The following is a 144179-nucleotide window of genomic DNA, read 5'->3' as shown; positions in this document are numbered from 1 at the left end:
CTCTCCCATAGTATTAGAACCCAATGTTTCTCAATGAAGCTGAATGATGGAAGGTTTAGGACAGAGATGGGGCAGCTCTTCTTTGCATAGTCCAGGCATGGGGAATCTTTGGTCCTCTAGAAGTTGCGGAACCACAACTTGTATCATTCTGGCTCTTGGCCATGCCTGCTGGGACTGAGGGCCATCAATTTAGATGGCTTTCGAATGAAATTAGACAAATTCCTAGAGGGTAAGGCTATTAGCTGCTGCTGTCCATAAAAAGGTAAAGGTAAAGGTACCCCTGCCCGTACGGGCCAGTCTTGACAGACTCTAGGGTTGTGCGCCCATCTCACTCAAGAGGCCGGGGGCCAGCGCTGTCCGAAGACACTTCCGGGTCACGTGGCCAGCGTGACATCGCTGCTCTGGCGAGCCAGAGCCGCACACGGAAACGCCGTTTACCTTCCCGCTAGTAAGCGGTCCCTATTTATCTACTTGCACCCGGGAGTGCTTTCGAACTGCAAGGTTGGCAGGCGCTGGGACCGAACAGCGGGAGCGCACCCCGCTGCGGGGATTCGAACCGCCGACCTTTCGATCGGCAAGCCCTAGGTGCTGAGGCTTTAACCCACAGCGCCACCCGCGTCCCTGCTGTCCATAAAGGCTTATGCTATTTCCTCTGAATGCCAGTTGTTGGGGAACAACAACATGATAAGGCTATTCCTGTTGGGATGCTTCCAGGGAGTCGGGGGCAATTGGCAGGCCCCCAGCTGGCTCCAGCCCACCGGCCGGCAGCAGGGCAAACTCCGGTTATCAGAACAGGATCAAAACTGCGACTCAAACCTCAGAAGCCTTCAGAAGCTTAGCACACAAGCCAGCAGAGATAATAACTCTTTGCAACAGAAGTAGTGGACAGAGGCATATGTAAGCATATTTACAAGCATTTATTCAGCATCAAGATGTGATAGGAATTTTATGGTCTTAAATATATGGTAATGTTCATAAGCATAGCAACCAAGCACATGCATAGATCAGCACAGGAAGGCCAACCTGGAACCATTTTGATTCCTAAACTGACCAAATGTTTTCTCTGCAAGGTCAAAGTAGGAAACCTCTCCATTGTCCCTTTCCTCACAAATCCTGTCTTAAAGACACATTTGAGATATGAATAGGGTGTGAGCCTGTGACCTGGCCCAGGAACTAAGAATTTATCACTACAAAAGAATTGCCAGGCTCCCCAGGCAATCCAATCAAGTAACCTGCCAGACAGGAGATAAACAACAACAGGAGAAAAACAATATTCAAATTTCTGTTTTAGACCGCCTTTTCTGTGATGTATGTATGATGTTTCTGGGGGTGGTCTTGGTCTACAGGGTAGAAATTTCAAAAGTCTTTATAAGGCCTTGCATGCCATTTTTCTGGGTCCCTCCTCTCTCCTGCGGGTGAGGGGAGCACCCTGTTGCAACAGATCAATAAAGATCAAGCTTACTAGCTGCTTTGCTTCTCAATATTCTCTGGTTGGCCTCTGTTATTCTCTCCTACCAATAGGGAACCTATGTAAGGACTCTATATGGGCTCTTGGATACCCCATAAGGGAAAAGGGCAATTTTTGTTTAAAACAAAGACAAAGGAAAAAACATGTCTGTTTCCCTTCGTGTCCAAGCAAACAGCATAGGCAAAAGCTATATACAATGGAAGTTCCCAGCAGACTGTGCTGGAAGTAAACAGACATGTGACATGCAACAACTCCACATGCCTGTTCTAAAGGTGGAACGGAACTATATCCTAACATCTCCCTCATGTCCTACATTTTGAGCTCCCCACAACCTGTGGGAAACAGGGTGTGGGGATTAGGGGGTGCTTTGGTCTGACGCAACAGACCTCTTATATTCTTATGGAAAGCTGTAGCTTCCTGGATATCTGCCTGACCTGGAGATGTTAAAATGCAAGTCGGGGGGGGGGGGGATAGCAACCCTACAAGGTTTTGCTTTAGGAATCCAATATGCTATTGAATCCATCCAGGGCACATGGGGAGGAATCGTAACCTGAGCATGTATAATGCTCTCCTGCCAGGGTATGGTGCATTCTTGGGACAGGGTACTCGACAGCTTTCACACATGCACAGAGAGGCATTTCTAGTCTGCAATGAATGTCCACGTGTCTCTTGTAACTCAAAAGGGAAGAATCAGAATGCAGCTGACACAACCAATTTCTCTCTCTCTCTCTCTCTCTCTCTCTCATGCGCACACACACACACACAGCATGGGAAAATATCTGCCTCTTCTTTAATGAAATCACTCTATGCTTCTGGTTTAGAACAAAGCTCATTACACAGGAAGTTGCCAGTGGATTGTGGCCTGCATGAGGCTTCCCTTGCAAACAGAAAACTGAAGCTTGAAGCTGCAGAAACAGCCTAACGATAAATAAAAGGAGAAATCCTCTTTAATGTTTTGCACCACAAAAATCTCAGCTGGTCTTTTCTTCTCGCAGCGCACAAAATTACGAGAGGGCTTCTTAGAGCAGAGCTCTTAAATCTGTGGAGAAACGAGGGATGGGGGCTCACCCACTTCATAAAGGAACGAAATCTTCCTTGTTAAAATTCCTCCTGTTTAAAAAGTGGCACGGCCCAAAAAACCTTTGTGGGACAATGCTGTTCCATACAAAAGGGGCTCTTCAGTCAGTAGTTCCCCTCTCAGCTTTTTCAAGTCGCCCTGACTTCAATAAGCTCAACCCCCTGGAACAATCAGCGCAGGAAACAGTGTGGATTCTATAGGTCTAGCAGCTGTTCAATATGCTCTGCTGCAGGTCTCCCAGTGTTTTGCTCTGCCCAATCTTGTCTTGGTTTTTCTCTTTTCTCTTTTGCAGCCTTTCATGAATGAGGCTCGTGAAACAGGGCAGAGAAAGGAAGCAAGAAGTACTTCTCCTCAACAAACGGCAACAATAACAGATGATGGGCACTAACCTCTAGTCTCTAAATACTATCCAGAGAGAATGGCTATTTCTCTCTTTGGATTTTTAGCCTGTCCTTTGCCAAGGAGGAGGGACGCGGGTGGCGCTGTGGGTAAAACCTCAGTGCCTAGGACTTGCCGATCGCATGGTCGGCGGTTCGAATCCCCGCGGCGGGTTGAGCTCCCATCTTTCGGTCCCAGCTCCTGCCCACCTAGCAGTTCGAAAGCACCCCTAAGTGCAAGTAGATAAATAGGGACTGCTTTATAGCGGGAAGGTAAACAGCGTTTCCGTGTGCTGCGCTGGTGCTGGCTCGCCAGAGCAGCTTCGTCACGCTGGCCACGTGACCTGGAAGTGTCTCCGGACAGCGCTGGCCCTCAGCCTCTTAAGTGAGATGGGCGCACAACCCTAGAGTCGGACACGACTGGCCTGTATGGACAGGGGTACCTTTACCTTTACTATGCCAACAAGATGGGGAGATGAGGCTGGTAATGGTACTTTAGGGTACAGTGGTACATCGGGTTAAGTACTTTATTCGTTCCGGAGGTCCGTTCTTAACCTGAAACTGTTCTTAACCTGAAGCACCACTTTAGCTAATGGGGCCTCCCTCTGCTGCCGTGCCGCCGGAGCACGATTTCTGTTCTCACCCTGAAGCAAAGTTCTTAACCCGAGGTACTATTTCTGGGTTAGCGGAGTCTGTAACCTGAAGCGTATGTAACCTGAAGTGTATGTAACCGAGGTACCACTGTATATCCACATACACTTCAGAGCCTGCATATCAGATTGGGAAAATGGCGAGGTTGGCATAAGCTAGGGTTGCCATATTTCAAATGATAAAATAAAAACCAGGACACGCCGAGAGCTGTTGAGCTTTTTCATTTTTTTAGGCAAAATGTGGTTTTCCATTGACTTACCAAGATCCAGGTCAAAGCGCAGCCTTTTGGAGATTTGACGTCAATTCCCCATTGAAATCACAGCAATGTATGGCAGCCCTAGACATCCACTACCTCTTTCAGAGGAGATATTGCTGGGTGAGATGATTAAACAGGATAGCTCCCTATGTTCCACCCCTAATGCTTTTCATTCCCAATGTTTCAGCACGATAGCATATATTTGGCTAGATCTTCTCCACCACCCCCTTATTGTCAACATCCAACCTTCTAGAATCCCTGTTTTCTTTCAGGAAAAGAGAAGAGTAAATAGAATTTTACCAGTGATTGTTCTACCTTTAAAAAAAAAAAAAAAAGGCTAGAGAAAAAGTCAGCTAATCTGGAAAGTGCTTCCACCTACAATGCAACATGCAACTCAGTCTGGCAGCCTGACCCGTTGCTGTGCTTTCACATTGTCCCCAGCGGAAAGGACTCGTACAGTAGTTCTGGCTTATGTCCTTGGACATTCTGTGAAGCAGATGTACATGAGTGCAGTCAGATATGCTCCAGGGCCTGCAGCTTTATGACTCAGCGGTTAATTCCTTCCGCTAATGCATTTCCCCCTCACTTTTCAAAGTAGCTTGGTGCAATGGATTCAATGCACACTCAGGCCTGTTTGTATACTGATAATGGGTTCAGGATCACATAGACCAGATTTACTTTTGTTGCAGGAATTTATGTATAGGTTGGGGGGGGGTGTTGCCCCTCCAGCAGATATCACGCACATGCAGCCCACTACCAAAATCAGCACAATCACTTTTGTGACTTTTGTGATTTGTCCCCACAAAACCCTTCGTCACAGTTTCTTCCTATCTATTCAAAGGGTCTCTTATGCACAATACCAAATGTAGCAATTCACTGATAAATGTATCTATGTACTGGCTCACTGGGAAAACTTCAGAAATTCATATAGACATGTGAGCTCAGCTGCTCAGCAGCCCCTCTGCCTGAGTGATAATTCTTGGCATCCTGATACCTAAGTGCCAGACAGGTAGCCATTCCAGAAGATGAAGACAAAAGGGTGTGATTACCTTTGCTGGGAAACAGGGAAATGTAAATATCTCTTTTGTTACACTTGATGGGTGTTTGGTGGAGGGCAAGAGGAATCATATTGGGATGTGGGTAGTGCTGTGGGTTAAACCACAGAGTCTAGGACTTGCTGATCAGAAGGTCGGCGGTTCGAATACCCATGACGGGGTGAGCTCCCATTGCTCGGTCCCTGCTCCTGCCAACCTAGCATGTCAAAGTGCAAGTAGATAAATAGGTACCGCTCCAGCGGGAAGGTTAACGGCGTTTCTGTGTGCTGCTCTGGTTTGCCAGAAGCGGCTTAGTCCTGCTGGCCACATGACCCGGAAGCTGTACACCAGCTCCCTTGGCCAATAAAGCGAGATGAGCACTGCAACCCCAGAGTCGGCCACGACTGGACCTAATGGTCAGGGGCTCCTTTCCCTTTCCCTTTAAGGGGAACTATGGGGCAGGGTCCAGGATGCTCAGATTACTGCCACCAGACCTCCCCTTTCATAATATAACCATGATGTATTAGTGATGTAGTTTTTGGGGGGTGTAACAATAGGATTAGCAGCTAATAAAAGTTTGGGTTCTCTTTTGTTTGGGGCTTCCATCTTGTTCCACCTTGTGGCAGGTGGGAGTCCTGTTGCGACAGTCTTCAATAAAGACCAAGCCTACTGGCTGCTGTTTTGCGCTGGTATTCCTGGCTGGTGTCCTTGTTGTGTCCAAGGGAGCCCTCAGATTTCTCCATTAACACTTTCTCCCCAGAGAAAGGTTGGAGGTTATGAACTGAGACTAAGAAGCAGAGACATCACCTTGCCAACAAAGGTCCGTATAGTTAAAGCTATGGTTTTCCCAGTAGTGATGTATGGAAGTGAGAACTGGACCATAAAGAAGGCTGATCGCCGAAGAATTGATGCTTTTGAATTATGGTGCTGGAGGAGACTCTTGAGAGTCCCATGGACTGCAAGAAGATCAAACCTATCCATTCTGAAGGAAATCAGCTCTGACTGCTCACTGGAAGGACAGATCCTGAAGCTGAGGCTCCAGTACTTTGGCCACCTCATGAGAAGAGAAGACTCCCTGGAAAAGACCCTGATGTTGGGAAAGATGGAGGGCACAAGGAGAAGGGGACAACAGAGGACGAGATGGTTGGACAGTGTTTTTGAAGCTACCAGCATGAGTTTGACCAAACTGCGGGAGGCAGTGGAAGACAGGAGTACCTGGCGTGCTCTGGTCCGTGGGGTCACGAAGAGTCAGACACGACTAAACGACTAAACAACAAGAAGGAGGCAGGCAGGGCCACCCTCTGGACTGGTTGGTGGGGAGGGGCAAACTCACTGGGGTTGGTGGCGCATCACTGCCCCACTGTCCCCGATGTGTCAACTTCCATTGGACTGAAAACCAGAAAGCAGAGGCCTTAGGGAAAGATTACTAAGTGTGCTCAAGAAATCAAGCCAAGCAGTTACGGGTTGTGGGGAGTTGGGTGGGTTGAGAATGCCAAGTTGTTTTTAACGTGTCCCATTTGCTTCCCTGCATTTTGCTTACTGTACACAGAAAGAGCTTGAATTTTCAAAGCTCGCAAGTTCAAGAGCTCCGCGCGGTCATCTCGGAACAGGCACAGACGCCCAGAGGGGGTTCCTGTTTCCCTCCCTGCAATTCGGGCTCCCCTAGAAGCCCTTTGTTTTCTGGCTGACATAAAACCAACAAGAGGGCAGCTTTGGACACAGCACTGAGAAACGTTCTTATTGTTCTGTTTGTTTATCCAGCATCTCAGTCCACCCCCCCAGCACCCCGACCCCCCTGCCCTTCTAAGGAGGAAGCCTGGAGACCACTTTGGTGTTCAGTGCCAGCTGCGTGAAGAAGTGTGAGAAGAATGAGGGCTGTGAGGGAAGGCAGTTGGGGGGTGGAGAGAGGGAAGGAAGGAGCCAAAGGAAAATAAGGAGCACTGTTTTCGCCCCTGGCTATTAGCAAACAGCCTGTGAGACCCTTTGCATCACACACATACATTGTTGGCCAGCCTGTGACTCAAACTGTCATTTCCTTGCAAGCAAGGAGCCCCATTCGACGTGGGTGGCCCTCTCTGAAGACACACGGTCCCATCCCATTCAGAAATTGCCCTCTGTCACTGCACTCACGGCAGGCCGAATGTTTGTTGTTTGAGTAAATAAACCAGTCAGTGTCTCAGGCTAGCTGCAAAGACTCTTTCCACCCACCATAAACACCCCTTTCCATACCTCCCTTGGGAAAAGTAAGGGGGGGGAGATGAGATGGGGGAGAGAGAGAGAGAAACAACCAAATAGTAACAAGGAGATGGGGGGGGGAATTCCAGAGCTATTCAATGCCACCCACTAAGCGCTAACCTTCAAACAATTGGTGACCAAATTGTGTCAGTGCAGACCTCAGCAGTGTCCTGTTAGCACTTGGAGGGCAGCCATGGGGTGACTTTGAAAGCATCCTGGAAGGAGAGAAAAAAAAAGACCGAGAAAGCCTCAAGAAAGCAAGTTCCCACAAAACGGTTGGAATGGTTTCCAATAGGAAGTAGCCCAGAGCCTCTATGGATTAGCCGTAATCTCAGCTCTCACAGAGTGAATAGATGTGGCACCGAGCTGTTAAGTTTCCATTCTGCAGGGTTCTGCCAATCTCTCAGCTAAAAGCTATGTTTGGAATCGTAAGTCACAGTGCGGGGGGCGATCTGCCGTTGTTGGGCCAACTTTTCCAAATCCCACCACGAGAGAAGTCCGCAACACTTGGAACTTTGTGTACAGGCATCTAGTGGGCCACTGTGAGAACAGGGTGCTGGACCAGAATGGCTAATAATAATAATAATAATAATAATAATAATTTTTATTTATACCCTGCCCTCCCCGACCAGAGCTGGGCTCAGGGTGGCTAACACCAGTAAAATTACACTAAAAACATAATAGGAGGGGGGGGGGAACCAATTTAAAATACAGGTTAAAATGCAATTTAAAATGCAGCCTCATTTTAATAGTAGCCCATAGACCAAAACCATAAGGGGAGGGAAACATAAGGGTCAGACTGAGTCCAGTCCAAAGGCCAGGCGGAACAGCTCTGTCTCGCAGGCCCTGCAGAAAGATGTCAAGTCCCGCAGGACCCTAGTCTCCTGTGACAAAGCATTCCATCACATCGGGGCCAGTGCTGAAAAGGCCCTGGCCCTAGTTGAGACCAATCTAACCACCTTGCGACTTGGGACCTCCAAAATGTTGTCATTTGTGGGCCGTAAGGTCCTCCGCGGGGCATACCAGGAGAGGCAGTCCCGTAGGTACGTGGGCCCTAGGCCGCATTCGCCTCACCCAGTTGGCTCTCCTTATGTTCTTAGGTTGTGCCCATAAGTCTGGCGTGGCAAGCAAGAGTCAAATCACAAAGCTTTGCTGAGGGTAAAGCGCGATGCATTTTGGGTTATTGACTTCACTCTGCACAGTGAAAATCGTCCTGCGATTTTCTGAGTTTAACAGGGTTGCAAATATTTTGAGGGAGAAGCAGCTAGCATGGAAATGAGCCCAAGACTTTTAGTAGATTCCATTAGAAGTGGCTTTTACATCATTTGAAAGCTCACATAAGATGCAACAATTATCAGGTAAGGGAAGGATGGGAAAACAGAATAAAGTGCTGTCTGAATGTAACATTTTACATCACCCATTAAGGCTGCAGACCGAACTCCACTTACCTGGGAGTAAGCCCCATTGAATACAGTATGATTTAAAGAACTCCAAACCTCAGTTTGGGTTTACAACAGAATTGCAATTTAATATGACAATGGAATTGACACACACACACCCATCCAAAACCCTAACCATCCCTACAATTCTTAATTTGGATTTTGAAAAAAAATTAACCAGCAGCTCTACATAAATAGATAGCAGACTTTAAAAAAAAACCACTTGAGCTATGAAAAATAAGAGGAAAACGAGTGAACTGAGCATTATATTGAGAAAGCAAAAAAACAAACCAAGTGAGGACAGAGAGTGCCTGTGAGTCTATTCCAAATTAATTAACATTACACTAGTTACAGATGCAAACCGATTCCCAAGCATGCTGTTTGGCTTCCCTCCACTCTGAGGATTCAAGTTTGACTCCTTGCTTTGTTCTAAGGGAACAAAGGAAAATGAGAACAATATGACCCTGACCCCTCCTTTACCCCCATGCGCACAAATGGGCCCTTTTAATATTCAGACGAGCTGGGACATGAAGAGGGCCATGAGAAGAAGCACCTGCCATTTCTTTGGGCGGTAGCCTGAGCAGACAGTGCATACATTGCTTTTGTGAAGAAAAAAGAAATAAATAAAAAAATATTTTTGCAGGTGCATCTGTTTGAAAAATGCTAGAATATGGTTAGGCAAACTAATGCCCGGGGGCCGGTTCCGGCCCAATCGCCTTCTAAATCCAGCCGGGAATCAGTGTTTTTTTACAGGAGTAGAATGTGTCCTTTTATTTAAAATGCATCTCTGGGTTATTTGTGGGCCTGCCTGGTGTTTTTACACAAGTAGAATGTGTTCTTTTATTTAAAATGCATCTCTGGGTTATTTGTGGGGCATAGGAATTTGTTCATTATTTTTTTCAAAATATAGTCCGGCCCCCCCACAAGGTTTGACGGACAGTGGACCGGCCCCCTGCTGAAAAAGTTTGCTGACCCCTGTGCTAGAAGTTTACGTCTTGAGCCGGACACTCTGTGATAGATAGCCATGCAAAAGTCCACATCCCTTATTTTCTACATAAAACTTGCATACGTTGGCACCCAGGCATGCGCCTGCACACACACATGCTGAAGCCACAAGTTCACTTTTGTGGGCGCATGTTGTGAGCAACTGTTATACCGTCAGGTCTGAAAGGGCAATTTGTAACTGGCTACAAGTGAGCAAGAATGCCGGATCAGGATATCTTTTGTTGGTTGTTTTTAACTGTGACACTTCAACCAGATTATGCACTGTAAATGGACCAGACATTTAAAGTGCATGACTTCCCCCAAAGGCTCCTGGGAACTGTAGTCTGTCAAGAGTACTTGGAACTATGGTTTTGTGAGGGGGAAACTACAGTTCCCAGGACTCTTTTCATCTCATTATATATCATTCTTTACTTTCTTACATTGCCACCACATATGATAACATGTTCCTTCTTTTCTTTACATTTCCAACATTTATTATTTGTCTTAGACATTTTAGCTAATTTCACTGGTGTAATATACATCATTTTCATCATATTCTCTTTCAAACATTACAGGCTGTAAATTTTATCCTTTCATTCCACAACCTTTCCCATTCTTCAAGCTGTATATGATATCCAAAGTCTTTTGCCCAGTGTATCATTACCAGTTTCACTTCCTCATCTTTCAGATGCCAATTCCAAATGGAATTTGAAATTTGAATTTGAAAAATTGAAAAATCTGACCTTGTCATTCCTTCCCTGCTGCATCCCATCCCTATCAGGGCAAACCATAGTAATGCCACAGTTCACAGGATTCTTGGGGGTGGGGCAGAGCCTGGGAGGGTGGCACCACGGCTCTGCCCCAGTTAAAGATAAGGAACCCCACAGCAGGAAAAGCCTTGAAATTGCCCATCAAATTGCACCCGGGTAGTAAATAATATAATAATTAAATAATAATAATAATAATAATAATAATAATAATAATAATAATAATTTATTATTTGTACCCCGCCACTCTGGGCGGCTTCCAACAAAGATGAAAAATACACTAAAATGTCACATATTAAAAACTTCCCTGAACAGGGCTGCCTTCAGGTGTCTTCTGAATGTCAGGTAGTTGTTTATCGCGGTTTGTCGCTTTGACATCTGATGGGAGAGCGTTCCACAGGGCGGGCGCCACCACCGAGAAGGCCCTCTGCCTGGTTCCCTGTAACTTGGCCTCTCGCAGTGAGGGAACCGCCAGAAGGCCCTCGGAGCTGGACCTCAGTGTCCGGGCAGAATGATGGGGGTGGAGATGCTCCTTCAGATATACTGGACCGAGGCCGTTTAGGGCTTTAAATGTTAGCACCAACACTTTGTGCTTGGAAACGTACTAGGAGCCAATGTAAGTCTTTCAAGACCGGTGTTATATGGTCTCGGCGGCTGCTCCCAGTCACCAGTCTAGCTGCCGCATTCTGGATTCCCTGGCCAGCCTTCTCCAGATTATATTATTTATATTTGAATAACAGTAATTCTTTCTTAATCTGCATCTACACCTATAAATTAGCATTGTGCAATTTATTTATTTTTGCAAATTTCTGCCCTCATTTTTGGTGATGCGTTTCCTCCTTTTAGTGATGCTTCCCTAAGTTACAGCCGTTTTAATTCCATATTTGATTCTTTATCCGTGCCTCCTGATAGCACGTACAATTCCAAACATCTGCAGCAAGGGGCTTAAGTTACTGTGCAAATTTATCTACCACACAAGCCCTCCATCTAGCTGTGGGATTTAGCAAACTTGGCCCTTGAATTGGTGCTTATTTGAGGTCTTTTTAGTACACACAGCCCAAACATAGTACAGATGTTTGCCAGTGGTTATTACACTTCTCTGTTCTGTTCTTCTGGCCAGGAAACATATAACATAGCTGTTTTATTGGACTAAAATCTTGAGGTGAAACAAATGTAGGTCAAACTGCAGAGCCTCGGTGAAATTTTCTTAAAGTTCTTGCTGGGGCAAAAACATCCGTCCCACACAAAAAAAGCAGAAAACTTGAACTGGGACTTGAATAGCTTCTGGTATATTGTTTTGTCTTTGCAATCTAAGGGAAGAAATAATTAACAAATGAATCATTCCATAATTGATTTCACTGGTCAACAACAAATTTGTTGTCTGCGTTTTTTCAGTAGATTTAGGACGAATCTGATGCGCTGAATCCAAAAATCACATTGGTTTTGCTCAATCAGGTCAAGTTTTTGAGCTATGGCCACATGTCTTTTTTTACATTTTTGTTCACATGTACGCTTGTGTGGAGCATTTTAGAAGAAGTTTGTGGGGGTAAAATGCCATGTCAAATAATTGTTTTGATTGGAAGTGATTATTTTAATGACAAGAAGTATTCAGGTCCGATAGTTCTGGGTGATTATGTCGAAAAGGGATCAGTTTGAAGTCATAAAACCTCGAAATCTTCCATAAATTGGTGCAGCAAAGCATAAAGTTGGGGGATCAAAACTAAGTTAATGGGGCAGCCGCTCCACAAAGTGTATAGGAAACTCCATGTCAAACTGTTGGCATCCAGATTGAAGGGAAAAAACCTCCTCTCTGACAGTGCTCGCATCAGCTTCTTCCGCAACAGGCATCAAGAGTACCTCCGTTTTTTCTCGGAAGAGAAGGACTTGGTGTACTGTGCAGATATTGCACAGCTTCTGCTCAAGCTTGGAGTGCCACAGTACGAACCCAGAGATTGGAGACTGTTCTTTGACAGCAGCAAGCGATCGCTGAAATGTGTTCTGCTACACAATGGCAACCAGTTTGCCTCTATACCCCTGGCTCACTCGACTACACTGAAGGAGAACTATGAAGCGGTGAAGTATGTGCTGGAGAAAATTGGTTATGATCAGCATAAGTGGTTTATTTGTGTTGACCTGAAGATGGTGAACTTTTTGTTGGGACAACAGTCTGGCTTCACCAAGTACCCATGTTTTCTGTGCATGTGGGTTAGTAGGGACCGTGCTCAGCATTACACGAAGAAGGACTGGCCTGTGCAGGAGGAATTGGTGCCTTGCAGAGAAAGGAACATCATCAACGACCCTCTGGTGGACAGAGACAGAATACTCTTCCCACCGCTGCACATCAAGCTCAGCTTAATCAAGCAGTTCACCAAGGCTCTGGACAAGGATGTTGACTGCTTCACTTACTTGTGCCAGGCTTTTCCAGGATTGACCATGGAGAAGTTGAAAGCTGGCATCTTTGACGGTCCTCAGATCCGTCAGCTCATCAGAGATCCAGAGTTCGGAAACTCAATGAACGAAGTGGAACTGGAAGCGTGGAAGGCATTTGTTTTGGTAGTGAATAAATTTCTTGGCAACAATAAGGCCAGAAACTACGCAGAACTTGTCAACAACATGCTGGCTGCTTTCAGAAACCTGGGCTGCAACATGAGCGTCAAGATGCACTACCTATTTTCACATATGGACGGGTTTCCTGAGAACCTGGGTTCAATGAGTGACGAGCAGGGGGAGAGATTCCATCAGGACATGAAAGAGATGGAGACCAGGCAACAGGGTCGCTGGGACGCAGTCATGATGGCTGACTACTGTGGGACTCTGAAGAGAGACCTCCCTGCCGCTGAGCATTCCAGGAGTTCCAAGAAACGGAAGTTCAAGCCCTGAAGTTTGAAAAATGGTGACGCAACATGCAATTTACGTGTACTTACCTTTATCAATGCCCACCATTCAGTTTACAGTAATCAATGTTTCTATCAGGTAATCAATATATGTTGTTGGAAAAACATTTTTTTCTCTTAAAAACATATTTAGGATGATATGTGTTGACAAAAATCAGCTGATAATGCCACAAAAATGTAATCGATTTTGTCACAAGATCTGATTTTTTTCAAATCAACATAGCACAAAACCCTGACCTGATGTAGAGAAACGGATGCCATTTCCTGATTCAGCCGTGCAAAAATACCCTAAATCAGTTGTAGAAATCTAGACAACATTCAAAAAGTAAAAAATTGTTGCCCAGTGTTTTAGTTTCAGGGCCCACAGGGACTTTAATGTAATGTTCATTTTCGAAGGCAGGAGCAAGATTTTTTCAGACAACTGAAAGCAGTTTGAAATCATGAACACAGTATTTGATGCGTGTTGTTGTTTAGTCGTTTAGTCGTGTCCGACTCTTCGTGACCCCCTGGACCAGAGCACGCCAGGCACTCCTGTCTTCCACTGCCTCCCGTAGTTTGGTCAATTTGATACGTGTACCTGTCTATAATAGTCGCTGATCAGCAGGCTTGGTCTGCTACCCTGTTACAAAACCATGTCGAACCTGTTTGAACAGAAGAGTCAATGGGACAAAATATGTGAGTTCACAACTGGAATGAGTTCACAACCCCTTTCAAATTGTGTTCAGCTCTCTTAAAAGCTGCTGTTTGCCTACACCAGCCTTCCCTAACTTTGTGTGGGCCAGATGTCTTGGACTACAACTACCATAATCCTTGACCCATGTACTCTTTTGTTATGTACTGAGTTGAATAGGATTCAGAATGCAGCAGTCTGATTGGTCCTAGAAGCCACCCAACCCAGGTGGAAGTGAACCCACAACCTGATTGGCCTACAGGAGAATCCCGGAATTAGCCAATCATGTGGGGCCCATTGTGTAAATAATGTATATAAAGCAGACATTCTGGCAGAACTTCCATTCCTCCTCACCACTACGAGCTGAATAAAGAGCATGAAATCCGCACTTGACTCCGAGTATATTTCATCTTTTCTCCTCTCTTGGAACGTGTAAGCAAGGCAAGAGTGAGCCATTCCTTGAAGCTTTATGCCCCGGGCTGAAGACACATCGTACATTTAAAGCACTCCCCCCAAAGTACCCTGGAAACTGTAGTTTACCCCCACACAGCTGCATCTCCCAGCATCCTTAACAAAATACAGTTCACAGGATTCTTGGGGGGCGGCGGCTGCTTTAAATGTATGGCGTGTCTACAGACTGTTATGCATATCACCGGAAGGCTAAAATTCTTCTCTGAACTGCTTAGAGGAAGTATGGGACACAGAATGCACCAAACAGAAAACACAAAGGGAAGGCACACATTGGAAACACATTGGTCAAAAAATTCAAATGCAAATTTCAGGGTTTGTTTGTCTGGCAGATGGCTTTGGCAGTACTCAACCTGCTCTATTTTTGCTCGGTATTTGGGTGTGCCTCATTCTGAATGACAATGAATGATACTTTAACAGTCCCGAAAGGCATTATTATATTGTTGCACGTCACCCCAACCTCCTAGCGGTCCGAGATTCCAGGGGTCTCCTTCAAAATGAGGTATAGCCAGTGCCGGATTTATGTATAAGCTAAACAAGCTATAGCTTAGGGCCCCACTCTCTTGGGGGCCCCCAAAATGTACAGGGGGGGAAAACTGGATGTACATTTCCAAAATATAAGATAAAAAACAAATAAAATAAAACCCACATGCAGCAACAGCGTTTTGTGTTGTGTAGGCTCCTATGATGTAAGTAATGGGCCCCGCCTGATCGCCTGCTCCCTAAAATATCACTGGTTTGCTCATTTCTAGATATAGGGTGCCTACATTCTGCATGGACTGGTTGCATGGCAACATGTGCAAATGGCTTTAGATACCTATTAGGTCCATAAATTACCATATAGCATATATTCAACACAAAAAAACAGTGACAATTTGTTGTTGACAAAGGACAGCTGGACATAGAAAGGGCCCCATTACCTTCAGTAGCTTAGGGCCTCATCAAACCTAAATCTGGTACAGCAGAGACTGTAGTGTCTTTATGATATATGGTTTATTTATATATACAACCTGAGCCTATGATGGAGGGATTCACAGCATTAACACCTCAAGGGGGCCTTGCTGGTCCCATAGTTGCAGACAGAAATCAAAATCTCTCTGTCTCTCTTGGTTCCCATCTTGCTGCATTCCTTCTTTCTCACATCACTTCACTCTCTGCCCTCAACTCTGCCTTTGTCCTTCTAACAACCCGTGAGTTGAGGGAGGGGTTTTCACTCATTTTCTATCTTGCACAGAGCCCCTTCCTTTGTTCCCATTAGTGGCCTATTACCTCAGCAGGAATCTAGCCTGGTTATTCCAAGAATTAGAGGCCCAGGCATTCATTCTAACCCCATCCCCACCCTCAAAACTCATAACAATATATTCAAATGTTGTTTTTAATCATTTAAGTTGGCATATTCACCGTTGCAATGAGATTTATAGGCCATGCCATACTTCATTCTCAGGAATATTAACAGTCCCCTAGTCTAGGCATGTCCAAAGTCTGTTCTGGGGGGTCTGTGGCAGTTTATTCCCTGGGGTAAAATCCCCCCCAAAAACCTCAACAACTTCAATCCTAAAAAAAGGTCAACAACTCACGACCCTTCACTTCAAACCTGGCCCTCTTTGAAAAATGGGACTGCCTTAGTCCCATTCGTGAGTCATCTTAGCTTGATGAGGTAGATGAGTAATTTTGCTAATTTCATAAGCAAGGAATTAAGGCCTGAAGGCAGAGATCAGACGTGTGGATAACTACACACATTTTATCAGAAATCACGCAGATCTTAACATGCATTGGCCCTTTCCCCATCTCCACGGAAAACGGGAATTAGAGCAGGGCTTCCTTTGAGCTAAGGTGGTTGTGGATTTCGCACACATTATTCCATTAGGCCTTCCTTTTTTGGTGCACAGCCAGTTTGACACTAACATCTGAACTGGAAACATGGGAGGGAAGGGAGAAAAGGAAGAAGGAGGGTACTCTGCAAATATGATCTGTATGAGTCACACATAGGAGGCCACCCAGTAACTTTGTTCCTCTGTTAGGATTTGATCCAAAGCCATCCAACACTTTCCATTGAACCAGACTGACCCATATGCAGGCCAGACAAGGAACACATTGAAAAAAGAAAAAAAAGAGGAGTTTGCTTTAAGATTCAAAAAGTATGAATGTGAGGCTCCTTTCAGCAACTTGTCTCTTGGCTGAGGTTTGTGTTGCAAGTTCTACAGAGATTAATTTGCCTTTCCCCCTTCCTTGCCTTCTTCCTTGCCTTGAATATTTACTTATTTAAAAAGTTAAAGGGACGCTTGACCATTAGGTCCAGTCGTGACCGACTCTGGGATTGTGATGCTCATCTCGCTTTATTGGCCAAGGGAGCCGGCATACAGCTTCCGGGTCATGTGGCCAGCATGACTAAGCCGCTTCTGGCGAACCAGAACAGCGCATGGAAACGCCGTTTACCTTCCTGCCGGAGCGGTACCTATTTATCTACTTGCACTTTGATGTGCTTTTGAACTGATAGGTTGGCAGGAGCAGGGACCGAGCAACGGGAGCTCACCCCGTCGCGGGGATTCGAACCGCTGACCTTCTGAATGGCAAGTCCTAAGCGCCATCCGTGTCCCAGCGCCACCCGCGTTCCATTTATTTATTTACTTGCCTGCAGATAACTCCTCTCTTCATCGCAAACCATAAAAGGCTTCCATACAGCGGTGAATAATTAAAAACGATGAGCATCACATTAAATAATAAAGCAACAGAACATTCGCCATTGTGGCAGATTATTAAAATCATTTGAAAACCCTACGCTAGTAAGATAAAATAGGCATATCAGCACATTTAAAAGACCTTGGGCAAATAGAAAGGCATTCACCTGCTGCCAAAAATATATAGTTGGCATCAAGCAAACCTCTCTGGGGAGGAAATGCTGAAGATGGGGGGCCACCACAGCAAAGGCCCTGTCTTTGGACTCCAGCAATCTGTGGTGGGACAGTGAAGAAGGAGCTCTGAAGATGATATCTGGGTTGGGGATGCTCATGCAAGAGCAAGTACAGTGGTAAGGTAAAAAGGTAAAGGTACCCCTGCCCGTACGGGCCAGTCTTGACAGACTTTAGGGTTGTGCGCTCATCTCACTTAAGAGGCCGGGAGCCAGCGCTGTCCGAAGACACTTCCAGGTCACGTGGCCAGCGTGACGTAGCTGCTCTGGCGAGTCAGCACCAGCGCAGCGCACAAAAATGCCGTTTACCTTCCCGGTATAAAGCGGTACCTATTTATCTACTTGCACTTAAGAGTGCTTTCGAACTGCTAGGTGGGCAGGAGCTGGGACCGAAAGACGGGAGCTCAACCCGCCGCGGGGATTCGAACCGCCGACCATGCGATCGGCAAGCCCTAGGCACTGAGGTTTTACCCACAGCGCCACCCGCGTCCCTTCTAAGTACAGTGGTACCTCGGGTTAAGTACTTAATTCATTCCGGAGGTCGGTACTTAACCTGCAACTTCTTAACCTGAAGCACCACTTTAGCTAATGGGTCCTCTTGCTGCTGCTGCGCCGCAGGAGCACGATTTCTGTTCTCATCCTGAAGCAAAGTTCTTAACCTAAAGCACTATTTCCGGGTTAGCGGAGTCTGTAACCTGAAGCGTATGTAACCTGAAGCGTATGTAACCCGAGGGACCACTGTAGTGAAATAATTATTTAGCTCTAATTTAAAATGTTTTTTTTATTATTATTCATAACAAAATAACGCAAACATACATTGGGGCATTCTGGTCCTAAGCCATATCGGGCTTTTAAATTTATCATTCCTAAGGATGTACAGAGCCCTTCATTCTAGTGCTGCACACAACCAGAGGACGTATCTTCCTGACAGTCATGCTTGGGGAATTTGAGCTCAGTGTGTGCCACAGGTACTTGATGTCAGTGCTCTGAAATGCTCGGCAAAGCACAGTTGTGCTCAATCAACTCTTCCTATGGAAAATCTGCTGCAGATCCAGTAAGGCAAACGTACATTCCATGGGAAATTTAAAACATGTAAACAGGCTGACAGAAATCATCAGAGGGATGTGAGAAACTTGTAAATTAACAACAAATGCTGAGGGAAAATGGCCAGGACAAATGCAACAATGTTTTTCACAAGCATGGAGAAGTTCTCTAATCCGCTGCTTCAGAAACATATGGTGCGCTGAACATTAGATGGGTATAAACCCGAGAGATCCTTGGCAGCTGAGGATGGAAATATAAATGAATGTGCTTTGTTGTGCTGTGTCTGCCCTTCTTTAAATATTTACTTCTTGAAAATTTAGTTTTTGTTAGGATACAGTTTTCCACATTCATCATGGGATGCATTTGCAGGCTGGTGTGGCAGCTGGAAATTCTGGTATGCAATCATTATCTCAAAGGTCTGACTATAACATTTATTCCCTTCTCTGCATGTATAGATACAGCCCAGAATCCAGGCAGGTGGAAGAAAATAAATGTTCCAGTCTATAAACTTCAGACTTTAATTCTTTTTCAGACATTTATCTGTGTGAAATGAATGCATGCGGGGGCAATGACTTCATATAATTACATCAGTATAGTTGGATTTCAGCTGATCGTTGACGACTTCATCCAGATATATAAGAGGAAAGCATTGGTGCAAAGGATGGTCCGTTCAAGCAGTTTCCTCCAGAGGAAGCTGGACCAATGGGATAAAATGCATCTACTAAATATACAGATTGTGTTTTGGCATCAGTGCCTTCATGAACAATAAATAAACTTTCGGAGGAAAAAGAGGAAGCGAGGTGAAAAGTTTCTCTGTGTTTATGTGTATGCAGAAGCTGTTTTGACCCTGCCCTTAACCAAAAAGAACCAAGAATGAAGACTGGAGACAGCCAATAGGATAAATGGGCAGTTTTCGTAACTTACAAGACCTGCAGGGAGCACAAACATGATAGCAACAGGCTAACAACCTTTCAGTGTGGTCCCTAAACTTCAGGTCAACACTGGGTGAGCATGTATCTCCCACTATCTACCTGTCCTGGGCGACTCCACCCTGACAAGTCTGGTGATGGGTTCTTGCCTGCTCATATTAAAGATGTGCTAAGGAGGCAGCTGGCGGGATGCGGGTGGCGCTGTGGGTAAAACCTCAGCACCTAGGACTTGCCGATCGCATGGTCGGCGGTTTGAATCCCCGCGGTGGGGTGCACTCCCGTCGTTCGGTCCCAGCGCCTGCCAACCTAGCAGTTCGAAAGCACCTTCGGGTGCAAGTAGATAAATAGGGACCGCTTACCAGCGGGAAGGTAAACGGTGTTTCCGTGTGCTGCGCTGGCTCGCCAGATGCAGCTTGTCACGCTGGCCACGTGACCCGGAAGTGTATGCGGACAGCGCTGGCTCCCGGCCTCTAGAGTGAGATGAGCGCACAACCCTAGAGTCTGGCAAGACTGGCCCGTATGGGCAGGGGTACCTTTACCTTTACCTTTAAGGAGGCAGCTGACTGCTTCAGCCATGGACTCCATGGTTTGGCAGCCTTAGATGGGCTGAGACCACCAGGGATGAGCAGTAGTTCCCATTTGGTACGCCTCCCACTGGTCAAGTGTGAAAGGTCAGTTGGATGCGCATCTCATAATAATAATAATGATGATGATGATTTTTTATTTATACCCCACCCATCTGGCTGGGTTTCCCCAGCCCCTTTGGGCGGCTTCCAACTGAATATTAAAAACAATACAACATCACACATTAAAAACTTCCCTAACCAGGACCGCCTTCAATTGTCTTTTAAAAGTAAAACAGTTGTTTATTGCCTCTGGTGGGAGGGCGTTCCACAGGGTAGGCACCACTACCGAGAAGGCCCTCTGCCTGGTTCCCTGTAACCTCACTTCTCACAGCGAGGGAACCGCCAGAAGGCCCTCGGCGCTGGACCTCAGTGTCCAGGATGAATGATGGGGGTGGAGACGCTCCTTCAGGTATACAGGACCAAAGCTGTTTAGGGCTTTAAAGGTCAGCACTTTGAATTGTGCTCGGAAGTGTACTGGGAGCCAATGAAGATCTTTCAGGACTGGTGTTATATGGTCTCAGCAGCCACTCCCAGTCACCAGTCTAGCTGCCACATTCTGGATTACCGTATTTTTCGCTCTATAAGACGCACCAGACCACAAGACGCACCTAGTTTTTGGAGGAGGAAAACAAGAAAAAAAATATTCTGAATCTCAGAAGCCAGAACAGCAAGAGGGATCGCTGTGCAGTGAAAGCAGCAATCCCTCTTGCTGTTCTGGCTTCTGGGATAGCTGCGCAGCCTGCATTCACGCCATAAGACGCACACAAATTTCCCCTTACTTTCTAGGAGGGAAAAAGTGAGTCTTATAGAGCAAAAAATACGGTAATTGCAGTTTCCAAGTCAAGTGCCTGTTCACCACTGCAACCTCACTTTAACTCCCTCACTTCCTGCTGCCAGCTGTTCCCAATGGGTTTGTGTCAGAGAGCAGTTCCAAGCCCCAAATGACTTGGGAGGACTGGCAGGGAGGACTGGCGGTCGCCTTCCCCACTTCTGACCCAGACTCTGCGACCAGAGGAAGAAGCCCTGCTCATCATCAGTGGTTGCAGTAAGGAGGCTGGTAACACGGGACAGGAAGTTCTTGGTGGTGGCATGTCATTTGTGGAACTCACTCCATGGCGAAATCAGGCACAAAGTTAAAGCAAATTTATTTGTCCAGAGCTTTGGAACAGGAACGGGGAACAGTGACCCTCTAGATACTGTTGGACTCCAACTCCCATAAGACCCAGCCAGCGTGGCCAATGATCAGAGATGATGGGAGTTGAAGTCCAGCTACATTTGCAGAGCCACAGGTCTCCCAACTCTCCTTTATCGCATAGGTTCATATGAAACTGAAAGTATTAACTGCTACAATTTTATAAAGTTTTAACTGATGTTTTAAATCATGGGTAGGCAAACTAAGGCCCAGGGGCTGGATCCAGCACAATCGCCTTCTCAATCCGGCCCGTAGGTGGTCCGAGAATCAGTGTGTTTTTACATGAGTGGAATGTGTCCTTTTATATAAAATGCATCTCTGGGTTATTTGTGGGGCATAGGAATTCGTTCATTATTATTTTTCAAAATATAGTCGGCCCTGCACAAGGTCTGAGGGACAGTGGACCGGCCCCCTGCTGAAAAAGTTTGCTGACCCCTGTTTTAAATGCTTAAAGATTTGGGTTTTTTATTGTTGTTGAGATCCCTTTTGGGAGGAAAAGTGAAATGTAAATGTATCAAAATAATGAAAGGCGACTCATTTTATTTAAAATGAGTAATCTTCCCCCCTTCTCCTTTCAGTTGCATCTCTTTTTTAAAATAGGGGAAGACACTGTAAGCTTTTCCTGTATTAAACTCAGGAATGATTATGCAGAATATAAAAGTCATCTGGCTGCTAGAAAGCCAAATACTTTTTAAAAGCAACATTATTTGGGGACAGGGGGCAGAACAGAAAGCAAGTATTCATTTTGAGGGATATTAATATTTCTGATTGTTGATTCATCTTTACCCCAGCCATGCGTCTCCCTTCCTAAAACATGTCTTCATTCATAATGTGTATTTATGGCACTAACAAGCCAAGTGATGGACTTTGAACATTGCATCATTTGGCCTTTCAACAAATATGAGCTCATTTAAAAAGACACACTCGCAATAAAATGTTTTAATTAAGCTATGGGAAGCCTTTTCCTACAGACCAAATCTGATATTTGTCATTTCAAAGAACGACAAGATGACCTAGATACATGATGAGTCCTTGACTTCTAATGTTGAAAAGGACCGCAGGTTTTATAATGCCTGGGATCCAAAGAGCTGCTTTCGGGGCTTGGCATGCCCAGTGGAATTTTTGACACATTTTTTTCCTGAGCAGTAGACCTCCCCAAGCTGATCTGGACATCTCTTTTTCCAAAGTAGTTTGCCATGTGGCATTGTGGCACAGGGTAGGGGCTGCTCTTCAACAGACATAGCCCCAAAGCCTTGGGAGTAGAGACCCAGCTGTGCATTTCTCTGCATTCTGCCCTATAATTTAGCCACAGAATAAGTCTGTTCCGTAGGGACGTGGGTGGTGCTGTGGGTTAAACCACAGAGTCTAGGACTTGCCGATCAGAAGGTCGGCGGTTCGAATCCCCGTGACGGGGTGAGCTCCTGTTGCTCGGTCGCAGCTCCTGCCCACCTAGCAGTTTGAAGGCACATCAAAGTGCAAGTAGATAAATACAGTATTCTGGCGGTTCCCTCATTGCGAGAAGTGAGGTAACAGGGAACCAGACAGAGAGCCTTCTCAGTAGTGGTGCCCACCCTGTGGAACGCCCTCCCATCAGATGTCAAGGAAATAAGCAGCCATCCTCTCTTTAAAAGACATCTGAAGGCAGCCCTTTTTAGGAAAGTTTTTAATATTTAATGCTGTATTGTTTTTAACACTCGATTGGGAGCCGCCCAGAGTGGCTGGGGAAACTCAGCCAGATTATATATAATAAATTATTATATTAATTATTATATTCCTCTGGGGTTTTTTTTTTTTTGGTCTGCCTGCTGCTATTTATTTTGACAATTGTACAGTCATATCTTGGAAGTTGAACGGAATCTGTTCCAGAAGCCCATTCGACTTCCAAAACATTCGAAAACCAGAAGCTCCGTCAGACATTCAGCTTCCAAAAATAGTTTGCAAACCGGAACAGTCACTTCCCGGTTTGCGACATTTGGGAGCCAAAATGTTTGGGAACTAAGCTGTTCAAAAAACCAAGGTACGGCTGTATTTTTTAAATGATATTCTATCCTTTGTTCAACTGTTTTCCTTAAAAGCCAGAGCATACATTTTTATTGTAAATTGTCCTAAATGTTTGTTATAAAGGTGAGGTATAAATGTTGGAAATATAAATAAATAAACAAATCTAGACCAGAGATTATGGAATGTGTGGCCGTCCACAGCTGACCATTGGCTGTGCTGATAGGAGCTGAAGTCCATCAGTTATTGGGGAGCTGGTGGAAGTTGTAGTTCAACAACACTTGAATGGTGAAACTTCTCCCAGCCCTGCTTTAGTACTGATTCCTGTACTCTCAAAGGCCGGGAAAGGGTCTAGCAGCATTTGGCTCTTGGACTATGGCACAACCACTGACAATTAGAGTTCCGTGTGTTAGAACAATTAAAAACCATTCCATATATGCAAGCAATTAAAAACCATTCCATATAGGAAAAAAACAATTAAAAAGTGTTTTCTATGTGAAAAGAATAATGGATCCAACAGAGATACTCACAGGGATAAAGTTTTCCATTTAAAAGCCTGGTCTTCAGCTGAGCTTGCTCTCAAGTAAATGTGCAGCGGACTGTAGCTTTACAGCACAATCCTGTACATGCACATTACTCAGAAGTAAGCCCTATTGAATACTGTTAAGTTGTGGGTGAACATATCAGACGACACAGCGATTCTTCCAAAGCAGCTCTTTATTTGTAAGCTGAAACAGAACTGAACTGAAGGGCTCAGTCAGCCTGCTTATATAGAGCTCCAGTACCACGTTACTGTAACAACTTTCTAAAACTATCCAATCACTGAATGTCACTTTCGATCCTTCATTTGCATACAAACTATCCAATCACTGAACGTCACTTTCGATCCTTCATTTGCATAACTATCCACAGTACCCCCCTGCTGGCCCAGGGTGAGAACTTCAGTACATAACAAATACAATAGGTCTTACGCTCAGGTAAGCGAGTAGAGAATTGCAGCTTTAAAAGTACTGATTCCTGTAAGGGGGTGTGTGCGTGCATAAGCAATATGATAATCATATACACTAATAGAATAACTCTTATTATTATTGATCATCTGGTAGAATAACAAGTGTTCTGTTTTTAGTTATCTTATAGTGTGTCCATGATCAATAAGGGGGAGGGGGTGTAGTTCCTAACTAGATGAGCCACACATATTCCTCATAAAGAGGTCAGATTGTGGGTTATTTAATAATAGTTATTTGATAGCCACCAGGACTGGCACGTGGACACTTGCTTACTCCTGCTCTGGAGGGTAGGACCCAAACCAATGGCTTCAAGTTACAAGAAAGGAGAGTCTGAGTAAACATTAGGAAGAACTTTCTGATGGTAACAGCTGTTCAATGGTGGAACAGACTCCCTTGGAGGTTTTTAAGCAGAAGTTGGATGGCTATCTGTCCTGCATGCTTTAGCTGAAATTAGCTCTTAGGATCCCTTCCAACTCTTTGTTGTTTAGTCGTTCAGTCGTGTCCGACTCTTCGTGACCCCATGGACCAGAGCATGCCAGGCACTCCTGTCTTCCACTGCCTCCCGCAGTTTGGTCAGACTCATGTTTGTAGCTTCAAGAACACTGTCCAACCATCTCGTCCTCTGTCGTCCCCTTCTCCTTGTGCCCTCCATCTTTCCCAACATCAGGGTCTTTTCCAGGGAGTCTTCTCTTCTCATGAGGTGGCCAAAGTATTGGAGCCTCAGCTTCACGATCTGTCCTTCCAGTGAGCACTCAGGGCTGATTTCCTTCGGAATGGATGCGTTTGATCTTCTTGCAGTCCATGGGACTCTCAAGAGTCTCCTCCAGCACCATAATTCAAAAGCGTCAATTCTTCGGCGATCAGCCTTCTTTATGGTTCAGCTCTCACTTCCATACATCACTACTGGGAAAACCATAGCTTTTACTATACGGACCTTTGTTGGCAAGGTGATGTCTCTACTTTTTAAAATGCTGTCTAGGTTTGTCATTGCTTTCCTCCCAAGAAGCAGGTGTCTCTTAATTTCGTGGCTGCTGTCACCATCTGCAGTGATCATGGAGCCCAAGAAAGTAAAATCTCTCACTGCCTCCATTTCTTCCCCTTCTATTTGCCAGGAGGTGATGGGACCAGTGGCCATGATCTTCGTTTTTTTGATGTTGAGCTTCAGACCATATTTTGCGCTCTCTTCTTTCAACCTCAATAAAAGGTTTTTTAACTCCTCCTCACTTTCTGCCATCAAGGTTGTGTCATCTGCATATCTGAGGTTGTTGATATTTCTTCCAGCAATCTTAATTCCGGCTAGGGATTCATCCAGCCCAGCCTTTCGCATGATGAATTCTGCATATAAGTTAAATAAGCAGGGAGACAAAATACAGCCTTGTCGTACTCCTTTCCCAATTTTGAACCAATCAGTTGTTCCATAGCCAGTTCTAACTGTAGCTTCTTGTCCCACATAGAGATTTCTCAGGAGACAGGTGAGGTGATCAGGCACTCCCATTTCAACTCTTTAGAATTGTATTATTCTAAACCATTTGTTCTTTGACCAATGGTAGAGCTCATCCAGATGATGTCGTAGTCAGGATAGCACATCCCAGCTACAAACCATACAAGAAGAGGAATACAAGGTGCACTGACAAAACAAAAACAAAGCACAGAGATGGTACAGTTTGAAGGTTCAAAGAATGTTCCAACAGGTGGCAAGAAGAATAATCAGCTTCATTGGGACATGGAATGACAAAAACATTCACCTCATATAATACATTCATTCCACCCCATAATAAATTGCTTTGGTCTCCAGGCTGCTGACAGCTTCCATCCTTCTTCCTGGGAAACTGCCTCTGGGAAAAGGAATCTTTTCTTCCTTTCTTTCTTGAAGAAAGGTATTAAAAGGCAGCAAGAAAATAACTCCAATCTTAGCTATTATTGTGGCAGAAGTTTTATGTGAACAACTCATGCAGCATTTATAGATGCTATTGCCAAACCATCTGCATTCTGATAAGGGCAGCTTGTGAATGTCAGCCTAATTAGCCAAGTCTAATGTCTGGTTTCCTGTAGAGAGCTTTTGTAGAGTAATTACCTTCCTTGAGGTCAAACTGCTGCAATTATAGGTCTTTAACTAATCGAGATAAACAGCCTTTGAATTCTCACAGCAAGTAAGTCAGTCCCACAGAGGGGCTTCTCATCTTGACCTATAACAATATAGGATATTATGACAGGTGATTGCAATGCCTTTTATTTATGTATATTTACCACACTGATCTGGATGCCAGTTTATCCGGCTAAGTCCTTTACAAATTACAAACATGCACTAAATTCTGCATTGTGGCGATTGCTGGAGTCCTTATGATGGCACTGGGGACAGTTTAACGTTTACATTTGAGAGCGCAGAGTATACATTTTGACAGAATGATTGATTTGGATTTACTAGATGTCCTCAGTGAACCAAACTTCAGTCATCCCTGGATTAAATCCATTGAAATCAATGTGACCTAATTTTTCATGATTAACTTACGTCCTATTGATTTCAGTAGTTGTACTCTAAGCAAAACCAAGGCCCCATCTGCATTATGAATTTAAAGCATCATGATACTGCTTTAAACAGTCACAGCTTTCCCCCAAAGGATCCTGGGAACTGTAATAAGTTAACGATAATGAGAGTTGTCAAGAGACAGCGCTATTCCCCTCACAGAGCTGTAATTCCAGAGGTCAGTATGGAGTGGGAATGATTGTTAAGCCACTCTGGGAATTACACCTCTGAGAAGGTAATAAGGGCCTCCTAACAATGCTCATGATCTTCTCAGCTGACTACAGTTCTCAATATTCTTAGAGGGAAGCCATGACTCTTTAAAGTGGTAAAGGTAAAGATAAAGGGACCCCTGACCATTAGGTCCAGACATGACTGACTCTGGGGTTGCGGCACTCATCTTGTTTTATTGGCTGAGGGAGCTGGTGTACAGCTTCCGGGTCATGTGGCCAGCATGACTAAGCCACTTCTGGCCAACCAGAGCCGCGCACGGAAACGCCGTTTACCTTCCCGCTGGAGTGGTACCTATTTATCTACTTGCACTTTGACGTGCTTTCGAACTGCTAGGTGGGCAGGAGCAGGGACCGAGCAACGGGAGCTCACCCCGTCGCAGGGATTCGAACCACCGACCTTCTGATCGGCAAGTCCTAGGCTCTGTGGTTTAACCCACAGCACCACCCGCATCCCCTTTAAAGTGGTATCATACTGTTTTAAATGTATAGTGCAAAGGGGGCCTAAGTCTGTACCCACTGCCAAGAAACTGTTGATACCTATAGTCGAATTCGACTGGCGTCCTTTACCTTACCTTTGCCTTTGATTCTGATGAATAAACTTCCCTAGGAAAGCATGTGACTTTCCCCAAAGAATCTTGGGAACTGTAGCACTCTTAATAAACTACATTTCCCAGGATTCTCTGGGGGGAAGTCATGTGCTTTAAATGAATGGTGTATCTTTCCTTTCTTTCTGATTCTACGAAATGCTTTGGCAGGTTGTATTTTCCATCCCATCCGGCATTCCAAAAGAGCCAACTTTCACAGCAAGAAATCAACATGCAATGAATTGGAACATTTCTTTTTAAACTCGGAGGTGGCTTAAATGCCTGGCAAGATGCCTGAGCTGCAGGGATGTTAGAAGGTCAAATCCAGATGAGTGATTTGATGCAGGACCCATAAGTGCATTAAGGAGTCCGCAGCACGCCCCAAGCAAAAAATATTTTGACGAAGCACAACAGAGCAACACTCTGTGCTGCCGGTTTCTAGGGAAAGAGCCTGTGCTCTTTCCTTTATCAACAATCACAATATTGTACAGTCATACCTCGGGTTACGAACGCTGCAAGTTGTGAGTTTTTGGGTTGCGGACTGTGCCGAAACCTGGAAGTACCGGAACGGGTTACTTCCGGGTTTTGGCGCTCGCGCATGGGTAGAAACACAAAAATGACCGCATGCGCAGAAGTGCCGAATCGCGTCACGCGTGTGTGCAGACGGTTGCAAATGCTGTGGGTTGCCAATGTGCCTTCCGCACAGATCACGTTCACAATCCGAGGTACAACTGCATTAGCAGCATGGGAAAGCGTGTTCTCCAATAAATGAGAGCACGTGTTGCGGTGTGGGCCACCGGGCCAGGCCTCTTGTTGCCAGGCAGGTTAATAGTTGTTGCCTGGCATTGTGATTGGATAATCGGGTTGCTGGGGCAAATTGTATGTTGCAAATTGGGTGGGACCATAGTCTTTAAATATTGGTGCACTCTGGTTTCTCTTTCTCTTTGCAGAGTGCATCGGATCGCCCGCCCTCTTTTCCAGTTGACCTTGCTTTGCCTGTCATGGGATCATCTGCCTTGGTGCAGGGGCCTAGTAGGAATTTTGCCATTTGGTGATTGGCTGTGCCATTTGGTTTTTGCCTACTACTCAGCAATTCGTCACAACTTGTAAGGTTGCGGTTAGGCATTGGTTTTGGAGGGGTCAGGATAGGCTGTGCCTGCCCCTCCTATTGCGCTGAAGGGAATTCCGTTAAAGGAATCCTGGGGCTTGCCACGATTTCGTCCAATCCCTGTCATGGGATCAGGGCCGCCCAATCCCTGTCATGGGAATCCTTGTCATAGGACCAGGGCTGGCAAGCTTTCGGGGAGCTGCTGGGGTGAGCGGCGTGGGTCCGACGCTTAGCTCAAATGACCCCCAAGTTTGACTTTCCCTTCTACTGGCTACCCTCGGGGTGTCAGTTCTGTCCCAGGCGGGGGGACAGATAGTCATAACCAATGTCTAAACAACCACTCACTGATTTTGTATTTTAATAAAGTTGTGGCCAAAATAGTGCCCCAAAAACCAAAACTAAATTACGTGTTATGTGTGAAGTTATTTGAGGGGTGGCCTGGGGACCTACACACGCAATAGGATATCCCTAAATCCTGTCTGCAGTGAACAACTTGGAAGGCATGAGCTGATGCAGAGAGACAGTTCTGGAGGACATGGTAGCACTTCATAAAGAAGTAGAGAAGTTTCCCCCCCAAAACAAAACAAAAACCTCACCACTCAGCCAGCTTTCTGGGTGGGCCACACTTATTGTGGTGAGCCGTAAAGTTAAAAGGAAACTGGGAGGGGAGACTTGTGACTCTCAGTGTTGCATTCAATACACATGGCTAAGGCACACACTATCAGTAATCAAGGAGACCTCCCTGAAAGGCCAAATGGGGGCGAGGTTATCCTTCTATAAATATCCTGAGACCCAGCAGTGTTTCCCATTTAGTCCTATGAGCGGCACCCTCACTTTTGATAGCTTGCAAATGTCTTTTTTAGGTTTTAGTAACCACAGTCATCATGTTGCATTAAATATCAAAAGGGACGTTGGGGGCGGGGGGGGGGAGGAGAGCAAACATAGTGGCCAGGTCCTCATTTATGGCTGAAATGTTTAGAGCAGATGCCAATTTGCAAGGAATGCAAATTTAATGTAAATATCACTTCCTCCTCACTCCCCTAGATTCCAGCAGCTGCTCTCAGTGCTGGTGGGAGCCAATATTTCTCCATGGGTGAAAAGTTTCTAAGCTGCTATGATATATATATATATATAGTGGTACCTCGGGTTAAGTACTTAATTTCTTCCGGAAGTCCATTCTTAACCTGAACCTGTTCTTAACCTGAAGCACCACTTTATCTAATGGGGCCTCCCGCTGCTGCTGCACAATTTCAGTTCCCATCCTGAAGCAAAGTTCTTAACCTGAAGCATTATTTCTGGGTTAGTGGAGTCTGTAACCTGAAGCGTATGTAACCCAAGGTATCACTGTATATATATCCCCAACCCACAGTACAATAATCCCACAGCAAGTGAGTTACCAAAAACTAGAGACATCCCAATTTAGGGTGCTCTCATAAGAATCACTCAATATCCTTTTTGTCTCTTAACATGTTTTCATTGGGGGGGGGGGGGTTTGCAGGTTTTTAAAAAAGCAATAGGCAGCTTCGCTGCCAACGAAAACAGCAATTTCAGGACTCAGTGCTTTTGACTGCAACCAAGGGTTAGATCCCCTTAGATCCCCTTCTTATTTGCCATAGTCTTGATCACCCCTGCACCTATTTGTTCTTTATTTTTAAAAAAGTGAGAACGTGATCATGGCTAAGTGTCAAATTGCACGTGACACTAAACTACTTTCGAAATTGCAAAAACAAACCAGTCACTGGTATGCTGATCAGGATTAGGACCATGGTTCGCCAGAAATGCCTTAGTCATGCTGGCCACATGACCCATAAACTGTACGCCGGCTCCCTCGGCCAGTAAAGTGAGATGAGCGCCGCAATCCCAGAGTCGTCCACGACTGGACCTAATGGTCAGGTGTACCTTTACCTTTACCTTTATGCAGAGAACATAAAAGTTCTAGCATCCTGTTCTCACAGTGGCCAACAAGATGTCCATAGGAGATGTGCAAGAAGAAGATGAACACAACAGCATTCTCCCCACTTGTGATTCCCAGCATCTGATATTCAGAGGCATAATGCCTCCAACAATGGAGGTAAAACATAGCCATAATGGCTAATAATGATAATAATGTTGTTGTTTAGTCGTTTAGTCATGTCCGACTCTTCGTGAACCCCCTGGACCAGAGTACGCCAGGCACTTCTGTCTTCCACTGCCTCCCACAGTTTGGCCAAACTCATGCTGATAGCTTCGAGAACATTGTCCAACCATCTCGTCCTCTGTTGTCCCCTTCTCCTTGTGCCCTCCATCTTTCCCAACATCACGGTCTTTTCCAGGGAGTCTTCTCATGAGGTGCCAAAGTATTGGAGCCTCAGCTTCAGGATCTGTCCTTCCAGTGAGCACTCAGGGCTGATTTCCTTAAGAATGGATAGGTTTGATCTTCTTGCAGTCCATGGGATTCTCAAGAGTCTCCTCCAGCACCATAATTCAAAAGCATCAATTCTTCGGTGATCAACCTTCTTCATGGTCCAGCTTTCACTTCCATGATGATGATGATGATGATGATGATGATGATGATGATGATGATAATAATAATAATAATAATAATAATAATAATAATAATAATTTATTTATATCCCGCCCATCTGGCTGGTTTTCCCCAGCCACTCTGGGGGGGCTTTCAGCAAAATATTAAAATACAATAATTCATCAAATATTAAAAGCTTCCCTAAACAGGGCTGCCTTCAGATGTCTTCTAAAAGTCATAGTTGTTTATTTCTTTAACATCTGATGGGAGGGCGTTCCACAGGGCAGGTCCCACTACCGAGAAGGCCCTCTGCCTGGTTTCCTGTAACTTCACTTCTCGCAGTGAGGGAACCGCCCGGGCTGGACCTCAGCCCAACCTTGGCGCTGGACCTCAGTGTCTGGGCAGAACAATGGGGGTGGAGACGCTCTTATTCTCCATGAATTTAGCTAATCCTCCTTTAAATTCATCCAAGTTGGTGGGCAACATGGTTGAACTAGCTGCTGTGAAGAAATACTTCCTCTCGCCTGTCCTGAATCTCTTAAGATTCACAGAGGCCAGTTAAACACCTGGCAAAACCATTCTTCCAAAGCTGCTATTCGCTTTGGGACAGAAGTTTCTGCCAGCACAAGGGATGGGGGAGAAATTTGATTCCGTTCACCTTTAATGGTAAACCTACCAAAACCACACACTTTTCTGAAACAATATGAGAACTGAAACATAACAACATAGCTGTCAAGCGTCCCTTATTTGAAGGGACAGTCCCTTATTCCAGTGCCATGTCCCGCTGCTGTCCCTTATTGATGGATGTCCCTTAAATGTCCCTTAAATGATGTCCCTTAAATTTCAAAGGAAGCAGCTCCTCTCCCTCCCTCCCTGCCGGCCAGGGAGGAGGGAGGCTCCAACTGTGTTGCTCACCCAATAAGAAGTCTAAGAACGACTGGGGGGTGGAGCTTGCATGCCTTGTGTGTGGCTAGTTAATGCAAGCTGAGGGGGTTTTTGAATGCTGGACGCCATTTTGTTGCACGTGCTGCTGCAAACTTTGCAGTGCAAAGCCAGGCCGGAGAGCCATCTTAAGTTGAGGCTGCATAGGCCTTGTGGTGCATGTGATTCAGATTCTATTCAGTTGAACCTCTGGTTACAAAGTTGGTTGGACAGTGTTCTTGAAGCTACCAGCATGAGTTTGACCAGACTGCAGGAGGACAAGAAGACTGGAGTGCCTGGAACACGTGACGCTGCAGGTCCCTTATTTTCAAGGCTGCTGGTCCCTTATTTTCAAATCTGTAAGTTGACAGCTATGCAACAATCCTTCAAAACTGTGCAACAGCGTTCCCCCTGCGTACAAAAATGCATATACTAGGGTAAAGTATGCACGAACCTGTCTATATTAGCGAAAATAACATACAAAAGGCATTATATTTGGGGGACATTTTATGCAAAAATGTGTATGTTTGGCAAAATTGCATACAAACATGTATACTAGGAGAAACTTACACTAAACTTGCAAACTGGTGTGGGAATGTAGACAACTGAACGTAAGACTGGGGGGGGGGGCGGGAATGAGAAATGGAGAGAAACAGATATTGATAGAATCACCCATCCCTATTTGGCACCAATAGTGTGAAAGAAGTGAATCAACATGCAGAATCTACAATACTGTGAAACCAAATCCATGAGTCCAATGAAACTTTATGACTCATTTTAATCCTATAGCCACACCCATACTGGTTTTGGAATGGAGGGTAGTTTCAAAAGTAGTTTATTAAATGGCATGCTGTTCTGCTCCTTGAAGAAAAATAAACATTTAAAGTTTCACTGGGCTTGCGCAAGTCCCTGACAAAAGCCTAAGCAATTCTTTTGATCCCAGCCAATAAGCTGATAACTTCTGCAGATCAGTGTGATGTCATAATAACACAGATGCAGGAAATTAAACAATATATACAGTGGTGCCTCACAAGACGAAAAGAATCCGTTCCGCGAGTCTCTTCGTCTTGCGGTTTTTTCGTCTTGCGAAGCAAGCCCATTAGCGGATTAGCGCTATTAGCGGCTATTAGCGGCTATTAAAGGCTTAAGGGATTAGCGGATTAGCTGCTAAAAGGCTATTAGCGGCTATTAAAGGCTTAAGGGATTAGCGGATTAGCTGCTAAAAGGCTATTAGCGGCTATTAAAGGCTTAAGGGATTAGCGGATTAGCTGCTAAAAGGCTATTAGCGGCTTAGATCAGCTGATAAGCGGCTTAGCGAACAGCTGTTAAGCGGCTTAGGGGCTTGGGAAAAAGGGGGGGAGAGGAAAAAACCCCAGGAATCGCAAGACATTTTCATCTTGCAAAGCAAGCCCATAGCAAATTCGTTTTTGCGAAGCACCTCCAAAACGGAAAACCCTTTCGTCTAGCGGGTTTTCCGTCTTGCGAGGCATTCGTCTTGCGGGGCACCACTGTATGTTTTGGTTGAAAGCACTCTACCTCCTTTTCTCAATGCAGCTAGTAGTAGCTGTGGGAAGCTTTGGGCTGCATCACAATTCTCATGAGATCTCTGCCTATACTGGAGGGGAGACCTCCAGGGCACAGGGCCAGATTTTATTAAGACTGTGACAAAACATGAGCAAGATGGGAAAATTGACACCAATATCTCACCCGGAGTTATTAATACCAGCACAACACAGAAATCTGAGTTGTGATCTGAAATTAATTTTGAATAAGGCGGAGCACAAACAGAACATTAAACAGGAAACAGCTTTGCCTGGAGAAAACACACAACTTTCTCACAGATAATGCAAACTGAAAGAAACAAAACCCACACCAAATTGTTTATGAATATCCATCCGTAAAGGTGGGCCAAAACAATAATTAGGCATAAGAACACAAATGCACATTCCATAGTAAAAGAATGAATTTTATAAAGTTGATAAAAGGGCTTTCAATTTCATTAAAAAATAAGCAGGGGCCCAGAAGACCTTTCTAAAAACTCTGCAAAAGGTACAGTGGTGCCCCGCAAGACGAATGCCTCGCAAGACGGAAAACCCGCAAGACGAAAGGGTTTTCCATTTGCAGAGGCGCTTCGCAGGACGAATTTCCCTATGGGCTTGCTTCGCAAGACGAAAAATGACGGAAAAATTTGAATTTTTTTTTTTTTGCTCCAAAACCCCTTATTTTGAATCGCTAAGCTGCTAAAAGCATTTTAGCAGCAAAACCGCTAATCCCCCACCCCTTAAAAAGCCGTTTTTAGCCCTTAAATCGCCAATAGTGCTAATAGCGCTACTCCGTCAATGGGCTTGCTTTGCAAGACGAAAAACCGCAAGACGAAAAGACCCGCGGAACGGATTCTTTTCGTCTTGCGAGGCACCACTGTAATTCAGAAGCAACAGCTACCTAACTAAATGCACCTGTATGGGAGTATCCAGACAACGTGTTTGTAGAAAATGACATATATAGAGAAACTGACTATGACAATCAGGGCCAGATTTAGGTTTGATGAGGCCCTAAGCTCCTGAAGGTAATGGGGCCCTTTATATGTCCAGCTGTCCTTTGTCAACAACAAATTGTCGCTGTTTTGTGCGTTGAATAGATGCTATATGGTAATTTATGGACCTAATAGGTATCTAAAGCCATTTGCACATAACAAAATATGTATTTTATCAAAGTAATTGTTGAACTGAAATACAATTAATACCAGTTTTTTCCTTTAAATTTTTTTGGGGGCCCCCAAGAGAGTGGGGCCCTAAGCTATAGCTTGTTTAGCTTGTAAGTAAATCCGGCGCTGATGACAGTGGCCCAGATCACACATAACACTAAGCCAAACCATAGCTTAGCACAGACAAGCAAGCCACAGCTCCCCCCTCCCCAGTCCTGCAACTGTGTGCTCCCCAAAACAAAGCCATGGTTTGGCTTTGCATTATGTATAAACCTGGGGTTGTGGCTTGTCTCACTCCAGGAATACCACAAGTTGTAATTAAAGTTTGCTCTTCAATGACTGCTCATGCTTTAGAGACAAAGCATGAGTCTGGTTTGAAGTGTATCACCAGGGCCGTCTTAAGCATATGCAGCACCGGGGTGCAAAGATCTGCCTGGCGCCCCTCCGGTTGCCCAGAGTTGTTGACCTTTTTTAAGGGGGGACACCCCAAAGTTGTTGACTTTTTTAAAGGAAAGGTTCTTTTGGTGAGACGCAGACATCAGTTGTCTTCTACCCTACTGCGATTCCTTCCTTCACCCTCAAGACATGTTTTGTGGCTTATGCTCTTGCCGCTCTTCTCTGCTGCAGAAGCCGGTGTAGCTGGGCAGCCTGGACTCCCTGCCGCCAGGGGCAAAAGAAGTAGTGTCTCCCCAAGAGACATTGGGGAGCTGCACGGCTGTTAGGTGAAGGGATACACCTGGAAAGCAATACTGGGGGCTCCTAGGACGCATGTCTGCCCGCGATGCCCTTCCTGTGCCGTAACTCTGCGAGATCAGCTCCTGAGGAGCAACGCGAGTCCCGAGGGAACCCAGAGCAGGGCTGTGAGACGGCCTCTGAGGAGATTTCACCCCTCCCGTATCCAAGAATCTCCTGAGGAGTCTGCTGATTCTGCAGAGAGGAGGAGGCGTGTTCTGCTCTCTACTTATTCTGCTCCAGCACCACATCAAAGAGTCGGTCAGTGAGTTGGTCAGTCACTCAGTGTGTCGGAGAGAGAGAGACTGAGTGTTAGAGATCGTGTGTATAGATAAGGTTGCTGCTAAGAGCAGCTGCAGACACTCAGTGCGGTTTAGCATCCATTTAGGCTTAGACTCATTTAGCTCTGTATATAGTTGTATAATAGTTGTAGTTATAGAATAAAGAGAATATTCTACAGAGCTGCTCTCCGAGTTGTTTATATACTCTGCTGGACTCTCCTATACTCTGCTGTGCGGACGACTGTCTACTTGTGGAAGTGAATCCGGTGCTCACAACTCTAAGCTGTGAGTCCACAGCACTTTGACCTGTTCCTGTGCAGAAGGTGGTCTCTGGAAGTGCTACCCAGCTCGCCTGGCCCAGTTGGGGCTGAAGTGGATGAGTCCACTGGCTCAAGGGCGATGCTGACAGCCACTTCCTTTTTACATGCGGAAGGACCCCTTGTGGGGTGGGCAGCGGAGAAGGAGACACCATGAGGAAGAGATTCGTATTGGGGCCACCACTGGAGGGAGGGAAGGCGGGAGGCCGACCCACCTTCATGCGGGATTCATGGCACCGGTGCCCCCTCCCTCTTTCTCCCCTCCCTGGGGTGCACTTAAATTTGTCACTCTCTACCCCTTGGCCAAGGCGGCCGGCGGTGGCAGGTCTTTTTCCCGCACAGCAGAGAGAGCAGAGCAGCACCTTTCTCTCCCCACCGGACGCAACACGGAGGGACGGCAGCTGCACTGGCTCAATCCGTGATGCGCGTTTGCCTGCTCGCTTTCTCAGAGGCGGAGGGGCATGCCAGAGCCTTGGCGAGTTGCACGCAGCACCCCCTACGAGACACACCCCCATGCAGGCTCTGAGCAGCCACGGGTTCGAGTAACGTGCATGTGCTGGTCCCGAGGGTTAACCGTGCAGCGAGGTCCAAGTCCAGTTCAAGGTTGAGGGTGTGGTATGGAGGCTGTCCACCAACGCTGAAGCAGGGTCCAAGGCATGGAGTCAGGTGTAGTCAGGAACTCTGGCAGAAGAGCAGGACAGGGTGCAGGCAGGAACAGGCTACCAACAATATTGCTCCCGCAACCTGGGACTGGGGCTGGCTGGCTTTTATCTGCCCCGAGGCACAGGGCGGCCCCGGTCCACAGGTGACTTGCCTCTCCTGGCCCGGAGGCGAGCACTCCTCCTGCGGGAACTTAGTTCCCTCCACCTCTCTGCCCTGAGCCTCAGGAGAGGCGGGAGGGTTACCGGACCCAGAGGCAACCTCAGCTTCCTCTGACGGGGCTGAGAGTGGAGCACCTGCAGGCAATTGGTCTTTCATCACCTCAGGAGCCAGAGCAGACTCAGCTGATGCCTGCACCTGAGGATCCAGCACAGGTGAGGACCCTTCAGGCTCAAGCCCCAGCCCCGGCCCCGGCTCAGCTGGTTCTGGAGGCGGGGACACCTGTGCAGGCTGGGATTCCTCAGGTTCAGCCTCTGAGTCCGAATCCCAGGCCATCACAGTGTGGCTGGGCTCCATTACTCCAGAGGGGGCTCTTCCCCGGACTCTCCAACTTGGCCCCAGACTCTCAGCCTGGCGCCCTCCAAAACTGGGCGCCTGGGCGCCATGCACTCCTCGCACCCTGGGTTAAGACGGCCCTGTGTATCACCAAGTAAAACCATGGTTTAGCATGATGACAGCAGACCAGGTGAGGAACGGCGGAGCACTGCAGCCACAATCTTTGCTCTGGAAACCTGCTCATTCCTACTAAGCCATTATTCGGCTTAGCATTATGTAGGTACCAGGTCGTTTTTGGGTTCCCTTCCGCATGAGATAATCTGAGTGCAAGTTCATTATGGAAGGCTTCTCTTCGGACGACAGAGGCCGTTTTCGTTATAATGTGAAATTCTGGGGGGTTTGACACAGAAAATGCATCGCGCACCATCTCATTAGCCATGCAATGAAAACACAGACAAGCCCCACGGCTGCCCGCTTGGGGTTCAACCAACAACGTTGGCGGGCCTGTCAGAGCCATTATGGATAAGTCCTATCCAGAGGCACTGCATGTGGGAATGTTACCAATTGGGAATCGGGCTGTCTTTGTAGTACAAAGTGTTTTCGTCAATTAAAAGTGTGCTCTGGGATATGAAGAAAAAAACTTGCTAGGTACTGATAAATGAGGTTACGTCATTCTCTCTCTATTTACCCCCCGAGAAATAAATTCCTCAATATAAAAACATAAATTGTCTCTCCTCAGAGAGGGTACATGTTGCTCCCAATGGTAAAGTGGTCTGTAATCTTTTCAGTCCCAGAACCCATCTTTAAACCCAATCTGCTATATGAGATCTGCTTTTATTTTGTAACTGCATATATACTTTTTCTTTTTCTCCTTTTCATGCTTTTTCCTTAACCCACCCCCCACACAATCTTTCTGCTATGCCCTCTCTTTCCTTTTGTTTTAAATTTTTTTTGCACACTCATGCTGAATAAAATCAAACTGAATAAAATAATGGTTGTGTCCTTGGTACAACCCACCTGAGGTTGGCACGCAATCTAATTTTTGAACCCAAACCATATAAAGAAACCAGAGGCCTTTCTTCTTGGAATAACAGGTTTGGAATTGCCCAAGAAAGATGTTAAATTATTTTTGTATGCCACAACTGTATTTTGTTAGCTAAAAAGTGGAAAACTCAAAAACTACCAACAGTAGAAGAATGGCAGATGAAGATGATGGATTTTTCGGAGCTAGCCGATCTAACCAGAAGAGTCCGCGACCAGAAGGAGGAGGAGTATCAGGAAGAGTGGAATAAATTTAATGATTATTTAGCTAAATTTGTTAAGTTAAACTAGTCGGAAAAAACTTCCAGGTATTTAATGGGCTTAGGATTGTATTTATGTTAAGTAATAAAATAATATGTTTAATACTATTAGGAGAAGATTTAAAGATGTTAATGTTTAAAAAAATTGGGATTTGGAAAACCGTTATAAGGATATGCAATGAAATTCAACCAAGGGGAAACGAGGAAGTCGCTTTACAAAGTTAATAACTGTTATTTTTAATAAGGTTATGATTTATGTTAGTTATGTTTGTTCGTTTTGTGTGTTTGTTTGTCGATAATATTGTAAAAACCAATACAATTTGGGGGGGGGGAATAATAATTTTTGGACCCAAACCACTAGTTGAAAAATCAGTGTATCAGACACAAGAATTACCCACGCTGGAGGAATGGCAGATGAAAGTCATGGACTACATGGAATCCGCAGAAATGACTGGCAGAATCAGAGACCAGGGAGAAGAGACGGTGGAGGAAGATTGGAAGAAATTTAAAGACTATCTACAGAAACACTACAAGATTAATGAATGTTAAAATAACATCAGATTGAATGTATAAGGTTATTGGAGTAAAACTTTAAAGATTAGAAGACCCAACATCTTAAATTCTAAGCATTGAATAAGCTATATTAAGACATTCAAATCAAGAAAGGAGGTTAAACATGACAGAGGGAAGGGATTTGTTGTTTAATTGTATGAATTGGAATACAGGGAAGGGAGACTCGGGGAAGTCAGAGAAACAAGTTAATGCAAGATCAATATGAAGATAAGATTGTTTTTATTTCTGTTGTCTGTAGTATGTTATGTTTGTGTAATTCTGTATGTTTTTGGTGTATTGTTCATTGTTTTTGTTTTGCTTTGTCGTTTTGTATGTAAAATCAAATAAAATATTTATTTTTTTAAAAAAAAGAAAAATCAGTGTATCAGAGGAGCCAGGCAAAAGTGCTATAGAGCCAAGACACTAGAAGAGCCATCAGGTATCAACTCCCAAGCTAATACCTAGCACCTTCCTGTTGGTTAGGACTACAACTCCCATCAGCCACAGACAACACAGACATTGGCAAAGGCTGTCATAGGGTCTAGCCTAATAAGCATCTAGCCTAAGTGTACTTACGCAATAACAAATCATTATATCAGCAGGGAAGTAATATATTGCGCAAATTGATTTTTATTTTTTTTAAAAAAAAATGTTTCCAATTGCTCCCCAAATGTAAGTAAGTTATTAGGTGTTACAGTAGCAAACTCTGTTTTATATGCTACTTTGAAGAATACAAACATTATGTCACATGGAATCAAAGTGTTGGCCAATAAGATCTCTGGATGGCTTGCTCCTTTTTCAGCGGTAACAGTCTTGTCATGCTGTTTTACAAGGCAGTAATCCGGCCACCAAACAGAGGGACTCTCAAAGCGAAACCTTCAAACTTTATCCCAGCAAAGGTGGGCGGGGGGGGGGTCAAGTTATGACCTTGTAAAACAGCACGACAGAGCTGGGACAACCTCTGCGTCAACTGCCTAAAAATATATATATATTTTTAAAAAGAAAGAAATCATAGTAACTTACTCAGAGGAAGAGTTGAGAGAAAAGCATTACAGGAATGCCCCATTATAACAGCGGCAAGCGATCAAATAGTCTAAGAGCCGTTCCCTTGCTTTAATCAATATCACTGGATGTGAACCAAAAAATCAAATTATACTTGCTGGGGCTTCATAACTTGAACAAAAATTTCTTCCTTCCTTCCTTCCTTCCTTCCTTCCTTCCTTCCTTCCTTCCTTCCTTCCTTCCTTCTTTCCTTTTACAGTGACAACTTCATAGTCGTCATCATTGTAACAACAACAACAACAATATTACTTATACCCTGCCCATCTGGCCAGGCCTCCCCAGCCACTCTGGGCAGCTTCCAATAGGATATTAAAAACACAATAAAACACCAAACATTAAAAACTCCCCTAAACAGGGCTACCTTCAGATGTCTTCTAAAAGTCAGAAAGTTGTTTATTTCCTTGACATCTGATGAGATGTCCTGTTCCACAGGGCGGGTGCCACCACCGAGAAGGCCCTCTGCCTGGTCTCCTGTAACTTGTCTTCTCGCAGTGAGGGAACCGCCAGAAGGGCCTCGGAGCTGGAACTCAATGTCCGGGCTGAACGATGGGGTTGGAGGCGCTCCTTCAGGTATACTGGGCCAAGGCTGTTATGCTGAATCTTCCTATAACACTACCTGCTGGATTAATTTAACTGTCTAGAGCTAATTGTTGTACTCTATAGCACCATCTCTTAACAGAAAAAATCTCAGCATTTTCCCCACACGGCATGATTTCAATGTATGCTGTAACCAGAGGTTTAGCTATCAGATCTTTATGAGGCCTGTGTTTCTTACCTCTGTGAAAATAGGGAGCAACGCTAAAACTGAGTTTCACCCTACAATGCAACTACTGGTGACAAAAAACACTTCCTCAAAGGACTTGGCTAGATTGGTAAAGAAAAAGTGTTTTATATGCGTTGTAAATACATTATATGTGAAACTGGGATAGCTCAGTTGGTAGAGCTTGAGACTCTTAATCTCAGGGTTGTGGGTTCGAGCCCCACATTGGGTCAAATATTCCTGCATTGCAGAGGGTTGGACTAGATGATGCTTTCTCTTTCATCTCTACGATTCTATGAAATCTTAGGGACATGGGTGGTGCTGTGGGTTAAACCACAGAGCCTAGGACTTGCCGATCAGAAGGTCGGTGGTTCGAATCCCCGCGACGGTGTGAGCTCCCGTTGCTCAGTCCCTGCTCCTGCCAACTTAGCAGTTTGAAAGTACCCCCAAAAGTGCAAGTAGATAAAGAGGTACCGCTCCAGTGGGAAGGTAATGGCGTTTCCGTGTGCTGCTCCGGTTCGCCAGAAGCGGCTTAGTCATGGTGGTCACATGACCCTGAAGCTGTACGCCAGCTCCCTCGGCCAATAAAGCGAGATGAGCGCTGCAACCCCAGAGTCAGCCACGACTGGACCTAACGGCCAGGGGTCCCTTTACCTTTATGTCTAAGTACAAATCCCGATATTAGTTTTAGTTAGATGTACACTGCTGTATAACTCATGCGTGAACTATGTGCAACCTGCTGTGGATTTGTTGTCCATCAAGCGTGCGTTGAGACACAGCAACAACACACAACTGGCACTAGAGAACTGAAATTGCTGTCCTGTTGTGAATCAGCGTTTCTGCCATAGGATCCTGAGCTACTCCAGGCCTGGTTTGGTTGCCTCAACCATTTTTCCAGAATTCTGCCATATCAGTCCCACAACTTTGGACTGTGCAGCCGCAGCCCAGTATGAAAACTCTTTTTCCTTTCAGCCCGCAATACCAATAAACAAGGATCAGCTCTGCCTTCCCCTCCCCAGGAGTACAAACCAGCACAATCCATTCTTTATCCCTTTAAATCATAAAAGCTTAGATTTTGAGGGAAACAACTCTAATTGATGACAGATACATCACTGACTTGTGGATTCCACATTTATCTCACCGTAATAATTTTCCACTGTGTTGAGTAATGAGAAACAAATTGCCAGCAGCCTGGCACCAAAGCGGATGGGAAGGGCAGATTCAACAGACTGTCTAATTGCAGTAAATATTTAGGGAAGGAAATCTCCTTACGTTTCAATCTAAGTTCAACTTGTTTGTTGCATCCAAGCAAATTGAATTTCCAAATACAATTACCAGCATGCGCACATGAAATCTTGTAAAGGATTCATTACGAAAGGAAACTGGCAGCCTTCACAATAAAATAAACAATGAGGAAAACCCATCGCCCTGCAACAATTTGATTGCATCCCCGGAAAGAACAAATCAAGAGACAAAGTTGCTGATAATTCTACATAGAAGTAGAAATTCCTGGGGCTGTTTCAAACCAAGGGTCACTAGTGGTTCCATGGTTCCATGGAAGAAGGAAGTTCAACCTGGCCACGTCTATTGGTCACTGAAGCTGAAGCTGCTCCAAAGCTTGCTTTCCTCTACCCTCCCCATTCCTTTTTCCTTTCATGCCATGTGTATTACAAAAGTGAGCCTGCAGGCAGAGACTGACTTTTCGACTGGTACCAGCGCTTAGTATAGATTTAGATGATTTAGAAGTACTTTGTTGTTTAGTCGTTTAGTCGTGCCCAACTCTTCGTGACCCCCTGGACCAGAGCACGCCAGGCACTTCTGTCTTCCACTGCCTCCCGCAGTTTGGTCAAACTCATGCTGGTGGCTTCGAGAACACTGTCCAACCATCTCGTCCTCTGTCGTCCCCTTCTCCTTGTACCCTCCATCTTTCCCAACATCAGCGTCTTTTCCAGGGAGTCTTCTCTTCTCATGAGGTGGCCAAAGTATTGGAGCCTCAGCTTCACGATCTGACCTTCCAGTGAACGTAGAAGTACTACACATTAAAAAATAAGGCATATGTCCTACTCAGCAAGTACTTCTGTATATAGCAGGCAGTGTAGAGACTGCCATACGTTTCACTGATCCAGTACAAATGTAGCATTTCTTATTTCCTAACCAAGGCTTGTACACTCTTTCCCTTCTTTCTCATCTCACATATACATGGTTTATTTTAACCATGGTGCAAGAGTACGTCTGAACCAGAGGTAGCTATGATTAATGTTCCCTCATAATAGGGACGTGGTCTAAACCACTGAGCCTCTTGGGCTTGCCAATCAGAAGGTCGGCAATTCGAATCCCCACAACGGGGTGAGCTCCCGTTGCTCGGTCCCAGCTCCTGCCAACCTAGCAGTTCGAAAGCACCCCAAAAAGTGCAAGGTACCGCTCCGGCGGGAAGGTAAACAGCGCTGCTTTGGTTTCGGTGTCCCATTGCGCCGTTGCGGCTTAGTCATGCTGCCCACATGACCCGGAAAAACTGTCTGTGGACAAACGCCAACTTCCTCGGCCTGTAAAGCGAGATAAGCGCCACAACCCCAGAGTCGTTTGCGACTGGACTTAACTGTCAGGGGTCCTTTACCTTTTAATGTTCCCTCATAACTAGGGTTTGCAAACACATTTCAAACCCCACGAAAATGCTGGTCAGTGCAGATGTGACACTGTACTGTGGTTAATACAAAACAAGGAAGGAAGGAGAATTCAGGTGCAACCAGAAAGCAAGTGTACAAGCCCATGACATGCTCCCGATGTCCTAATCACGGTTAGGAGATTGGGAACAGTCTGTATGCATTGGGCCACTGTATAAATGTGCATGTAGTAAAATAAATGCATGTGTGATCATTAGAGTCCCTCTCCCCTGCCCTTAGTTCTTCCTACATGGAAGTGCTTTCAATGCGCCATGTTTGAAGCGCCCCATGTATATTGTCCAGACAAAGGTTTTTGTTTTGCTTTTTCAAAAAAAGGAAAGAAAAAAGATTGAGTTGAGAATGGGATTTCATTCAAGGCCTCAGAGTAATTATACATTTTACATATCTTTCAACGCAATGCTTTACAAAGCCTGGGAATGCTCTTGCAGACTTGTAACAATATTTCCACACTGCACATTTACTGCAGTTACTCATTAAGTCAAATTGTTAGCACATGAAGTCATTGTAGCGGGGGGGGGGGGAGATGTAAGGCTCAACATTTGCTGGATGCAAAGATGAGCCTTAAAAAAAACCCCATAATTGTGCTTTGCTTCACAGTCAAAGCAAAATTCCATTGACCATACAGATTGCGATTAGTATGAAAATGACTTTTGCATTAGATTTCAAAGCAACTTTTTGTTTTCAGCTTCTTGTCAAATCACTGGTAGATATCAGAGTTTCAGATCTGTTCAAGTAGAAATTAAATAATAACCCTTTAGTCACTATATATATATATATATATATATATATATATATATATGACGAAATAAAGATTATTAGAACTGCAAGCTTTTCCGGGTAGAATAATCAACTAAAGTTTCAGTTGATTAATTGGTGGGGGTCAATTTTAATAAGGGGAATCATTTCTAATCAGTAAAGATGTTAAATATGGGCAGGCTATTTTGGTTCTGGCATGTTACTGAAGCATGTAATAAAAATAAAATGTTTTACATATTCTTTTCTGACAATGCAGGACAGCTTTCTGCACAGGGGTGTTGCTTAGATCACAATTTGGGGACTAGAAAAATTGCTTTATTATAAATGCATACATGTTGGTTTTTTTCAGTAATGTATGCGCTTTGAAGATGATTGAATTTGCCTTCTCCCTCCGCCACAGACGCGCCCCCCCCCCGAAATCCTTTGGCTGTAACATGAAAAGTGATTGATACAGCAAACCAGAAAAGTGATACTGAAATAATGATACGTATTTTGGCTATGTGGTCCAAGAAAGACGCCTGGAGAAAGACAATATTACTATTTGCAGCTGTAGCAGGATGAATAATGATAATTTCCAAAAGGGGAATCCTGACCCGTAGGCATGGAGTCCACCTGCCTTATTCCATGCTACAGGCTCAACTGCACATTATGTTCAAAGGCAAGTTTGCACTTGTTTCTTGTTTTCTTTCTTTTTCTTTAAATGAGTGCTGGGGAAGAGGGCAGAGAGGTGGGTCTGGGCCACAAAAGAGGCAGAAATGGTTTTAACCCTTTCTTCTCACACCAAAGGGACACGGGTGGTGCTGTGGGTTAAACCACAGAGCCTAGGACTTGCCAATCAGAAGGTTGGCGGTTCGAATCCCCGCGACGGGGTGAGCTCCCATTGCTCGGTCCCTGCTCCTGCCCACCTAGCAGTTCAAAAGCACATCAAAGTGCAAGTAGATAAATAGGTACTGCTCCGGCGGGAAGGTAAATGGCATTTCCATGCGCTGTTCTGGTTCGCCAGAAGCGGCTTAGTCATGCTGGCCACATGACCCAGGAAGCTGTACGCCGGCTCCCTCAGCCAATAAAGCGAGATGAGCACCGCAACCCCAGAGTCGGCCATGACTGGACCTAATGGTCAGGGGTCCCTTTACCTATACTCACACCATTGTAGTGGTCAGTTCTGTCCCCCACCAAAACAGGCTACTGTTTGTTCTACAGAGCAAAGCCACTACAGTTGTACCTCGGAAGTCAAACAGAATCCGTTCCAGAACTCCGTTCGACTTTCAAAATTTTCAGAAACCAAAGTGCGGCTTCTGATTGGCTGCAGGAAGCTCCTGCAGCCAATCGGAAGCCGCGGAAGCCCCATCGGACATTCAGCTTCCAAAAATAGTTCGCAAACCAGAACAGTCACTTCCGGGTTTGCGGCATTCGGGAGCCAAAACATTTGAGAACTAAGCTGTTCAAAAACCAAGGTACGACTGTATTGGTGCCAATAATGTGAAGCAATATGACTAAATGCAGGACAAAGAGCGGTCTCATCCATGATTGACCTTCCTTCACATTTGGTCCCCACAAATATTTTTCAGTTTTGTATTTATTGACTATCCTGAATCATCAGGAACTCATTTCTCTGTCGACTCTTTGGAACCTTAATTTGTACAGAGACATAATTCTCATTTTTCGGGAGTGGTTGCCTTTGTGTTCCAGTCTTGATATATGTGAAGCAAAGATAGGAAAATCCATCAATTTCAGCTTCTCTCATTTCATCATTTTTCCTGTACCAAGTCCAATTCTCCACATTTTCATTTCATGCAGTTTTAAAAAAAAAAAGTCCTCATGAAAATTCACCAGCATTTTAGTGTGAATTTCTACTAATGTACACATTTTGTAAGTAATCTTGCCAAAAATATTTTTGTAAAACAATTTCTCCTACTATAATGCATTTCTATATGCAATTTTCATTAATCCATGCATTTTATGTATGCTTTACCCGAATGCATGCATTATTGTGCTGGGCTTACTTGGCTGGAGAATGGAATTGCAAAATTCAAAGAAGTGCAAGTTTCTTTTTTTCCCTTGGCTTAAAAAAAGAATTATACAGACAGCAAAACAAAGAAGCCTAAATTAACATTGCCTTCTACCGATAATAAATAATAATAACTATTAAAATAATGAAAAATACTAAAAGTACATTTACTTCCCCTTTTAAACCTATTCTGGTTACAATATACTACTATTCTATAAGAATCTATTATATCCTTTGCTGTTCCATATATTAGTTTATTTCCCAAATTCAACCTAAACCTCCCCTCCTCCCCACAGCTTCCCTTCACCTGTGTGAGATCTTCCCATCATCATATTTTTTTTCTAGTTGCTTTGATAAAATAGAGTAACATGAAAACTGTTAAATTATAATTACTTCTTTTGTCCTTACCCTCTTAAAGGTAAAGGTACCCCTGCCCGTACGGGCCAGTCTTGACAGACTCTAGGGTTGTGTGCCCATCTCACTCAAAGAGGCCGGGGGCCAGCGCTGTCCGAAGACACTTCCGGGTCACGTGGCCAGCGTGACATCGCTGCTCTGGCGAGCCAGAGCCGCACACGGAAATGCCGTTTACCTTCCCGCTAGTAAGCGGTCCCTATTTATCTACTTGCACCTGAGAGTGCTTTCGAACTGCTAGGTTGGCAGGCGCTGGGACCGAACAGCGGGAGCGCACCCCGCCCCGGGGGATTCGAACCGCCGACCTTTTGATCGGCAAGCCCTAGGCGCTGAGGCTTTAACCCACAGCGCCACCCGCGTCATCCTTACCCTCTTAACAATTGCCTATTAAGAGTTCTGCTTTAACACCATATTTCTTCCTGTATTCCCCTATGCATTCCCATTCTGTGTAGAATTTTTGATTTGAGCAGCCCCTGATTGCTGCAGTCATTTTTGCCATCTTGGCAAACTCACAAATCTTCACTTGCCATTCTGTCATTTGTGGTACTTTTTATGTTTTCCAGTATTTTGCCATCAATATTCTTGTGGCTGCGGTTATATACAAAAATATATTCCTTTTGTCCTTGGGTATGTTGTTTGTCAATAAACTCATACTCATTGACTCTGGTTTTTTTTTGAAATAGAGCAAGTTTCAAAGGATGACTGCCTTTATGTTCATGTATTGTTTTGGGAAGGGATGCGGGTGGCGCTGTGGGTTAAACCACAGAGCCTAGGATTTGCCAATCAGAAGGTCAGCGGTTCAAATCCCCGCGACAGGGTGAGCTCCCGTTGCTCGGTCCCAGCTCCTGCCAACCTAGCAGTTTGAAAACACGTCAAAGTGCAAGTAGATAAATACCGTATTTTTTGCTCTATAAGACTCACTTTCTCCCTCCTAAAAAGTGAGGGGAAATGTGTGTGCGTCTTATGGAGTGAATGCAGGCTGCGCAGCTATCCCAGAAGGCAGAACAGCAAGAGGGATTGCTGCATTCACTGCGCAGCGATCCCTCTTGCTGTTCTAGCTTCTGAGATTCAGAATATTTTTTTTCTTGTTTTCCTCCTCCAAAAACTAGGTGCGCCTTGTGGTCTGGTGCGTCTTATAGAGCGAAAAATACGGTAGGTACCGCTCCGGCGGGAAGGTAAACGGCGTTTCCGTGCACTGCTCTGGTTCACCAGAAGTGGCTTAGTCATGCTGGCCACATGACCCGGAAGCTATACGCCGGCTCCCTCGCCCAATAAAGCGAGATGAGCGCCGCAACTCCAGAGTTGGTCACAACTGGACCTAATGGTCAGCGGTCCCTTTACCTTTACCTTATTGTTTTGGGAAGTTGGCATTTTATGTAAAGTCACCTTCAAAGGTGACCTGAAACAAATTTCTCCTTCATCCCTAATGGAAAGACATCTGCCCACATGGTTCAGATTCCTAGCATGTCTATAAAAGCCTTTGCAGTGTGGTTGCTTCCCCCCTCATTGTTATTCCCATGCTATCTGGGCTACCTGTAAGGACCTGCCCAAGCAGTTAAGCTTCCTGGCTTCTGCACAAACCTCACAAGAAGCGCCTTGGGAGGTCCTCCGTTTGCAAGCGTGCCTGGAAGGGCGAGGTGAACCGTACAGGCAAGAATCCTCTCACCTGTGTGGACTGCATGTAGCGGCAATTGCACAAGCATCCCGAAATCTCTTTTCAAAGAAAACAGGGGTGAGAGAAATAAAGAAGGGGAACATACAGTAGGCCTGAGCTAGCTTTCTTCCTGTCAAATGCTGCATTCCTTTGGGGGCAATCTGTGGAGAGCTTCACGTGGAGCTGGAGCCGGGAGTGGGCAGGGCCAGAGCGAAAAGTAGGGTGGCTAGTTAGACATTGCTAGAAAATAACAACAGCAGCAAGAAATTCAAAGAATATTTAACTAAATATTGTAATATAAGATAAACAGAAAATTCTTGGAAGTAACAAATAGGCCTAGGGGTAGAATAAGGATATGTGGTAGTAAATATTGAGGATTAGAATAATAATAAAGGAGAAGTGGATAATGAAAAGGATGACTATATTAGAAATAGGAAGTTGGAGAACTGTTATAGAGGTGATACAGTGGTGCCTCGCAAGACGAAAAGAATCCGTTCCGCGGGTCTTTTCGTCTTGTGGTTTTTTCGTCTTGCGAAGCAACCCCATTAGCGGATTAGCAGATTAGCGCTATTGGCGATTTAAGGGCTAAAAACGGCTTTTTAAGGGGTGGGGGATTAGCGGTTTTGCTGCTAAAATGCTTTTAGCAGCTTAGCGATTCAAAATAAGGGGTTTTGGAGCAAAAAAAAAAAATTCAAATTTTTTCGTCATTTTTCGTCTTGCGAAGCAAGCCCATAGGGAAATTCGTCCTGCGAAGCGCCTCTGCAGACGGAAAACCCTTTCGTCTTGCGGGTTTTCCGTCTTGCGAGGCATTCGTCTTGCGGGGCACCACTGTATAATGAAATTCAGATAGAGGGGATTCGAGGAAGTCAGTTACCAATGTAATGAAATTATCGATGTGAAATAATAATTCTATTTTGTGGTTTTTTTGTTTTTTTATTGTATGTTTTGTTATGTTTTGTAAAAAAAAATTCTTTCTGTGATAATTGTGAAAATCAATTAAAAATTTTGAAAAAAAGAAAAAGAAAACAGCAACAACAGTGGCAGCAGTGGCAACAGCAACAGCAACAGCAACAACAATTTTATTATTTATACCCCACCCATCTGGCTGGGTTTCCCCAGCCAAATTAAGATTTGCATTGGATTCCGAGAAAGAATCCAAAAGAGAACACCAGTCTGCATGATACTTGCATACAGAAAGGTACACGTATTCATGCAAATTTTGAAATAATGACTGAGATTTAAATAGAAATACAATACATATCGCCAGAGCAAGGAAGACACCAGGTGACTTGAGTGGCGGCTTGGCCTGCTGGCCCTGTGCTGATATTTGTTGACGGACAACTTCAAGGCTCCTGGTTTCCTTTTTTAAAGGGAGCCTTATCTTTAAACAAGACTTGGACTGGTTAGCACTCAGAGAACACTTTCAAATGTCCTCTGACAGCTCTTCAGAATAGAAACAATTGTCCTCTACTGTATAAAGTAGGAGACATGGCTACTGTGGCCAAAATAAGACAGGGCACCTCGTTATTCCTTTCTCTCTCTCCTGTGGGGCAGCGGTGGCATGGCTAAATTACTCTTGACAGAGGTATGAACTTGTAGAGAGTTTTTGAAATTAGGCCAAGAAGGGCCTTGTGTGACACTAGGGCTGCAGATTGTTGACTAGCCACAAAACAGAACCCATTCCTCTAGAACAGGCATAGGCAAACTTGGCCCTCCAGATGTTTTGGGACTACAATTCCCATCATCCCTGACCACTGGTCCTGTTAGCTAGGGATGATGGGAGTTGTAGTCCCAAAACATCTGGAGGTCCGAGTTTGCCTATGCCTGCTCTAGAATGAGGAGAAAGGCGATCACAAGGGGGTGTAACCTACAGACCCCAAGCACCTGATCTTAGAAATTAAGGCCAAGGGCATAATATGCATTGTTTGCTTCAACTTGGGCACTCGGTTGTGTGTGCAGAATGCTTTAAGTGTGAAGTATAGAGATTTGAGGACTTTTGAGTCACAGGTTTGGGATTCTATGAAAAATGACGGGATTTAGTAAAATGACAAATTGGTACTCTCTGAAAGGATTAACACACTGTGTGTGTGTGTGTGTGTGTGTGTGTGTGTGTGTGTGTCTTTCGACCTCCAATCAGCTACAAAAGCCGGGGCCTCACAACGGAGCCAACACAAGAAAGCAGGCAGAACAGCAGAGCTGTTTCCTCTGTCCCTGTGCGAACCCCAGAGCAAGAAACAAAAAGCAAGCAGACAGCTGGCACCTTGAGATATTTGATATGGCATCGGAGAAAGACGCTTTCTGGTTTAAATCCAGAAGGGGAACAGATCCTCCTGCTTTTGCTGATCTTCACTTAAAAGCCTGACTGCCAAAGACAGAGTTGGTTTTAATTTCAAAATCAATACGAGGATTTCAGTTTTCCTTACTTCTGCTGCTGCTCCTTGTCATTGACACATGGGCATTTTGTTCCCCATTTGCTCTTCCCAGGACTCTTCAGTGGAAGCCATGGCTGTTTGAAGTGGGACAACACTGCTTTAAAGGGAGAATGAAGACAGGGTCCCATTTTCTGCTTCCTTCTCCATTCCCTCCCTCTGGCTTTTTCCAGCTCCAGTTCCCTTCCATTCCACCTTTCCTACGGCCCACACCCTCTCTAGCAAAATATGTCACTTGATCGGTAAAAATGTTCATTTTCGCTTTCCCCCGCCCTCCTGAAAATCACACTCTTTTACCCATTTCAAAACAAATTGCATCGAAGTGCTGAGTGGAATCCTGGGCTACCATCGAACAGAGCTGACTTGCTGCATCCAGAACAAATTGTTTTGTTTTTACCAGCATTGCTTCAAGGCAAGCTGTGCATCTTTTTATCCCGGTTAATTTATAAGCACTGTGGATTGCAAACTGTCATTCCACGAGCAAATGCCTCCTCCCAGTTTTACCAGCTGCTGAAATGTATTTGGGAGTTTCAGCAGCACATATAAGCAGAGCGAGTCACGCAAATGGGTTTAACTGATAGCACTTTATCCACACTTTTGCCAAAACAAGCTACAACGGTGAGAGCGGTTTCCTGTAATTCTGTGGTCTTTTAAAGGTAAAGGGACCCCTGACCATTAGGTCCAGTCGTGGCCGACTCTGGGGTTGCGGCGCTCATCTCGCTTTACTGGCCGACGTAGGGAGCCGGCGTACAGCTTCCGGGTCATGTGGCCAGCAGGACTAAGCCGCTTCTGGAGAACCAGAGCAGCGCACGGAAACGCCATTTACCTTCCCGCCGGAGTGGTACCCATTTATCTACTTGCACTTTGACATGCTTTCGAACTGCTAGGTTGGCAGGAGCAGGGACCGAGCAATGGGAGCTCACCCCGTCATGGGGATTCGAACAGCCAACCTTCTGATCGGCAAGTCCTAGGCTCTGTGGTTTAACCCACAGCGCCACCTGTGTCCCTGATTGGTCTTTTAGCAACACACTATAGAGCTGACCTAGTATCATTTCAGTGCCATATGGCCGAGTTTAGTGTCGACTTTGCATGATTGTAATTCCAACTAGGTGCCACAAAAACACAGCTTGCTGTGGTAATGCATCTAGGTAATACATCTAGGAAAATGAGTGAGCACCAATATGGCTCCTGGCTACACTTTTCTGACTGTTTTTCATTCTTTTTCTCAGCATGAGCACTTGAAGCTTTTGCCTGAGCTTGAAAGCAAACATAAAACCTCCATAGCAGGCCAGAGGAGAAACAGGGCAGAATGAATGCTAGCTGCAGGCAGCTAAAGGTATTCAAAAACAAGGACTCACCCCCTGTGGCCTGAAGTGGCACAGTCCACAACTTTCCAGCCATCTGATTTTGCTAGAAGTACAGATTAAGCCATCTGTGCACAAGAGGGAGATATCATAGGATAGCAGCCAGATGCAAAAGCCAAGCGAGGCTCCTGTTTAAATTTTTATCTTCTGCAGAACTCTTAAAGGTGCAGTAAGTCCTGCTTTTTGCACCTGGACACCCTAAGGTATCAGGAGTGTCAGGGGAACCTCAAAGTTTCCAAAAAAATACAAAAAAAGAACCTGAGTGGGGGATTAAAAAAACAGCCCAGTGAGGACTGAGCATGCTCAATGGACATGGAATACAGACTGACCATAGACTGTACCAAGTAGTTTGTCAGTGAAGGTGCTCAGAAACTACGTAGTATGTTGTGTTTCATGGCTGAGAAGTGCACTTTGACATGGACCTCTGACTGCAGGGGAAAGGAGGGCCAAGGTGTTAAGTTGTGGGTGAACGTATCAGACGACACAGCGATTCTTCAAACAGCTCTTGTTTATTCACAGGCCAGAACAGAACTGAACTGAAGGGTTCAGTCAGCCTGCTTATATAGAGCTCCAGTACAACGTAACTGTAACAATTTTCTAAAACTATCCAATCACTGAACGTCACTTTCGATCCCTTATTTGCATAACTATCTACAGTATCCCCCTGCTGGCCCAGGGTGAGAACTTCAGTCCATGACACAAGGCATTTTCAGAGTTAACATGTGCCCTTCTTGTCAGGATTGGCCCTACCATTACGTAGAGTTGAAATGGTCTCCTTAGGCAGCAGGCGGGATGGAGAACAATGGTGAAAAGCTGGAGAATAAACCTGTGTGGGCCTTGTGGCTTGCTCTGGGCCTCTGAAGCCACCCTGTTGCCCTCAGTGCTGGACACTGACCCATCATCAGTATCAAAGTAAGAATGAACAGCCAGTCTGGTTGGTTTCTGTATATGGAATGGGGAAGGCTGCCATCTTGTTCTTCACCTCAAGCAGCAAAATTTCTTGGGGTGGCCCTCCACTTTAAGCAATGCAGTATCATCTATGCCTGTAACCCAGGAGTGGGGAGAGTTCAGGTATATATACAATACAAATGGCTACAGCAGGGATGGGAAATTGGTGCTACACCAGATGTTGCCACACTGGAGCTCCTATCAGCACTAGCCTGCTTGGCCTATGGTTGGGGCTAAAGTGAGTTATAGCTCTGCAACTTCTGCAGTTCCGAACCACTGCTATAACCATGTGGTCTAAGCCACTGAGCTTCTTGGGCTTGCCGATTGCAAGGTAGGCAGTTTGAATCCCCGCAACGGGGTGAGCTCCTGTTGCTCCATCCCAGCTTCTGCCAACCAGTTCGAAAGCACGCCAGTGCAAGTAGATAAATAGGTACCACTGTGGCGGGAAAGTAAACAGTGTTTCCATGCACTCTGTTTTCTGTCACAGTGTTCCATTGCACCAGAAGCAGATTAGTCATGCTGGCCCCGTGACCCGGAAAGCTGTCTGTGGACAAACGCTGGGTCCCTCGGCCTGAAAGCAAGATGAGCACCGCAACCCCTTTGTCGTCTTTGACTGGACTCAACTATCCAGGGGTCCTTTACCTTTACTGTTACCTTTTAGACATACCTGAAGTCCATCTCTCATGTTTAATAGACATTTCATTCCTTTTCAGCCATGCAAATGATAACGCTTTGTAGCCATTTCAAACCTTGAGTGAGAACCAAGCAGCAAAGACGACAGCGCATGAAACTCTTTCGATGAGCATGTTCAGAATTTGGCGATCAGACTGGATGGGTAATAAGGACACATTACATCTGGTAAGCAACATTTCGTACTCTTTGTCATAACAGCATAAGTCTAACTTCCCTGAAACGAAAACAAGGTAACCTAAGCTTTCCGCACCGTTAATGCTGTTAAAGACTTATGGAGGACTGAAAATGCAAATGCAGCAAAGCAAGAGGGCAAGGGAGCTATGTTTTAGGAGATTAATTAATTAGAAAAAAAACACATTAGAAGCAAAGGCACACATGTGAATATTATTATTATTGGAAAGATGATTTCGCTAAAGAATTTTTATAAATGGAAACTGCTTCAAGTTGAAGCCATGCTTGAAAACACAACCATATGGGACAGTTGAGAGCAACAGCTGTGCCTAAATATTTTCCTAAGAGGGGAACATTTGTACTTGCTCTACTCTGTATCAAAACAACATCTATGTCTCGTTGGTTAATTTGTAAGCATGTTTGCAAGAGCCGTTGTTTTTGCCACTATGGAAATTTAGATGCCCATCTTCAAGCAAAGTGCTGTATTGCCCAATAAATGTGATAAAACAATGCTTTGGGGGTTCTGGCTCTCCAAATTGTAAAGGGGGGGTGTCTATTTTTCAGTGTTAAAAAAATCAAGAAAAAATAAAACATCTGAGAGCAGTCCTAAGTACTGTATTTATTACTATAAAAACATAAAATTGGAGGCCATATTGAAATATATCCTATACATATGATCATAAATCACAAAGCGCCGTAAATTTATGTAGCACTTTGCAAGGAATGGCAGTCTAAATAGAAGAGTGACAGCCACATGGAACAAAGCAACAGTTTTGCAGAGACGCAGCGGAGGAATTATTAATGGTGAGAAAGGAGCTGGCATTGTTGAAAATGCTCTGTAGAATAAACAGGGAGGAGAGAATAGAAAAATAAAAAGTTGCATTGAGATGATTAATGCACCATGTGGCCCGGTAAAGTCTACCCTGATGCAAGTGAGACGGAACGTGACCATGTGTCATATTGTCATAAATTACGCCGGCCCTGCCATGAGTCTCAAATTGCACCTCCTGGTAACTTGGTGGCAACAGAAAGATGGCTCCAGCCATCTCAGGAGCCTTGGTGGGTGGCAGCCAAATGGCTTGTGCGGTCAGGAACCCTTCATAAGCAGTGGAAGAAATCTGCTTCATGCTTAGTCAGACCACTGGTCCATGAATTATCTCCGCTTACTGGCAGAGCCCCTCCACTGTTTCAAAAAGGGCTCTATCCTAGCCTCATCTGGAGACATCTGAGATTGAACCTAGGACTGCATGCAAAGCAGATGGTGTTGGAGTTCATACTCTACGTGCAGCTTGGCAAGTGAGCAGTTTAGTGCTTTGACTACAGGCTAGGGAGACAGAGCACGGGAGAAATTTGCCTGGAGATAAGAGGACCTTTTTTGGGGGGGGGGGAATAATCCATAATCAATTGAAAAAAAAATGTTTAAAAGTACTTTTCCAAAAAAACCCAAGAACAACAGAGTCCTTTGGGGGGGGGGATAATTCACTACTATGGCCGGTGTTTCGTTAGCCCAAAAATGGAAAACAAGCAAGGTCCTAATTAAAGAAGAATGGCAACTTAAGCTGACAGAATATGCGCAGCTTGCAAACTTAACATATAGAATAAGAGAACAAGAAGAACATATGTTTAGAGAAGATTGGAAAATGTTTATTGAAAGGACGGGAAAAGATTGTGTACACTTGGAAACGTTGGCAGCATTAAGATAAATTCAGCCGTGTAAATAAGTTTTGATGGCTATAATAATGGAATACTGAATGCTTTAGTTTTTGTAAAATGTGCAGGGATTTATGAAATGCAAAATGAACCATGGAAAGATAAGAAGGGGAAGTCATTGATATTTTAAGGATGTTTAAGTGAGGATTCTAAATTGTAAAACAGAAAATTTAATTATATATATATATATATATATATATATATATATGCAGGTTTTGGTGTCCTCGGGTGTCTTCCCGTGTAAAAGTTGGGGTGTCTAGGCGACGTTTCGACGAGGTCTCACTCGTCATCTTCAGGCTGGTGCTTTCGGCTTCTTGTTACTGGAACAGAGCAGGATCTCAGTGTTTGAGTTCCTATAAATACTGTTGAGGAGGTGTGGTGTATAGCCTCCAATGTTCTGGGCAGAGAGGAGGTTCCCAGGCTAGTGTGCCTTTTCTTCTTTTGTTCCTTAATTACTTGATATATATATGAAAGTGAGGAGGAATTAAAGAACCTTTTAATGAGGGTGAAAGAGGAGAGCGCAAAATATGGTTTGAAGTTCAACATCAAAAAAACGAAGATCATGGCCACTGGTCCAATCACCTCCTGGCAAATAGAAGGGGAAGAAATGGAGGCAGTGAGAGATTTTACTTTCTTGGGCTCCATGATCACTGCAGATGGTGACAGCAGTCATGAAATTAAAAGACATCTGCTTCTTGGGAGAAAAGCAATGACAAACCTAGACAGCATCTTAAAAAGCAGGGACATCATCTTGCCAACAGAGGTCCGTATAGTTAAAGCTATGGTTTTCCCAGTAGTGATGTATGGAAGTGAGAGCTGGACCATAAAGAAGGCTGATCGCTGAAGAATGGATGCTTTTGAATAATGGTGCTGGAGGAGACTCTTGAGAGTCCCATGGACTGCAAGAAGATCAAACCTATCCATTCTTAAGGAAATCAGCCCTGAGTGCTCATTGGAAGGACAGATCCTGAAGCTGAGGCTCCAATACTTTGGCCACCTCATGAGAAGAGAAGACTCCCTGGAAAAGACCCTGATGTTGGGAAAGATGGAGGGCACAAGGAGAAGGGGACGACAGAGGACGAGATGGTTGGACAGTGTTCTCGAAGCTACCAGCATGAGTTTGACCTCTGCGGGAGGCAGTGGAAGACAGGAGTGCCTGGCGTGCTCTGGTCCAGGGGGTCACGAAGAGTCGGACATGACTAAACGACTAAACAACAACAAATATGTCTGTGTGTGTGTGTGTATAAAATCACCTATCAGAATATGGAGTGTATGACGCATATGTGTGCTGTGACGCACTGCCACTGTTGTGGTGAGATCAAACATGGGAGAAGCTTCCTGTCCTTTTTGCACAAAGGCATGTGGCAAAGTGATTTGGGGGGGAGGGGGGAGGGGACATAATACAACTCCTTGCCCCTGGCTGTGGGCCTGAAAAGTCCCCTCCCTATAACCTCTCTCACATGTGCCAATATCTGCCTTCTCAGGGATGTCAACTGAAGCCTCAGAGATCCCCATCCTTGAAGGACAGCGCTGCCAATCAGCATCACGGCACCATCCTTGTCTGTGTATTATATATCCTGGCTGCTCAGTCATTTTATAACATTCACATCTCATTTTACAGATGGGTAACTGAAGTAATAATAAAACTACCCAGACCTGATGAGTAAACTTTTGGTAAGGTAAAGGTAAAGGGACCCCTGACCATTAGGTCCAGTCGTGGCCAACTCTGGGGTTGCAGTGCTCATCTTGCTTTACTGGCCGAGGGAGCCGGCGTACAGATTCCGGGTCATGTGGCCAGCATGACTAAGCCGCTTCTGGCGAACCAGAGCAGCACACGGAAACGCCGTTTACCTTCCCGCCGGAGCGGTACCTATTTATCTACTTGCACTTTGATGTGCTTTCGAACTGCTAGGTTGGCAGGAACAGGGACCGAGCAACAGGAGCTCACCCCATCATGGGGATTCGAACCGCTGACCTTCTGATCCGCAAGTCCTAGACTCTGTGGTTTAACCCACAGCGCCACCCGTGTCCCAAAAACTTTTGGTAGCTGTGTACAAAAAGCAGCAGCAAGTATAGAGCTCCTTTTCAGGTGAAGAAAGGGAAATTATGCAATGCAATAAGGAGGCCAGTAAGGGATAGAAGCAGGAATGGCTTGGGAGCATGCTAAGTAGAGTTGAACGGGCGATATCTGCACATTTATTTAGCTGTATCATTTGCTTTATCTGAAGGGCTTAGGAAGATTAACAGCAGTTTCTCATCCAAGTCTGTGTCCAGCGCTATGAAAAGGGAGGTCACAAACTTTCTCAGCGATCTGTCATGGGGAGTTCATGGCTTGATGGGCTGGCTTGTTTCAGCTTGCAGTGTTTTTCTTTCCAACCTCATTTGTAAGTCAATGCTTATATTGGACATTTGCTATATTGCAGTTTAACTACCTAGTGACAAGCCTTGTGCAGTTTCCAAGGAATTATTTACTCTTGGCCTTTGGAGATAGAGCTGTTGTCACCGAAGGTTTTCTCAGCCAGCATCTCCTACAATCACATTAAGATAAAGCAGGATCTTTCAAGGGAGTTTATGATGGCTGGTGTCTTTAGAAGGATAGAGCACTGCACTTTGGGGGTTGCTGACATTAACCATTTTCCTGATGGTTAAAGGATGCTTCCAGATGGGTGTTTATGGTGGGGCGGTGCTTCACCTCATTCATGCAAGGGGGTTTTATGCTTTTGGGGTTTTTTTGCAGCATCTACATGACATTGTCAACATCAAAACAGCAGCCTATATTTCCCCCTATTTAATCCAGATTTACCATTTATCAGGGGAAATCTGATAAGTAACAAACTAAACTGTCGCCAACAAGACATTTGCAATATCTCAACAGCCCATTTACCAATTAAGCCCCAGTCTGGAAGCACTGAAAATCTACATTTACCATGATATATTATCTTGTTACAAATAGTGGTGGGTTGTTGTTGTTCTTTGTTGTTTTTTAAAGAAATGATCAATTTACCAGGATTTGGCATAGAAAGAGGTTAACAAATAACACACACACACACACACACACTTCATCCTGGCATTCATCACAGATTAAACAAGCCTTCCAGATTTACATTTGAATCTTTTAAACATCTGACTTCTTCTGGACTGAAGGTGCATCCTGTGAACATACCACTAACCCATGGTAAATTTCTATGTGCCTTGAAAATCACTAGATTTCCTCCTACTGCCAAAGTAAACTGCTTTGAGGAGTGGGTTTTTGCTTTTGCAAGCTGCTTTGAGGCCTTTGGTGTGTGTTTGTGTGGGTATTTTTTTTTTACAATCAAGCAGTATATAATTTTTATGAAATAAATGAATAACTGCCTCAGAAATGTTTGTTGAAAATTTCTGATTTTGAAGTGTTAGGAGAAGTCGGAAATGCAGCAAAATCTTTATTCTTCAAAGCTGGATGATCAGATATTGCTGCAATGGAGTTCATTTTGTAGGGACCAATTGTTTAGTGGGGCAGGGATGGGCAGAGACGAAGTGTCACCACTGTGTTGTAGGAATTGTGTCATTTCATGTGGCGCTATTTCCCAGTCCTCTACATGGCAAACAGATGAAGTTTTCTCAGACACAAGCCCACCAAAGCAGATAAGAGAGAGGGGGGGGGGGTAAATGATGACCCACTGTTAAGCTGCCACCTTTATTTCAAGAAATTTATTATGAAGAATCAGGATGTCACAAAACAGTGAGCAAGCTTTGGATCCACCAGAACCTGTCCTTAGGATGGATGTTAAGCAAAGGAGGAGCAGGAGATGAGAATAAAGCTAGCTTGGCATTGAAGCCATTGGCCAAATTGTTAATTTTTGTTGTATAGTCTTTAAAAGGGCGTGGCTATGCTGGGTGCCACAAAGAGCACCTGCACGCCAGGATTTAGCATTAGGTTTAGCCTGGAGAAGAGGAGGTTAAGGGGTGATATGATAGCCATGTTCAAATATATAAAAGGATGTCACATGGAGGAGGGAGAAAGGTTGTTTTCTGCTGCTCCAGAGAAGCGGGCACGGAACAATGGATCCAAACTACAAGAAAGAAGATTCCACCTAAACATTAGGAAGAACTTCCTGACAGTAAGAGCTGTTCGACAGTGGAATTTGCTGCCAAGGAGTGTGGTGGAGTCTCCTTCTTTGGAGGTCTTTAAGCAGAGGCTTGACAACCATATGTCAGGAGTGGTCTGATGGTGGTTCCTGCTTGGCAGGGGGTTGGACTCGATGGCCCTTGTGGTCTCTTCCAACTCTATGATTCTATGATTCTAAGGAGAAAGAAATATTGTTCTTTTAAGACAACAAAAAACAGAACCATATTTCTACATTTGAAGCACATTCAAATCATATTCTGTCCCTCAAAGAATTCTGGGCACTGTAGTATATCACCCACAAAGTTAGTGCTCAGAATTCTTTGAGGGAGGAAATGTGCCTCAAATGTATACCTTTTAAATGTATCATGTGTACATAGCCTTAGGAGACAAACCGCCAACTCCCAGTAGTCAGACAATGATGGTTCTAGATAGCACAATGGTAGCTGTCTCCTTAGCTATTCAGATATTTCTTCCAGCATAATGTACACACTTCCCCCTGCCTACTGTAAATAATAAAAGAATATCAAGCGGTAAGAAAGAGAAGAGAAAGGCAAATGGACATTTAGGGCAGATTAATGGACTAGTCTTCACCTCTTCTTCAGTTTTTACAGCAATGTCTTTTTGGAGGTTCTTTGCTGAATGAATGACGAACTTAATGCGATTGCAGGTAACATAAAAGCCTGTTCAAACTTTCTACCTCTGAATCACATCAGTATGCGAGGGGGAGAATGATGTTCATAGCTGTCAACGTTTCCATTTTTTCCCTTTTTTAAAGGGAAATTCTCTTATTCCAAATAGGATTCCTTGCAAGAAAAGGGAAAAGTTGACAGCTATGATGACGTCAAGCTATCCCCATCAAATAAGCATGAGTTGGAGAGATACCTTGCAAAGAAGAGAGTCTACACAACTCATGCTGGATCTTCTCCAAATTGCACAGGGAATATACACAAGAAGTTGTTTCCTCACTTCAGCTCATTGAGGGTGATAGAGACAGTGACAGAGAGGTGGATCCAATGTCCTTGTATGCATGTTGATTTAACTCTGAGGTTGAAAACTTAATCAAGTCTTTTATCATCTATCTATCTTTCCAGTGCTGTTTTTAGCATTTTCGCCGCCGGGATGAAAAGATCTGCCCAGCGGCCCCAGATGTAGTTTAGCCCCCAAATTAACTTTTATTATGCTTAGGTCAGACACCACGCTTGCACCTTATCTCTTGTTTACGAAAGAAGGGAGGAAAAAGAAACAAACTTTTTAATTTGCTCATTTATTTACAATACCACTTATACTTAAGTACACAACACCACCACACTTAAACTTATAAGTATTGTTTAGGCACCTTCTTAAGAGAAACATCAATTGTTTCAAAGGTGCCGCTCACCCTGCTGCCGCATAGCAGCTCAACACAATACGTAACATAATATTTTGATGTAAGAGTTAATTTTGCGTGCACAGCGCCGTTGTGAATGACAAGCGCCACCATTGTGAATGACAAGCACCGCCGCTGGTGCGGCGTGTCTTTGGTAAATGAGCGTACAAAGCCGAAAGTCCTTTAGTGAAACAGTAGCTTTACATTTCGGTAATACCTAGGTATATACCGTATTTTTCGCTCTATAAGACGCACCAGACCACAAGACGCACCTAGTTTTTGGAGGAGTAAAACAAGAAAAAAAAATATTCTGAAACTCAGAAGCCAGAACAACAAGAGGGATTGCTGCGCAGTGAAAGCAGTGATCCCTCTTGCTGTTGTGGCTTCTGGGATAGCTGCGCAGCCTGCATTCGCTCCATAAGACGCACACACATTTCCCCTTACTTTTTAGGAGGGAAAAAGTGAGTCTTATAGAGCAAAAAATACGGTATGCATTTTGTTTTTCTAGCTTGATCAAAATTATTTATTATTTCATAACAGGTAGATAGTTAACAGCTTAGGTGGCTTCAGTGGCGGGCACCTGCCCCCCCCCCCAGAATTTGGTGCCCTGGTGCCCCGCACCCCTTGCAGCCCTGGGTAAAGACGGCTCTATATCTATCTATCTATCTATCTATCTATCTATCTATCTATGTGGAAGGAGGTCATGTGAGAGCATCCAGAGCAAATTAGATCCTGGAAGCAGAAAACAATAAGCCACAGATAAATTTGCAGTCTCTGCAATTAGAAGCCTCGTAATGCTTTCATCACAGGCAAATATGGAGAGCTGCCAAGCTTCCCAGCTGTAACTAGAGCAGGTGACATTAAACCGCTCATTGCTTCTGGCTCTCCGTGGAGCACTGACAGGTAAGCATTTGCACACTCAGCCACAGGCTCTTATGATCAGAGGGCTGCTGCTATCAACAGTGACAGCAAGCATCCAGTTTCAGAGATACAGAGCTATGTTTGGGTTGGGAAAATCCTTTAAGGTTTATGATGGTGAGTATGTCATAACATTTCTTGTTTGATGTGATGCAGTGTAAATGCTGTAATGCTCAGTACTTGACGTAATAGGTAACATATTGCCTGTCACAAACTTTTGCATTTAAGCTTACTCGTAAGGTATGCATGTACTCCAAAATGAGATGGCTTAGAATCATGCACTAGCTCCCATGCAACCAGAAAAGGGCTTCTGAGCAAACCACCCATTTCTAACATTGATCACTCAGCAAGAGCAACAACACACACATTTAAAGTAAAAAAATCGAGTTAAATCTGAACTTGCATATGGTATGGATTCTGTTCTGCCTGAGTTCTTTTAACTTAAAGTGGGCTTTAATGCATTCATCTAGTCATGGCTGCCGCCCTGCAACCAGAAAACAAACTTTGGGTCACCAAATCCTAATGTCACACACATACTGATGGAGTCTGAACTGGCTTGTGGCATTGGAATTAACAGTGGAGGAATTAGATCCAGTTGGCATTTAAAGCCAAATCTATCCAATTCACACTGCCTCAAACAATATGAGAATCAAAATGCAGCCAAGTTTCAAAATTCACAAATCTGAATTTTGCGATGTCGGAGAGTGTAAATAAAAATGGATATATTTGTGAAAATAACACACACAAATGCAATATATTATATTACATCTTATTAGTCAAAACTGCATACAAAAATGTGTTCCTTAGCTAAAATGCTGAAGAACTTTAATGAGGACCCTTTTTTAAAATTGAAAATTGCTGCAGAAATGTGGAGAACTGAATTTAAGATTGGAAAAATGAGAATCTGAGAGAAGTGAAATTGACAGATTCTTCCATCCCATCTGTTCCCATCAAGGGAAGAGATCATGGGGGTCATCATGAGTGAAAGCTCACTGGCATCAGCTAACATCAATCCGTTGCGCCCAAACAGTGAAAGGGGCATTTTAAATTCTGTATGTGTGCCAGGGGAATAATTTATTATCCAAAAGGCAAAGGGAAGCTTGTAAAAATCTACGAGAAACAGATTGTTGCTTGCCCACTGGCACACTGATTAGATCCAGAGGAACAATAAAACAGAATGGATATACCTTAAAGCAGCCTTCTCCAGTCTGATTTCCTCCAGATGTTCTGGACTACAACTCCCATCAGCCCCAGCCAGCATGGCCAATGATTAGGATGATGGGAGTTGTAGTCCACAATACCTGGAATACATCAGGAATGGGGAGAGCTGCCTTGAAGAATGAGCACATGCGAAAGAAGAGCAGTACTGGAAGAAGAAGATGGGGAAATGAAAAAAGACCATTAAAAAAACAACATCTGTAAACTGCATGAGGACCAAACAGCTGCATTAGTGTGCTGCTTTGCCCTAGAATAGTAAAGGTAAAGGGACCCCTGACCATTAGGTCCACTCGTGACCGACTCTGGGGTTGTGGCGCTCATCTCGCTTTACTGGTCGAGGGAGCCGGCGTACAACTTCCGGGTCATGTGGCCAGCATGACTAAGCCGCTTCTGGCGAACCAGAGCAGCGCATGGAAACACCGTTTACCTTCCCACTCGAGCGGTACCTATTTATCTACTTGCACTTTGACGTGCTTTCGAACTGCTAGGTTGGCAGGAGCAGGGACCGAACAACGGGAGCTCACCCCGTCGAGGGGATTTGAACCACTGACCTTCTGATTGGCAAGTCCTAGGCTCTGTGGTTTAACCCAGAGCGCCACCCGCATCCTTGCCCTAGAATAGATGCTGTATTTTACCAATATTTTAAAATATTGGAACCGTGGCAGGTTTTGAACAAAAGAGCAACCAATCTTTATTCCTATACAAACATGGTTTTTGTCAAAGAACAAAGTTAGAAGCAAACACCAGGGATTATATCAGAGTACTGACTCCTAGTGCTTCCCAATCATTGTTCCTTATGAACTAGCTGCACAAATTGCCTGCTGGACACTCTGGTGCACAACAACAATTTTCTCTAAATTCAAATCATTATTCGCAGTCTGCATCCTATCTAGCAGTGGGCAAACCAGCTTATTTGCTTCAAACAGCAGTTATAGTCTACACAAAAGGCACTTTCAGCATATTGCACATTTGGCTTGCAGGCCTTAGGTTCCTCATTCCTGCTCTAAAAATATACAGAAACATAAATATAAATGTAGAACTACTGCTGTGGAGTTGGTCTGAGAAAGCTCACCTTTGAGTACTCTGGTTATCAGTGTTTATTGTGTCTGTCTCTCACAATTCTGATCTTCCTCCATTATGAAGACATACCCTCCAACATTTCTCTGGTGAAAATAGGGACGTCCCATTCTGTAACGGTAATTTTGCTATTTATACCCCACACATCTCACTGGGTTGCCCCAGCCACTCTGGGCAGCTTCCAACATATATAAAAAAATAGTACAGTGTTACCTCTGGTTCGTTATGGAGGTCTATTCTTAACCTGAAACTGTCTTAACCTGAGATACCGCTTTAGCTAATGGGGCCTCCCGCTGCCGCCGCACCGCTGGCGCGCGATTTCTGTTCTTATCCTGAGGTAAAGTTCTTAACCTGAGGTACTACTTCCGGGTTAGTGGAGTCTGTAACCCGAAGTGTTTGTAACCTGAGGTGTTTATAACCCGAGGTACCACTGTAAAACATTTTTTAAAAAACCCACTTCCCTATACAGGATTGCCTTCAGACGGCTCGGAGGTCACCTAACTTCCAATATTTCTCCAATGAAAATAGGGACATCCTAAGGAAAAGTGGGACATTCCAGGATCAAATCAGAAACCAGGACAGCTTCTCTAAATCAGGGACGTCCCTGGAAAATAGGGACACTTGGAGGGTCTGTGAAGAGCATTGTGTGTGTCATACAGGGAGAACGTAACATGCAGTTCTTCCAAAAAAGGATAGTGGTGGCCTAAGCAGAAGGAGGGTTATGCATGGGAAGAAAAGGTAAAAAAAAAATGTTTTTCAATGTCCCCCTCCTTAAGGAATTTACCAGCATTACACTTATCCTCTCCCCAGGCATTCTTTTTTATATACGGGTACAATAGGGTGCTTAAATTTTATTACTATGTTAGCCAAGTACTTCAGTCTATATGCTGTATGTCCCTCTAGAGGCCAGCAAAGTATCATAAAACAGCTGCGGCAAAAACAAAACAAAAAAAAGACGGCTGCTGTGTAAATCCAAGACTTACTGCGCTCTGTATATTGCATTACAAGATTCCGCCAGCTTTCCAAGGTCTGCCTGGCTGTTTTATTCAGTCTGATTCACACAGCACTTACTGCTGCAATTTAAAACCATCCTGTTCCTTGTTAGGACCACAGATGTTCAAAATGCAAATATACCACTCAGTTAAGGCCTCTTGCCCTGATGTGCGTAGATGGATCTGCTGGGTTTTTCAACATGTACACAAGCACATTCCCGGGAACAAGGAAACCAAACCCCGCCGTTGAAATGTGTTTTAGTTAGAAGGATAGAGGCAGGGAAATTAGGGCCCTGCGCAAATTCCTGATTTATAGTGTCTCTGGCATGGATTGCTACCTCTACCAATATTATTTCCCTTTCTAAATAATGGATATTACATTTTATCTCCCCAATGGAATGTCTTCTAAAACGCTTTGCACATGGATTCACATTACTGCGTCCAGTTGCTGTGGCTGGCAAGATGGCAGCACCATGTCGGGAAGTAGCAATGGGAGGAATACTTTGAAACTTTCTGACTTGAGGTAAAAACACAGCTAGGCCATTCTTTTTCTCAATCTGGATCAAAGCTGGTTTGGGGGGAAATGCACCAAAATATCTACTATGAAAAGAACAGATTCAGGATGCATGTGGATTGGGGCGAATGTCGTGTGTACCCAACTTCCCAAATCTGCAGTTGGAGCACATTGGTTTTATAATAATAATAATAATAATAATAATAATAATAATAATAATAATTTATTATTTATACCCCGCCCATCTGTCTGGGCTTCCCCAGCCGCTCTGGACGGCTTCCAAAAAAACATTAAAATACTGTAATACATCAAACATTAAAAGCTTCCCTAAACAGGGCTGCCTTCAGGTGTCTTCTAAAAGTCTGGTAGTTGTTGTTCTCTTTGACATGTGGTGGGAGGGCGTTCCACAGGGTGGGCGCCACTACCGAGAAGGCCCTCTGCCTGGTTCCCTGTAACTTGGCTTCTCACAGTGAGGGAACCACCAGAAAGCCCTCGGTGCTGGACCTCAGTGTCCGGGTAAAATGATGGGAGTGGAGACGCTCCTTCAGATATACTGGACCGAGGCCATTTAGGGCTTTAAAGGTCAGAACCAACACTTTGAATTGTGCTCGGAAACGTACTGGGAGCCAATGTAGGTCTTTCAAGACTGGTGTTATGTGGTCTTGGAGGCTGCTTCCAGTCACCAGTCTGGCTGCCGCGTTCTGGATTAGTTGTAGATTCCGGGTCACCTTCAAAGGTAGCCCCTTTGAAGTGTTTACACAACCATGTTTCTTCCAAATATAGACTATTCCTCCCCAAAAGGTGATGCATTGTGAGCTGGATCCATGTCTGCAATGGCTGGATTGAAACATTATTTCTGGTCTAAGAGGTGCATCCTTCATCAGGGAAATCAGGTGGTTTTTGAATCATGAGCAAGGCTCATATTACTCAGAATCAGCAGCCCAGACTGAGGAAGAGAAGGTGTTAAGGTAGGAAGAAGGTACAGTGGTACCTTGGTTTACAACCATAATCCGTTCTGGAGGTCCGTTTGTAAACCAAAACAGGTTGTAACCCAAGGTAAACTTTCGCCAATGGGGCCTCCAAAATAAATTAGTTCATAATCCAAAAAAGAGGGGGGGGGGAGAAAAAAGGGTTGTAATCGAAAAAAAGTTTGCAAACCAGGACAAGCACTTCCAGGTTTGACGTGTTTGTAATCCAAAACGTATGTAAACCAAGACGTATGCAAACTAAGGTATCACTGTACCTGTGGCCTTCCAGATGTTGGATTCCAACTCACAATCAACCTGAGCCAATATGGCAGGTTGTCAAGGATGACAGGAGCTGTAACCAAGCTATATCGGGAGAGCCCCTGGTTCCTTTTGTTGTTGTTGTTTAGCCGTTTAGTCGTGTCCGACTCTTCGTGACCCCATGGACCAGAGCACGCCAGGCACTCCTGTCTTCCACTGCCTCCCGCAGTTTGGTCAAACTCATGCTGGTAGCTTCGAGAACACTGTCCAGCCATCTCGTCCTCTGTTGTCCCCTTCTCCCTGTGCCCTCCATCTTTCCCAACATCAGGGTCTTTTCCAGGGAGTCTTCTCTTCTCATGAGGTGGCCAAAGTCTTGGAGTCTCAGCTTCAGGATCTGTCCTTCCAGGTTCCTTACCTCAGGCTGATTATCATGTCATTCCCCGCTCCCACACAAACCAGACATAGAGCTATTAATGGTGTAGCGCATCTCATCATGAAGAAGCCATTCACATGGGACCCAAGTGACATTTGAACAAGCCTGAAGTGTCAGGGCGTTCACACAACCGGTCAGCACCACCGTCAAGAAAATTTATTGATGTTGGTAATCTGAATGGTTATCTGAATACCACTTCATGAAGGGGGGAGGGGGGACCCAGTTTGGTGAAGCTGCTTCCTTCTTCTGTTGAGAAACATGCATAAACATGTTTCAATTGCTGTTCTGTCCATTTAGGACAGATATGAAATTTTTGGATTTCCCCCCATGGGATATATTTTATATGGATTCTTAACTAAGTAAATGACTTCTACGGGAGATGAAGAAGAATGTGACTGAGTAATGTTATCAAGACTCTTTCTTGTGCAATGTTGTTGTTGTTGTTGTTTGCGGCTGTGAGAGAGAAATAATCTGCATGACAGCTAACCTTTCTTTCTTTCTTTCTTTCTTTCTTTCTTTCTTTCTTTTGCGACATTAAAAGCTCCAGATGCAATTTTATCTCTTTGGTTTTACCATAGGGCTGAAGACCCAGTGTGGGGAGCGGGGGGGGGGGGATTGAAAAGCAGAATTTTCCACACTTTTTGTAAGAAGGAGGCATTTTTCAAAGCCCTTCTCGTCATGTGGGTGGGCAAATGGATGGATAGATAGAGAGACGGAAAAGGGAGTTTCCTTCATGGGTTTCCAATAATTGGTATGTGGTTTACATTCCATTCATCTGAAGGGCTGGGATATTAATCAGAACCAGGCATGGGCTACTAAAACTACCTCTAGCATTCGAAAACATGCGCCAGTGTGTTTTTTCACATGTGTCTTTGCCTCGACACCCACAGTCCCCTGAGAGAGCTTGTGGTCATTTACTAGCCTAAGCTCAGCTGCAGGTACTATAATAGGAACAGCCTTGGAGATCTTTTTCCAGGGAGAGGTTTTGATGATTGCTAGCTTCAGAAGTGAATTCGTTTTATAGCCGGGGAGGCCAATCTCTCTCTCTCTGTCTTCCTGTCAATTGGCTTAACTCAGACGCAGGAGAAATGAAGGTGGGGGCCATGCAGCTTTGGAGGGGGGCGGGGAGCTCATCTGGACGGAGTCATGGAGGTCTGGCAGTTTCGTCTGGCACCTGGGAGCCGGACATTAAAGCGGCCAGGCAGTGAATAAAGCCCTGCTGCTGGCATTGGGGTTTACTGTGCGGTTAGGAAGCGTACAAAGAATCCGTCTGGAAGTACCTCGTGGTCATACAAACTTACTTTTCAGCTCTCGCCCCGAGGAGGGCGAGGAATGTGGCATTTGGCTTCAAGGACCACTCACACAGGGAACTGGCTAATGAGAAAAGGATGGGCAAGGATGGCTGGGATCGTGGCCTGCGATTTTTGGCTAGAGTCGCTGCAGATTGCATACCAGAGGTCCGAGTTCAAATCCCAGCACCACCATGGACTTACTAGGTGGTCTTTCATTAGGTGCTCTCTCCAATTGCAAAAAAAAATGGGGGGGGGGCATAATTATAAATGCCCCTTGTTGCCATCACAGCCGCCCTGTGTGGAAGACACTTCAAAGCTATGTATACAATACACATTTAAACACACACACCCCTCCGAATCCTGTGAACTGTAGTTCGGGAAGGGTTAACTACAGGATATATAAAAACGTAATAAAACATTAAACTTTTTTTTAAAAAAACCCTCCCTATACTGGGCTGCCTTCAGATGGCTCGGGGGTTTAATAACTCCATAACCTCCAACATTCCTCTGATGAAAATAGGAACACCCTAAGGAAAAGTGCTGGGACGCGGGTGGTGCTGTGGGTTAAACCCCAGAGCCTAGGAGGTGCCGATCAGAAGGTCAGCGGTTCGAATCCCCGCAACAGGGTGAGCTCCCGTTGCTCGGTCCCTGCTCCTGCCAACCTAGCAGTTCGAAAGCATGTCAAAGTGCAAGTAGATAAATAGGTACCACTCCGGCGGGAAGGTAAATGGTGTTTCCATGCGATGCGATGCTCTGGTTCGCCAGAAGTGGCTTAGTCATGCCGGCCACATGACCCGGAAGCTGTACGCCGGCTCCCTTGGCTAATAAAGCGAGATGAGTGCCGAAACCCCAGAGTCAGCCACGACTGGACCTAATGGTCAGGGGTCCCTTTACCTTTACCTTTAAGGAAAAGTGGGACATTCCAGGATCAAATCAGAAACCGGAAAACTTGGAGGGTCTGCTGGATTTTGTTAGGGGGTAGAAATGCACTTTAAACATATGGTGTATAAGCAGCCTAATCTCAACTAATGGGGGTCTGTCATGGGCAGTTCATTGAGAGCACCAGACAAATTTTCTCCACATGCCACAAGGAACTCAAGGAGACTGCCCAGTGCTTGTAGAATTGCTGCACACAAACGGCTCACCCTACAGAGATAGCTGCCAGGTGATGTGAATTAAAGTGGCGTCCAGAAGATAGGATAGACAAGAAGATGGTCGCTCATCCCAGAATGAATTGTGGCCCATTGAGCAGCCCAGACAAAACTCCAAAACCCTTCGAGGGTAAGTCTGAAAGGGCCCATTTCCCCCATTCCTACCAACCAACCCATCCTGTTCCCAAAGTAATCCTAAAACTGTATAAATGTAGTGCTGCTCTAGGCCTTCAGAGCTGAAGGGCAGCACACTCCGGCTCCTGCCATTGGCCAGGAGATTTTAAGAACATGGAAGCTGCCTTACCCCAAGTCAGGTCCCTCTAGCTTTTCTGAGTACCAGGTTACATGTGGCCATCGTGGAGTCACAGATAAAGCAAAGGTCTAATACTAACACTAGCTGACTTGGAGAAGAAGGAGATTGCAGATTGTGTTTTGTCTTGAAAGACCTACACTGGCTCCCAGTACGTTTCCGAGCACAATTCAAAGTGTTGGTGCTGACCTTTAAAGCCCTAAACGGCCTCCGCCCAGTATACCTGAAAGAGCGTCTCCACCCCCATCGTTCTGCCCAGACACTGAGGTCCAGCACCGAGGGCCTTCTGGTGGTTCCCTCACTGCGAGAAGCCAAGTTACAGGGAACCAGGCAGAGGGCCTTCTAGGTAGTGGCACCCGCACTGTGGAACGCCCTCCCACCAGATGTCAAAGAGAAAAATAACTACCAAACTTTTAGAAGACATCTAAAGGCAGCCCTGTTTAGGGAAGCTTTTAATGTTTAATAGATTATTGTATTTTAGTGTTTTGTTCGCAGCCGCCCAGAGAGGCTGGGGAAACCCAGCCAGATGGGCGGGGTATAAACAATGAATTGTTGTTGTTGTTGTTGTTGTTGTTGTTGTTGCAAGTGAGTGCCAAACTACATGTCACATTACCTGTGTGATTAAATAGCACTGTTAGGACAGGGCACCAGGGTGAGCCCACTGCATTCTGGGAAAATTAAAATGGCAACTGCCAGGCTCCAATGCCAGTTTAAAAATAAAGTAAAATAAGGATAGTAAAGTTAAAGTACCGTATTTTTCGCCCCATAGGATGCACTTTTTCCCCACCCAAAAATGAAGGGGAAAGGTGTGTGCGTCCTATGGGGCAAATGCAGGGTTTTGCTGAAGCCTGGAGAGCGAGAGGGGTCGGTGCGCACCGACCCCTCTCGCTCTCCAGGCTTCACGCAGATCTCCGTTAAGCCGTGGGAGCCCGCGCTGGGCTCCCGCGGCTTGCAGAGAGTTGCCTGCATGCCGAAGGCTGGGCGCGCGGAGCTCAGCGCGCCCAGGCTTCACGCAGCTCTCCGCAAGGTGCTGGAGCCCGGCGCCAGGCTCTCACGGCTTGCAGAGAGTTGCCTATTCTGGGGGCTGGGGTCGGGGGAAGCTCGGGCTTCCCCCGCCCCAGCCCCACACATGGGCGGGAAATAAAAAATTTTTCCTTTATTTCCCCCCCAAAAAAACTAGGTGCACCTTATGGGACGGTGCATCCTATAGGGCGAAAAATACGGTATATAAAACCATTGCCTGAGATTTATTTCCTTTCAGTAGGTGCACTTATGTTGGGAGGAACTGTAATTGGTATGTAGGTCGGAAGGTAAATGCCTGAGGAAAACTGCACACATACCATCCATTTAAAGCACATTTCCTCTCAAAAGAACATTGGGAATTATAGTTCCTCAGGGGTGCTGGGAACTGTAGCTATGCGCAGGGCAAACTACAGTTCCCAGAATTCTTTTGAGGGGCAAAATGTCTTTTAAATGTATGGTACTTGCACAACCAAAGTTCCAGCCTGAGCAGTCATTTAATCATTTCCCCAAGCCTTACCCCCATTTCCCTTTCTGACCATGATTTTATAGCTCCTTGTGCACATCAAGACCCTGTAATCTGGCTTTCAAACTAAAGCAGCCCCACCCTAATAAGCATTCAGGTTTGCATTCTCTTTTTCCATTCCATATGTTGCTTTAAAGTTGTTATGTTTAAGCTTCGGGGGAGGGGACACCTGAGTTAAATAAGTTCGCTTATTCACTTTTGCTGATAGTTGCAATCCGCCCACAGAGCCCTTTCAAATCTTTTTTTTTTCCCCCTCCCAGTGTTTTGGAAAGTGGATAAGGGGCTCATTCAGTGACGCACAAGGTTTGCTTGAGCCCAGAATGAAGCATGCGTTTCATAAAACGAGAAAATAACCTCAGACCACACACACAGTCCAATTTCTGAACTCCGGCTCACTCCTCCTTTTCCTCCCCCCCCCAATCCTGCCACCCCCCCCCCCCTCTCCTGCAAAACAAGATGATGACTGACATTCTTAAATCCTTTAAGCATCCATCTACAACTAACGGCAAAAGGAGGTTTTCAGAGCTTAGGTGGCTGATTGTTAGCAATAAGCTGATGAAAAAATGGATTACTACAGTATATGCCTGCCATGCTGAAGGGGAAATCACAGAAATCCTTCCCCCCCCCCCCAACCCTTCTGCTTTTATAGGCAGGTTTTGAAGGAAAAAGGCAGCTGATATCCTTGCAGTTTTAGACACTGCCTATTAAAGGGGAGGCTGGACACAGCAAGAGGCACAACTTTAAAGCTAGACTTCTTGCTGCTTGCAGAGACCATCTCTACATGCAAGATGCGAAGGTTTGAGAATGCTTTCCTTGAGCAATCGGTGCCTTTTTGTGGAGTAAAATGTGTTGCTTCTTTTGATTGGTGTAACAGGCCATTCTCTCAAGGTATTTCTACTGTTTGTGGGGTTTTACATTTTGCAGGCACTGCTATATTTTCAACCCGGAAAGCTGTGATACACACAGAGCATGGAGTCAGATACTAAGTACAGTCATACCTCGGGTTACAGACGCTTCAGGTTGCATTTGTTTGGGATACGGATGCCCCAAAACCCAGAAGTACCTGAATGGCTTACGTCCGGGTTTTGGCAATCACACATAAGTGCTAAACTGTGCTTTGCGCATGCACAGAAGTGCCGAATGGCAACCCGCACGTGCGCAGACGTGGCATTGCGGGTTACGAACGTGCCTCCCACACAGATCACGTTCACAACACGTGTCCACTGTATTAAATGGGTATACCTAGCAGTTCGAAAGCACGCCAAAAAGTGCAAGTAGATAAACAGGTACTGCTCCGGCGGGAAGGTAAACGGCGTTTCCGTGCACTGCTCTGGTTTCGGTGTTCCATTGTGCCAGAAATGGCTTAGTCGTGCTGGCCACATGACCCAGAAAAACTGTCTGCGGACAAACGCCAGCTCCCTCGGCCTGTAAAGTGAAATGAGCGCCATAACCCCAGAGTAGACCAGGGATGAGGAACCTGTGGGTCAAATTTAGCGCGGCACCAGTCCCAATTTGGTCCACTTTCCTCAAACCAGTTATTGAGCTCTTGTTTTTGTTTTCAGTTTCGTCCAAAGTTGTTGACCTAAATCTTAAAAAGGATAGGTGGAGATGCAGCTAGGTTGATTGTATGACCAAGCTCGTCATGCAACAGAAACCAAGATTTGAAGCCATACTTTTTGCACACCACCCTGGAACCTTTAGATAAAGTGTGAGCCCTGGGCTCTCACTTGTGGGGTGCCTCAGGGTTCTGTCCTCTCGCCCATGCTTTTTAACATCTATATGAAGCTGCTGGGAAAGATCATCAGGGGGGTTGGGCTGGGTGTTCATCAGTATGCAGATGATACCCAGCTCTACCTCTCTTTTAAATCAGAACCAGTGAAGGCGGTGAAGGTCCTGTGTGTCTGGAGGTGGTTGGAGGATGAAAGGTGGCTAACAGATTGAGGCTGAATCCTGACAAGACAGAAGTACTGTTTTTGGTGGATGGGGCAGGCAGGTGTGGAGGATTCCCTGGTCCTGAACAGGGTAACTGTGCCCCTGAAGGACCAGGTGCACAGCCTGGGAGTCATTTTGGACTCACAGCTGTCCATGGAGGCGCAGGTCAATTCTGTGTCCAGGGCAGTTGTCTACCAGCTCCATCTGGTACGCAGGCTGAGACCCTATCTGTCTCACGAGAGTGGTGCATGCTCTAGTTATCTCCCGCTTAGCCTACTGTAATGCGCTCTATGTGGGGCTACCTTTGAAGGTGACCCAGAAACTACAACTAATCCAGAATGCGGCACCTACACTGGTGACTGGGGGTGGCCACAGAGACCATGTAACACTGGTCCTGAAAAACTCCCAGTATGTTTCCAAGCGCAATTCATAGTGTATACCTGAAGGAGCGTCTCCACCCCCATCGTTCTGCCTGGACACTGAGGTCCAGCTCCGAGGACCTTCTGACGGTTCCCTCACTGCGAGGTTACAGGGAACCAGGCAGAGGGCCTTCTCAGTAGTGGCACCTGCCCTGTGGAACGCCCTCCCACCAGATGTCTAAGAAATAAACAACTATCTGACTTTTAGAAGGCAGCCCTGTTTAGGGAAGTTTTTAACGTTTGATGTTTCATCGTGTTTTTAATCTTCTGTTGGGAGCCGCCCAGAGTTGCTGGAAAAACCCAGGCAGATTGGTGGGGTATGAATAAATTATTATTATTATTATTATTATTATTATTATTATTATTATTATTATTATTATTTGAAATGAAATTGTGAATATTGTACAAGGAGAAGCGGTGGAATTGGTAAAGAATTGTCTTCTGCGCTTTATACTTTTACCCAGATATGCCAGTTTATCTCATTAAATGTTCACTTGACTAAACTTTTATAATGTGGATGTGTTTTTGCTTTCAAAAGAAGCTTATTTACATTTATTTTATTTTTTTGCGGTAGTGATGGAATACTCCTCACCCCTCATAGGCACATGATAAACAGCAACCAACATTTGTGTGAAGTGTAGAAAAACAGAATGCTGCCCTAGTATAGCTTGTATCAACTCTCAAAAGCACTTATAAAATGTAGGATCTTTACCATATGGGGCATGTGCAGAACACATGCTAGATTCTGTGAGAGGTTTTACCCACACTTATATTGGATAGATCATCATAACTTCCTTCTCGTTTCACCACTTGTGAGTTATGTGGCTATCTGAATACAAAAAGGTTGGGGGGAGTCTGCTATCAGACTACATAGTCATTTATTTAGTCCCTTTTTTAAAAACCACAGCTTTTCCCCTTAGGGCAAGATACAATCAATATCTGTTGAGGAGAAAACAGAAGCAAGCAATCTTCCCTTCTGGTGGTCCCTGTTATCAGATGTAAGGGCAAACAGGTCGTTCCCCACAGTAAATCTTCTCTACCTGAAAGCTGTAATTTATGTGTCTGGTGGGGTGGGTGGGGGCATATTAACATGTTACAGACCATCCTCTGCAACAGAGTAGATTGACTGAAGGGCCTTGGTAATAGCACAGTGGAAGGTTTTGCATAAAACTCTAAGTCAGGCATCCCCAAACTTGGCCCTCCAGATGTTTTGGGACTACAATTCCCATCATCCCTGATCACTGTTAGCTAGGGATGATGGGAGTTGTAGTCCAACAACATCTGGAGGTTGCCTGATCTAAGCCATAGAGGAGGTCATAGCCACTCTACTCCTCCCCCAGTGGCCCTACACAACCATGTGCTAAGCCATGGCTTGGCTTAGTGCATCATCCAAACCTGGGTTCGTGGATTATCTCACTCCGCACAAACTGCAAGCTGTAACCAAGCTTGTTCTTGGGTTTACAGCTCATGGTTTGTCTGGAGGTGAGAAACCATTAGCCCAGGTTTAGCTGGTGGGAGCGTGGAAGCCGCAGGACCAGGGGAGGAGACGGGCAGTCACAATCTCCTCTCTGGGAACTCCCCTGTTCAGGCATGGCCATGGTTTATATAGAGGAGAGGGCAGAATTAGGTTCTCAAAAGTTCTACGCGGCTCAGTGAAAGGAACACACATTAAAAAAAGGTTCTCAAAGACGAAAAGAAGGTATGGACAACACTCAGTGTGAGTGGATTTTTTTATTAGTGTCCTGTATTTTGAGACTGAATCCAAACAATGGGGTTTTTTGGGGGGGTGGGGGGGTTCCATGCAGAAACCTTAATCCAATTTATTTTCTTTCTCATCCCTCTTTTATCAGGATGTGGGATACCACAGTGGCATTCAAACTTGCCAAATTTTATGTGCAGAGAGGGAGTTTGCTGGGGAGATGGGAGACCAGTCTTTTGGACATGAGCAAAATTATAGCAACTGCACATGCTATGCTCTTTCAGATACCTTTTATATTTCAGCAAGCTTACATATTTTAAGAGTTTTGCTGATTTTATGTTTTCATTGTTTTTTAAAAAAATGTATACAGTGGTATCTCGGGTTAAGAACTTAATTCATTCTGGAGGTCCGTTCTTAACCTGAAACTGTTCTTAACCTGAGGTACCACTTTAGCTAATGGGGCCTCCTGCTACTGCTGTGCCGCCGCTGCACAATTTCTGTTCTCATCCTGAAGCAAAGTTCTTAACCCGAGGTACTATTTCTGGGTTAGCGGAGTCTGTAACCTGAAGCGTATGTAACCCAAGGTACCACTGTACTTGTTTAGGAGTTTTGTGGGTTTTAGTAGGGCTTTATCAATGATGGAGATGGAGTCGGGTCCCTGTGTCTACCTAAACCAAGAACATAAGAGCCCTACTGGATGAGGCCAATGGCCCACCTAGTCCAGCATCATGCTCCCACAGCGGCCAACCAGAAGCCTGGGGATCCTGCAAACCGGACCTGGGCGCAAGAGCACTCTCTCCTCCTGAGGTTTGTAGGAACTGGCATTACTGTGTGGAAGCATTACTGCCACACACCACGGAGGCATGGTATAACCCATCATGTCTAGTAGCCATTTATAGTCGTAAAGGGACCCCTGACCATTAGGTCCAGTCGTGGCCGACTCTGGGGTTGCAGTGCTCATCTCGCTTTATTGGCTGAGGGAGCCGGTGTACAGCTTCTGGGTCATGTGGCCCGCAGTACTAAGCCGCTTCTGGTGAACCAGAGCAGCACACGAAATGCCGTTTACCTTCCCGCTGGAGTGGTACCTATTTATCTACTTGCACTTTGAAGTGCTTTCGAACTGCTAGGTTGGCAGGAGCCGGGACCGAACAACGGGAGCTCACCCCATTATGGGGATTCGAACCGCCGACCTTCTGATTGGCAAGCCCTAGGCTCTGTGGTTTAACCCACAGCGCCACCCGCGTCCTTTATTTATAGTCTTACCCTCCATGAATTTGTCTAATCCCTTTTTAACCTCTTAGGGGTACCATATAAAAACTCCTGCTCAAGAAGCCACTTCCAAAGAGGAAATGACTTGAATCCCACAAGAATTTGGTTATGTGCGGCCAGGGCAAATGCATCTGCTCTGCCACTTTGTATATTGCAGAGAATTTGTTGCATGCCCTCCTTTTCGGCATGTGGACACACGGGGGGGGGCACAAATATATATCTTGGCATTAAGCTAGAAGAGAAATAGTAGTTTTCTAAAGGCCATTTTAAACTTAAGGCAGAAAACATGAGACCCCACTGCTAATTCTCCCCTGGCCTCCTCGCTGACCCAAATAGGACTAATTCAGCCAGGTAGCCCTGGGGATTATCTAATGCTTATTTCCCCTAAATTGATTTTTTATTTTTGAATTTTATTGTTATTCATGTTTTTATACTGTATTTTATGCTGCTTTTATAATTAAGTGTTTTTAATTTGTTGTTAGCTGCTCTGAGCCCGGTTTTTGAACCGGGAAGGGCGGGGTATAAATAAAAATTTATTATTATTATTATTATTATTATTATTATTAACATATCCTGGCTGTACTTGCTTGTGTAATCAGGTAGGTTTTCAGCATATTGCTAGAAGCACAAAACTGTTGTGGCATGAGTATTTTTGAGGTTGTTTGGTGCAAACTACCTTGAACTTCGATATTTAGCAAACTAAAATGCATTATGTCTACTGCGAGGACAGAGTGAAGTTTATAGCATCTTCCCATGACCTAAAGGAGAATCCGCTACAGATAAAATTTAAGTTTATTTTCAACTGGGCAATCCTCCAGACCACAAAACCCACCACAGTTCAGAGATTGCTGTGTTCAGTTTTCAGTGCCCAGGGTTCAGAACAATTTCCCGTTGCATAAAACAGCTTATACAGGCAAGGACACCCACAAGTCCTTTTATTAATGTAGTGTTAAATCTGAAATTTCAAAACTTTCAGGAGTCACGCAAATCAAAATTGTTTCCCCTCCAGAAACTATGCATCAGAAAAATCCCTTCCATAACCTGGTCCATCAATCCTTAGGCTATGCAACACAGTTTGCAGCAAACAAGACACTATGCTGCTTTTAGTACTGTACAGGCAACACCCCATTTATGCAGGAGTTACGTTCCGAGGCACCACATGTTTAAGTGAAATCGCATATATTTGAAATACCTTTGAAAAAGCCTGCAAACATCATATTCCTCCCCCACGCCTTTTTGTGATGTTTTTGGGCCACTTCCAGGTTTGGTCTGATGTGTGTATGTGTAGTTTCACAAAGATTGAACATCCATAAATGTGGGGTTGCCCGTATAGTAATTTTGTAATCAACAAAGGACTAGTTTCTTACTAAGTGATTGCACTGCACACAGCAATGCCTTTGGAACAAGACTTTAGCAGGAGGACTTGAACATATACATTCGTACCTTGGAAGTCAAACGAAATCCGTTCCGGAAGTCCGTCCGACTTCCAAAACGTTCGAAAACCAAATTGCAGCTTCTGATTGGCTGCAGGAAGCTCCTGCAGCCAAACAGAAGCCGCGGAAGCCCTGTCGGACGTTCAGGTTCCAAAAGCACGTTCACAAACTGGAACAATCATGTCCGGGTTTGCAACGTTTGGGAGCCAAAACGTCCGAGTTCCAGGGCGTTTGGAATCCAAGGTATTTTCATACAATTGAACAAACTGAGGTTGTATCCTACCTGAAAGCCTATGGAAAGGACAGTCGAGGCTTTGCCAACCTAGTGCCTTCTATATGTTCTAGACCAGGGGTCAGCAAGGTTTATCTTGCCTGGGCCGGATCGGTCCTGCCGAGATCCGTGGACCGGATTGTGCATGCACATGACCTATCTGCGATTTTTGGCGTCTGCACACGCACAGACGTGATTTCCAGAGCTGCGGAAGTGAGTCCCTGCGGTTTACCGCAGCATGCGAGTGGGCATCTCAGTTCGGGGGCAGCTCGTGGGCTAGTCAAACGACCTCAGCGGGCCGCGTTTGGCCATGGGCCTTAGGTTGCTGACCCCTGTTCTAGATTACAGTTCCTTTTGCCTGTAGCCCGCACAGCTTATATCTGAAGAAAATCAGGTTGGCATAGGATGTGACTGATGACCTGTTTGCAAGCTTTCACAAAAAGCTTTTTACACATCACCTTGTCTTCTGGAGACTATTCTGTGGCATGGCCTAGGCCAGGGGTCTGCAACCTTTAAGACAAAAATAGCCACTTGGACCCGTTTCCGAAGAAAAAAACAACTGGGAGCCGCAAAACTCATCATTATAAAAACAACTTTTTTGTCACTTTTTTATTATTTCTTTGTTTGACCCCTCAGAATTACTCCTCATAGAAATAAACGTTAAATTAACAAGTTACCTTTTTTGTGTGTGTGTTCTTCACTCCCCTTCAAAACAGTGACCAGCGTACATGCCCCCTTTCAATGCAGTGACCAGCGTACATGCCCCTTACAATGTAGCGGGCGGGCGGGAAGGTGACGTCGGGACGGTGCGTGACTAAAACACGCACCGCCCCCATGCGACGTCACAGCCAGTACAGCGCCTGCCACAGTGGGGAGTGTCGGAGCGCACAATGTGCCTCCTCCCCTCGCTAGTATCCACCCCGGAGCCGCGGCAAAGGTGTAAAAGAGCCACATGCAGCTCCGGAGCCGCGGGTTGCAGACCCCTGGCCTAGGCTATTCTCTTCTGCACTGTCTCCTGACTAGCTGATAGAGGCCCCAGTGAATTCTTACTCTTTTTAATGGGGAAGCTGGGTGGCCTCGAGTGCAACAGGGTCATAGTTCTTTGGCAATAAACCTAAGATTTTCATTGTCTTAAATAACTTACGTGGGATGTAATGATAATCTATCCACAGTGCAGGCCATTCATAAAACTGAAAAGTGCCTCGCAGTACAAGAAATTAGCTTTCCTCAACAAATGTTTGTTTTAGTAGAACTCTATAGAGATGTTTTTCATTGAAGGGATTGTCAACAAAGGGTATTAAAAAGTTTTAAAGAAACTTAATTATGAGGTGCTCTACTCCATCTAGTTAAAGCAAACACTACTACATTATGCTTAATTATAGGCTTGCAAGCATTTTAGATTTTTATTTATTTATTGTATTTTCAACTACTTAATTCTAACTTGCCCTGTTCACCGCTATTGAAAGGGTGAATACAAGCTTTAAAAAGTAAATATAGTAACACAGAATATTAAAGTCTAAAAGGCTGAGAATACTTTTGCAGGCAAAATACTGATAATGGAAGAGGCAAATGTGAGCTTCCAAATTTGCAAGGTTCTTCTCTTGATTTTGGAAAAAAAATTCCAAATCTAGCTATTTTAAAAAATTGTGTCTATTAAAGATTTTCTGGGGTTACAGAAGTACATACAGTGTCTCTGCTTTCAGTTCATAGAGTCCTTTTTACAGATCAGTTACATTCAATGTGAGACAGAAATGTTATAGACCATGGGTAGGCAACCTAAGGCCCGGGGGCGGCCTAATCACCTTCTCAATCTGGCCGGGAATCAGCATGTTTTTACATGAGTAGAATGTGTCCTTTTATTTAAAATGCATCCCTGGGTTATTTGTGGGGCATAGGAATTCGTTCATTATTATTTTTCAAAATACAGTCTGGCCCCCCACAAGGTCTGAGGGACTGGCCCCCTGCTGAAAAAGTTTGCTGACCCCTGTCTTACGTAGTGCATGGGCAAGGTTACTGTTTCAGCATCACGTGGGTAGGTTCTTTAAAGGTAAAGTTAAAGGGACCCCTGACCATTAGGTCCAGTCGTGGCCGACTCTGGGGTTGCGCGCTCATCTCGCTTTATTGGCCGAGGGAGCCGGCGTACAGCTTCCGGGTCATGCGGCCAGCATGACGAAGCCGCTTCTGGCGAACCAGAGCAGCACATGGAAACACCGTTTACCTATTTATCTACTCGCATTTTGATGTGCTTTTGAACTGCTAGGTGGGCAGGAGCAGGGACTGAGCAACGGGAGCTCACCCCGTCGCGGGGATTCGAACTGCCAACCTTCTGATCAGCAAATCCTAGGCTCTGTGGTTTAACACACAGCACCACCCGCATCCCTATGAGTAGGTTCTTTATCTATTCATTTATTAGCTTTTGTTGGCAATGAGAGAGATTGGGGTGCCGAGGGCTTGCTTATTTGCCTTAGTTTTTACTACCATCTTAATTTCATCAAAAGGGACAGTACAAATCAATCCCCAAAAGGAGCATGTTCTACAAATCTACTTTGGAGGAAGTGAAGCACAGAAGAACCAATGATACATTGCTGATTTTATAAATGCTCACAGCTGCACACGTCAGGTATCGTACGTAAAAGGATTTTATTTTCAGACAAAATGCTTGCAATAAATTCATCCAAGCTGAAATTTCATCATTTTATTGGCAAAACCACTTGGCAATTCACTTACCAATTTAATGATGCGAACTTATGCACTTAGCCAATTGTAATTAATTCAAGAAAGTGGCACGGTGAAGTGAAACATAGCAAAGGCTGCTATGCAGTTTTCATTTATTTAAATGAGGCTTGTGCATATGTTTCATAAGACACATTATAGCAGTGATGGCCAAACTTGGCCCTCCAGCTGTTTTGGGACTACAGTTCCCATCATCCCTGACCATTGGTCCTGTTAGCTAGGGATGACAGGAGTTGTAGTCCCAAAACAGCTGGAGGGCCAAGTTTGGCCATCACTGCATTACAGTATCTGGCAACCAGTGCCCAGCAATGCCAAATGCAGTTAACGGATGTAGGAGAACTGTTTATACTCTCCTGTTATGATGGCCAAGAAGCTGATTAATAATAGAAATTTGTGATTTAAGCTGATTGGAAACAAATCAAACACTATTAACCACCCAGAGATCACATGGGTGGAAACACATCCCATTGTGGCAAGTAGTGGCAGGTTGCATCACAAATCACCTTTATAAAATGTGCATTTATTTTAAAATTAGGATGAAAAAATATGTACAGCAAGGATGTGTTTTTTTAAGTCCTTAGTTTAAAACACCAGCATTAAAAGTTTGTATCCCCCAATAAAATCTGACAGGTTTCTGGTTACCATACTGCTTTTTTCATACACTGATACCTTCAAGTTTTAGTTTCCAGCAGGTGTGAAATGAGACAACAATACATGCCTGCAAGGCTTGTATTGCTAAAGTTACACACCTTGCTGTATAAACGATCCCACTGGAACTGCCCTATCTTTCAGAATTGTTTCAGATATCACAAAGTAGCAGAGTACAGCTACCTCTTCTTGCTCAATACCCCCTCCAGGCTAAGGTTGTGATGTCTGATGATACATACTACTTGATAGATTCGCAGGAGCCTCTTGCGCTATCAGCTCAGCAGCTGCCAAACTAGTTCATCATCAAACAAGCACTTTTCAATATGTCACAACGTTTGGGACGGAGCAATCCTGATTAATCCCAAAGTGTTTGCAGCGATTAACTTCGCTTGCGGGTGTTTTTAGATGTCTGAAAATGTGCTAGTGTTAACCTAGTAGCTCAAAGGAGTACCAATCAGGTATCTAGTTAAATCCCACACTTTTGCCACTGCTTTGCTGACAGAAAACGTGACAAAAATGTTGGAGTGTACAGAGGCCAACAAATTACAATGAAGCATAAAAAGAATGTGGCCGTTCAACCCATGATGTTGCAAGTCCTGTGCACAGAGGGATCGTTGTGTGTGTGTGTGTGTGTGTTTACATGGACACAAGTAACTTGACTAAATGGAAGGGATGATCTAGATGGGAATATGGAAGGCGGGCAGAGTTTTCATGTGTGCAGACAAGCAGGGGAAATGGGACTCTAATGGGACTCTGATATGGGTGCTGCACTGACTTATGGGGAAGGCTTGCGGCTTTGGAACATTATTTCCCTAGTTTAATTATTTAAACCTGAATTAGTGGCCCATTGGAACATTATTTCCCTAGTTTAATTGTTTAAACCTGAATTAGGAGCCAGAAGCAAGAGCACAAGTCAACAGCCAAACAAGAGGAAAATCTCCACAGGTGCTGTAAGAGCAACCCGCTATTATTCTCAATACCAATGCAATGTGGTTTGTATTTCTTCAGCCTCTTTTCAAGGATATTTTCCTTTCACGATTCCTTCAAAACATAGAGGTTTCCTTCTTTCGAGAGAGAAAAGAAAACAACCTTTCTTTTGAAGGAGTTGTGAAAGGAGGGTGTAGGAAACCGGCGGAAAGAGCACTTAAGAAGCTTGCGAATTCATTGGGCCAGTTCCAGGGGGGGTAGGAATGATCTTTTTTGTTAACACCTGTGGATGTTTCCCTCTTGTTTTCTTCGAAATCAGACATCACGTGCCAGACAAAGATTTGTCATCTGTGTCAGCTGCATATCTTTTCCATAAAAAATTGTCATTTTTCTTCCAAAGAGACTTCTCGCCATCCTCTTCCTTCTGGGATGAAGTGACTGTAGAAGCTCTTTCGCACAGTTTCTCTATGACCGCCACGTCTGTGAGTTTTTCGAGGCTCTCATCATTCGGTTCATTCAGCATGTCCCAGAAGTCTTTTGGCCGAGTTCGTGCTTTTACTGCAGGACCGGTGAGAGCCTTCCTAGGTGCCTGTGTTGGTCTATTTTCATGGCTCTTGAAGAGGTCGTTTAAAATAGAGATGTCTCCTAGCATGTCTGCGAAAGAGCTTTTCTTGCACATTTGAGCCTGTCTGCTTTCTGGTGGAGACAGAAAGGGTTCTCTTGGTGACTCCATCCCCTTCAAGTTTGGCTGTCCTTTTGCAGACAGCCCCTCAATTATTCCTGATTTACTGCTTAATGAGTCAGATGCCATAAAGTCCTTGAATGCCTGGCTGTTTCTCCTACTAACGCTATCTTGGGTAACGACAGTGGGCAATTGTTTATCTTCCACATTATGGCACACAGCAGCCTGTATGAAGGGATGAAATGGAAACTGCTTTGTTTCTGCGTCATGTCTTTTTTGGCCGTAGAGATCTGTTGAAGACTCAGGCTTTGATTTTCCACGTTTAGAAATTGCCTTTCTTTTTCTAAACGGGGTTCTGTGCACATCTCCTTCCTCACTTCCTTCTGAAACAGATACTGGAACATCCACTTTTAATAGGTCCTTTAACGCTGGATATTTAGCACTGTAAAATTCTTTCAGCATTTTCTGCCTTTCTTCTGATGTAGTTTTGATAATATGCTTGGCGAGTTCTTCCACTGAAGCCTTCTGAAAATGAGATGCCATTTCCTCAAACTGCTTCCTACAGCCATCAGTGAAACAAAGCATAACTAATTATCCCAATAATGTAAAAAAATAAACAAAAAAAAAAGTGGATGGATATCTTACAACATGAATCAGTAACACTAATTTCCAGGGTTCCAGAAAAAAGAAAATTCAGAATTATTGCCAAGCCATGGTTTACAAAGCCTTGGTTTACAAAAAGCTGATATAACATGGTTTGCAAAAACATGAGGTGAGATTCACCTAATGAGTCCCAGCAGCGGAAGTCCTGTGGGACTTTTCCTCATCTCCTCCCCCCCATTTATTGGCTAGACAATAAAAGTTCTTCTAAAAATTGCAATTCCAACCATTAGAAGGAGGACACAATTCCAGCAACACTAAACTACCGTGGAAAAATTTCAGGATACATCAATATTATGTTTTAGACATGATTACTCTAATAGAAAACTAGAAGAATCAACATGCTCTAACTTCTCAGAAAAGCTGAGCAAACCTGACTGAAGGTATTTGCAATGCACCATCAGAACTGCTCGTTTTACTGTCTTTCCACAATATTTTCTGTTGTTTATTCCCAAAAGGTTACACTTAAAATCACAAAGGTTTCAAAACAATTCTGCTTTTAAACATAACATTATTAATAATCCCCACTCAAAGCTAAAGATTATATAAAGAAAACTGAGAAAAGACAGTAATGGAGGTCATTTTTGCAAATTGTATTCTTACCTGCGGATTCTTTGGGGTGTTTTTCCAACCAGGAAGGCAATGGCGCCAACTCGGTGAACCTCCTTCTTTTTTTGACAGACAGGATGTCTAATGTAAAGTACTGAAGGCTTGCTGGTTTCATTTACCGAATTATCCTTTTTGGTGTTCCTCTTCCTTGAGAAAGCTTCCCACGGACTCTTCCTGCTTTTCTAAACCAAATGTGAAATATAACATGTTAGTCGTTTTTCACCTAAGTTTTCTCCTATGCTCCTAGCTGAGGTTTTATTTTGTTTTTTAGTTTTTTACAGGGGACAGATGTGGCCTTTTTGAGTTAATGTCAAGGTCCCCCAACAGCTGTTTGATATTTCTATTAGGAAATCGGACTGCTATGTTTTAATAAGTGATAACTTGTCCCTGGAGCCCTAACATGTCAAAAAATGCTTTATGAAAAACCATCACTTTCAACTGTCTCTGTATTCAGTATACAGTTAGGTTGCTGACACCAAAAAAGGGTGCCTTCTAAAATGGGAGAGGGAGAGCTAGTCATTGAGAAACTGGTCATGTACACTTCATTATTATGGTCTCATTTATGCCCCACTTTTCCACAACAGGCTGCATTCAAGCAGTGCACAAAAACAAATTATTATTATTATTATTATTTAGTAGCATATTTATTTAAATGTTAATAAGCTATACATTCATAAAAATATGCTATGCACAATTACAGTAAGAATAATTAAAACAATGGTAATAAATATTGGCTGGTAAAATATAATTCAGATTGCAGAGTAACATCATTTTAGGAGATGTTTCACACGAGGCAGCACCGATTTCCTGCTATTTTTGCACCCAGGTTTCTCAAAGCAACCTGCACAATGAAAACGGAAATAATGAAGACAACAACAACAACAACAGTCATCTAAAATAAAATAAAAATAAGTATGTAAAATTTAAAATACAATACAATTAACTGTAAGAAGTCTGAACACTGCAAACTAAGCAACATCATAAAACAGAATGGTAAGCACTGAAAGCCAGTCTGACAGGAGTAGCCCAGAGACTGCAGAGGCTTTCCCTGGTGCTTGTTGTTTAGTCGTGTCCGACTCTTCGTGACCCCCTGGACCAGAGCATGCCAGGCACTCCTGTCTTCCGCTGCCTCCTGCAGTTTGGTCAAACTCATGCTGGTAGCTTCAAAAACACTTTCCCACCATCTCGTCCTCTGTCGTCCCCTTCTCCTTGTGCCCTCCATCTTTCCCAGCATCAGGGTCTTTTCCAGGGAGTCTTCTCTTCTCATGAGGTGGCCAAAGTATTGGAGCCTCAGCTTCAGGATCTGTCCTTCCAGTGAGCACTCAGGGCTGATTTCCTTAAGAATGGATAGGTTTGATCTTCTTGCAGTCCATGGGACTCTCAAGAGTCTCCTCCAGCACCAGAATTCAAAAGCATCAATTCTTCGTCGATCAGCCTTCTTTACGGTCCAGCTCTCACTCCCATACATCACTACTGGGAAAACCATAGCTTTAACTATACGGACCTTTGTCAACAAGGTGATGTCTCTGCTATTTAAGATGCTGTCTAGGTTTGTCATTGCTTTTCTCCCAAGAAGCAGGCGTCTTTTAATTTCATGACTGCTGTCACCATCTGCAGTGATCATGGAGCCCAAGAAAGTGAAATCTCTCACTGCCTCCATTTCTTCCCCTTCTATTTGTCGCTGGTGCTTACATATTCCAATAGTAATATAACATACCTCACTGAACAGCACTTGCAGTTTCTGAGCAGCCTTCAAAGATATCCCTGCATATCACACATTTCAAAATATTTATTTATTAAGCTGTGTACCAACATCACCAACAGTTTCAACTTCTCCCTTTTCAGTGCAGTCGATCCAGAAGGTCCACGCTATAGGCTGCAACCCACAGTCTCCTTGATCAACAAACACATAACCCAAATTTCACTTAGCTACACCGCCGCCTAAATTGTCTGCTGTGCCACAGAAACTTTGGTCTTTGATTCCCTGGTTCTACTTTCACCCAGCCACCTGCCCTGGTATCCCTGTTGACCCATAGAAGGGTGCAGCCCCTACAGTGTCAATTCACAGGGGATGCAGACATTTAGGATGGTGCTTATGGTATGGCAGCTGTAGCCTCACAGATGGGCTGCTGTCTATAGCCTCGGGCTGCGGTGAGCTAAGCATTATCATGTTCCTGCAACTGTCTGGAAACCTAGAGAGATAAAGGGTCATGGTAATGCTTGTCTCACCAATGTAACTCTTCAAAGGAATAACGGCACCAACAGCAAGGTGACCCAGCAAGGCGTAATCAGAAGATATATGCAATACAGTTCGGAACTTTTTACGTCTACGTTGCTTAGGGGTCTTCCTTTTTCACTAGAGATTTTCAGAGCCAAGCCAATACAACTAGCTTTATGGGAGGGACATTTAGAGTAGCGGGTGGAAGTTGTTGTGTTGTTTTTATTATTATTATTATTACTACAGTGGTACCTCCAGTTGTGGATGGGATCCGTTCCAGAGCTCTGGTCGGATCCCGAGGTTTCCGCAAATGGAGGGACCACTTCTGTGCATGCCTGTGTGGCGGTAGAGCGCTTCTGCGCATGTGCGTGGCACGGTAGAACACTTCTGTGCATGCACGCGCAGCGAAACCGGGAAAAATACTTCTCTGTTTGCCATGTTCGCATCCTGAAGGATACGCAACCGGAGGTGTGTGTATCCTGAGGTACCACCGTATTATTAATTATACCCCACCCATCTGGCTGGGTTTCCCCAGCCACTCTGGGCGGCTCCCAACAGAATATTAAAAATGTGAAAAAACATCAAACATTAAAAACTTCCCTAAACAGGGAGTTGGCTGAAACTCCATCTATCCCACAAGTTGGGCTTCCAAAAAATCTCTTCACCATAGTTACCGCTTCCCTCACGTACTTGTTTTCCCCCTAGGCTAGCAATCTAGGGCTGGATTTCAACCTGGGGACTCCAGTTCCCGATCCACATAGTTTTATATCAGCTACTCTAGAATCAAAGGTGTATTAACATTTAATAATGGTATTAATGGGAAACAGACTAACCAGCATATCACCTTTCAAAGATTTTGAAAACATCAGAATGTTCATTTATTCATCTCATTCATTAAACAGTGGCAAATGCTTTGACCAACACATATGTTTAAATGCAAAAGGTGTTTTTTTTTCAAGTCTATTTGGAAAATAGCCAAATTTTGTGTTTGTAATGGAACAAAATTACTGGTAAAACTAATACTGTTCACTGTAAAAAAATACCAAGATGGCACCCATAGTTGGAAAAGGACAAAAACAATTCTAAATGTGTCTAAAACGGTTTTGTGTTCTTCCCCCCATCTCAAGAAACTTTTCACAAAATCAACTGTTAGAAAATTTCTGCCTGGAGGGTAACAAAAAAAAAGTTGCTGTAAAGACAGTATCTTGCAAGTTAAAAGCCGAGCAAGCTTCAAGCAATCATGAATTGCCCTTGAAGTATCTTTACTCAGCCTTCTAGATAAAATCCACCTGACTAAACAGACCCACCAGCAATGTCTGTCGATGCAGGATTTCTGGGTAAAAAAAAAAAAAAAACTTTAAAAATGCAACACATCCACCCAAACTAACATCCAGAACATTTTCGCAAGTGACAATCAAGTACAGTGGTACCTCGGCTTACAAACCCGGAAGTAGTACCTCAGGTTAAGAACTTTACCTCAGGATGAGAACAGAAATCGCACGATGGCGGCATGGCAGCAGCGAGAGGCCCCATTAGCAAAAGTGGTACCTCAGGTTAAGAACGGTTTCAGGTTAAGAATGGACCTCTGGAACGAATTAAGTTCGTAACCAGAGGTACCGCTGTATTGAGAATTGCCAAAATTTTAAGCTGGAATGTGTGCAGAGGAGGGCAACCAAGATGATCGAGTGTCTGGAAGCCAAGCCTTATGAGGAATGGTTGAAGGAGCTGGGTATGTTTAGCTTGGAAAAGAGGAGACTGAAATGAGATATGATATTAATAGAATATATGGAAGATAAAGTAATGATATGTACAATCAGCTGAGGGAAGTCTCGGGAGGGAGGGAGGGATGGGGGAAGGGGGTAATAATGTAATTGACTATTTGGATTGATAATCTGTTTTGTTGAAATTGTTTAATAAAAATATATTTTTTTAAAAAAAGAAAGGAGATATGATAGCCATCTTAAAATATCTAAAAGATGAAGAAAGCTTGTTTTCTCCTGCTCCGGGCCTGAACCAATGGATTCAAATTACAAGAAAGAAGATTTTGATAGCTCAGGCGGTAGAGCATGAAACTCCTAATTTCAGGGTTGTATGTTCGAGCCCCACGTTGGGTGAAAGATTCTCAGAATCCAGGGGATTGGACTAGATTACCTTTGTGGTCCCTTCCAACTCTACAAGTTTATGACTAGACATCAGGAAGAACTTTCTGGCAGTAAGAGCTGTTCAACAGTGGAACGGACTCCCTTGACAGGTTGTGGACACTCCTTCCTTGTAGGTTTTTAAGCAGAGGTTGGATGGCCTTCTGTCATGGATGCTTTAGTTGAGATTTTTGCATTGTAGAGGGTTGGACTAGTTGAACCTTGGGGTCCTTTCCAACTCTACAAGCACCAAACTCTCATATCAACTCAAACTATACTCAACTATGGACAGAGAGCCAGTGTGGTGTAGTGGTTCAGAGCGGTGGACTCGTAATCTGGTGAACCAGGTTCGATTCCCCGCTCCTCCACATGCAGCTGCTGGGTGACCTTGGGCCAGTCACACTTCTTTGAAGTCTCTCAGCCTCACTCACCTCACAGAGTGTTTGTTGTGGGGGAGGAAGGGAAAGGAGAATGTTAGCCACTTTGTGAGTCCTTAAAAGTAAAGGGACCCCTGACCATTAGGTCCAGTCGTGGCCGACTCTGGGGTTGCGGCGCTCATCTCGCTTTATTGGCTGAGGGAGCCGGCGTACAGCTTCCGGGTCATGATTAAGCCGCTTCTGGCGAACCAGAGCAGCACACGGAAACGCCATTTACCTTTCCGATGGAGTGGTACCTATTTATCTACACTCACTGTGACGTGCTTTCGAACTGCTAGGTTGGCAGGAGCAGGGACCGAGCAACGGGAGCTCACCCCGTCGCGGGGATTTGAACCGCCGACCTTCTGATCGGCAAGTCCTAGGCTCTGTGGTTTAACCCACAGCGCTACTCACGTCTGAGACTCCTTAGAGTAGTGATAAAGCAGGATATCAAATCCAAACTCTTTTCTTCTAAATAAAATTCTGATTCTCTGCATAGTACAGATTCAGGGGTGCACTTGTAATAAGGCAACAGGTCAATCAAGGGCAAATCTTCCTCTATGGGTAGGCAAACTAAGGCCCGGGGGCCGGATCCGGCCCAATCGCCTTCTAAATCCAGCCTGCGGACGGTCCAGGAATCAGCGTGTTTTTACATGAGTAGAATGTGTGCTTTTATTTAGAATGCATCTCTGGGTTATTTGTGGGGCATAGGAATTTGCTCATTATTATTTTCCAAAATACAGTGGTATCTCAGGTTACAAACGCTTCAGGTTACAGACGCTTCAGGTTACAGACTCCGCTAACCCAAAAATAGTACCTCAGGTTAAGAACTTTGCTTCAGGATGAGAACAGAAATTGCACAGCAGCGGCACAGCGGGAGGCCCCATTGGCTAAAGTGGTACCTCAGGTTAAGAACTATTTCAGGTTAAGAACCGACCTCCAGAATGAATTAAGTTCTTAACCTGAGGTACCACTGTATAGTCCAGCCCCCCACAAGGTCTGAGGGACAGTGGACCAGCCCCCTATTGAAAAAGTTTGCTGGCTCCTGGTACCAGCTTCTGCTTCCCAGTAACCACCTTGCATTGAGCTAGATTATCAGAGACATGGAGTACTGTGTCCAGTTCTGGGCACCACAGTTCAAGAAGGACACTGACAAACTGGAATGTGTCCAGAGGAGGGCAACCAAAATGGTCAAAGGCCTGGAAACAATGCCTTATGAGGAACAGCTAAGGGAGCTGGGCATGTTTAGCCTGGAGAAGAGGAGGTTAAGGGGTGATATGATAGCCATGTTCAAATATATAAAAGGATGTCACATAGAGGAGGGAGAAAGGTTGTTTTCTGCTGCTCCAGAGAAGCGGACACGGAGCAATGGATCCAAACTACAAGAAAGAAGATTCCACCTAAACATTAGGAAGAACTTCCTGACAGTAAGAGCTGTTCGACAGTGGAATTTGCTGCCAAGGAGTGTGGTGGAGTCTCCTTCTTTGGAGGTCTCTAAGCAGAGGCTTGACAACCATATGTCAGGAGTGCTCTGATGGTGTTTCCTGCTTGGCAGGGGGTTGGACTCGATGGCCCTTGTGGTCTCTTCCAACTCTATGATTCTATGATTCTAAAAGCCAAAGCACGCATCATCAGATTAAACATCAGCACAACAGCCCCTCTAGCAAACATGAGTGGCTTCACCATACCAACCATTAAAAAAACTCCCACAGTATCACATAGACGTTTAAAACTGCAGGTTAGCTATTTGTTGTGCAGTGAAACTGGGATGTTCAATTGTGGGGATTTTGTGCTGTGTTTTGTTTGACTCACTGTCATGGGCCAAAAAGACCATTGGAAAACCTATGGGCTGTGCATCCTCTTTCAGCTTTCTTGGCCAAACCTAAGATCTGCACAGATGCTCTACGTTCAAATCCACTGCAGCTGACAGAAATCCTTTTGTTTACATGACCTATGAAAAATACCTATGTAATACAAAATACCGGTGGCACAAAGGGTTCTTAATAACGCTACTTTTGTATTTACAGTACTCCACAGAGCCCTTAAACCTGCACTGGGCATAGAAAGGGCACGCCGTTGAACCCCGGGCTGACAGAATGCTTAGTTCCCTCATTTACACCACACTGCAATAACATAAAGAGGGGTTTACCATTAATCCAGGTTTTACTACAAAGCATCCTGTTATTTCTCTGTCAAAACACTGTCAAGAGTGCCAAGTGTCTGTCATCCAATTCAGGGGATTAAGTCTTCTTTTATAGTGTGATACTTGTACCAATTTATAAAAATACAGATATAGTTTCTTAGGGCTGGTCATAGTCTGCATTTTGGACTGGATTCACTCCGCAAAGGTTGAGTATGACAGCTGGCAGGAAGCTGAGGGAAGAATACATCCTCCCCCTTTTCAGTCACCACATTTCAGTTGCCATAGTGATTAATCCTCCATTCAATGGCTGTCTTTGTATATTCCTTTTCAGTAAAACTTTAAGTAAACTTAAGTTGAAAACAAGCAATTGATTGGGGGGGGGGTGGAGCCTCCACATAAAACCAAGGTACAGTATTTTAAAAAGCAAATTAATTCTAATGCGGAATATTATTTCTTCAAACCTTTGAAATGTATCCTGTTTCTTTTCAAATAATTATTTTTCCTCCTTTTTGCTACCAAGGACAGGGGTGGGTGGGCATTGCTTAAAGAGGATCTCTTGCACATAGTGTTCAAAGGAGCCAAACAAGGGCCATTCCAGAAACCAGTAATTTCGGATTCTTATTTAGGCTGTTTCACAGAAGCTGTTTTTGCCAATTAACACATAAATTAATTAAGGAATCAAATAAGGAACCCAGACATCCAATTCAAAATAGATTGGAAACAGTAGAAGAGGATGTTTTCCCTGACTCCAGAAGGCTCAAGTTACTTTCATGTTGTTGGAGTTTTTTTATTTTTCAAAAAAGGATGCAGGCAACCTTTAAAACAAAATAAATTAAAGGAAATAAACCTGGAACACCCAATATTCAGACCAGTCAGAATGCGATGGCTTCCCCCCCCCCAACATAGCTGTAATGTAAGCAAAGTAGAAATAAAAGCTTAATAAATATTTGGTGGACATTTTAGTTGGCACACTTCAATTAGAAAGGACATATCCAGTTTTATTTAACTCTACCCCATAAGGGTATTCTTCCATTTTGCTCCCATCTATTCAATTTTGAATGGAAACAGCCATTATTATTATTATTATTATTATTATTATTATTATTATTATTACCTTTAAATGTTTTCAAATTAGATATACCTCCTCAAACAATGACAAATACCTAACAATATATTAGTATTTGCAGAAGGAGCAGTAGCAGAGCTGTAAAAAACTGAAGCAAGATAATCTGTAATTGATCTGATAACCATCACAGAGGCACCAATTCTGAGGTGTTTTCAGCTCTGTTGGGATGGGGCTGAGGCACCCACAATCTGAACGGGGCAGAGGGGGTGAATCCAAGCCCCTCTGCCCAGCACCTTTCTCACAATGGGGCGGCCAGGACCGTCCGGAGTGTCCCGGGGGTGTTGCACCACAAGGGTGGAGGCCCTGCAAGGCTGCCTGGAGTGGCGGCAAAAGGACAGTTCCCCTCTCTGGGCGGCTGATAAGGGACAGAGTGAAGTTTATAGCATCTTCCCATGACCTAAAGGAGAATCTGCTACAGATGAAATTTAAGTTTATTTTCAACTGGGCAGTCCTCCAGACCACAAAACCTACCACAGTTCAGAGATTGCTGTGTTCAGTTTTCGGGGCCCAGTGTTCAGAACAATTTCCCGTTGTGTAAAACAGCTTATACAGGCAAAGACACCCACAAGTCCTTTTATTAATGTAGTGTTAAATCTGAAATTTCAAAAGTTTCAGGAGTCACGCAAATCAAAATTACTTCCCCCCCGGAAACTATGCATCAGAAAAATCCCTCCCATAACCTGGTCCATTAATCCTTAGGCTATGCAACATAGTTTGCAGCAAACAAGACACTGTGCTGCTTTTAGTACTGTACAGGCAACACCCCATTTTTGCAGGAGTTACGTTCCGAGGCACCACACGTTTAAGTGAAATCGCATATACCGTAGATTGTGGCGTATAAGACGACTTTTTAACCCCGGAAAAGAGGTTTAAAAGTCGGGGGTCATCTTATACGCCGGGTACGGGCGGCGGGCTCCGCGCTGGGAGGAAGCCAGGCGATGGGCTTATAACACGTGCCAAGATTTATTTTTTAAAAAAAAACATTAATTGTATGTAAAAGCAGATTGTATATATAAGCAGACGGCTTAAGCTGCCCACCCACTTCATTCAGTGGAACCGAAAGAAGACTAACTTCCTCTTAGACTGTGTCCATTAAGAATAAGTGAATAGCCAGCAGAAAAAGATAAGAGACCAGAGCAGCCGTGATTTCCTAGTTCATGAAACCTTCTTTGAGTTTATTACAGGGGCTGAGCTAGAGGAAAGAAGAGGAAAGCAGAGAGAAAGTGTAGGTTTTTTAAAAAAAAAATATTGTATGAATCATCAGCAATTAAACGGCGCACATGAAAATTAGCCGTACACTGAGGACATAGCAGTCAAAGACTGCAGAAAGATTAATGGCTTTGTCAAAGTATGTGGTAAAGGCAGTAAATGAAATCACTAGGCATTTCACCACCACCACCAACAGCCCTGAGGTTCCATTTCCTGTTCAGACTTCTGTCCAAGTAAGTATCTAATGCACATCAAAAATCTGGCAACTCCATCTCCACAGACGGGGTGGTGCATGTGGTGCCAACCCATGTCCTGGCAAGGTATGATTCTTAACAACCATTACGTTGTTGTCTCCTGCTTCTATCCCTGCATTTAACACTTTCTGGGACAAGTAAGGTTAACATATATTGCAGCCTCGCAATGTAAGTGGCTTGCCATATATGTTCGAGAAATGATGCACCGTAGGTTTAAAGGTTTTTTTGCACAGGTGTTTTTACGCACTGGTGAACTAAGTGGGCGGGATCATGAATAGAGATAGCAAGATAGGGGAGCAAGATCCGACGGCCCCAATGAGTACTGTGTGCTCAGATAGCAGCTGGGTCACAAAGGAAAAACTGGAGTCAGGGTCAGAGATTGCAGGGGCAGCAAATCTTCAAAAAAGATTCTCATTTCTTCTCTTCTGTGAGCTTTTGCAAACCTGTAGGGGTCTTCAGGGATCTGAAGAGAGCCAGTGTGGTGTAGTGGTTGAGAGCGGTAGTCTTGTAATCCGGGGAACCGGGTTCGCGTCTCCGCTCCTCCACATGCAGCTGCTGGGTGACCTTGGGCTAGTCATACTTCTCTGAAGTCTCTAAGCCCCATTCACCTCACAGAGTGTTTGTTGTGGGGGAGGAAGGGAAAGGAGAATGTTAGCCGCTTTGAGACTCCTTAAAGGGAGTGAAAGGCGGGATATCAAATCCAAACTCTTCTTCTTCTTCTCTTCATCTGTGTATGACTATAGAGCTGATATATCTGTATACTTATACTACTTTTAGCATTAATATTTTTTATAATTTAGAAAAACTACTAACTAACCAACAGGGATGCGGGTGGCGCTGTGGGTTAAAGCCTCAGCGCCTAGGACTTGCCGATCGAAAAGTCGGTGGTTCAAATCGCCGCGGCGGGGTGCGCTCCCGTCGTTCGGTCCCAGCGCCTGCCAACCTAGCAGTTCGAAAGCACCCTCGGGTGCAAGTAGATAAATAGGGACCACTTACTAGCGGGAAGGTAAACAGCGTTCTGTGTGCTGCGCTGGCTCATAGAATCATAGAATCATAGAATCATAGAGTTGGAAGAGACCACAAGGGTCATCGAGTCCAACCCCCTGCCAAGCAGGAAACACCATCAGAGCACTCCTGACATATGGTTGTCAAGCCTCTGCTTAAAGACCTCCAAAGAAGGAGACTCCACCACACTCCTTGGCAGCAAATTCCACTGTCGAACAGCTCTTACTGTCAGGAAGTTCTTCCTAATGTTTAGGTGGAATCTTCTTTCTTGTAGTTTGTATCCATTGCTCCGTGTCCGCTTCTCTGGAGCAGCAGAAAACAACCTTTCTCCCTCCTCTATGTGACATCCTTTTATATATTTGAACATGGCTATCATATCACCCCTTAACCTCCTCTTCTCCAGGCTAAACATGCCCAGCTCCCTTAGCCGATCCTCATAAGGCATTGTTTCCAGGCCTTTGACCATTTTGGTTGCCCTCCTCTGTACACGTTCTAGTTTGTCAGTGTCCTTCTTGAACTGTGGTGCCCAGAACTGGACACAGTACTCCAGGTGAGGTCTGACCAGAGCAGAATACAGTGGCACTATAACTTCCCTTGATCTAGATGCTATACTCCTATTGATGCAGCCCAGAATTGCATTGGCTTTTTTAGCTGCCGCGTCACACTGTTGGCTCATGTTAAGTTTGTGGTCAACCAAGACTCCTAGATCCTTTTCACATGTACTGCTCTCAAGCCAGGTGTCACCCATCTTGTATTTGTGCCTCTCATTTTTTTTGCCCAAGTGCAATACTTTACATTTCTCCCTGTTAAAATCTGCTCGCCAGATGCAGCTTCGTCAAGCTGGCCACGTGACCCGGAAGTGTCTGCGGACAGCGCTGGCTCCCGGCCTATAGAGTGAGATGAGCGCACAACCCTAGAGTCTGGCAAGACTGGCCCGTACGGGCAGGGGTACCTTTACCTTTACCTTACTAACTAACCAACATACATTACTAACAGCAATGAAAGCATATCACGGGCTTATAAATCATTTGGAGACTATTTTGTAGTGAACAGCTAACAAGTCAAATAAATACCATACAGTATAATTAATCTTATACTGCACATATAAATCTTAAAAATCTTACACTGCACATGCGCGTGCGCACACACACGCACGCACACACACATATATACTCTGCACATATAAATCTCTGGGAGGATAGAGGTACAAAATAGTTGTTTAAAAAGCAGATCGACAGCACACACCTAAAGCATTTCAGCAAACACTTTAAAGCATATGGCTTCCCCCAAAGAATGCTGGGAACTGTAATTTCAACCTCACAGAACTACAATTCCAAACATCCTTAAGCTACAGGCGCAATGTTTCGCTGGGCAAAGCTGTGTGCTTCACATGAGTGATAGATGTGCTTAAAATGTATTGTGTGGATCTGCTCTTAGTATCGGCACATGAGGAGGAAATAGATGAATTGCCTCACTGGAGGTGTCACTATCAGTCCCACACGCCAGTCCTGTCAGCAAAAACTCTATCCCTGCAAAATGAAACAGATGCAGCTTTCCCCAATGCTGAATCCCTAATCTGGGAAAGCTACAGATTTTCCAGGCATAGCCTTCCCTGAAGCCTTTGAAGATGCAGAAACCATTCCACAGGCAACCCTACACACAGCTTAAGCACACAAAGAATGTGTAAATGGGAAAAGTACGACTGCCAACTTCTTTCTAGCTGTCTTTCCATGCCATTGACAGTAGCTGACAAAGAAATTAAGTAGGTCAGATTTTCCTCATCACTCTATCTCTCGGCTAGGAAACGCTTTCTTAATTTCTTCATAAGAGCTACTGCTAAAGGGGCAGATACTTTGGTTCTTTAATCTGTATGATATGGCACTTATGACAGTTAAGACTCTGAAAGCAATTCGGGGAGAGTAACAATAGGTTGTATCCAACGAAGCTGTGCCACTAGCACAAGACCTTCCACCTACACAAACAGAATTCCTCTTCTTGACCGGTGCAGCACCACCCAATCTATTACTGGGTTTCTCCAAACCTTCTCCAGCAGATCTGAACAGGGTGCAAGAGGAGAGGAGGGATGGATGTCCTGTTGCGCAGGTGGAAGTCCTTGCACCTAATGGGAAAACTCCATTGGGTACAACCTGGTATTTGCATCAACATGTGAACTGCTCTGGGAACAAGAAAAGTTTTACAATGCAGTTTTGTAGAAGATGGTAGCTGTCAGTTTGGCTGGGATTAAAAGCTTCTCTGACTTGAAAGCTGACCTCAGGGATGTCTCAGAAGAAAGGGAACCAAAGGAGAAGAGAATCTAGGGGGCAGGGGGAATAGGGTTTGAGAGAAAGGACTTCAGGCTCCAGGTTAGGAAGTCAAGTAGCATATGACTGCCATGTCAGACACCGAGAGCTCTCCTGTGTCTGCAAAAGCAGCGCAGAAGGAAGACACTTGTCCGGTGCAGTTTCTACCATCACTGTAATGTTGTGGCCTATAAATCCTAAACTGGAAATAGAAGCCAAGAGACAAAGGAGGATGTGCGCTTAAATATATACAGTGGTACCTCTGGATGCGAACGAGATCCGTTCTGGAGCCCCGTTCGCATCTAGAAGCAAACGCAACCCGCGTCCATGCACTGTGATTCGCTGCTTCTGCGCATGACGTCATTTTGAACGCACTCCGATATTTCTGGGTCGCCGCAGAGCGCAACCTTAAAATACTTATCCCGAAGCTACTTCAACCCAAGGTATGACTGTACATTATTGAAATTAAGCAACACATGCAGAGGAGACAGGCTTCTAGGTCTGCATGTATTATCAAACAAAAATAGGGAAATGGTATGCTTTTTTGACAATATTGTTGTTGACATCCGTCTGCCTCAAGAGACAATGGCGTGTGCCTCTGGGGGTGAGGTCAAACTGCTATGTTAGCAGCACCAAAGTGGCCTCCTCAGGGCGCAAGCCTGGGCAGCCTGCATGGAGTTCCTGGGCTGCCCAGATGACAAGACCCTGGCCTCGCTAATGTGGTCCAAAGGAAAGTAGAGCGTGCGCTTTACAATATTAGTTTAAAAAAAAATTACTGCAAACAAAGGTACACAACATATCATCCTTGGGATGTCTGTTAAGTATTTCCCAGTGAAAATATATTTTATCTTTTGTAATCCACCAAACTCCTAGCTCCCTTTATACAAAAATAGCAGCAAGCGCTTTGTTTGGACTCTGTTGGAGGCCCCTTGTCCAAGGAACGAGGCCTCTGATCACTCACGGTTGCTAATATTGAAAAAGGCAGGTTTAAAAAGCAAGGGAAATACTGAGGTCGAAAACCAACAACAACAGAAAGAGAAAACATTCCACAAATCCTTCTCTTTACCTTGGCAGGGCGTACGGCTACATTTGCAGGGAGCTGCGAAAACTGCTGCAGTTCAAACACATCTTGCACTGCCCACCGACTCATCTGATTTTCCGCCTTGCTTGAACCAACCACGTTTTGATTTGAGTGAACATACGACACTTCTGCAACATCACCTGAAAAAGAAACACAAGAGTTCATTCATCCAAGGATACAACACGATTGGCAGGTAGGCATTCAATGAAACCAAAGGAAACTTTGCGCCAGCAGGCATGGTTAGGGGAAGACTGAGCCCTCAATCTCCTGCCCTTTCCCTCTTTTTTAAAAGTTCTTTAAAAAAAAAAAAAAAACCACAACACTATTTGTATACAAAACAGTTCTCTTTCTGAACTTTGGTCTGCGTTTGCATCTACATTTAAGCAAATTTCAAGCTTCGTGAGCTTGTTCTTGAGCCTCTAAGGATCCTAAAGGTAAAGGTAAAGGGACCCCTGACCATTAGGTCCAGTCGTGACCGACTCTGCGGTTGCGACGCTCATCTCGCTTTATTGGCCGGGGGAGCCGGCGTACAGCTTCCGGGTCATGTGGCCAGCATGACTAAGCCACTTCTGGCGAACCAGAGCAGCACACGGAAACAACGTTTACCTTCCCGCGGGAGTGGTACCTATTTATCTACTTGCACTCTGACGTGCTTTCGAACTGCTAGGTTGGCAGGAGCAGGGACCGAGCAACGGGAGCTCACCCCGTCGCGGGGATTTGAACCACCGACGTTCTGATCAGCAAGTCCTAGGCTCTGTGGTTTAGCCCACAGCGCCACCCGTGTCCCTTCGCCACCCGCGTCCCTTCTAAGGATCCTAGCAACTCTTAATTCACCCAAATGTGCCTGGTTAGCAGAACGCACATTTCAAACCTACAACCTTGAACTTTTAACCTTTTAAGGAAGATTAACCTCTCTTAAGGTGAAACCCAAACCCACTTTTGTGCTGTGCTTGGCAGAGGGCTGAATTGGGCAAAAGCTGTCCCTCCACCCAGCTCTGCTGGCATCCACTTACAAAGTGATGCCAGCGCCCCGTTCTGGCAACTCAACAAGCCAGTAGGCAGAAGAGCTGATGCCCAGGGGTGGAGGAAGGGGGTGCGGTGGGTGCGGTCCGCCCCGGGTATCACCACTGAGGGCAGTGACAAAATAATTAAAATAATAATATAATAATAATTTATTATTTATATTCCACCCATCTGGCTGGGTTTCCCCAGCCACTCTGGGGGGCTGCCAACAGAAATATTAAAATACTATAACCTATTAAACGTTAAAAGCTTCCCTAAACAGGGCTGCCTTCAGATGTTTTCTAAAAGTCTGGTAGTTGTTTTCCTCTTTGACATCTGGTGGGAGGGTGTTCCACAGGGCAGGTGCCACTACCAAGAAAGCCCTCTGCCTGGTTCCCTGTAACTTGGCTTCTCGCAGTGAGGGAACCACTAGAAGGCCCTCGGAGCTGGACCTCAGTATCCGGGCAGAACGATGGGGGTGGAGACGCTCCTTCAGGTATACTGGACCGAGGCCATTTAGGGCTTTAAAGGTCAGCACCAACACTTTGAATTGTGCTCAGAAACATACTGGGAGCAAGTGTAGGTCTTTCAAGACTGGTGTTATGTGGTCTCAGCTGGATGGCACTCACTGCAGGGCCTGCAGCGCACCTGAGCCACAAGTCTCTCCTGCCCAAACGGTCTGCCCGCTGCCTCTCCCCCAGCTGTAGGGCAGCTGAGTGGGAGGAGGCAGGCAGGCTCCGGAGGCCCCACGGCTTGCCCCGCCCTCGCCCTGCCCCTGGGCGAGTCGCCCCAGGCGCCCAAGCAGCTTCCTCCGCCGCTGCTGATGCCCACAGCAGCCAGTGGGAAGTTCCAAAATGGGGCACTCTGCAGGCAGGAAGAGATATAGGCAGCGCCAGTCCAAGATCTATTAGATCCCAAGTCAGCCCCACTGCTGTCATGTGATGGCATCAGCCCAAATCCAGGCCTGATTGCTCTTTGCCTGCCCTGCTGACAGATGCATCCGAGCTGTGGATCTTTCACTCTGTTAATCCTCATTGGGCAGTACCCCAGGGTTTGGACTGCACTCCTAAATAAGAACATGAAATCTCTGCTGAAAGCAGCAAAAATTCAGAAGCCATTTTTGATCATCTTGAGATGCTAACAACACAAATGGTTCTGTATTGTCTATAAGTACATACAATTCAAACAGTGTTTGGTTAAAGTAAACACTCCACTATTTAGAGTCCAAACAGATAGCATAAGAGCAACAGTGAATCTACCATATTTACTCAAATCTAATGCTCACCTTTTTTTGGCCAAATTACTTCGTGGAAATTAAGGTGCACTTTAGATTTATGGCACATTTATGTTTTCCAGCAAATCCTTTTTTTTTTGTTTCAAGGTTCTGAAAATGGAGGTGCACATTAGATTCGATGGTGCATTAGACTCCAGTAAACACGGTAGTATGACCAATAAAACAGAAGAAAGTTTTCACTTGAAATAAAGCTTAGTTTAGACTGTAATGCAGACTGGCAGTAAACCTGTCTCAAAAGCTCCCCTTATTCTAAGCGCTAATGGCAATTTCAAAGAAAGCTTTAATTGTTGATATAGGATTATGAGACAGCTAAGGCTTTGTCTTCACCAATATTTGTTTTTGCTTTAGAAACAGGTCCTTACAATTATTTGACAAAATAATCCTCCAGGTTTGTAAAGAAATTCTTTCCAACCCTGTCCTGCTGTAAATACACTCATCTGAGGAATTAGAGAAAACTCAAAGTGCCTTTGCTTTAAAGCATCATTCACAGAACCCTATTGGTTATTCTGCACTGTATATGATATATTTGTAATTACCAAGAAGTCTGTCTAGGGATCCCACATTTTTTCCTTGGCTTTCAAATATTTGCTCGCTGAAAGAAGTCTGGCGCTTATCAGAATGGTTTCGTTTTCTCAGAGTCAAAGAGGGACTCTTAGGATACACTGGCGATTTGGGTTTAATTTGAATTCCACACCTCTCACTATTTAGCCTTTCTCTTCGTATATTAATTGGGAAACCGTCTTCTGGTGATGAGAACTCATCTATGTGAGAATCGGCATCGCTTTCCCCAACACTCAAATTGCTCTTGTGCAACGCAGTTCTTGTGGAGGAGGTATCAAGCCCCCTGTTACAGAACCGTTTTTCTTTCCGAATGCCGGTGAATTTCTGCTTTCCGGATCCAGACATCTCAACATCATCAGACTCATCACTGATATCACTTGCTTCTTTCACTGATGTGATCTTTCGGATGTTTTCAAATGGTGTCATTTTGCTGTAAGCTGAAACCCTCCTGCTACTGTGCTCGGAAGTCAAATGCTTTTTGAGAGATGTATGCCTGGAGCCTTTTACTGTTCCTAAACATTCGCAATTTGTTGCTGCACCTTTACTGCTTTTAACAGATTTCTGGTCGGTAGGAACTTGAGAAGGAAATATGATATCATCACTGTCACTTGAACTGCATTCTGTCTCCATAACGACCCCAACTTGATTTAAAATATGCATGTCTTTGTATTTATTTCCAGGGCCCTTTTCTTCTTCAGGGTGTAGTGAAACAGGATAATCACAGTCTGTAGTTTCTCTATGCAACTCTTGTTTCGCAGCTTTGATTGGCGACAATAAGTCTCTCTCAGGTCCTGCAGTACTGCAGTGGTCCTCCGTTTTCAGGGAACATTCATTTCGGGAGCTTTCTTTAGATATTTGCCGCATTGATTTACCGCCAACACTTTCACCGCTGGAGACAGCAATGCAACTATCATCCTCAGTAATTTCAGTGCCCTTTTCTAGTAGTTTAGGAAACCCACACTGCAGCAAAGTAAGCTGTCCCTGCAGAACTTTGCTGTTTTTTGCATTGCAAGATCGGTTTTGTTCTGCTTTCACTTTGGAATTTCTCACAGGCTCCTCGTCACTGAAGTCACTGCCACAATCAAACTCTTCCCTTTTCGACAGTTTCCTGGGGCTGGCAGTGTCTTGATCTTCACAACCAGCCTCTGCGTGCTGAAATCATGCGAGAAACAGGAAAATAGGAAACAAAACTGCAATTTAAAACGTGTCTTCAAACTATCAGTGCTTACTTTCAATCTTCAAAGGACATGCCATAGTCATAATTATTAAAATAGGGGGTGGGAGGAGCCTCCTGAAAACCTGTTCTAGTGCACTGTGGGATCTACGTAGGAACCGGAACAGGGGCTCCCCTCCCTCTTTCTACGGATTGCTGGATTCCTGCCACGGAGAGAAGGAGCCCTTCTATTTGAAAAGGATGTGCATGGATCCAGCTCATAAAATACAATTAAAGGTAAAGGTACCCCTGCCCGTACGGGCCAGTCTTGACAGACTCTAGGGTTGTGCGCCCATCTCACTTAAGAGGCCAGGGGCCAGCGCTGTCCGGAGACACTTCCGGGTCACGTGGCCAGCGTGACAAAGCCGCATCTGGCGAGCCAGCGCAGCACATGGAAACGCCATTTACCTTCCAGTAAGCGGTCCCTATTTATCTACTTGCACTTTGACGTGCTTTCGAACTGCTAGGTTGGCAGGCGCTGGGACCAAGCGACGGGAGCGCACCCCGCCGCGGGGATTCAAACCGCCGACCTTTCGATTGGCAAGCCCTAGGCGCTGAGGCTTTTACCCACAGCGCCACCTGCGTCCAATTAACAGACATTTAAAAATGTAGGAAAACTGCATTATATATATATATATATATATATTTCTTTTTTAAAAAAAACCACAACTAAAGTTTGTAAATGCTTCTAGATTACCTGCTTATTGACTCTTATTATCTGCTTATTGACAAACCATTCCCTCTGGTTTGTTACCTACTATTTGGTTATAGAGAAGCAACTTCCTCGTTTTCTTACCATATCTTCCAATGTCTCGTTTTTGTGCAGCTTTTAAAGATGCATTATTACTTGACCTGACAGCAATCAAAACTAAACAGCTCAACTTATAGGCTGACGCTTACAGGGCAACTGGGAAGCAAGTCCAAGTCCATTCCGTAGGGCTTACTTTTCAATACACTTACAATACAGGCTTAATTGAATTATTTGTAAGAGGGCACACTGGAGAAGTAGCTAATCTTTAATGACAGAAACAAAAAACTTCTTGATAAAAAAAGACATTTTACTTATTTTTACAGGACTTGCTTGGATGTTTAATGGAGTCTCTGTTTTATTGTGTGACATTTTGATGATACCGCTTACAGTATATTTATGGTATAGTAGCTACGTGAGCTACATTGGACTTCTTTTAGAAAGGTTAAAAAAAAAAAGGTAAAGGTAAAGGTACCCCTGCCCGTACAGGCCAGTCTTGACAGACTCTAGGGTTGTGCGCCCATCTCACTCAAAGAGGCCAAGGGCCAGCGCTGTCCGAAGACACTTCCGGGTCACGTGGCCAGCGTGACATCGCTGCTCTGGCGAGCCAGAGCTGCACACGGAAACGCTGTTTACCTTCCCCCTAGTAAGCGGTCCCTATTTATCTACTTGCACCCAGGGGTGCTTTCGAACTGCTAGGTTGGCAGGCGCTGGGACCGAACAGCGGGAGCGCACCCCGCCGCGGGGATTTGAACCGCCGACCTTTCGATCAGCAAGCCCTAGGCACTGAGGCTTTATCCCACAGCGCCAATACACCTACACAAATAGCAAAACTAATTATAGATAAGCCAAGTGTCAGGGAACTGCCGTCGGAGCGGGAGGCAGAGAGGAGGCTCCAGGACGATGGTGGAGAGGGTCCCAGTAGGGGGAGAGGTAGCCCATCCGCTGGGGAAGGAAATCAGCGTAACACCAATGGAGAAGGGGGGCAGATGGGGGAATCGGAGAGGTGGCTCCAGGACTCTTCGCAGGAGACCAGCGGAGAGGGCACAAGTACTCCGCTGCCCACACCCACTTTGCGCAGAAAACTTCCGCGCAGGCAAAGGGGGAGGAGATTGGGCGTCAAACAGCTTCTATGCTGGAAGAGGTTTAAGAAACGCCCACTGATGGATTCTGCCAGCGACTGAGGCAGCCACGGAACTTGAGGCTGTCCAGACAGCAAGGGTTCAACCAGGCAACCTAGCCAGGAGTAACGGCAACTTACGCATGAGCAACCCCTAGAACCATTACACCAAGGTTCCCAATTATAAGAACATTAGAATTTAAAAGCAGAAAACAGGCCTTTCTAAAATGATGTAGAGTTATACCCATTTGTGCCCACCCCTCTTCTGATGGAAAGCTCTTTGATCCAGTGGAGGGAGAAAGCTGGTCCAGTCAAATGCGACTATGGGGTTGTGGCACTCATCTCGCTTTCAGGCCGAGGGAGCCGGCATTTGTCCACAGACAGTTTTCTGGGTCATGTGGCCAGCATGACTTAACCGCTACTGGTGCATGGAGGACCATGACAAGTGCCAGAGCGCATGGAAACGGGACACCGTGACAGAAACCAGAGCGCACGGAAATGCCGTTTACCTTCCCGCCACAGTGGTACCTATTTATCTACTTGCACTGGCGTGCTTTCGAGCTGCTAGGTTGGCAGGAGCTGGGACAGAGCAACGAGAGCTCACTCTGTCATGGGGATGCGAACCGCCGACCTTCTGATCGGCAAGCCCAAGAGGCTCAGTGGTTTAGACCACAGCGCCATCCGCCTGCTGGAAGGAAAAAAGCTTCCATCAGCCAAGGAGACACCATTAAACTCAACCTCTAATGGCCACATTTTCTTTATTTCTTTCACAAGTGTATGTTTTAAAAATACCAATAATTTGTTCTTAAATTCCTTGTTCCTCTCCATTTATTATTTGGTACGATACACTGTTCTGCCAAAAAAATCACTTGGCAGATTCAAAATAAAAAAAGCCACCTAAGTTCATAAGCCAGAAAAGTAACTTTATACAATGTGCACAGAAATGTTTTGAAGGATGGAGAAGTTTCGGACACTTCTAATCCTGTCGTCCTAGGTTTTTTTCCCTCCAGTTTCCTCCGGGTCTACTCCAACTGACAGCTCAAGACTTTATCACAGTTAGCAGATCCAAAATCTTAAAGCAGTACATTTCATAACATGTGAAAACAGAAAGGCAAGTTGATAATTTACCGTTTCTGCTGCATCTCCCTGGGGTTCCTCTTTTAACCATGTAGTAGCTGTCATGACACCAGCTTCCACTTGGCCCTCTCTCTAAAAAATGAAGCAATTTACTAATGGTTAAGCTTACATCATGTAGACTTGCTGGTCTGATCAGTCACCTTTCTGCACATCAGTGCATGCCTGTTCTAGATACTAATAATGGAGCCATTCTCTGAGTGCTGATCCTTGTGCAGCCAAAATGGCAACACAGACACACACAGAGATATGTCAGGGCATCAGCAGGCTTGGGGGAATTGCTTTATTTGCATTCAAGGACAGAGTTAGCAGACCTTAATTCATAGCTGTCAAGCGTCCCTTATTTGGCGGGACAGTCCCTTATCCCAACGCCATGTCCCGCTGCTGTCTCTTATTGATGATGTCCCTTAAATAAGCTACTGAAGGTAATGAGGCCCTTTCTATGTCCAGCTGTCCTTTGTCAACAACAAATTGTTGCTGGTTTTTTGTGTTGAATATATGCTATATGGTAATTTATGGACCTAATAGGTATCTAAAGCCATTTGCACATAACAAAATATGCATTTTATCAAAGTAATTGTTGATCGCTTATTTTGGCTGCTGATCCCTTATTTTCGAGGCTGCTGGTCCCTTATTTTCAAATCCGTAAGTTGACAGCTATGCCTTAATTCCTGATATTTTCCTGGTTGGGGATTATTACTATATATATACACGCACACATACACACAGTCGTACCTCAGAAGTCAAACCCCTTGCAAATTGAATGTTTTGGCTCCTGAACACCGCAAACCCAGAAGTGAGTGTTCTGGTTTGTGAATGTTCTTTGGAACCCCAACGTCCGAAGTGGTTTCCACAGCTTCCGATTGGCTGCGGGAGCTTCCTGCAGCCAATCGGAAGCCGCGCCTTGGTTTCCAAACATTTTGGAAGTCGAACGGACTTCTGGAACGGATTCTGTTTGACTTCCAAGGTACGATGTATGTGAATAATTAAAATATCCACGATGTGGCAACAAATGAGAGGGTTTTTCTCAGTAATGACGCTCTGCTCAGGGAATGCCTCCTCCTCTCACATTCGACTGGCGCTATGATGGGTTTTCGGCACTAGGTGGGGTTTTTTTGTTTTAAACCATTCAGCTTGATTAGTGCAGATGGGCATCTCTGCCCTTGATGGACTTGTTTAAGTTGTTTATTGTTTACTCTTTAGAACTATACTGGCTTTCACTGTATTTTATTTTGAATTACTATGATGTACCCTGATCTGGGAGCATATTCAATGAAAAGCAGGTTAGGAGTTTCTCAAACAAATAAATATTAAAATATCAAGTTAATGTGGTGGTGAGGAAGCCCGAGCCTTCAGAACTCTTCCCAGGTTATACCTTTTCTCTGTCTGGGGATATTCTGTGCCCTTCTCAAATACTTTTGCCTGGCTGGAATGTTTCTTTGAACTGTGAACATGCTGGTTGCTTGCTTGGGTGTAAAGATGGCCTTGGCCCAGTATACCTGAAGGAGCGTCTCCACCCCCATCGTTCTGCCCGGACGCTGAGGTTCCCTCATTGTGAGAAGCAAAGCTACAGGGAACCAGGCAGAGGGCCTTCTCGGTAGTGGTGCCCACCCTGTGGAACGCCCTCCCATCAGATGTCAAAGAGAAAAACAACTACCAAACTTTTAGAAGACATCTGAAGGCAGCCCTGTTCAGGGAAGTTTTTAATGTGTGACATTCTAATGTATTTTTAATCTTTGTTGGAAGCGCCCAGATTGGCGGGGTACAAATAATAAATTATTATTCTTATTCTTCTGACTGGAAGGTAGCCTACTGTACAAAGGGTTACACCAACTGCTTGGCCTACGTTTTGCCTCTGGCCCCAGCCACCATTGGCATGTGCCCCCCAAATGGATGCCCATTAGGGAATGCTGCCCTTGGACCAAAAAGTTTCCCCAGCCCTAAGTTAAGGAAAAGTTACACTTGCAACTAGACTGGATCTCTCTTATGTGGTGAGAAAAGCAATATTACTAACTTTACTGTTGTGAAAATCCTCCCACATTTCAAAACATGTGTTTCTTCACAAGCCTGGTAAGATATAGAGAAAAGACGCAGAAATATTCAAAAGGACAAAGGTAAAACACCACACCTCCAGAATCTCTTTTGTCAGACAGGATCCATGGTCCTGAAGCTTGAAAAGGTTATGAATACCAAAAAGCTCTCCTTGGTGTTGCTTCGATCCTTGCACAGCCTCAAAATACCGCTTGGCATTTTCACTTCCCACTACAGCACAATGCAGTTGCTAAAACAGAGTAGAACATAAAAAAAATAATAATAATAATTCAGGAGCATGTTCCTGCAACATGTCAGAATTTCCTGGCATTTACAGTTTATGTGCAGATTTAGCCAGAGCAGGCAGAAATTCCTAAAAGAGTAAAATATTGTGTTTTATTTTCCCTGGCAGATGCCACCATTGTGGAGTAATATTAACCTGAATAATGTTATTGGAAAATAAAGAAAATGTGCTCTGAAGTCTCCCGTGTACCCTGTATAACATAGGAAACCAAATAACTGTGCTAATGTACTCCAGCAGATACACCGTTTTGCAACATACCCAGCTACATACTGCAAAGAAAGAAACAAGCTAGGCAGTAGATTATCTCCAAGTGTGGGCCACAGCCCCACTGCCACCATCCTCAACAATCAAATGAGAATTTGGTTAACATGAGCTAGGGGAAAGCAATATATGATCCACAGGCTACATCTGCACCACCAAGGCTTTCATATTACTTGAGAAACAGCCTACTTGTCCCTTCCTCATAGTCAACAGGCAAAATCCAATGTGAGACCACAACCGGTGAAAAAAGGCTTCCCACTACTCTCACTTTCCACCGCCTTGCTCTAGAGCAATAAAATGCTCAGATCTGAGGCTGGTGGCACAGTATACAGCACAATAGGGGAAGACATTGGAGAGAGGACGAAAATAAAGGCATCCTTTGCCGCTCATCCTTCCTGAAAAATCTACATGCCTGAAAAGCAATATGAAGCTCCTGTTCAAGGCTGCCTAGAGCCCAACACTGGAGAAATCCTTTTACAGATCTGCAACGTTTTTTGCAGGTTTCACCTGTTACTTACTATGTTGTACCATCTTGTGAGGCTTGTTGTCCCCTGAATTGCCAAATGCCAGAAAAAAATCTCCTGACCTCTCTGTTAAGCATAATCAGTTTAATTGACACAGAAATGGAAAATGTATGTGTATCAATGAGTTGATAATTAACTAACTGTTGTTTTCTGCTAGCTAACATGTGAGTGTTGTAACTTGAGATCAGATGACAAAAGTATTGAGTTGCAAATTCGCCATCTTGAAAGGATGGTGGCTGTTAGCCTTTCTCTGAACAAAAGGAGAGGATAGTGGCTCTCCAAAAAGAGCTGCATAGCCTTAGGCAGGCTAGAATAGGGGAGAGAGGCACCGTTTTAATTCTTGGAGCTACCTTTTATTTCTAAGATGCTGAGCCTGTGCTGGATGGCACATGGATATTTTAGATGCATCTTTGATGCTTATGTTCTGTTTTTGAAGAGTTCTGCACGTAAAAGTTTGAATCAAAAGAAAGGAGAAAATTAATATGAAATTAATAGAGGAGTATCTAGAGAAGAAAAAGGTGCAAAAAATATCGGAGAGTAATAAAAACAAATTGAACAAACCAATAGAATTAGAGGAGATCCAAATGGCAATAAAGGATTTGAAGAGCGGGAAGTCACCAGGACCAAATGGATTCAGTGCAAGATATTATAAAGAATTGAAATACACCCTGCTTGTACCATTAAGAGAAGTAATGAATAACATATTGGAGAAAGGAGAAATACCGGAGACCTGGAAAGAAGCATATATAACATTTATTCCCAAGCAAGATTCAGATTTGACACAAGTAAAGAACTATAGGCCAATCTCGCTATTGAATAATGATTATAAAATGTTTGCTAGTATACTAGCAAGCAGAATGAAAAAGATATTAAAGGAAATGATCCACAATGATCAAACAGGCTTTCTTCCCGGAAGACAGATGAAAGATAATATAAGGAATGTAATTAATATAATAGAATATCTGTCAAGCGGGAAGGACAAACAAGCAATGCTAATATTTGTGGACGCAGAGAAGGCCTTTGATAATATTTCTTGGGAATTTATGCTAAAGAATCTAGAATATATGGATACAGGTCAAGCTTTTTTGAATGGTATAAAGGCAATATATTCAGATCAGAGAGCGAAGCTGATTGTGAATAATGTTATTACTGAAAATATTGCCATAACTAAGGGTACAAGACAAGGGTGTCCTTTGTCTCCGCTATTGTTCATCTCGGTCCTGGAAGTGTTTTTGAGATCAATAAGAGACAATGGAAATGTAAAAGGTGTAACAATAGGATGTAATGAATACAAGGTAAAAGCCTTTGCTGATGACTTGGTTCTAACTATTGAGGATCCTGAGCAAAGTATAAAAGAGGTGTTGGAAGAGATAGAACAGTTTGGTAAGGTGTCTGGTTTTAAATTAAATAGGAAAAAGACTAAAATAATGGCTAAGAACATCGATCAAGAAACAATTGAAAGAATACAGCAACAAACCGAGATGAATGTGGTTAAAAAAGTAAAATATCTAGGGATTATGTTAACACCCAGAAATATTGACCTGTATCAGAACAATTATGTACCAGATGGAATAAAATCAAACGGGACCTGGAGGTGTGGGGAAGAATGAAATTATCATTTTGGGGAAGAATAGCAACGATAAAGATGAGCGTGCTACCGAAACTGTTGTTTTTGTTTCAAACAATTCCAATAATTAGAGGTGTGACAATATTTAAGGAATGGCAAAGAACAATATCAAGATATATCTGGCAGGGCAAGTGGCCAAGAATAAAATTTAAGATACTGACAGATGTGAAAGAAAGAGGAGGCTTTGCCCTGCCAGACCTAAAGTTGTATTATGAAGCTTCGTGTCTTTGTTGGGTAAAAGAATGGATAAAACTAGAAAACACACAATTGTTGGACTTAGAAGGGTATGACAATAGATTCGGGTGGCACGCATATTTATGGTGTGAAAAGTATAGGGTGCACAAAGGTTTTGAAAACCACATCTTTAGAGGACCGTTGAATGAGGTTTGGAATAGGTATAAAAACCTTTTAGAACTCAAAACACCATACTGGTTATCACCATTGGAAATTATGAGTGTAAGAAAGGTCAATATGTCAGGAAATTGGATTACATATGAGAATCTGATGGTGAAAAAAGGTAATAAATGGAAATTAAAACCATATGAAGAAGTTAAGAAAAATGTATATGATTGGTTGCATTACCACCAGATAAATGCGATGTTCAAAAAGACATTGTTGGAGAGAGGTTTCCAAGAAAAGCAGTCGAGGTTTCAGCAGGAGATTCTGAATAATGATGTTAAAGTTCTGTCAAAAATGTATAAATTATTGCTTGAGTGGCATACGAAAGATGAGGAAGTGAAATCGGTTATGATTCAGTGGGCCAAAGATTTTGGATATAATATTCAATTCGATCAATGGATAAAATTGTGGAAGGAGGGAATGAAATTCACTGCATGTACTACAATAAAAGAAAACGTAATGAAAATGATGTATAGATGGTATGTAACACCAGTGAAACTTGGTAAGATGTATAAAATTTGTAACAAATGTTGGAAATGTAAAGAAAAAGAGGGAACATTTTACCACATGTGGTGGGAATGTAAAAAAAGTGAAATGCTTTTGGGAAATGATTTATAATGAGATGAAGAAAATGTTGAAATATACATTTATTAAGAAACCAGAAGCATTTCTACTTGGGATAGTAGGGAACGAAATCAGTAAGAAAGATGTGAAATTGTTTAGATATGCAGTGACAGCAGCAAGAATTTTGATGGCCCAGAAATGGAAGCAGGAAGAAATGCCGACCAAGGAAGAATGGAGAATGAAATTGACGGAGTATGCAGAGATGGACAAACTGACTGGAAAAATAAGGAACCAACGCGATCAGAGATTTTCCGAGGACTGGAGTAAATTTACAGAATATATCAAAAATGAATGTGAGGAGCAACTAACGCTTGTTGGCTTTCAAGAGGCTTTGTGAAAAAGACTGATAGAAATGTTGTTTAAAAGAAAGGCTAAGACTAAGAGATATAATGTGCAATATAAATGTAAGAAATGTGAGATGTAGTGAGATTATGGAGAATTTTCAGATAGGCTGATGGAAGTCAAAAAGATGTTTATGTCAAAACAAATGTTAAATTTGGAAAAAATGTTTATTGGAAAGTGAATAAAAATTATTTATAAAAAAAAAAGTTTGAATCATATTTTTATGGGTCTGGACAATGATTTCTTTCAACAGGAGTCAGGTCTTATGCTTCTAGTCGCTTCAAACTGCACGATATTAATATCTGCAATACTCTCTTCCTAATCTAACAAAAAGGTGTAATCACTTGCTGGTCAAAATCCTGGCACTATCACAATTTAAAGTATAATTCGTTTGCAAAACGGCATTGTGATTTATTTATTTTTAAAGGTTTTACACAGATACATGGAATGACACCATCTGCAAATATTATTGGGAAACTTCACATGAATTTATAAGGCAATGATTTCAATCAAGTTTCTCAAACATACATTAATGCTGCCTGTAAGGTAATTAACAAAATGTATAGCGGGCAGGATTTTTAAGAATGTTTAAAGTCTTGTCAAAGGTAGTTGGCCTAAAAACTGATCTGTTTTGACAGTGTTTTTCTGTAAAAGACCTGAACTTCAGGACCTCTACAATTATTTATTCTGAACTGATCACATTACCAGCAATATTACTTTCCTCCTCCCCAAACAAACAGTGAGACCAGCACTAGTAACATTCATTATTTCAAATTATTTCAAGAGGAATATTAGCTGCAACTTGTGTAGAGAACAATTCATTTCCACATAGAATGTTTAAATTAAGTCAGAATAGATCCGCTAAAATTCATGAATTTAAGCCCATAAATGTCAATGGATCTGCTGCTCTGAGTAGGACTTAGTTGGATATAACCCAGTATTGTTAAAACCATTAAATGTTGGTTCTTGGGTGATTCTTACTTTAATTTTAATATTTTAACAGCCAGGTGTCAAGAGAAGGAGTTCAACGTTGAAGTTTAATGTACATAACCCATTACTGAAAACACACAATAATAAGGTTCCCTGCAGAGGAGATTGCAGCTGCTGTGCTCCTTCTCTGATCCTCCTGCCATAAGCTAGGTCATGGTTTAGTGATGTGGCTCTCCAGGCAAACCATGAGCTGTAAATCCAAGAATAAACCTTGGTTACCGCTTGTGATACATCTGGAGAGAGATCAATGAAGAGCCCAGGTTCAGAGAACACACTAAGTCAAACCGTGAGAAAATAAGTTTTAGAAGACCAGGGAACAATGTCAGAAAATTCTAATGTTTATCAGGGCACTTATTTGTAAAGCACCACCGGTGTATACGGCGTTTTACAATGTAATAAATAGTAATAATATTAACTTATTATTTATACCCCAACCATCTGTCTGGGTTTCCCCATCCCCTCTGGGCGGCTTCCAAGAGAATATTAAAATACAATAATCTATTAAACATTAAAAGCTTCCCGAAACAGGGCTGCCTTCCAATGTCTTCTAAAAGTCAGGTAGTTGTTTTTCTCTTTGACATCTGGTGGGAGGGCATTCCACAGGGCGGGTGCCACTACCGAGAAGGCCCTCTGCCTGGTTCCCTGTAACTTGGCTTCTCGCAGGAGGGAACCGCCAGAAGGCCCTCGGTGCTGGACCTCAGTATCCGGGCAGAACGATGGGGGTGGAGACGCTCCTTCAGGTATACTGGACCGAGGCCGTTTAGGGCTTTAAAGGTCAGAACCAACACTTTGAATTGTGTTCGGAAATGTACTGGGAGCCAATGTAGGTCTTTCAAGACCGGTGTTATGTGGTCTTGGCGGCCACTCCCTGTCACCAGTCCAGCTGCCGCATTCTGGATTAGTTTCCGGGTCACCTTCAAAGGTAGCCCCACATAGAGCGCATTGCAGTAGTCTAAGCAACTAAATTTGGACAGTCGAGAGACTACAAAGGAACTGAAGCATGGAGCAAAGAAAAGAGAGAAGAGGAATGAGAAAAGAAAAGTACTGTATTTTTCGCTCTATAAGACGCACCAGACCATAAGACGCACCTAGTTTTTGGAGGAGGAAAACAAGAAAAAAAAGATTCTGAACCTCAGAAGCCAGAACAGCAAGAGGGATCGCTGCGCAGTGAAAGCAGCAATCCCTCCTGCTGTTCTGGCTTCTGGCATAGCTGCGCAGCCTGCATTCGCTCCATAAGACGCACACACATTTACCCTTACTTTTTAGGAGGGAAAAAGTGAGTCTTATAGAGCAAAAAATACGGTATATAAAAAAGATTGATGTGACCCATTATGTACTTATGCTTCAAAAACAAAAAGCATGGGCACAAATGATGTAAATGAAAGTGAAACTTGATAATTCACTGTAAGAACTAGATGCTTCTTAAGAAATAAAGGGGAGTGTCAAAAGTGTTTAGGTGTTTTATTATTTATGCCTCTGCCATAATAAATGTTGCCCTTTACTAGTAACTGATGAATTAAATGTGAACATTTATTGCAGGCATCCTGGTACATGTTCTTTCGTTATATTCTCTCTAGGAAGAGTTTGAATTATATATGAGAATTATTAAATTAGCTTAAAAGTCATAAAGCAAAGATAAAGATTGTGTTATATTAGGTCAACTTTAATTTTTACATAAACAACTGGTTAACAAGTGCCTTGATCTGATATAAAAAATAAGCAATGTGAACAAAAACACAGTGAAAACTTTACCTGTTTATAAACCTGCCGTAAGTACATCATCTCCTCCACTGTCCCCAAAGAGATTAGCCGAAATACTTTCACATCCCTGCATTGGCCAATCCTGTAAGCTCTGAAAAAACCAAAGTCCAGGGTCAAAAAGAAGAAGAAAAGAGAAAGAAAAAAGAGAAGCGACATTTCAAAATAACCAGTTTTTAGCAAGTGGCCTGTACCTGTCAATGGCTTGAAGATCATTCGCTGGATTCCATGTTGGGTCAAACAGTATGACAATATTTGCACCGACAAAATTGAGCCCCAGTCCTCCAGCCCTTTATAACAACAGAAGAAAAAAAGAGGTGAAGAAATGTTGTTGTTTTTTAAATGAGATCACCACTTGTACATAAAGTAGCATTATTTGTTATGAGCATTTTTCCTAGACAAACTGGCAGAAAGTTCTCAAGTTTCCAAAAGGCTATAAATAATGCCACTGACTATACTGCTTTCAGTAGAAACCACAAATAGCATTTATCTCATCATAACAAACAAACTTACTGCAGTTTCACTGTTCCTGTGCAATAGAGCTACTATCCCATCATCTTCCATAATCTCACAATACTAGCGATGGAAAGTGACATTCACATTTATTACACTACAAACAATGTACATTTTCCAACTATGTTGTTTAGTACAAGATACCTCAAGGTCATTTTCATTCTCCCCCAAAGCTATACAGGATGAAAGAAGGGGGTATAGAGGTTTACATTAACTACGTTGTTCCATTTGCAGGAAAAGTCACTTGCCACATTCAATTAAACTAATGTGCTGTGCTTCAGTTTGAAGGGACAGGACACAATTTATGTTCACTTGGGTTCCGAAACTCCAAGGAAATGAAGCTTACTAAATTTTTAAAACGTTATGCTTCTACTTTCCTTGCAACAATTCTTTTCCACCACTTAATAAACTAGACCGAAAACAGTCCAAAATAAGCCATTAAGAAGACACTCTTTTAAATAAATTGGCTAAACCTCAACCATATTGACAAGTTTCACAGACAAGATGTGATGACTTGCTTTCATTAAAATTCTCAGAGTTTTTGCACGGATCAGAGATAAGTTACCCTGCATGTATTTTCCAGGGAGTAAAATTATATGTGTCAATGTGGCATTTTTTCCTCCAACAGTTGCATATTGAACACATTTTCCTTACAAATAAAGCAGCTCAAATTCTGGGTAGGCTTCAAAGATGAAATCGGAAGCATTTTGTAGGAATTTTACATCACATCAATAACATCACATGGGTGTGCAGTCTCTCTTGGAACCCAATCCACCAAATTCCAGTGAGTAATCCTATTACATTTCAATTGGCAGGAAATAACGTCAAGTAACTAAAAATACCCTCCCCATACCTTAGCTCTTCTCTTTTAGGAAAAGTTATTGGAATTAAAAATAGAAAACAAAAGAAACATAGTTGAGAAAAATTACGGGTTTTTAATTGGGCTTATTTTTCCCTGACACAATATTATTACTATATTTGATTACTTAAAATATGTATATACCACCTATTAGGATAACATCTCAAAGCAGTTTGCAATAAAATTCATTAAAAATGCTACTGTCTGAAACTAGCCCTATAAGTGGGAGGCCTTGAAGACTATTATACTGTATTGGTATTAAATACAGCAAAACAGAATGGTCTCTTTTTGGGGGCTTCGTGAGTGACAAACAAAATGGCATCTTGTGAACAGGGATGTGATATTGTGAAGGGTGAGTGAAAAATATAGACCGATTAACTCTAAGCATTAAATACAGCCGAGGCCATGACTGAATTTTTAATTGAATTTCTGAGTTTCTATTTGCGCATGTCACTACTAATTTCTTTCAAACGAAACTGAGGATGGTAGCTTTCAAAAACAACTGCATTCAAGATTATTCTGGTTCCAAAAGGGGAACAAAAAAGGGGGGGGGCTTTTATTTATTTAACATTATCACTCGTCATTTTCGATCTCAAGCGATCCTCAGAATGGGTAGACGAAGATGAAGACCGAAGAAATATGGAAATACGTAAGGGATATGACTCATTTCTACCCTAATAGTCTTGATTGATGCAGTCTACTTCCCAGTCTTATAACAGCAGACAGTAATGTTATTGCTTCTTCCCAAGGAAGTGACAAAATGCAAGATCAATCAAGTGGGAGTGCAGTAAATTTGCTATAAATCTCTTAACTACCTAGACAAAAGCAGACACAGCGTTTTCTTACATTGTAGAAACGAGGCAAATGTTAACTTCTTCCATGCTGTTGAACTCTTTTACTATTTTGACCCTTTCCTCCGCTTTTGTATTTCCATCGAGTCTTCGGTAATCTAGCCCAGATGCCATGCAATATTGCTCCAAAACATCAAGCAACTGGTGGAAGAGATGGGGAGACCAGGCAATTAGTACCATTTAAAAAGAACCACAATAAAACAGGCAGATCAAGTGTCTGGAAGGTCTGTAACAGCTCAGAGTTTTCCTACCATCACTCTTTCTCCAAAGTCATAGAATCACAAATATTTAATTAACTTGCAGAAACACTTAACATTTTCCATTTACTGCAGTGGTATGTTTAAATAGTGTGTTGCTTTTCCAGTGGAAGCAACGAACTATTAATTTGATATGGAGAACTCAGATAATGTTTACATTCATTTTTTAATTCAATCCAGGCAACCCTGCCTTATCTCATGTGCCATTTCCCCAAGTCCCATTAGTCAGTTGCAGGAATTCACACATAAGAGAAAGAGGCAAGACAGCTTGGCCTAGGCACTGACAAGAAGGTTTCGCAGGATAAACCACATCTCTGCTCAGAAGTAAGTCCCACTGAGTTCAATGGGACTTAGCCTCTGGAAGTGTGAACAGGATCGCATCCTCAGATGATCCAAGAGCTGCCTCACACCTTACATTTTTCCGACAAGGAAATCCTTCTGTGTGAGGAAAAGCATAAATACTTCATAATATAATCATTGTACATGCATCTGTTTTGTTATGCGCACATGCAGCTGAACAGCCATAGGTGTGATTGTTATGGGGTATGAGGAAATACTCCCAAGTTTTCCTTACACAAAAGTGTTTGGGTGTGTGTGTGTGGGTGTGGGTGTGATGGTTTGACTTTCTCCAAACAAGAACAAGGTTTGGTCTTGGCTTGTGAACCATGGTTTGTTTGAGTAAAACAAACCATGGCTCCTGGTTCAGTTATACAGTGGTACCTCAGGTTAAGTACTTAATTCATTCTGGAGGTCCGTTTTTAACCTGAAACTGTTCTTAACCTGAAGCACCACTTTAGCTAATGGGGCCTCCTGCTGCCGCCACACCGCCGGAGCCCGATTTCTGTTCTTATCCTGAAGCAAAGTTCTTAACCTGAAGCACTATTTCTGGGTTAGTGGAGTCTGTAACCTGAAGCGTATGTAACCTGAAGCGTATGTAACCCAAGGTACCACTGTACCATTGAGCTGAGGATGATGGTTTGCTGCTCCCGCTGGATTGAAGGGAGGTGCAAAGCAGGACCGATCAGCTGGTAAACTATGAACTGTGAATTACTGTGACATGCAGACTGGGCTATTATCATATTTAATACTTTAAGTGGATGATGATGCAGATATATTCAATGCTTTATGCTTTACTATACATAGTTACAGTCATTACCATGTTCTCTTATGTTGCCCCTATTAGCTCATACAAAGACTATTATCCTATTGCTTAGAAGAGTGCCCAGAAGTTCCAAGTCTGGAATTTACCTATTTTATTTCTTGAAGACAGAAAACTAGAAATTACAGCATTATTCGCAATATTTTGCATGACAGCTTACAAAATACATCAGTCGTTTTTACCTACTAGGCCAAAATGGACTTTCTATCTTTCTATAAAAATACAAAATAGCCAACCTAGCAGCTCAAAAGCACGCCAAAGTGCAAGTAGATAAATAGGTACCGCTCTAGCGGGAAGGCAAACAGTGTTTCTGTGCGCTGCTCTGGTTTCGCCAGAAGCGGCTTAGTCATGCTGGCCACATGACCCAGGAAAACTGTCTGCGGACAAATGTCGGCTCCCTCGGCCAGTAAAGCGAGATGAGCGTCACAACCCCAGAGTCGTCCGCGACCGGACTTAACTGTCAGAGGTCCTTTACCTTTACTTTTTTACCATTTTATTCTATATCATTAGAACTGTACTAGTACTTATTGTTGTATTAAACAGAGTACGCTGGTTTTTAACCATATAACAAAGAAAGCTATAGTCAGTTTTGTTACAAATCAGATGAAGCTCACCTTGGTTGAGAAGGAAAAAAGGAGCACTTTATCTTTGTTTTTTCTGAAGTGATTTAAAAGTTTCTGAAGGACCTGTAAGTAAACCATAGAAAAGAGTTATTGAATAAACCTCAGGCAAAATATATTTTCACATATACAGTGGTACCTCGGGTTACAAACACTTCAGGTTACAGACTCCGCTAACCCAGAAATAGTACCTCAGGTCAAGAACTTTGCTTCCATTAGCTAAAGTGGTGCTTCAGGTTAAGAACAGTTTCAGGTTAAGAATGGACCTCCAGAACCAATTAAGTTCTTAACCCGAGGTACCACTGTATCACAACTTTCCAAGGTTGAGGGTTTAAAAAACACAACAAAAAATCCAGAAGAAGAATAAAAAACAAGACAACTGATTTGAAGTGACATCATACAAACTAAAAACATGAGCAGGTCAACGGAAACGACAGGAAGTCAGTGCAATTTATGCTGGGATATATTATCCTGGTGCAAACTTCCCCTATTCCAAACTTTGTTCAGGAGTAGGCCTACCGCCAGCTGAGCCATCCCAAGCCTAGCAGAGGCAAAACCAGCCTTTAAAATTGTGTTTGCTTTACACCATGCTATTTGCCAATGTCACTTATGCTGGGTTGCATTTGACTGAGATGAACAGAGTTTGGAATACAGTGGTGCCTCGCAAGACGAAAAGAATACGTTCCGCGAGTCTCTTCGTCTTGCGGTTTTTTTCGTCTTGCGAAGCAAGCCCATTAGCGGATTAGCGCTATTAGCGGTTTAGCGGCTATTAAGGGATTAGCGGCTATTAAGGGATTAGCGGCTATTAAGGAATTAGCGGCTTAGTGGATCAGCTGATAAGCGGCTTAGATCAGCTGTTAAGCGGCTTAGCATCAGCTGTTAAGCGGCTTAGAGAACAGCTGTTAAGCGGCTTAGGGGCTGGGGGAAAAGGGGGGGAGGAAAAAAAGCCCCGCAGAACTCGCAAGACATTTTCGTCTTGCGAAGCAAGCCCATAGCAAATTTGTTTTGCGAAGCACCTCCAAAACGGAAAACCCTTTCGTCTAGCGGGTTTTCCGTCTTGCGAGGCATTCGTCTTGCGGGGCACCACTGTAGGGGTAAATCTCTCCCTGTTATGGCTTGTCCCCTGCCACTACCCCGGAATGCCCCATTTGTGGAACTTTGCCTCAGGCGAGCTGCGGCTGTGCTAGAATGAAAGGCTTACACCAGAGTATCGCCAGCTGAGCCAGGATGTGGGACCCCAGCTAGCCTAACCCCAGGTGAGCCTGTTAGAACTCTTGCTCTGTGATTGCAGTCATGGGATTTTTGTCTATCACATGACGGTTTATGCTTTGACTCCACAGACTGGGAAGTGACGGAGACAGGATGTTTGTGTTACTGTGTTACATGAAGTGGGACTATTGTCCTTTGTTCTTTCTCTTTGCTTTCTGATGCTAGAGAGAGAGGGAGCCATGTTGCAATGCTCCGTGTGTGTTTATATGTAAATAAAGTAGATTAGCCAAAATGCTGAGTTGCTGAGGTCTGTTACGCAACTGCAAAGACTCTGCGGATCCCTAAGTGTGCCGGTGTCTGTTGGCATTGGTCGCTGTGATGTTTGGGCTGAAGAAAGCTTTTGAAGCTCCTGAACAATTGACCAGGAGGGAGAGAACATGCCACTCGGGCATGTATCTCTGGCAGAGTCCTACTCGAGTGTAGGACAGACCCCAGACCCAGCTAATTCTGCTGGAGACGCACCTATTCCAATCTCGTTTACACCAGTGAATCTTGTGTTTGGAATGTGCCGTAAGAAGATATCAAATGATCAGAGATACAGATGTGTGCACACACTCATTTAAACATGTATAAAATAAACATTTTACAAAATGTACAGATAACGCACGGCTTTGGTTAAAACAGCTATAAAAGAAAATTCACGAAACAGTGCAGGAGGTGTGACCTTAATGCAAACAAAATGCAAGGATGGCAAATCACATATTTGTATCATTGTAGCTGCCCAGCATGTGATAGCCTTAATCAACAAGGCCATGACCACACAATGACATTTTTCTAAAAACCCAGAGTATAATAGTCACCCTGAAGTGAGCCATCCCCCTTTTAAGCCTGCTGTACAACATCCAAGTTCAGAACTTCTTGGAACTTGGCTTCTCATAATAATCAGCCAGCTGTATGCCCTTCCCCGCTCCCAGTGTCCTCTCTTGGTCTGTTTACAGTAGGTCGTGGCTTCCCAGACTTTGCACAGACCTTGAAATGCCAATAATCCGCCCACACGCAATGCTCTTCTGGTAGGGAAGCAAATAATCCAGAGCATTCTGTATAACAGTGATACTGTTATTCTCCAAAGGAGCATGTCCACATCTGGCAAACAGTAATTCCAGAGCACCGTGCAGAAGCAAGACACAAAAGGGGAAAGAGGAATTTTTCTGTCCAATGTCTGTAGCCTATTCCCAATGGGCAATAAATATTTAAACAATGCTATTGATTCAGTGATAAATACTTAACCTCTTAATTTGTACAGATTTTCCTGAAAGCAAAACATTCCAAATGACAAGAGGAGACTTATCTGATTAATTCTATAATGGCAGATAAAATCTTGAATGCAAAGCAGCAATCGTACTGTTCATAACCCACACTGTAGGCCCAATCATCCAATTTCACGGTGAATTGAAGAGGCACGAATTGGAAATATTTGGAGAGCTTTGGTTTTCAATTCAATTAGAAATTGTCAAAACTGGGTTGTTTTAATGGGTAAAAAAATAATTAAGTCCTGCCATTTCAGACTCCAATTTTATTTTCTTAGGTACAAGGAGGTCAAATTAAAGGGTGAAATGAGTTTACCTACAAAACAACCAGGGGAGAAAGTGAGGAGAACAAATATGCTCACATAATTAATTCCCAAATGGGTATCCTGAAAACAAATCCACTTTGCTTAAAGAAAATAAACCAATGTCATGTCATTTTGGAATTTAAGAGGACTCCACAGCATGGTAGGTATTTAAGTATTCCACAGGGCTGATCAGAAGAAAGGCGAGGAACAAATAGCTAAGACTGAAAAGGAAAACTATATGAATCCAGAATGCCCAAAGCCTAAAGGATAAGCAGAATGACACAAATAGAGAACCAATGTGGTGTAGTGGTTAGAGTGTTGGACTAAGACCTGGGAGACCAGGGTTCAAATGCATAAAGCTGACTTGGCCAGTCATTACCTCTCAACCTAGCCTACTTCTGAATACAGTGGTACCTTGGTTTACAACCATAATCCGTTCCGGAGGTCCGGTTGTAAACCAAAACAGGTTGTAACCCAAGGCGCAATTTTGCCAATGGGGCCTCCAAAAAAAAAAAGGGTTGTAATCCAAAAAAATTGGGTTGTAATCCAAAAAAAGGGACACGCACTTCTGGGTTTGACGTGGTTGTAATCCAAAATGGTTGTAATCCAAGACGGTTGCAAACCAAGGTACCACTGTACTGGTTGTTGGGCATTCCCAATGGGAAGAGTATATTGCTCTCAGTTCCTGCTCTGGGGCTTCCCATAGGCATCTGATTGGCCACTGCGAGAGCAGCACGCTGGACAAGCCACTGGCCTGATCAGCAGGACACTTTAACAATCTTATTTCAGGAAAAAAACACTCACTAAGTAGTGCCCAATAATGGCGTGTCAGATGCCTCCTGTATCAAGCTATCCTTGATACTCTGTGGATGAACAAAAGCCAGGGGCATGGCAGAGCTGAAATACTTTGGAAACTGCACAAGTTGATGCATAAAAAGTAAAAAATCCCAAACCCCACCTTATTACTGCCCTAGCTATTCAGCCAGCTCTTTCACTCTTGCTCAATTTCTCAGCCGTAGTGGTTTATTGATATAGGTTATGCCTGCCTTTTTATATGTTAAAAACCCCAGAATTAAAACAGTTGAGCTTTTGAAGTAAAATATAATTTTAAAAGCTGTCTTTGCAATATTTTCATAACCTTTTCTTAGCTGCAGCTTGGGAGACTGTTTAAAATTAGAACCAATCTCCTGAGGGCAACAATATCTGATTAAAGCCTTTATTGTACTGATGTCTTACTATTTTCATTTTTTAAAGTGCATCTGTAGTAGTAAAGTATAGATTATAAAAATGCAGAAGACTGTAAAACCAGGGACCTGATTACATGGAGAAGAAGGTTCATTCTTTTCCATGTGTGCTCTGGTCTGTTTCTTTCCAGACATCTTACCTGCAATGAAGTTACGGTGGAAATAGGCAAATTCAATATATACACAGCCTGATCTACAGGACCTTCAACATGCACATTGATGGTACATTTGTTTGCACAGAAACTCAATTTCTTGTACTGGTAGCAATAAATTTGCATCAACATATTTGTCACGAGTGGAATAACAATGAAATATGCAGAAAATTTCAAATTTCATGGAATTACACGGTAATGGAAATGTAAACAGAGGACCTTTAAAGAAACCATGCATGCTAAATGAAAGCTAATACCAACTATTTTTTGCCACATAATGTATACTTCAATCCCTTCATATATTTACCTTCATTTTCCCACTATACTTTGGATCAGAAATGGTTTCAAAGGCTGCATCTTTGCTAAGCTTCACAAAATCAGGAAATTTGGAAAACACTTGGCTGCACACCCTTGTGATGTAGGCTTCCTGCAAGGAAACACAAATTGTGCAGAAGGAGGATAAAATCTGGCAAATCTGTAATTAACATCCTGGGCATAAGAAGAAATCGAAAACACTTTTCAACAGTTACAGAAGCAAGATGATCTGACAAACTTTAAGGGTTGAAAAATAGATTAAAAGCTATAGGAATTACCGTATTTTTCACCCTATAGGACGCACTTTTTCCCCTCCAAAAATGAAGGGGAAATCTGTGTGCGTCCTATGGGGCGAATACAGGCTTTTGCTGAAGCTTGGAGAGTGAGAGGGGTCGGTGCGCACCGATCCCTCACGCTCTCCAGGCTTCAGGAAGCTATCAGCAAGCCTGGGGAGCCCGCTGGAGTTCCCACAGGGCTCCCTAGGCTGCGGATAGCAGCCTGTTGTCCGGCGCGCGGGCGCCCTGAAGCAGAGCACCCCTCGCACCGGGCAGACATCGGCCAGCCCCACAAGCTCGGCGGACAGCGGGGAGGCGCAGCGCCGCCATACCGCTGTTCCCCGACCTGGTTTGGTTTCCCTGACCTGGTTTGGTGGGGGGAAATAAAGGGGGGGATTTCCTTTATTTCCCCACAAAAAAACTAGGTGCGTCCTATGGAACAGAGCGTCCTATGGGACAAAAATACGGTAGTACTGTGTTTTCTGAATAGGAGCTGAATATGACTGAAACAATTTTCAACAGTATGAATAATTAACAGAACATCGAAATGGGAAAAGCAATGTAATTTAGCAAAAGGTCTTCCTCAAAATATTGTGGGTTCAAGGAGACTGACCTGCTGTTTGCTCGTGTGGTTCGTTTGTAACAGTGCAGCATGGTTAGCAATCTTACGAAGGACCGTCAGGTAACTGAAATACAGTGCCCGCATTGTTTCGCCATGAGCATTTGTCTGCAGAAATATATAAAAAAAATAACTATCTTAGAAAGGGGAAGAGAAGCTCAGGGCAGCTCACTGGCAGGAAGCTTTGGCAGAATTTTCAAAAGTGGTACTGTTCCCACCTGCACTTGGAAAGTGGTACAGGCCACTCTCAACCACCTTGTGCATCTACTTTGCATGCAACTGACAGGAATTTTTGAATGCACAACACTGAAAAGAATGCAGATAATGCAGAGCCTCCCATTTTACTGCTCAGTAATAATTTCTCTCGGACAGTACAAACTTATAGCACAGATCTCCCTCCTCCCACCTCTCTACAAATGGTCTTGCCTGTTGCAAAAACTGGATGGTTGGTTGGTGTCCTTTTTAAAAAAATTTAAGACCCCTATGGTGCTGGAGGAGACTCTTGAGAGTCCCATGGACTGCCAGAAGATCAAACCTGTCCATTGTGAAGGAAATCAGCCCTGAGTGCTCACTGGAAGGACAGATCCTGAAGCTGAGGCTCCAATACTTTGGCCACCTCATGAGAAGAGAAGACTCTCTGGAAAAGACCCTGATGTTGGGAAAGATGGAGGGCACAAGGAGAAGGGGACAACAGAGGACGAGATGGTGGGACAGTGTTCTCGAAGCTACCAGCATGAGTTTGACCAAACTGCAGGAGGCAGTGGAAGACAGGAGTGCCTGGCGTGCTCTGGTCCATGGGGTCACGAAGAGTCGGACACGACTAAACAACAATGTTTGAGCACTTTACGTTTCTGATCACCTGGTTTGGCTTTATAGCCAGACATGATAATATGGCATGTGTGCCTATTAATTGCAAAAGAGCGGAATGACCACAACTGGTTGGCCGTTCCTGTTGCCAATCATAACTGAGTAGCTCTGTCAGGGTGTGGAAGAGGGTGATACACAGGGTGGCACACATTTCTCTGACTCTCAGACTATAATCCTGGAATTCTAACACTGCTGCTTATTCTCAGCAGATCTGGATACCAAATAAAGATGCAAGGAAATAAAGATGCAGGTGCAACTTCAAGCAGAATTTACCTTTTAACCTCAATTTCCCCTAAATTGGAAATGAGGTCAATTTAGGGTTCATGGCTGCCGCAGGCCTGGGGAAGGTTCCCTCACCCCCAGTGTTTCGTTTCCATGCTGGAGTCTTTCCTGAGGGATTGTATCCTATTTATCACAATTGTTAACACTCATTGCTTTCTTTAGAGGAAAGTTAGGCTATGATCTTACATAGATTTAAAGGTAAGGGAAAGGTACTCCTGACCATTAGGTCCAGTCATGGCCGACTCTGGGGTTGCGTGCTCATCTCACTCTATAGGCCGAGGAAGCCAGCGTTTGTCTGCAGACAGCTTCCGGGTCATGTGGCCAGCATGACTAAGCCGCTTCTGGAGAACCAGAGCAGCGCACGGAAACACCATTTACCTTCCCAACAGAGTGATACCTATTTATCTACTTGCACTTTGACATGCTTTCGAACTGCTAGGTCGGCAGGAGCAGGGACCGAGGAATGGGAGCTCACCCCGTCGCAGGGATTTGAACCGCCAACCTTCTGATCAGCAAGGCCTAGGCTCTGTGGTTTAGACCACAGCGCCACCCGCGTACATAGACTTACTCCCCAGGGAATTAATGCCAAACTACGTATGCTTAGGATTCAGGGTGTTGTTTCTCATACATCTAAAACATATTTAACCTAAAACAACTCAGAAAGTATAATCCAACAGCTTCTTAGTGTACTAGCAATGACATCAGCACCTATATCAAATAACTACTTTCCCGGCCATGCCTGGCTGATTTTTAGGTGATGATTCACTGACCATTTACTCTGTGGTAGTTCCACTGAGGTAAACATGACAAAAAATTAAGACCGTGTGTTTTATGAATCCCACGAGAATAGCAATAGTAAAGCTATTCTTTCATATACTATGATTTAGCAATATAACTTCTAAGAACATGTCACAAAACATTCACTATCCTCCCCACCTTCTCCTCTATTTTGCCATATTTTAAAAAGTAACCGACTAGCCTGCTTTATGGATAACTTCAGATCAACTGGAATATTTTAAGAGTACAGATATATGAACAAATATCAGCCAGCAGATCAGTCCAATGTGATTTTGCACCATAAAAAAGTCACTCAGGGAACAAATTAATATTCAAGGAAAAAGGATCTCACTAGGTATTCTTTTCCAGAAGTGTTTTCATCAATTATTTTCTACATGTTGTCTGCTTACTACTATTTTACCAAGGCTGCTGAAAAAGTACAGCATACATAACAATGTTTTACAATGTTATTCTTCAACCCTTGTCTATTTGTGGGGCTTTATTTTATTTTATTTTTAAGTCAGCTGTTTTGGCTGAAGCCAGTCATGAGAGCACAAATGCAAAGAAACCATCCACCACAAAGGTTTATAATAGCACAAAGAGAATCGTGTAAAGGAAATGTTTGTATTAGTGCAAAAAGACCACAGGCAGTGGGAGTAATCTTCAAAACCTACACAGCTTAGTCCCTTAACCCTACGTGAAACAAAGGCTCAATGTGGCTGAAACACCAAGTCTCGGTTCGGCAACTGGAAGCATGCTCAGCACACCCTCCCTCATTTTTATCAGCAGGTTTGCCATGACACCTAAATGGGCAACCGATGATTAGTACCTCCCTTCTAAACCAGAATTTGAAGCTATGGTTTCCAAACCCACTTCAAGCCATGGGTCGAGGCACCAACCACATTCTGTCAAAGTGGATTTCAGGTTAAGAACTGGTTTCAGGTTAAGAACGGACCTCCGGAACGAATTAAGTACTTAACCCAAGGTACCACTGTACAGTCATACCTCGGGTTAAATATGCTTCAGGTTGAGCATTTTCAGGTTGCGTTCCGCGGCGACCTGGAAGTAACAGAATAGGTTACTTCCGGGTTTCACCGCTCACACACTCGCACTCAAAATGACGTCACATGCATGCGCAAAAGCAGCAAATCACGACCCGTGCACTCGCAGACGCATGTTGCATTCTGCTCGGGTTGCGAACGGGGCTCCGGAACGGATCCCTTTCACAACCAGAGGTACCACTGTACTGGGAATGCAAACACCTAGACTGCCAGAGAGATGAGTAAGCGAGTTTTATGCCACGTTGTATCCATCGTCTGTGCCCCACTTTCAGATCCATGAAAAGTCAGCATGGAAGCAGAGTGCGCCAGATGCACATTGCAGAAGGGAACTTGGCAATACAATCAAACCTGTCCAAACATCTTACTTTGTAGCAGCAATATTTCCTTTTGCGACCGCTGTTGCAGCTGCACGGCTCTCCTGCTCGCAGCACCAACTGCACATCCTCTGTCTCCAGCACAGTCTTATACACAGCTCTCTGGAACTCGGTTAGAGAACAATAAACCATCTGGCAGGATAAAATGCAAAACGGGGGGGGGGGGGGAGAAAACACCACAAATAAAAATGTTAAGCTATTATGAACAATTGCAAGAAGATAATGATTGTGACAGGCACAACCCAACTCAACGCGATGTTTCATTGTTGTTGCAAAGCAAATGTAAACTTTAGCACCATATAAAGGGGGGGGGGTGTCGTTGGCGAATATCTTAGATTTAAATGACACAATCTGTCACGAATATGAAAGTTAAATTGTGGCAATCCTTCTCAATCTGCAACCAGTATGTGCAGGAGAGGAAAGGACTCAAAATGCATCAATGTAAGGCTACAAAGATTTCGAACCTCTTAAAAGATCTCTTTTGCCATTTCCTGGCACATACTATTGCAGAACACTAACGCAGACAAAGGGGATAAAGGGAAACAGCCAGCTCTTTAGATATCCATTGACATTCTGAATTGCTGATGTAGGAGGGAGGGGCTCTGTACAGTGGGATGACAAACTTTATCCTTCCTCTCAAAGACCGTGGGTGGCATCTCCGTGACATCTTTTGGTCTCAACCAGCAGGATGCAGAAATCCCAGGATCACTCCTGAATTTAGGCCACCCACAAAGCAGCAGCACCATGCTGTGCTATAATAATCCAAAAGTATCTTGAACATATACTCACATTATCAAGAGAATGAAATGAAATGAAAGCTGCAAGATTAAAGGCAAGCGAGTGGCATTGCTGTTAATCTTCTCTTTAGAAAGCCCAGTTTAGACTGTATTATTACAGGCTTTGGCTAAAAGGTAGGTATAAATAAGGAAGGAAAAGCAGCAGACAAACTTGCATCTTTATTAAAAGTATGTGTGATTGTGTATCCTCTAAAATGTACTGTTGTGCTCAACGTAAAAGGCAAGACAAGTGAAATGCACGCACTCTTTCACGATGGTGGTGCCAAGCCCAGGCAGTCTTTTTCCATTTAACAATTCAATTAGGTTTTTACATGCATTTATCAGAAGAAAAGAAAGTATGAGAGCAAAAAGCATCTCGCTAGTCTTTTAAATGAACTCCGGCCCATTAACAAATTTTTGCATGGGAACTGAAGACATTAAGCTTGCAGACTGAGCTATGGAACTTATTTGGGCTTGTAATTACAAATTCTGGACAAAATATGAAAGGCTAGATGTGAAAAATCATTTGTCTGCGGAAAGTCCTATATTGAGAAAAAATGCAAATGACAAAAACAATATTGCTTAACAGCAGTATTTAATCCTTTCCTTACACTGGCTCACAATACTAAAATTACAGTGGTGCCCTGCAAGACGAATGCCTCGCAAGACGGAAAACCCGCTAGACGAAAGGGTTTTCCGTTTTGGAGGTGCTTCACAAAACAAATTTGCTATGGGCTTGCTTCGCAAGACCAAAATGTCTGGCGAGTTCCTGCAGGTTTTTTTTCCTTCCCCCCCCCCTTTTCCCCAAGCCGCTAAGCCGCTTAACAGCTGATCCGCTAAGCCGCTAATAGCGCTAATCTGCTACTCCGCTAATGGGCTTGCTTCGCAAGACGAAAAAAACCGCAAGACGAAGAGACTCGCGGAACGGATTCTTTTCATCTTGCGAGGCACCACTGTACTAGAAAAAAAATTTTTAGCAATCAAGGAGACGATTCAGTCCTTCTCTAGACCCATTCATGCCTACGTATTTGCAGAGTACTGCTAACAGCAAATGGATTTCCCATAACTGCACCTCACAGCCCCACCAGCCCCAGTCCAGCGCACAAACACAGTTGCGCATGTGAGTGGATCTCCCACCCATCCCAGATGTCTACAAGGTAAGGTAAAGGTAAAGGGCCCCTGATAGTTAAGTCCAGTCGTGAATGACTCTGGGGTTGTGGCGCTAATCTTGCTTTACTGGCTGAGGGAGCCAACATTTGTCCACAGGCAGTTTTTTCCAGGTCATGCGGCCAGCATGACCAAGCCGCTTCTGGCAAAACCAGAGCAGCACACGGAACCGCCGTTTACCTTCCCGCCGGAGCGGTTCCTATTTATCTACTTGCACTTTGACATGCTTTCGAACTGCTAGGTTGGCAGGAGCTGGGACCGAGCAACGGGATCTCACCCCGTTGTGGGGATTCAACCCTTCTGATCGGCAAGCCCAAGGCTTAGTGGTTTACACCACAGCGCCAAATTTCATTAAATCCACATTGAAAAGCTATAGACAAATTTATTGTAGCTGATCACTCTTACTCTGTCCTCCTTCTTGGGCAACTGATCATTTATAAGAGCTTTTGTACGCCTTAAGAAGTAGCGAGATATTTTCTGAGCCAGCCTCTGCATTGCTTTTCGACCTGTTGCTAGTTCTCTTTTGGTTGCAGTGTGCCTCTGACCATGTTCTACTGGATCAGAAAATTCCTTCTTGAAGCGCGCTTCGTTACCCAAAAGTCCTGGTACAGCCCTAAGAGACAGGAAAAAATCAGTAGACATATTTTCATTCTTGTTGTGACCTCTTTCTTCCATCTGCTGTGATTTATTGTGTGTCACTCCAGCACTCAAATATCCAGCAGGATTCTACAACCAAAAATCCAGATTCTCTGTCTGCTGTTGTGTTCCATCTGCTGGCTAACTAAATTCCCATGCATACTTTTAAATATGTTCATTTTCTAGGTACCCGAGGATGTACCCCTAAGAGGGACTGAAATGTAATATTGGAGCATTTATAAAACTGGTCGTGCCATAACTAAAACACTGTGCAAAAACACTATCTGTGCATGTAGATAAATAATAGAATGACATCAACTGTGAATGAGCGTTCAACCTATACTTGCAAGGTTCACTTTTATTTTGCTTACCAGTCCATGACACACCAAAGTTCCTTCATGTTGTTCTGCAGAATCGTCCCAGTAAGTCCCAATCGAACCTTGCACTTTAGCGCTTTCATGGTCTGGGTTATTTGTGATTTCGGATTCTTGATTCTATGCACTTCATCTACAATGACAGCTGACCACTCTAAGCTGGGAAAACAACCAGAAATTATGAGAGTCTCCCTAAATCCTCCAAATATATTATTTCATAAGCTATTGCCAATGAGGTTTCCCATATTATGCAAAACAATGACACTCAAGACTGAACTTTCCATGGTTCTGGGAGAATGAGAGTACAGAGTATCTAAACAAAAAAAGGAGGGGGGATAAAAAATACAGCAAGTGTTGTTTTTTTAATGTAGCTGAATTTTTTTTTAAAAAAAAAGTTTCAATGCACTCCCTCCCATCTATGCTCCATATTACATGTTTGTCATGGCTCAAGCCCCAAATACCTCACTTTCCCTACAAACCCCTTTTTGGCTGTTCCACCACCCTCAGCTCTGCTTTCAGGGCACCCGACGCTCCGGGAAGCAGGCTGCTATTCGCAGCCTAGACATCCCTGTGGGACCTCCCACAGGGCTGCCTAGGCTGCGGATGTCTTCCTGAAGCCTGGAGAGCAAGAGGGGTCGGTGCGCACCGACCCCTCTCGCTCTCCAGGCTTCAGCAAAAGCCTGCATTCGCCCCATAGGACACACCCAGATTTCCCCTTCATTTTTGGAGGGGGAAAAGTGCGTCCTATAGGGCGAAAAATACGGTATATGGATGATGATGACGACCCCCTAAACCCAGCCCCTCATACAAGCTTGAAGAAGAAACAGATAAAGGGAAAATACAGACCATTCCACTCATAAGAGTCAACCTCTCCCCTGAGCCTCCTTGGCCTGTGGACATAGCTTGCTTGGTTTTCTCAGAGAGAAGCACCCATTGACATCCCCTTCAGCACAGATGTCAGTACTGACAGAACTGGACAAGGGCCTTTTTAAGTCAGCATTGTCCACGCCTCAGGGAACTGGTGCCAAGTGCTGTATAGTACTTGCAAGCTTGCAGAACACCTAATATGGTCTTAGCTCAGCCAGCAGGGCCCATTTGGAGATGCCCAGGTACCTGGCTTGATCAGCGAGCCCTGGCTTGTCTTTCCCTGGGAATAGATAGCTAGATAGAGATGATAGATAGATACAGTAGCGCCTCGCAAGATGAAATTAATTCGTTCTGCGAGTTTTTTCGTCTTGTGAATTTTTCGTCTTGCGAAGCACGGTTTCCCGTAGGAAATGCATTGACGGTTTCCCATAGGAATGCATTGATGGTTTTAAGAAAAAGACGCAAGACGTTTTCGTCTTGCGAAGCAAGCCCATAGGGAAATTCGTCTTGCGAAGCAACTCAAAAAACAAAAAACTCTTTCGTCTTGCGAGTTTTTTGTCTTGCGAGGCGTTCGTCTTGCGAGGTACCACTGTAATTTATTTGCTTGCTTGCCACTCATCTGACTGGGTTGTGCCAACTGACTGTGACCAGACTTTCCTGCTTATTTCCTACAGCGAAATTCTTGACACTCCTTACAAACAGCAAGAGAAAGGAACTGATTTCTGTATTAGGGAGAAAGGGTGTATCTTTGAAGGGAGACAGGGAGAGAAACTGAATATAACTTTCAGCTGGGATTTTGTAATTATCCAAAGAAGTCCATAACAGCCATAACTTAACAGCTACAGGCAGGGCCAGATAACATTTGATCGCACCAATTCGGAATGACTTAGAACTGATGGCCGGGAGATTAAACCAAGTACAATACATTATTTGCCATCCAGCAAGAATCCATTTCAGAGTGATTCATACTTTAGGGGAGAAGTTAGGGTTGGTGCTCAGCCTAATAAAGTTTTCAAAATTACATGAAAATACAGGGCTAGCATTTAATAAAAGTGCTAAATGTTTCACATTTCAGAAATATCACGGTTCTATTGCATTACTGAAGCTTGCCTAGAGTGAGAGTGGTGTTTTTGGCTACAGCCCTTTCCTCTACACCCTCCCACTGGCTGGTGGTTGCCAAAATGTTCCCTGCCCCAGACTTCATCAAATGTCACTCGTTGCAATTAAAAAACACTAGAGAAGTATTTCTCCACCCCAAGCAAAAATTTGACCATTTCCCCTTTGCGCATATATTTCTGCACTGCAGTTGAAGACATTTTCATTCTCCTATGCATGTTCAATTGAAAATTATGTCCCACAGTTTGCAATGGAATCACTGACAACTTGTGCGCATAGGATTACAGCCACAATATATATGCTCAATGCATTTTCTCGTATTTCTCCCAAAGGTTTCAGGCATTTGGTGTCCTGGATTTGCAAGAGTACCTGTAGGATATAAAACAACAACAACAACAACAACCCCATTTTTAGAATTGTGTTACCTGTTAAGGTCATCCAAACAAAGGCGAAGGGTTTCATATGTTGTTAGTGCGACTTCACATTTCCCCTGCTTGATTCGACTCATTTCGTAGTCCTTTCTATTGCCATGCAGAACTATCACCTTGAAATAACCCCAGGTATCCAATTCATCTTTCCAATTATACAGGACAGAAAGGGGTGCCACAATCAGGAAAGGCTGGAAAGAAGAATGTGATGTGGTTTCTGAACAGATACAAGGTGCTGAATACATACAAGCTGCGACTGAGTACAAAACCCCCACACTGTTAATATTCCTATGCTATCCTATACTTTTCAGCTGCCTGGGCACAGCACAGTGAGAGAAACCCAGAAAAAAATGGTCCTTCAAGCTCATTAAGACCCAGTCAGAAGAGTTTCTTTCAATGCAGCCACCATCTTCTTTCTATGGCAAGTTTATGTACCGTATTTTTCGCTCTATAAGATGCACCAGACCACAAGACGCACCTAGTTTTTGGAGGAGGAAAACAAGAAAAGAAATATTCTGAATCTCAGAAGCCAGAACAGCAAGAGGGATCGCTGCGCAGTTAAAGCAGCAATCCCTCTTGCTGTTCTTGCTTCTGGGATAGCTGCGCAGCCTGCATTCGCTCCATAAGACGCACACACATTTTCCCTTACTTTTTAGGAGGGAAAAAGTGAGTCTTATAGAGCAAAAAATACGGTAATTCGTTCTGCGAGTTTTTTCGTTCTACGAGTTTTTTCGTCTTGCGAAGCACCAATGTGTATTGACGGTTTCCCATAGGAATGCATTGGCGGTTTAAAAAAAAAAAGGCGCAAGACGTTTCGTCTTGCGAAGCAAGCCCATAGGGAAATCCGTCTTGCGAAGCAACTCAGAAAACGGAAAACTCTTTCATCTTGCGAGTTTTTCGTCTTCTGAGACATTTGTCTTGCGGGGCACCACTGTGCTTTTCAGCTGCCTGGGCACAGCACAGTGAGAGAAAGCCAGAAAAAATGGTCCTTCAAGCTCATTAAGACCCAGTCAGAAGAGTTTCTTTCAATGCAGCCACCATCTTGTTTCTATGGCACGTTTATGTAATTTGAATCCCTTGAGGCCTAAAGCAGCCCATGCAGAGGCCTGCCAGTTGGCGGAACACCCCTCTCCCCATTTTTGCTCAGGAGCATGCAAGTTCTAAGCATGCCTACTTGGAGCAAACCTGGAAAACCCCCAAGACGAGGGGAAGAACAGATGGCAAGGGAATGCCAACCGTCAAAGAGTGTCAGTTGGCTCCTAGCCAAAATCTGGTGACAAGCAAAGTTTGAGAGAGGACTCTTTGTGGTGATGAAGGTGGAATCCTCAAAACCCACTGTTTTTAATTTATATCAACCTTGGAAAGTCACCCTCTCAAAGCAGGGGAGGAAGATCTGTCTGCGCCCTGTTATCAAGCACCTAGGGATTTTAACACAGCTGACTAAGAAAGAGGTAGGAACAAAAGGTAGGCCAGGAAGCAGAACCTAGAAGTGCCATGATGAAGGCCAGCCCAACTAGGGGTGAGAAGTACAGAGGCAAGAAGGTGGAAGAATCGCCCTGTAAATTAATGGGGAAGTGAAACATATCCCGCTTCAACTGCTTGTTAGGAACCTAGAGCCCACTTAAATTATCTGAAGCCTGTTGAGATTGCTTAGGCTCTATTGGGGTCACCAAAAATGTTTTCCAGGCAAGCGCAATTATTCTCCAAGCTACTGGAAGGGTCAGCAAATGGTCCTTCAATTATCATAGGAGATGAAGAAGCCTATGGATCAGAGTTGTCCATGCCACCAACAACCACCACCATGTTCTATAATATATTGCGGGGGTCACGCTGTGTAATTGTGGTCCATAGAACCTCACATACATAAAGCATATCTCCATTTAAAAATGGCTTGTACTGTTGTATCTTCAAGATGCCCCTAAGCTTACTTTCTTTGGAACAGATGGCATGTCTTTTTTCATAGTTCTTCGCAAAAATTCAGGCATGTTGTTTTCAATATCTGCACGTGTCCCCTTTTTGTGCAGCACTGCAGCCAGAAAGGAAATAACCTAGAAAGAAACGCAATTTGAAGTGTTTAAGAAAGGGAAAATAATAACCAAATCGCACTCCGAACAAAACTCCAATGCACAGTGGAAGACTACATATCTCTGTTCGCATAGCGAAAGAACTGTGGGAACAAGTAGGAATTTGATGATGGTTCAACTGGTGAAATGGCCTTTCCCACAAACAAGCAGTTAAGATTCACAACAAACGGGAAAGACAGTTTGCTAAGACTTGTTTTCTCAGAACTCATATAGATACACTGCCTCAGGACTCGAAAGACAAGGAATCTTAACAGAACCTCAGCCAGCCCCACTGCTGCAGCTAAATACAGTGGTACCTCAGGTTATATACGCTTCAGGTTACATATGCTTCAGGTTACAGAAATAGTGCTTCAGGTTAAGAACTTTGCTTCAGGATAAGAACAGAAATCGTGCTCCGGCGGTGCGGTGGTAGCAGGAGGCCCCATTAGCTAACCCGAGGTACCACTGTACAGCATCCCACAGCTAAGCAAGGGAAGGGACCCAAAACGCTCTTCATCTGTCACAGAGTCTCCAAGCTCTCAAGATGAGGAAACATGTGCTAACTAGCCCTTCTTCAAATGTGCAGGTTGCAGAAAGGAGAGTCCTCCTGACCACAAATGCAAGTAATTTGTGCTGGCAAGTGTAACAGGGAGTCCAACCTCTTCTGCCAGGAGAATCTCACTCCTTTTATTGATACACAAGACTCATTCTTCCTGGGCAGAATCAGAGCCAGGGCATCTGGAGCCACCAGAGGTCCAGTACTAATGCAAGTCCCAAGATGGAATGGGCAGCATATAAATAAAGGGTAGCAAACAGTAGCCCTCCAGATGGTGGTTTGCAACACCTACCATCCTTGACCCTTGGCCACCCTGGCCGGGGTGGACAGGAGCTGGAACCCAAAAATAAATCAAGCGTCACAGATTCCTCACCCTTGTTATAAAGAGATCCATGTAGGCACAGAAAATGACCCGTATAAGTCAATTTGCAGCACTTGCTTTGATTTCACTAATTTAGTTACATGCAATGATGCCCTTAGCTTGTTGTAGCATTAAAAGTCAATATTACTTTAATCACATTCACAAAGTAGTCCTGCTTAAACCAGAATTTTACTGTTCAGCTAGGTGACCAGGATGAAAAAAACAGGCAAGTTTAAAATATTCACCCATTAACCAGCTTTATCATTTCTTCTTGTAAATGTAATATCCTATGCCAGCCTTGGTTTGGATTCTGCTTGGTTTTTATGCATTTGTCTCATGAAGTTTTATTTTATTTGGGTAATGTGTATAAAATTCCATGAAAAATACTTTTAAAAAGAAAAGAAAATATTTGTCCACATATCCACTTCCAGCTTACAATGAAATTCAAACTGTTGTGAAAAAGATGCTTCTAATTGGATTCCTGGTTCTCATCATGAACCACTGCTATTATCAAGTATAATGACACACAAAATAGGTGGCAAGCCATGCATGGAAACTTTTTTTTTAAAAAAAGAGAAAGTGGTAAATTATGGAAAGAAGCTGTAGAATAAAACCAGTCTGGAGTTTAATCCCTAGATGTCTCACACAGCAGAGTGCTATTTCATCCTTGGAGTGAAGGAATGAATTGCCATTCTGAGAAAATAATGTTGCAGGCTTCCTTCCCTACGCTGACAAGAAAGCGATTTTACAGTCTATCTTTCCTCACATACTGTCATTTTGCAATCAGTGGTATATACCAGTGTCTGGGAAAGAGTGTAATAAAATTCCCCAACAGGCAATATAAAAAAAGCAAGAGGAAATCAGCCTTGTTTTTAAAAGGAAGCATAAAGACTGTATACTCATGATCACTGTCTTAAGTTATTTCCCACTTTGTGACAATTCTGGAAAATTAAAGACCTCACTCCAGTCTCACCACCTGTTTGCCTTCCAGGTTTATCAAATATCATGGTCAGGACAGAAGAATGGACTCCCAGCTTTCTCATTAATAAGGTAAAAGGTAAAGGTAAAGGTACCCCTGCCCGTACGGGCCAGTCTTGACAGACTCTAGGGTTGTGCGCCCATCTCACTCAAGAGGCCGGGGGCCAGCGCTGTCCGGAGACACTTCCGGGTCATGTGGCCAGCGTGACGAAGCTGCTCTGGCAAGCCAGAGCCGCACACGGAAACGCCGTTTACCTTCCCGCTAGTAAGCGGTCCCTATTTATCTACTTGCACCCGGGAGTGCTTTTGAACTGCTAGGTTGGCAGGCGCTGGGACCGAACAACGGGAGCGCACCCTGCCGCGGGGATTCGAACCGCCGACCTTTCGATCGGCAAGCCCTAGGCGCTGAGGCTTTTACCCACAGCGCCACCCGCGTCCCTTTCTCATTAATATCATTAGCTTAATTCTTTCTAGAGGGGTTTTTTAAACACCTGAAGCATCTAAAGGCCTCACAACTGAGGAGAGAAAAACTGGGGGGGAAACGTGGCTGTGGCTTACTAAGTTTCGTTTCGTTAATTATTTAATTATGAAACCCAGGTATAAATATTATCAAAGCATCTACAGACAAACACAATACTAAGAAGCAGAACAAATCAAGGGGCAGGAGAAATTTAGTTGTCCTCACAAGTTCACGCAATGGGTTTTTTGTCCCTGTCCTCCCCCTCTGGAGAGGGAAGGGTGATCGTTCCACCTGACAAGCTGCAATACTTGGCGCAGACTAAACACAATGTTGAATTTCACCAAAGGGGGGTGGATAGGCAAAGACATAGCTGAGATGCTAAAGGTCAGGTGTAAAGGCTTGGCCAGGTATGAAGGAGGGGGAGTTGACAAAGGGGTAAGAGGGCTTGATGAGCAGAGTAAAAACAGAGATGGCAGCCCCTAGCGAAAACTTAGAACCATTAAAAGCAGGAAACAACAATCATTCAAATGGCTGGCAACTCAACAGAATTTGTGAGTGCCCAATATCATCACGAACACAAATCATCATGAACACGAGAGACCCTCGCAAAATTCAGCCAATTCTTTACTCTGCTCCAGACATCAACACATTTTTGTCCTTAGAATAGCAGAGAGGAGTTAAGATACCTGTACTGTTTTTCCAAGGCCCATGTCATCTCCAAGAATGCACCCATTACCACAAACAGCGTGTCCATATAAAAACAGGGCCCCTTTTCTTTGATAATCACGTAGGTATCTATTAATTGTATATGGGATCCGATCTCCATCCTTAGACAGCTCATAGTCAACTGCAGATGAGGGAAATCTTCTGCCAGGGAAATGAGGCTTCTCCAAATCTTCGTCATCAAATATTAAGTTCTTCTGGTCATATTTACTGGTTTTGATGCTACAGAGTTTTTCTACCAGTATTTTCTTTCCTTGAGAGCCTCTAAAAGATACAACTGCAAAAGAATTCCCATTTTCATCTGGTTCCAAGGATGTTATTGTGGCTTCACAAAGCTTCCCATTTTCAGGAAAAGGAGCAAGGCATTTATCTCCAACATGCCATCTGCCTGTTAAAAATCACATACAACAAAAATAGGGTTTCAACCTGAATGAAATTCAGTGGAGTGTACTTAATTAAATTCTATTCATTTTTTTCCCTGAATAAACCCACATAAAGTTGGGATGCAAACTGTTTCAAATTAGTCCCGCAAAAATCAAGACACATCCTAGCAATGTTCTCTTCAAGGTAACAGATAAATCACCCACCTGCCAAATCATCACACATTCTTAGTTATAGATAAGCATGGATCCCCATATACCTATAAAACTGAAAGGAAGAAACAAGCATAAGCAAAAAATTAGTATTAACAAGATAAGAGGCAAGTATCATCAACCGACATTTCGAACGTATGGTTAACCTCCATAAAGGAACACCTGAAACAAATGCTATCATAATATAGTGTCCCAAATAATGACATCTACATGCTGGAAAAAAGCACCACATTGAGCTAACTGTACTTTTCACTTGGGGGGGGGGACTCTCCCTCAAGATGTTGCTGGGTCCAGCTGCCATCAGCCCCAGCCAGTATGGCCAGCAGATCCGCTCCACTTCCCAGTGGGGAGGAGTTGTGGTGGACTGTGTGGCCACCCTCTCCCCACCGGGGGCGGGGGACTTTGTCCCCCATTGCCCAGGGGATCCCGACCACGTCAGAGCCCTGCCAGCCAATCCGCTGGCCGGGGGGGGCGGGCGGGTCAGTTTAAATCGGAGGGGGAGCCGGAGGGCTTTCTCTTTGGCTCGCTTCCTCAATCACCCGCCCTCCCTATTTTGCAGGTTTTAGGCACTGGCCTTGCTATGGCCGTTGAGGGGCCTGGTAGGAATTTTTCCACTTGGCAAATTGGCACTGGCCATTTGGTTTTCACCTACCTCATAGCAATCATCACAACTTCGTTAGGGTTGTGATTAGGCATTGTTTCACCTTGTGGGGGGGGGAGGGGAGGTGTGGCCATCACCTGCCCCTCCAAGCAGGTTCCCAATGGGAACATCAGGGGGAGCTCGAGTTGGTCTGCATCGACAGGACTCCTCCATTCGGTGGTTTACCCTTACCGGACTACCTGCGCATCGGGCAGGAGTCAGATATAGTCAGGTCCAATCAATGCCTAAGCCAATACAGTGGTGCCTCGCAAGACGAAAAGAATCCGTTCCGCGAGTCTCTTCGTCTTGCGGTTTTTTTCGTCTTGCGAAGCAAACCCATTAGCGGATTAGCGCTATTAGCGGTTTAGCGGCTATTAAAGGCTATTAAAGGCTTAAGGGATTAGCGGATTAGCTGCTAAAAGGCTATTAGCGGCTATTAAAGGCTTAAGGGATTAGCGGATTAGCTGCTAAAAGGATATTAGCGGCTTAGATCAGCTGATAAGCGGCTTAGATCAGCTGTTAAGCGGCTTAGCGAACAGCTGTTAAGCGGCTTAGGGGCTTGGGAAAAAGTGGGGGGGGGACCCCAGGAATCGCAAGGCATTTTCGTCTTGCGAAGCAAGCCCATAGCAAATTCGTCCTGCGAAGCACCTCCAAAATGGAAAACCCTTTCGTCTAGCGGGTTTTCCGTCTTGCGAGGCATTCGTCTTGCGGGGCACCACTGTACCACTCACATTCTGTAATTTGATAAAGTTGTGGCCAAATTTGCCCAATAACATACACCTAATATCTGTGTCCTTGTGTGTGTTATTTCCCAATGAGGGGGTGGCTGCGGGGTCTTGACACACAATCAACAGTTGTAGTCGAGCATCTTCTGGAGGGATTCGGGTTAGTCATCCATGCTTTAGGAGATCTCAGGTGAGGCATCTTATCAAGCTAAGAGACCAGCCCCTCTTATCCTACATCCCAAGGAGAGGGAATAACAGTGCTCTGCACTTAGGACAAAAAGTCTCCCCCTCAATTATCATTATAATTACTTTTTTAAAAGGTGACAAGCATAGCTGAAGTGGGATTCTTCATGAAATACCAGTCTGCAGGAAATCAGTATAAAATGCTGACAGTTTGATGCCCTGAAAAGGGACTTTGGCCCAGGTAAGCGTGCAGTGAGCTGCAGCCTAAACATCTCTTGAGAAAGGGGCTAGTGTGTGACTAAACTGACTCAATTACAGTGGTACCTCAGGCTAAGTACTTAATTCGTTCCGGAGGTCCGTTCTTAACTTGAAACTGTTCTTAACCTGAAGCACCACTTTAGCTAATGGGGCCTCCCCCTGCCGCTGCACCGCTGGAGCATGATTTCTGTTCTCATCCTAAAGCAAAGTTCTTAACCCGAGGGAATATTTATGGGTTAGCGGAGTCTGTAACCTGAAGCGTCTGTAACCTGAAGCGTCTGTAACCCGAGGTACCACTGTATCAGCAAGCAGCAGGTGACAGGAAAGAGAGCAGAAGCTGAAGACTATTATTTGTTTATTGGTATTTATAGGGCGCTCATTAACCACATCCTCTGGACAGTAAATGTAAGAACATAAGACTGATCCAGTCTGCTGGATCAAGGCAACAGCATCCTGTTCTCACAGTGGCCTACCAGATGCCTGTAAAAAACTCTCAGGCAGGACCCGAGCACAAGACCACTCTTGTCTCCTGTGGTTTCCAGCAACTGGCATTCAGCAGCATTAGCACAGTCATCATGGCTAGTAGCCACCAACAGCCTCCATGAGAGCCAGTGTGGTGTAGTGGTTAAGAGCGGTAGTCTCCTAATCTGGGGAACCGGGTTCGCGTCTCCGCTCCTCCACATGCAGCTGCTGGGTGACCTTGGGCTAGTCACACTTCTCTGAAGTCTCCCAGCCTCACTCACCTCACAGAGTGTTTGTTGTGGGGGAGGAAGGGAAAGGAGAATGTTAGCCGCTTTGAGACTCCTTAAAGGGAGTGAAAGGCGGGATATCAAATCCAAACTCTTCTTATCTATTCGTCTTTTGATGCTATCCAAGCTGGTGCCCATCACTGCGTCCTGTGGAAGCACGTTCCAAAGTTTACCTATGCACTGTGTGAAGAAGTGCTTTCTTTTATCTGTTCTGAACCAACAGGGCCATGGGCGTAGCCAGGGGACAGGAGGAGGCAGCTGCCCCCCTCCATCAAGTACTGTATTTTTTGCACCATAACACTCACTTTTTTCCTCCTAAAAAGTAAGGGGAAATGTCTGTGCGTGTTATGGAGGGAGTGCCTATGGGTGGCATGCCTACGGATTTTCCTCCTCTAAAAACTATGTGCGTGTTATGGTCAGGTGCGTGTTATAGAGCGAAAAATACGGTAAATAAATAAAAATACTTAACTAAGAGTAGAAATAATCATAATATTTGAAACTGAAATGCTTGTTGACGTCACTTGGATGACGTTGTGGCGCATTCTAGCGATGCAACTGGCAACCCGACTGAGTGATGGACTGTGGTACACCATGTGGAAGGAGAAGAAACTCAGCAAAGAGCAGTTGAAAGAGCTGGACATAGTAGATCTAGTAAAAGAGGCAGAAATCTTTTATCCTATCACAGAAAAGGCTCTTGCTCAGCCATGCTCCCCTTGTACCCTAGAACAGTCATTTGGTACATTGCAGAGAGTAAAAACCTGGCTAAGGGTGATGATGGCAGGGGAGCATCTTCATGGGTAATGCTTACTGAGTGCGCACACAACAACCACATTTGGGGGAAAGGAGGAATTGGAGAAGGAAATGCTGAGAAGCATTTCAGCAAATCCAAGAAAAAGAAAGAAAAAGAAAATGAGATGAGAAAAGGCGTGTTCTTTGTAATTTTGCAAAATATACTCATTAACTGTGGGAAAGCTACTCCCTGGTGTTTATTTTTTGACTTCTGAATCTGATAGACAGAGCAGACAGAGGAGGATAACAGGTGGGTGTCCTAACCTAAGGTTACCCGATGCCCCCATTTCCTGGGGACAGTCCCCGGATTTACAAATCAGTCCCCATACAAAATCCTATCATTCCTACCGAAGTTGAAAAGTGTCCCCAGATTCACTGAAAAAAAATCTGGTAACCTTATCCAACCCCTCCCCCAAACATAAATCCTAGCTATGTCTATGAATACGGCATGAAAGAAGGGTAAGGGCCTGCGCTTACAACACCCCTGACCATGCTGAAAATGCATGGCCACAGATTTCCCCAGCAGCCCTGACATCAGGTTAGAGCAGCCTAAGCCCAAGAACACACACAAAGGCAACGCAGCAGACCCTTCTTCTAAGCCAGCATTAAGATGCACAAGATAATATCACCAAGGCAACTATCTGTAAACAAATAGTAAGCATCCATAAAAATGGCAAAAGGAGCTTCTTTCCCAAATCAGTTTTATCTTGAACAATAGCAAACACAGTAAATAAAGAGTTCACTTGTCAGTGGTTCAGTGCTCATTTCTTCTCTTTCCAAAATATATTTTATCTTGAACAATCGCAAAGAAAGTAAATAAAGAGTCCACTTGTGATATACCAGTGGTTCAGTGTTCGGACTTCGTTCCGGCAAACCAACGTTTCGTTGCTAAATACCTTTAGTCATTGAGCTGTCAAAATCTACTGTAACAGAACTGCATCGAATTAAAATTAAATTAAAAATTAAAAATTAAAATTAAATAGAAAAATAGGCTGAGAAAGCAGTTAAGGCATAACTTTGCAGTAAACGATATACAAGAGAAGATGGCATGTAAGCGGCTTAAAGGTATAAAGGTGAGACAATAACTAGTCTATTTGCACGTACCTAGTTCCTACCCGCCCCAGTCCCACTAATACAAAAAAATTTTCTGTAGAAACTTACCTGTCCCCATCTGCATGTTTCCTTCGGGAGGAGCACAGAAAGAGGACGACGTCCTTCAGTTTGTTAAATCTCCTTAGGAAACATGGGCAGGGCTCACAAACCTAAACCTATTTGGGGAAAGAAACTACTTTTGCCATTTTCAGTGGACGTTTATTGTTTATTTACAGGTGACATCACCCGCAAACAATATTTCAGGTAATTGTTGACATTATCTTGGTGTCGACTGCAGTAGTCAGCCCTGTTCATTGCCTTAGCATTAAGATATAGGCAGGAATAATTAGAATTAAAGGGCACCGACTTCCGGGCTGGGGGGAAGGAAGTTCCCCCGCGCGAGGCAAAAGCACCGAACTCACGTGCCTAGAAGCCGCCGCAGCTTCTGCCACTTCCGGGGTTTCAAAGCTCCCCTATTTCGAAGCGAGCAGCAAGGTCTCGCGAGATCCAGCCGCGGTCTCGCGGGGTCCGGGTATCCACAGAGCGTCTCCTCGCAGGATGAAATCGCCATAGACTTAACAGTGCAGAGTCGCCCGCCCGGCCTCAGAGTTTATGGTTGTTATTCGAGCGCCATTTCCCCTTCCTTGCCTCACCCTCGCTTGTCGGCGCCGAAGGAGGAGAATTTCCACAGGGCACGATGGTGGGGCCGAGCAGAAGAAGCCTGCCCAAGCCAAGGAGAGGAGCAGGCAGGAGTTCCTGC

The 144179-nt window shown here is 44.1% G+C and overlaps 1 protein-coding gene and 1 long non-coding RNA gene across 10 annotated transcripts; one reads left to right on the top strand and one right to left on the bottom strand.

Moving 5' to 3' along the window:
• The first annotated feature begins 56417 nt into the window (after positions 1-56417).
• LOC310659759 lies at positions 56418-82611 on the top strand. Of its 2 annotated transcripts, none has more exons than XR_014502971.1 (3): positions 56418-56809; positions 80530-80794; positions 81148-82611. It is a non-coding gene; the product is annotated as an uncharacterized lncRNA (long non-coding RNA). The 2 variants fall into 2 exon arrangements; XR_014502972.1 differs by lacking the exon at positions 56418-56809 and adding an exon at positions 79027-79252 and having other exon boundaries at positions 79751-80794.
• ERCC6L2 (ERCC excision repair 6 like 2) lies at positions 81380-143911 on the bottom strand. Of its 8 annotated transcripts, none has more exons than XM_083403312.1 (22): positions 143842-143902; positions 138978-139038; positions 138354-138778; positions 135178-135297; positions 133247-133440; positions 130836-130997; positions 130234-130441; positions 127877-128017; positions 124519-124632; positions 123623-123742; positions 119093-119164; positions 117058-117203; positions 115034-115129; positions 114834-114933; positions 108108-108260; positions 105974-106054; positions 101740-102916; positions 98893-99047; positions 85012-85199; positions 83022-84307; positions 81858-82970; positions 81380-81646 (listed from the first exon to the last, which is right to left on the bottom strand). In XM_083403312.1, exons 2-20 carry the CDS (start codon positions 138994-138996, stop codon positions 83389-83391), a joined length of 4590 nt encoding a protein of 1529 aa, XP_083259438.1. In that variant the 5' UTR covers positions 138997-139038; positions 143842-143902; the 3' UTR covers positions 81380-81646; positions 81858-82970; positions 83022-83388. The 8 variants fall into 8 exon arrangements, with proteins under 8 accessions (XP_083259438.1, XP_083259437.1, XP_083259435.1 ...); XM_083403311.1 differs by having other exon boundaries at positions 143489-143880; XM_083403309.1 differs by having other exon boundaries at positions 81380-82970; positions 143666-143911.
• Between the last annotated feature and the right edge of the window lie 268 nt (positions 143912-144179).

The sequence above is a fragment of the Podarcis tiliguerta genome, assembly GCF_965153285.1.
Source record: "Podarcis tiliguerta genome assembly, chromosome: 11".
NCBI classification, from domain to species: domain Eukaryota; kingdom Metazoa; phylum Chordata; class Lepidosauria; order Squamata; family Lacertidae; genus Podarcis; species Podarcis tiliguerta.
The sequence above is the reverse complement of the archived record's forward strand: the minus strand, read 5'-3'. Positions and strand labels throughout refer to the sequence as shown.

What these genes read in the sequence shown, in the direction of transcription:
- ERCC6L2 (XM_083403309.1), bottom strand. An exon ending in CTTTGGTGTGTCATGGACTG is followed by an intron (nt 130,442 to 130,835) that starts GTAAGCAAAATA and finishes CCTGTCTCTTAG; the next exon opens with GGCTGTACCAGGACTTTTGG. An exon ending in TAGCCGTACGCCCTGCCAAG is followed by an intron (nt 85,200 to 98,892) that starts GTAAAGAGAAGG and finishes CATTTGGTTTAG; the next exon opens with AAAAGCAGGAAGAGTCCGTG.